At 49.6% G+C, this 142808-nt stretch overlaps 7 protein-coding genes across 11 annotated transcripts in view; 3 read left to right on the forward strand and 4 right to left on the reverse strand.

Annotated features, from left to right (window-relative positions):
- Positions 1–7168: 7168 nt before the first annotated feature.
- LOC122378412 lies at positions 7169–13325 on the reverse strand. The gene is made up of 5 exons (XM_043359434.1): positions 13320–13325; positions 11703–12310; positions 11281–11431; positions 10662–10841; positions 7169–7560 (listed from the first exon to the last, which is right to left on the reverse strand). The coding sequence occupies exons 1-5, from the start codon at positions 13323–13325 to the stop codon at positions 7318–7320; spliced, it is 1188 nt and encodes a 395-aa protein (XP_043215369.1). The 3' UTR covers positions 7169–7317.
- A 6292-nt stretch (positions 13326–19617) lies between these two features.
- LOC122378466 lies at positions 19618–33529 on the reverse strand. 2 transcript variants are annotated; one of them, XM_043359559.1, is made up of 5 exons: positions 33444–33529; positions 30034–30683; positions 29586–29736; positions 20279–20458; positions 19618–20042 (listed from the first exon to the last, which is right to left on the reverse strand). In XM_043359559.1, exons 1-5 carry the CDS (start codon positions 33489–33491, stop codon positions 19800–19802), a joined length of 1272 nt encoding a protein of 423 aa, XP_043215494.1. In that variant the 5' UTR covers positions 33492–33529; the 3' UTR covers positions 19618–19799. The 2 variants fall into 2 exon arrangements, with proteins under 2 accessions (XP_043215494.1, XP_043215495.1); XM_043359560.1 differs by lacking the exon at positions 33444–33529 and adding an exon at positions 33311–33415.
- A 21181-nt stretch (positions 33530–54710) lies between these two features.
- On the reverse strand, positions 54711–56685 carry LOC122378396. Its single transcript, XM_043359414.1, has one exon. It carries the CDS (start codon positions 56683–56685, stop codon positions 55102–55104), a length of 1584 nt encoding a protein of 527 aa, XP_043215349.1. The 3' UTR covers positions 54711–55101.
- A 2735-nt stretch (positions 56686–59420) lies between these two features.
- LOC122378413 lies at positions 59421–72781 on the forward strand. Its single transcript, XM_043359435.1, has 5 exons — positions 59421–59946; positions 66908–67452; positions 71366–71516; positions 71787–71966; positions 72230–72781. The coding sequence occupies exons 1-5, from the start codon at positions 59731–59733 to the stop codon at positions 72470–72472; spliced, it is 1335 nt and encodes a 444-aa protein (XP_043215370.1). The 5' UTR covers positions 59421–59730; the 3' UTR covers positions 72473–72781.
- Positions 72782–101652: 28871 nt separating this feature from the next.
- On the forward strand, positions 101653–115172 carry LOC122378415 (D-2-hydroxyglutarate dehydrogenase, mitochondrial-like). Its single transcript, XM_043359436.1, has 10 exons — positions 101653–101885; positions 102717–102816; positions 106396–106555; positions 106906–107103; positions 107414–107607; positions 107922–108090; positions 108448–108572; positions 108869–109030; positions 109977–110142; positions 113375–115172. The coding sequence occupies exons 2-10, from the start codon at positions 102739–102741 to the stop codon at positions 113629–113631; spliced, it is 1509 nt and encodes a 502-aa protein (XP_043215371.1). The 5' UTR covers positions 101653–101885; positions 102717–102738; the 3' UTR covers positions 113632–115172.
- Positions 115173–126396: 11224 nt separating this feature from the next.
- Positions 126397–140327, forward strand: LOC122378416 (adhesive plaque matrix protein-like). Of its 4 annotated transcripts, XM_043359440.1 has the most exons (3): positions 126397–126534; positions 136612–137760; positions 138214–140327. In XM_043359440.1, exons 1-3 carry the CDS (start codon positions 126523–126525, stop codon positions 139789–139791), a joined length of 2739 nt encoding a protein of 912 aa, XP_043215375.1. In that variant the 5' UTR covers positions 126397–126522; the 3' UTR covers positions 139792–140327. The 4 variants fall into 4 exon arrangements, with proteins under 4 accessions (XP_043215375.1, XP_043215372.1, XP_043215373.1 ...); XM_043359437.1 differs by having other exon boundaries at positions 136612–140327; XM_043359438.1 differs by lacking the exon at positions 126397–126534 and adding an exon at positions 131793–131852 and having other exon boundaries at positions 136612–140327.
- A 2176-nt stretch (positions 140328–142503) lies between these two features.
- The window catches only part of LOC122378417 (2-iminobutanoate/2-iminopropanoate deaminase-like), a 2240-nt gene continuing 1935 nt past the window's right edge, over positions 142504–142808 (reverse strand). The window contains exon 5 of the mRNA XM_043359442.1: positions 142504–142770. Coding sequence (XP_043215377.1) covers positions 142717–142770 — 54 coding nt within the window. The 3' untranslated portion in view covers positions 142504–142716. The remainder of the gene's footprint in view (positions 142771–142808) is intronic.

Raw genomic sequence — 142808 nt, forward strand, 5'->3', positions numbered from 1 at the left:
GGTTACCACTCCTTCCTTAGTCCTTACAAAGCTGGGTGTGGGTCTCTGTTCTGTTTGAGACCTGTGTCATAGTCGGCGGAACGGGGAGGGCACCGGGGCACCGTGCCCCCCTTTGATTTTGACATTTTAACATTAGCCCTATGGGCGTTGCATGGAAAGAATGGGACCAAAAATCGACAGTGCCCCCCCCGTTCCGGGTGTTCCGTTCCGTTCCGAAGGTGTTCCGCCGCTACTGGCCTGCGTCCTCATCGTGAGTAGAGCGGCTGAATCGAGTACCCGCAGCCACTCGTGCAGCGTGAGGCGCCGTCGCGGGCTCGCTACACCACGATGGTCTGACCCTCAGACTGCCTCGTGCCGTCGCCATCCCGGGCCGAAATTCCGTCTTCAGTCTAGTGCCACTGTTGTCCACCGCCAGTGTCACTCGAGCTCGCTGCAGCGCTGAGACCGGACGAGGCAGTCCGACGGCCCGGCCCTGGCCAGAGGGTATAGAGCCGGGGGTTTATCACGTCAGACTGCCGACTAACTCCTGAGCACCCACAGCAATGGTCGGCTTTGACCCCTTCCGGCGGCCCCGCCTGGCGCCTAACGCTTTTTGCCGTTACTAAATACCAATAAACTTTCGCCCACATGGGGCCTAAAAATCAGCGCGAGGAACTTTGCCCACTCCGCTGATAGGTTGCACACTTATCTATCGATTTGGGAATCCTCGCCCCGGCAGCAGGCACTCTGGAGGGCCTTTAGCCGCCACACCCGGGGCTGAATGGTGGAGGGCGAGGGAGCACTGGCGGTGGATGCTCATTCTTCCCATGCACTGCGATGCAGCTGAAATTGTACGGATGTGCGTCTCCTCGTGGCCTGGAAGGCTGAAGGCGTAACCCAGAAGAGCGTCCGTGCTGTTTTTAAGTCGTTTTCACACCTCATTTAACGGAGGTCGCAAAATTGACTTATATCTAACCGTAGGTCATCGATATCGAAAATCCGAGATATACGTTTCTCGGATTCACTCTAACACTCTAACACCCATGACTAAGCAACAAATGCGAAACGTTGGGTAATTTTTGCGTTTTATCTCTTTTAAAATGAGTTCAAAAGTTTATTTAGGCCATACATGCACTTATGTGTCACATATACGTTTGTATCTGCCTACATCCTGTTACTCTTAACAATCACCGAGAGATTCAAGGTAATAAACAAGAAAGTGCAATTGTGACGAGCATGAAAACTTTGAGTTTAGGCCTTTGACATGACCCGACGACCTGACCTTAGGGCTTAGGCGACCTCGGTCTGCAATTTTCACTTGTGTGCACAGTGCACTGCAGTAAAGATGCATTAAAAGGTGCTCTGTGAAAACGGTGACTTTGAGCTATCGGCGGAAGACCGTATTGGAGGTTTTCATATAACCCCGGCCCGGCGTGGGTTAATAAGTGCTTAGGTAATTGCCTTTGGGATCATGGTCCTATGTAAGGCAACAGACGGGGTCCTGCACTCTGCTCGTCCGTTCGTCACACATGTGCAAAAGCTTGATAGCTCTATCTGCAGTCAGCATTGCGGCGCTATGCCTTGCAACAAATCTATTTACATTCTCGTAGTCATGGGAACGGCTGCACTGATAGTGACTATCGAGACGGCGTGATATCGTCTGCTGCCGCACCCGCACCCCTCCACCAACGTCTAACAGCCACCTCCCGCTCAGCCCGTAGCCAGGCTGCAACGTGAGACTTTTTCAGCTGTTAACCCGCGCCCCGTTGGGCTCTGCCGAGCAACGCGCGCCCCGTTGTTGCCCCCCCCCCCCTAAGATCTCGAGAACCACGCAACCTAGCGACAAGCGGCAAACGATGTTGGATAGCCCTATCAGGGAACTACCTTGCGACCCAATTTTATTGACCTAGGTCAAACCGATGACGTCACAGGTCAGGTCAAAGGTCCAATTTTTACCGTTTACAGGCATTTCAAGGAATGCGTTGTAAAATCGAGTAAAATGCATTTCATTGAAAATCATCGATGGGGAAATGTTCTTCAAACACATATTTTGCTATTTGAGGTCACTGATACCAGGTCAGGCCACAGAGGTCAAGTCACGGGGGGGGGGGGTCACAATATGAAAGTGTCGCGTGATACATGTTTTATGGTCAATTTTACATGACAAATGCGATTATGTGGGTCAGGCAGCCTTTGGGGCCACCTTAGGTCACCTTTTGGTCAAGGTCAGGTCAAGGTCAGGTCAAGGTCAGGTCAAATTAGGTCAAATTTCAAAGTTAATATTTTTGCATAAAATGGGTATCGAATCGATGCAGCTCGTCACGGGGAGCTCAATGGTGGTCTTTGTTTTGCCGTACGTGGTCTAGAATCGCTAACAATGGAGTTCAAAAATTTGACGTCATCATTTTTGAACAGTTTTTTCGCTATAACTTGGCCAAAAAACGAGATATCGATCTGAAATTTGGTATGTATATAGAAGAGCGCAGGGACTATCACATATATTCCGTTTTTTCGAAATTCGGAAATTTTTTGATTTTTTTTAGTTTTTCTAAAAAAATCAATTTTTTGAATTTTTTGGGGTCAAAAACCCAAAATTTTGAAATCTGAGATAGCAGTTTCGTAGCGGCGTTTTTGTCTACTAGACCATATAAAGAACTTTGAAATTGCTTGGTAACTGTAGATTTGGTGAGCGTTTCAAGATTGCATGTTTTTTGCTCATTTTTGCACGAACATGACCTCAGTTTGACCTCAATAACTCCTGACCTAAGGTGACCTAAGACTTGAAATTTGGTGTGAAGGTGTCAAATTGATGCCTGGGAAGGTACTGAAAATTTGGCGGCGCTGCGCGCCGCCGTTTTCTTGCTATTCAGGAAAAACCACAGGGGGGGGCCAAAATGCCCCCCCCCCAACGGGGCGAGGGCTCGTCCTTCTTCGTTTTCCACCGTTAGGTAGGGCAGAGCGGGGCAACACTGAAACGCCTCACTAATGTTTCCTCAAAAAGTTGATATGGCAAATGATTGCACGCGCTCGACTTGTGCCGAAAATTTCACCCTCGCAGCCCGCACCGTTGCCGAGCAAGATCCCGCCAAAAGGAACTGACGCTATACGTATAGGAGAGAGTGGGGCAAAGCGGTCACCCATCGATTTAGCCCTGTACAGCTGGCGTCAGCTCCGATTTATGGTTGCCAATTATACCTACTTCTCTGCGCAGTCGTTCGAAAGAGTCACAGCGAGGTTTCCGGCCTATCGCCAGTGATCTGTGATGCGATACACGGAAAAGCATTTCTTGCTAGACTATACTTACTATATTTACGATTTTTAATTTTGTTTTATTTCATAACCGCTTAGAATTTTATTTAAGCGGTCTCGTTCATGCATTGTGGTTATCGTAGATGTCTTTTGACTTTTACCAATGTTAATGCTTTTCGCCCCACTAATAGCAGAGCTGGAATATTTTTGTCTGGCGGACTATATGCTCGGAGCAAAGTGGACGGGGCAAAGTGCATGGCCAGCTCCGAATTAGCCATAAGTTGTTTCCATCCGGACAACAAACCTCATTGATATTGAAATGCGTCGTCACGTTATTAGTGGTGTCAATCGGAACTTGAATCTTCGGAATTCCGATTTTGTCCAATGTCCAATTCGGAATTCGGTTGGATAATGACGGCAGGCGTTGGACAGCTTTGGACAATCACCTGCTACACCTCAGCATTTTTATAAAGCAATCGTGCTTAACACTGATTGGCGAATAGAAAGCTCAGCTTTTGAGATGATTAACACATTAAAGCTGGTAATGGACAATGGTACATTTAAAACAAATTAAATAGCAGTGTTGAGTGTAAACTATTGCGTAGTTTTCGGATATCTTTGGACAAATGACTGGCTTGGACATCTTTGGACGGACAATCGACGTAAGCATTGGAAATTGGACGGACATTGGACATACATTTTCTGAAACTGACACCACTACACGTTATGCATTCATCTCGGCCACTTTTCGGTTACATGAGCTACCAAATAATGCAACTAAATGTTTTCCCATGACAGCCCTTTCTATGTGTACCTACAGGCGGCGAGATGACAAATTCCGGCACATGACTATGTCCGTGAAGATAGCGTCAGCACTCAGCAACAGCAACGAATACAGCGTCGGATTCAGAATCGCTTCAATAACTGTCATCAGGTCAATTGGGGGACGGGGAACAAGAATATGACATTTATTTCTCAAAATGTGTGCAACGTATTCATTATCCACTGCGCCTCGTAACGCGCACACGCTCTTTTTTTTTCTTCGCTAGGGCAGGGCCTCCTATAAGGAATTTTCACTGGGGGGCCACAGAGGCTCAGAAGCCAAACCTAGGGTACCCCCAAATCCGGTGTTCTCATCGGATTTAGGCCACTTATTTTTTCGTCACAGCCCTGATGCCATGATTTTTATTTTTATTTTGAAAAAAAAGATAAAGAAATAGTGGGCCGCTTGACCCTATACCGGTGGATCCAGACCGGTACGGGCAGGGTGACATTTGGGGTAAATATCCCCCGCAGTGTCCGAAATCGAGGAATGCTTCCGGCTTTCCGAAAATGAAACAAAATGCCTTTATTAAAGAAGCAACCCTATTCCTGGCGGGGGGGGGCCTCAGGAGCCCCCCCCCTGAGGTTTTTTGGTTATATCTCCCAAACGCGTTGAGCTAGAAAGCTCAAATTTTCTGACTTTTCCTAAAAGGCTTCTACGCAACATGTCTGAAAATTTTGAGTTGATCTGACCTCAGGTCAGGTCACCAGAGGCGGTTTGGTGACGCTACCTCAGAAAAGTTTGCAATCACGCCAGAGCTAGAGTTTTTGACCGATCAATTTCTTCTCTTCAGGGTTTAGTTAGGGTACCAGTATGTGCAATTTGTATATCTCGGAATTTTGATATCGGTGACCTAAGGTCAGGTCAGTTTCGCGACCTCCCCATTATAAGTCAATGGGGGGAAAATCAACTCCCTGTTTTTACCACTAAAACGGGTCGGAATGGCCCCATATACCATACATGACTTCATATACGATCAACCTTCACTACCTTGAGGTCTGTTTTGCTGTTGGGCAGCTGTGAGGTCATGTGACGTCATCAAAGGTCACCAAAGGTTTTTGGCCAATAACTCCGTACAGGAACAAGATACAGACGCGTGGATGGTCTCATTGTGTTCAGCTCGTCAAGACGCATCGAATGATATACATGATGACCTCGAGGTCACGTGACCTGAGGTCAACCTTTGACCTTGACCTTTCGAGGTCAACATATATATCATTCGATGCGGATTGACGAGAGGATCACGATGATGCCCTTAGTTTGTTCCTATCTTGACTAATTCGAAAGTTATTCGAGAAAAACTCTCTCCATATCTAGTGCCGCCATTTTGACTTTTTCGACCCCTGTGACGTCATCTTTGACCTGACCTGAAAATGACCTTAGTAAAAATTGTAGATCTTGGCCGTGCGTATCCGATGCCGTTTACCGCTTGTCGCTATCTTGCTTCGTTCTCGAGATCTCAGGGGGGGGGGGGGCCGAATCGGCCCCCCCCCCCGCCAGTTTCTTGTCCCGGCGGAGCCCGCCAGGAATAGGGTTAAACGGCACAGCAGTGCGTAAGGAATCTAACCGACCGCAGAAAATGTGAGGGCTTAGGCATCGATATCCCAAACGCTGGAAACCAACAGCTACCTGCCTGAAAACAGCTCACCATCCTAAAAAGCTACTTGCCTGAAAATGACTCAAGAAACAGGCCACAGGTCAATGAGAATGAGGGTCAGGGAACAGGGTAATTACATTTTCAGGAAATGTGTGGAATTGAAGTAATCACGAGAATACCTACTAAAACTTTTGCCACGGTCGGCCAATTTTCATGCGAGTTATTCGCAAAAAAAGTAGGAGTGGGGTCTATCAACCCCTCAATAAGTGAGAAGGCTTATCGCTGCTGGTCCCAAACACTGGAAAAAAAAAAACTTTATATGGTGCTATAAAGCCCAGCCGCACTCTTATTTGACCGTAAAAAAATACTCTTCAAGAATAAACCCGTTTCCCGAAAAAAGAAAACATAATAGCCGTTTTCACGACGGCCATCTGGTACACATTTGGTGCACATCTGGTACAGATTAGGTGCAGATTTGGTCAAATCAGGTTCAGTGTGTCTCTTAGCAGCTATCAGCAGGGCTGCACTAACTGCTTATATGCCCGCTTTGTCATATTATCAGAGAGCATCATCGAATAAAACACTGAAATAAATTCATAAAATGAAGATATTTGCTGTAAAAGAAATTAGGTGCAGATTTGGTCAAATCGGGTGAATTCGCCGGATAGCCCGTCGTGAAAACGGCTAATAGGTACTTCTCCGTGTTGAACCGTAAGCGCTTGACTGATTGAGACTAAGTAGAGGGCGACCGTTAGGGCTGTTTCCTTCTCAAAGTGATGCCCCATTCGGGCTTCAGTCGGCGTTCGATTATAAAATATGCAATGTCTGACCTCATTCCGCGGCTCATCCTACGCGGATCTGTAAAAAAAACCTGTAAGAAACCAACGATATAAGGAAACTAAAATAAGTAACGTGGTGATCGTGGAGATAGTCTGAATTGTTTGTTTGGTAAGCTTACAGTGAAATTTTCTCGTTTTTCTACGTGATTTGCTTAAAGGGACCCTCCCACCTTAACATTAGTTTTGAGTTGAGATAGCCAAGTTTGCGGCCAGGCTCAGAAACCACCATTTATCCTGGTCGCAACCCCCGCAGCTTTATGGTGTTCAAGAAATTTCTTCCCTTTACTTGCAGGGTGGGACCAGCGTGGTCCCTATCTCTTAACCATTACGGGGATCTGATGACGTCATCAGGCTTTCGAACGTCCGTTAAATGTTTGATTAAAACGTTTTGTAGCACGCGGTGGTATATGCTGCTTTGCGCGCAACAAATGCCGCACTTTCAAATAAAGTCGCTAGGAACAGCGGAGATCCCAAAAAGTAAACAAGAGTAAAAGTCTAATATCTTGAAAACCGGTGAATATTTTTCGATGAAATTTGGTAGATATTCGTTTTTGCTCTTTCTGAACCGAGCGACATCACTTTCATGCCAATTCATTAACTTTTTTGAAGGTGGGAGGGTCCCTTTAACTGCGTGGCCCCTCAGTGACGGGATTTCAGCTCCACGGGGGGGGGGGGGTGGAGGGCCAGCGGCATCACTGGGGGGGGGGGGCGGCCCCCAGTTAACACTTAACATGTTAGAGGAGGCCCTGCGCTAGGGTCTAGCTTTATTGGGTGACCTATTTACATATACGATTACATACAAATACCTTCCTATACTAAATGCATCTGGCTCAGCAATATTTCCAGTCCAAATGTTTCGGCGGTCTGCAGGCTAGCGGACACTCTTTCATCACGGTCCGTACGATCCTGGTGTACTGAGAGCCGACGAACTCTGTCATGTTGGCGCGCTTTGTGGGAAACGGCCGGGTGAACGGGTACTTGTTGCACAGGTAGCTGTCGTGAGATATGACGTCACCGGTTCGCACCAGCACCGGCCACAGAATGGTCTTCAGCTGGCTCTGGTCCCATGATTTCTGCAACAACACCGGGTAAAGATGGTCAGATGTGCTTGGAAGATTTTTCTTAATAATGGGGTTGTATTTCAAAAAAAGCACCGAAGCCTTTGCCTAGCAACGAGTGTAATCCAGGAGTGACTGGGATTTCATGACGCGAGTGACTGGGGAAGGGGGGGCTGTCTCCATTTGGCCTTATTTTCAAACTTCAAACGGCTCCGAGGGTTAACCCTCGCCCTGGACATGCCCTGGCAGGGTATTTTTCATAACACGGCTTGGCAGGGGGGGGTCGATGCGACCCCCTCGCGATTGGCTCCTATGGCACCTAGAAACGCCAAATTTGGTAGGTAGGTGGGCCTCCTGGATTTCTCGCCCCTGTGCAAATTTGGTTGCTCTAGGTCAATATTTAGGGGGTTTTGCGGGGTATAAATGTAAAAATTTCGCTAAAAACAGGTCAAAAGTTTTTCGCTTATAACTTTCGATCTAAATAAGATAGAGCAAAAAAAAAAAGCACCAGTGAACTCAGCACGTCAAGGCGCGTCGAATGATATACTTTTAAGCTTGCTTAAGTGTACTTAAAGTTTTTCTTAATTATGAAGTAAACTTCAAATAATTAATTAAGTTCAAGTTAACCAAATTGCATCATATTGCATTTCATTCGATTCGGCTGATCACCAGGAACACAATGACACCTTTTTTTAACCCTCACCGGACCTATTGGTTTTCTACATACGCGCCGGCCGAGGGGGGGGGGGCGGGTACGACCCCCCCTCCCCGGTTCGCCCCTGGTGGAGCTAGCGCGTCGCGGAAAAAACGAGTGTGTGCGCCGTTACGAGACGCAGAGAATGGTACCCAATGTTAAGGTCCTAGGTCAACTAGTGACCTCTGAGGTCAGGTCAAGTGCCCAAGGTACGGGTCAGTTTTTGGTGAATAACTTCGCAAAAAAAAACGGCCGCAGAGCCGCGATTTTGGCAGCATTGTGTTCGCCTCGCTCAGGCGCGTGGAATAATATACTTTTTGTTCGGGTCAGGTCAACTTAGGGTGTTGACCTCAGGTCAAGGTCAGGTCAGCACCCCCAGGTCACGAAGTTGGTCGAAAGAGGTTATGTCGTATATCATTCGATTCGGCAGGTCTTCCTGAATCCATGGGTGGCTTTCCCGACTCGCTAGCTCAACTTGATCAAGAGTTATTGACGAAAAACTAATATGACCTTGATGACGTCATAAATGACGTCACGCAAGGTCAACATTGCAAAAGTGACGCATCTAAACTTGCAAGGAGTGCATCAAATCACGATTCTGTGTGCTTGAGATAGTTGGAGATCGTTCCCGGCGCCAGAATAGCAGTTTTCATTTTTCTCCATTGACTTCTACCTAATGGTGAGGTCACGAAAATGACCTGACCACATATGACCTTTAGGAAAAATCCGAGATATACAAGTTGTGAGACTCATAATGGATACTAGATCCTGCAAGTTTCATTTCCCTGTGACATCTCCTCTGGCAGTGAGGGCGTTGCGAAGTTGCGACATCTGAAGACCGTGCAGAGGTTCACTTATGACGTCATAGGTCATTGACCTGACCTGACCTAAAAATGCAGTTGGTGTCAAAAGATCCGGCTTGAATCAAAGGTCAAATATGCCAAGTTTCAGCTCTCTATCGCCAGCGTGTTCGGAGCTATCGCGAAAAAAAACCTATGTGGGGCGGCACCCCCCTCGGCCGGCGAGGGTTAAGCTCTAGCGTCATTATGTGCCAAGTTATTAGCAAAAACATCATTTGACCTCAGTTGACCTCATTTGACCTGACCCATGGATAAGTTCACCAAACAAAGAAGCACCAAGTGACCTGCTGTTAAGTACTGTGGTTTCAAAGCACAAAAGTGATAGAACGAAGCGGATATCTCCAGTATTTTCCGAATTTAGTATTTTCCCATAGGCTTAACATTACGACGTAATGACCTCTAACTGAACTCAGTTCAGTGACCTAAAAAAAAACGAACTATATGTTATACAACTCGGTGAACTTAGCATATCCTGAATGTTTGAAGGAAATCAGTCCAAAACTGTGAGTTGGACAGGTGCAAAAGAAAATTGAAATTTGACCATGACCTTGTACCTGTTTTTTGACCTGGTGACCTGACCCAAGGTCACCCGGACCTGAAATTTTCAGTTCATATGTAAAAAGGTTGCCCCATAGGCTGTGCCGTTTTTACGCTATCTTCGAAAAACCTTAGGGGGGGTCGCATCGACCCCCCCCCCCCTGCCAGGGCGAGGGTTAAGTTCCAAAACGAAGTCAAAAACCGAAACAACGAATCATGCAATAAAGAGACGAAAAGAGGAGAGGAATAATCCAAGTTTGCTAAGGCCCAAGTATGCCCTGCCTAATCTAAAAGTTCCGAACAGAACGGGCCTAACGGAGCCAGACGTGACGCGTCTGCTCGGGTCAAGAGCTCGGCCTAGAATGTGTGGGAATGCGCGGCTGACGCAGCGGCCGGGCCCCAGCGCAGGAGGTGAGCAGAAACGTCACAGCGCTGCAGCGCATCGGAGCGCGGATTGGTCAGCGGGGACCGCACTGCAGCACTGCAGGCTGCCGACACGCGGTCGCATCGTGCTAGGGGACAAAGTTCACTCCTGAGGCGCGCCCTGTGCCGCCCCCATCACCGGGGCGGGGTAGAGACGTCACAACAGGTTGTTGTTTTTGTTTTTCCTCCCGGTCACCGTCGAGGCGGTGACGGAGCCACGCGGCTCTTGTGGGCCGCGTAGCCGGCGGCCAAGGCCGCCACCACGTCGTCGCGCTGTATGTATACGTCTCGGGCCGTGCCTGTGATTACCCAGCGCACGGAGGCGCTGGGTAATCACGTGTGTCGAATTCCGTGCCGGCCGGCGACACACGTGGTTCTTGCATCATCAAGGGACGAGGCAACGAAAAACGCAGGGCACCACAAACTCACCCAGCTACCAGACCACAGTTCAGAATAGGACATAGCCTCGGCTCGACACATGGAATGGGGGCTAGTTACAGGGAATAAAGGAATAGTAAGACTATCCATCTATCGTATCGAAGAGGAACATTGTTATTGTTGTCGAGACAGGCAGGCAGACGCTATACGACGTCGTGACGTACCGCTTCATTTAATTTTCCTGTTTCGAGCATCTTCTGCCGGAGAGGGCGGTACTTGTCGTTGTAGCGGTTCCATCCGCCCCACATGCCGGCCAGAATCTCTGTTCCGTGCCACGGGTGATCCCGCATTACGTGGAACGTTTTGTTGGACTCGAGCCACTCAGTCACAGCGTCGCGTTCTCTCTGAAAAGAATACCGGAATCGGCAACATAAGTTACCGTTCGCCATAACACACCAAACAGGTATCAAATGTTTACACACGTCAGCTACGATATTTTTTTTTTTGACACTCGTATTAGCAAATCATCGCCTGTAAGATTTTTTTGTGAGCTTTTTTAGGCAAACCCATCGCTAGAGCTGTCCATCTACATCCATAGATTCGACCTTAATGCCAATGCATCTTTTGATCATTCGGTTTCATAACGTGATAAGTAGGTACGCTTTCATTGCTTCTCGATCATCAGCTTTTGGCTTAGGGCACAAAGGAGTGAAAGTTCATTCATATAAACGTCCCATCAGCAGTGCAGCCAGGACCCTGGCGACGGGGGTGGTGAGACTTGAGGAAGGGTAAGTTGAAAAAAAGAGTAGGTAGCCGTCAGCCGTAGACGACGCATTGTCTCACCTGCGTCAAAATGGAATCGAGGTCCCGCATCACGAACCGCTCGACGGACTCGTCCGCGATGACGGCAAATCGCCAAATGGACCCAACATGGCCACTGATGTCTCCGATTCCCGGCAGCTGGCGCACGTCACAGAAATCCACGTTCGGAAACCTAAAGGGGAAAAAATGGCAAGGAACAACAAAGAAGTAGGCTGCTATTTGGGTGACGAGCGAGCGAATGCATTTCCAAATAGTACTTGTGCACGTGCAAAATGAGGACTAAAACCCACTCGTGCGGGCCTTACCCATGGGCCCAAACGACTGGGCGCAATTGTTCCAACCGTTCTTTAGACCAAGAGATTACTAAAACATAGGACATAGTTTAATAATGTAAAAACGGCCTCTGCACGTGAGGACGTGCAGGCTAAAGGGGTAATTCTTACTCGCAAGTGACTTCGCAGGCTGTCTTATTCCATTCTGTGAAGTTAGCTTTGCCGTCGTGGAAGACGCGCATTGTCCAGCCGGGGTAGAACTCGAGGGAGCGCATCGCGTTCCGCTTGACTCCACTCAAGTAGGACTTGACGTCAGTCCCATAGAAGCTATAGGCAAGCACGTTCTGTCGCGCGCCGCGCCGGTCGGCGGTGGGCCCGCAGTTGGAGACGGTCGGCTCGGGAGGTTCGCCGTCCTCCGGCCTCCGCCACGGCCGGCAGGCGCACGGGCACGCCTGCGAGCAGTAGACGGCGCTGAGCGGCTCGCTGCCGGCACTGACCGTCTCTCTGCTGGAGCTGACCGTCTCCCTGCCGGCACTGAGCGGCTCGCTGCCGGCGCTGCCCAGTAGGCTGCGGAGCTGACTGTCGGCGGCACTGCGGATCTGACTGTAGTGCTGTCCCAGCGCGGCCGAACTCATGTGTCCGGATCCGGCCGAGTGCAGCAGCAGCATGGAGCCGGCCAGCAGCGCGACCAGCAGCACTGTGGTCCGGCCGCTGAGTCTCTGCGGCAGCCTCCCCACCGCCACCGGGATACAGAACCCACGACAGTCATGGCTCGAACTCTGCCGATGAAGAAATCTGCGTCAGGCTTCCGAGAGCATAATCACTTAGCAAAAATTCCATAATTCAAATGAATGAAAATAAATAGAGCTTAAATTTGTTCGAAAATGGCAGTTTATACTATTGTTTGAAAGGTGTAGTAGCTAGAAATAGCTCTTCGTTTGACAGAGACTGTGCCCTGAGAACGGCGTCGCACGCGTTAGCAAGGCTGAACCCAGGTTCGCTACGACAAAGGTTTTGCAGCGTATTCAGCCCTCGACTCTGCCTTTAGTTAAATGTTGTTTTTTTAACCAAAGGAAGAATATATATATATATATAACTGATCGGGCCGACGAAATTATTTGGAAACTCGGTTTGCAAAATTGACGGAGGCCCGAGTGTGGAGCACGAGGGCCGGAGTCGAGGGCCGAGGGGTGTAAAGTCAAACAACGTCCTGCCGGATCGGCGCGGCGACGCGCCGGCCGGCGCCGGCCGCCATTCGCCGCCTGACTGGGTAGACTGTGCCGTCGGTACTCGCCGACTGACCGACTGTGCCAGCGCCGGCCCGTTCAGTCTTTACACTGTGCTGCTTAGGCTTACAGCTGCTGCTACTGATCGATTCGCGTCAAAATATCTTTGAAGACTTAGAAATGTACAGGCAATCTTATGGTAAAAGAAATCGGAAATCGGCCGGAAACAGTTTGAGTCATGAGGATGTACGTACATACATAAACACTAATTGTGACGGAAACGTTTCCCGCGTCGGTCGATCCGCGCCTCAGCCGGCGACACCTTGACCCCGTTTCCATGGGCACCACTGATCCGGATCAGCAAATTTAAATCTTATTATATTTATTAAACTATTCGTTACATGATATAATTCCAAGTGGATTAGACTTATATAATCAGTCAATCCCTTATTTTTATTTTCATATATTGTCTAACTATACTGGATTAGCTAATCCATTTTTACTAATCCGGATCAGTGATGCCCATGGAAACGTGGTCCTTATCTCTTAGCAGGTCTCTGACGGCCATTGTTATGGCCAGATTAACTAGAGATTATCCATTTATGCTCCAAATGTATGCACTATGGTATAGTGAGATTTAAGAAAATCGTCCGCTAAGTTTTTTAGTTATGCGCGTGTAATCACAGAATAGTTCCTGACTAGAATGCCCATGGCAAATTTAACCACGCTGGACTTCCTTTAACCTTGAAAAAATTGACCTATGGTGGTGAAATTAGCACATACCTTATAAAGTTCCCCACCGCCCTCACTCACCCTCTAACTTTCGTCTTTTTAGCTCCCATAGCAGCTGAGAACTTAGGTGGGGGGGGGGGGGGAAGACATTCGCCCGGTGACATTATAGGTGGATACCTTCTTCCTCTGACCTCTTCCCGGGTATTAGTACTTGCAAGAGAGATTTCACGGTAGGTCGAATTTCGACAATTAAGTTCAGCTCTGGGCAGATATCCTTAGGCTTAGGTAGGCATAGATAAAAATATACGTCAATTCTCTCTTGACAACTCAGCTTTCTGAAGCGACTAGCGAGCTTAATGTATAAAAGTGCATGATATAATTACACAGATAGATTTGTTAACATACACAAATGAAGTTTTTCCTCCTATTTTCAGAATGAAAAGATCCCTGCCATTATGTTTGCTTTGCCATCCAAAGTCTCGGATCCCGACTCGCTGTGCCGGTCACCCACCTACTCGCTGTCTAGAAGGTAATTCTTATTTCAACAAAGCCGAAAATAGCTCGATGGCTTTGTTATCTACTCTCGGAATCCATGACACAATGACGGTCGAAGCTGCACATCAGAGATTAGGCACATAATTCACCTTTCATGGGTTGCAGCCAGGGCGGCCTCGGCAGCAGCCAGCTGTGCTGGTGCCATGGCTGTGCAGCCGTAAATGACCGGTGCGTTTGCAATATCGAAATGCAGGCTCATGTGCAGCAGACGGCGCCACCTTCTATCGACGTGTGACGTTAGTGGGTCGATATCGGAGCACTCCTAGTGTCTTGATACAGCCATTTGATTGGTGGAGGGCTGAGCCGCGCATGACTGGGTGGGGTGGGGGTGGGGGGGGGGGGGGGTCTCCAGAGCCACCTCCGTTTTTCTGCAATATCTTCAGAAGTGCTGAACGTTGTAACACGAAACTTCCGGTACCTTCGGGTTCATCGGTTTGACACCCGTGTCACCGATGTAAAAAAGTGATGAATGCCTCCGCCCGGGATTTTTTTTTTTATATATCTCGGTTGACTCTGCAATCGGTTGTTGAAATCTAACCTTTCAAGAATCCAGCAGGTGCAAAACACGATTCAACTTAAAAAAATTGTGGTGCTGGTTCCTGAGATTCAGTATCAACCTAAAGGTGATTGTTTCCCTTTAAACATGAGCCTTACAAAAATGAAACATTAGAAAACGAACTATAAAAAATGAAGCCTTTCCATAAGAACATTATCCCTTACGAACCTCCAGAATGTGAACCTTATACGATATGAGCTATCTCCGTCACAAGCTAAACCGTTCAGCACCTCAGCACCGTATCCCGACGGCATCCTTTGTAGTTTGTGGCGCAGTTGGTAAGTGCGCTCACATTTGGCGTGGAAGGTTCTCGGATCAAAGAGGACCTTTGGCAGCGTTCTCCTCGGCCGGCTCCCACCCAGGAGATGGCATGGGAGTGGTCGCTCGGCCGTGGGGATTAACGCTGTGCTAGCCAGCGCCCCCGATCGTAGGTAAGTAGGGGAGAGAACAAGTCATATTGCGCCACCTTAAGGATATCGGCCTATTGCGGCTAAAGTTGACCAGCTGTCATGCTAACGCTTTCCCCAGGCACCAACAAATTTACTAATCAATAAATAAAAAGAAATGCATTCAAATTTAAAAAGTGCAATATCGTACATTTAATATTCAGCTACACTTTAAGCGGTTTATGAGCATACATACGCATTTTTTGTGCATTCGATGTGGGAATTTCGGACGTAGGTGAATATTTATACCTACCAACTTGCGGCCCTGGTGGCGCAGTCGGTTAAGGGCGGCGTCGACCCGCGGTGCGGGCGCCCTCTCCTATAATTGGGACAAGAGCCCGTTGGAGAGAGGTCGGACTTAAAAAAAACTTTTCTACACTGAAAACAATTTTATCCGGAGCTGACGAATTTAGCCTTGCAGCGGGTGGAATATGCGTATTTAACTCGTCATGTCCAGATTCTAGCATAGAGGGTAAGCAGACTACCCCGCGTTTTTACTGAAAAATATGCACCGTACCTGCAGTCCGAAGATAACCCGCGCACCGACGGGGGTCTGCGCCAACTTAGAACCGACGGGGGGGGGGAGCGGATGACCGCCCCCCCCTTAGATCTCGAGAACGAAGCAAGATAGTGACAAGCGGTAAACGGCATGGGGTACGCACGGACAAGGTCTACAATTTTTACCAAGGTCATTTTCAGGTCAGGTCAAAGATGACGTCACATGGGTCAAAAAATTCAAAATGGGGGCGCTAGATATAGAGTTTTTTCTCGAATAACTTACGAATTGGTCAAGCTAGGAACAAACTAAGGGCACCATCGTGATCTTCTCGTCAATTCGCATCGAACCATTATATATGTTGACCTCGAAAGGTCAAGGTCAAAGGTTGAACTCAGGTCACGTGACCTCGCGCGAGGTCATCATGTATATTATTCGATGCGCCTTGACAAGCTGAACACAATGAGACCATCCGCGCGGCTGTATTTTGTTCCTGTAAGGAGTTATTGGCAAAAAAGCCTTTGGTCACCTTTGATGACGTCACATGACCTTACAGCTGCCCAACAGCAAAACAGGCCTCAAGGTAGTGAAGGTTGATCGTATATGAAGTCATGTGTGGTATATGGGGCCATTCTAACGCGTTTTAGCGAAAAAAAAAAACAGGGAGTTGATTTTTCCCTCATTGACTTATAATGGGAAGGTCGAGAAATTGACCTGACCTTAGGTCATCGATATCGAAATTCCGAGATAAACAAGTTGTAGCTACCAATGACCTTATAACATCCTCCGACTTTCAAAGGACTCCGTCAACTACTGTAGCTCTGACACGGTGACAAAGTTGCAACAAAGTGACTTGAGGTTGGGTTATTCAAAGTGACCTGGTGACCTGACCTTAAAAGTTAAGAGGTTCAAACTTGCACACCATGTGTAAAATTGATAAGAGAATAGTCATACCAAATTTCGCGGCGCTACGCGCCGTGGTTTGTTTTCCGCTATTCGCGAAAAACCTCAGGGGAGGGGGCGCATAACCGCCCCCCCCGTCGGTTCGCGTGATAAGGTAGGCTATTCATAGCCCCCTCCCGTTTTTCTGCATCAACTTCTTATCTAACTGCTATCTCGGTCCTCGGATTTTCAAAATTTTGAAAATTTTGCAAGTTATATTCAATTTTTCAAAAAGTTTTTGACTTTTCGAAAAAACGGAATATATATGATAGAACACATGCATATGACTTACCTACTGTAGCAAGTTTTAGCAAGATATCTTCAAAAATGGCCAAGTTATACGCATTATGGCAAAAATTTCACAATTTTAAATTTTCAAATCAATTTTTCAGTACGAATTTGACATCATACACCAATATAAATAGCACCATCGTTTTCCTGAGCTCAAACTGCATCCGATAGACATGTTTTTTGTTTAAAAAATTCGACTTTGCAATTTGACCTTTTTTGACCTGGAAGTGGCCTGACCTAAGCTAAATTCAACTCAAATGACCTTGAATGACATAAACGACATCGAATTCGAAATCTATGGCCTAAATGGACCATAAAACATGTGTCACGTGACCGACTTATTATATATAAGATTTCCGTGACCTGTGATGGCCTGACCCTGACCTGAAAATCAAAGTACAAGTTTGGTACCCTCAGGGTATCTAAAGCATCTGTTCACGAGTGTGTAAACCAAAAATCAGCCTGAGCTGACTTGCAAGACGGCAGCCAGAGCTCAAAATGTGAACTAAGCCAAACATCGATAATTATTGCTTTGACCTGACCTGTGACGTCATCAGTGACCTCGAGGTCAATGAACTTAGGTTTTGCTCGACAATTTTTTCCGGGGCTATCAGATGCGTATTTTTAGCACCCCCCCCCCCCTCAGTATAGTAGGGCGCGTTATACACAGACCCCAGTGGGGCGCGGGATATATTGGCATGCATTGGTTGGCGCGGTTTAAAGTGGGGCGAAAGTAATACTGTTAGAGTGCATCTTTAAAACCTGCAATATTCATCACGGGACGTTTGGCAACGCTTTTTCTTCCAAAACTAACAAGTGAAACCACTTTGATTCCCATATAGCTCACGAAAGTAGTGGCGACACATCTTCATGCTTTCGGGCGCGCGGTCTGCGTGACTGCTGGTGATATAGGGTCATGTCGAATCTTCTATGGGAGCGATTTGACCTTTCCCACCGATGTGAAACTTTCTCACCGATGTTTTCGGGGTGTGTGATTGCTATATTATAGATATCTTCTCGCAAATATGGACAAGCGTGGGAGTTTTTTGGGGGGGCTCTCGTGACTTGGTCGGAGAAGGGTATAGGCGTGGAGGGTAGCCCCTCTCTTAGGGGTTTGTGGGGCGCGTCTGCCACGTAGGCGTCAATGGTTACCTTTCGATGGAGGGGTCGCGAGCCACTGGTGCGCGAGTAGCCGTGAAGGGTTACTACTTTCCAGAGTGAATTGCGAAGTGTAATGCTCTAACTTGACTCCTGGGAGGGTGGTTAAAAATGGTTGCGGATAGGGGTACCCGCGAGGCACCGGTTTACTCGCCGGTTTTGGGTGATTTTTTCAGTGTAGCTTATCACGACACATAGATGTCCAAAATTAAAAAAAATGTGATGTGGTAAGATAAATGGAGAGTTTTGTTATGTATTTTACGTAAATATTAACACGCGAACTGCAGGGGGGGTGTTTTCAACCCCCCTCCCCTTCTGGTTTTTTTCGCTGTAACTCAAAAACCAGCAAAGCTACGACTTTGAAACTTTGTATAGCTGTTCATCAAACAATTTTACATCACCTCTGAAAAAATTAGTGTTAGGTCATGCAAGGTCAGGTCACCAGGTCACGATAAGTGACCTCACCTCATAAAAAGTTTGACGCTGTGCTACATCCACACCATTTGACTGAATGCTATGAAACTTTCAGAAACATATTAGGAGACCATAAGGAACATTTTGTATATTTCGAAATTTTTATTTCTGTGACCTTAGGTCAGGTCACTTTTTGGGGCCCGGCATGCAATTCAACGGTCACCAACGGTTTTTCTTCAATAACTTTTAATTGAATAGAGACAGAGACTCCGTTCGACGTTTATCGTGTTTGTCTCGTCAATGCGGATCGAATGATATGCAAAATGACCTATTTCGGTCAGGTCATGACCTTGACCTGAGGTCAACTTTTGAATTTGACCTTTCGAGGTCATATTATATACCATTCGATGCGCCTTGACGAGCTAAGAACGATGGTGCGTGAATTATTTCTCTATCTCTTTGGGAAGAAAAGTTATTGCAGAAAAAGCATTTCCGGAAAATTTGCAATATTGATTTGACATTACATGACCTCTATAGGCTGAACCGTTGACTTTAGGTTAAATCTGAGGACAGCTTAGCGAAAGAGCGTTTCAACAGCTATCGAATGCTTTTTTCGCAACTTTCTAGCTCATCTAGTTCCCGAGATAAAGCGGGAAATATGGAGGGATGTCGAGATCGCTAAAAAGTCGCAACATTTTGAGTTTGGTGACCTCTGCTGACCTCGTTTTTGACCTGACCCAAAAATGATCTTAATATTTCTTGTAGATCTCATCTCAACCTATCCAACGCCGTTTACCGCTTGTCGCTACGTTGCGCCGTTTTTGAGATCTCAGGGGGGGGGGGGTTGTTTTCAACCCACCCCCCCTGCAGTTCGTGTTCGGCTCAGACCCGCTGCAGTGCGCGTGTTAATAAATGAAACAATGATTGGGCCGTAAACGCTAATCAGCAGAGCTGTCTGTCTTTTTTAACTCTTGACATTCATCACGGACTGCGCTGTCCGGGCTCTTATAATGGGCCTTGGCCCATAACGGTCCTCTAGTGAAACCTGTTCCAAGCCCGCCGTAAAGCCTGTCCCGGTTCCGTGTCCTCGCAGTTAGACCTGGCCAAGGCCGTGTTCCCGCCGTGGGACGTGGCCCAGGCCCGCCGTGAGACCTGTCAACTCTCAGTCCCGTGTCCTCGCAGTGATTCTTGTCCCAGGCACATGTCCCCGCCGTGAGACCTGTTCCGGGCCTGTTCCTTGCCGTAAGACCTGTCCCAGACGTAAAAACGCTCTTGGAAACCTGGTCATATTTATCATTACACAATGCACAATTATAAATAAATAGGTACACTTCAAGGCAATACACATCAAGGGAATTTATTAGGTACACCATGGACTACCAATAGTTCTGTATAGCTTTTGGAACACGCTGCATGCCATTAACTATTGAGACCATCGTCGAGTAGTCTGCCTCAGCAGTATTTCCAGTCCATGTGTTTCGGCGGCCTGCAGGCCAGCGGGCACTCTTTTTTCACCGTTAGCGTGTATCTGGTGAACGTTGAGCCGACGAACTCTGTCATGTTGGCGCGCTTTGTGGGAAACGGCTGAGTGAACGGGTACTTGTTGCACAGGTAGCTGTCGTGGGACATGACGTCACGAGTTCGCACCATTTCCGGCCACAGAATGGTCTTCAGTAGGTGTTGGTCCCATGATTTCTGCAACAACACCGGATAACTATAGTCAGATGTATGTACTTTAAGACATGTCTTCTGAATGATGGACCTATATTTCAAAACGAACGGTAAACCCAGTCCTTCTCGACGTGCACAATTCGACGACGACTTTCCAGGAAGCGTACCAAGCATTATCGCCGGATAGGTGGGTAGTTAAGGCACTGTTTGTCGAAACAGGTCTACAAACGTAATGAAATGAGACGATGTGACTCACTTACCTTTCCATTGGGTTTAACTGTTTCGAGCATCTGCTGCCTGAGGATGCGGTACTTGTCGTTGTAGCGGTTCCACCCGCCCCACATGCCGGCCAGAATCTCTGTTCCGTGCCACGGGTGATCCCGCATTACGTGGAACGTTTTGTTGGACTCGAGCCACTCAGTCACAGCGTCGCGTTCTCTCTGAAAAGCAGTGCAGGAACCATGAATAGAATAGAATAGGAAATGTGACTATAAGTAAAAAAGTGACTTATAAATGAGTAGCTCGCAATAGCCCTTCCCTTCACCCACCAAAGCCTCTCTCATAATTAATACCGTAGAAGGCCAATGGTTGATAAGAGCCACCTGTCGGTGGGTGCTAACGACGCCTAAAACCCTAATTCGCAGGTTAGATGGGGGTTGGGTAAATTTTTATCTAGTGTACACTTTGTGGCTAATTTATAGAGCTCAACTTCCCCAGGTGGTCTAAATTTCACGAATCCGTTAGATTCCTTCTTTGACAGACAGACAGACAGACAGAGAAAACTTTATTCCAGATCATACTGGTCCATAAAAAACCCTTCACATCATAAAAACACACACACAAACACACATGCTAAGATTTCCTTTGATTGCATTTTGGCTGATAGTTTCCGTTCTAATGAAGATACAGCAAAATCAAATAACCATTAAAAGCATCAGCCTCTACAGCACATAAATGCGCATCATTTATCTGCTGTTATGTTACGCTTAATCTTTGTGTTCTGCTTGATTTTCTGTAACTTCTGTTCCGTACGTAACAAGCCCACGCGATTGTCCCCAGTCCGCTCGCCGGCGCTGCCTGTTGCTCGTCCGACCCTGTCGGCTGCTGCCGCCGTCGTTCTGCTGGGGGGGGGGCGCGTCCGGCCGGGCCCGCGACTTCTTTCGGCCGCCGGTGTGCTGCGGGCCGCCGACCGGCCGCTGCCGCCGTCTTGGACTGCTGCTGCTGCATTACCTACCGACTTGTACCCAACCAGACCAAGACCAGTCCTATCCTTACCAAATGTGCACACAACCAGACATGACCTACCTTGCCCTATTTTGACTAACTCACAGTGGTCACTACTCGGCTCCTACATGAACATACTAATGTTGCTCACCATGCACGGCATTGAACTCAATCCAGGCCCTACAGAGACGAAGCAGATCACGATTGCGCATATCAACATCAATAGCATTACCTCAGAAAACAAAATCGCTGAACTTGAACAATTCATTCAAACAAACGACATACAGATTCTAGCACTAACAGAGACAAAACTTGACAATTCGGTGGCTGACAGCCAGTATACACTAGATGACTTTCACCCGCCCATTACCAAACACAGAACGCGACATGGAGGAGGCGTAGCACTATATGTACACAAATCTTTTCCGGTTCAAAAATTGTCAAATATCGAGTCTGGGAATGAGGAATGGGTCTGGGCCAAAATAAAAACACACAAATTCACACTCATAGTCAGTAGTATCTATCTCCCACCTAACCTTCCCAGCGACCGACTACAAACCTTCTTAGACAATTTTTCTGAAACTATATGTAAGGCACAAACACATACACCGACGGCAATAATTTCATTGGGAGACTTTAACGCGGGAAACATTTATCTTGACCACCCTATCGCACAGCACAGTGGAACGACTCTATTTGACCAAAAACTCAAAGACACTGCGCAGACGTTAAACCTTTATCAAATTATTCAACAGGCTACCCGAATCACGACAAACGTAAACAACCTTAGAGACCTTATATTTACTAACAACAGTGAAATAATTCAACAAAGCGGAATACTATCATCATTTGCAAACCTAGATCATTTTCCAACATTTGTAACACTTGACTTTGCACGACCGACATTAGACAACGACGATTCTGTTGTAACTATTTGGGACTACCAAAACATGGACATACCACTTTTAACTAGGACACTGACTGACACTGACTGGGAAAGCATCATGAACAAGGACATAAATACCGCAACATCAGAATTTATTACTTCTTTACACAACGCGGCGGCAGCAGCAATTCCAAAAATTAAACTGAAACGCAAGAAAAATGACAAATACTGGATAACATCAGAGCTGAAAAGAACCATACGTAAAAGGGATAGACTGTTTAAACTAGCAAAGGAAACGCAAACTGAAAGTAACTGGACGAGATGGAGGTGTCAACGTAACTTAGTCACAGCAATAAACAGACGGTTAAAAAACGAGTACATGCAAAGAGAGGTGCAAAAGTTATTGAACGATAAACAAAACCTACACAAATATCATAAAACACTTGCCTCAATAACAGGGAGAAAACAAAATAACACAATTCCACCACTCCTCGGACGTGACGGCACAATACTAAACGACGAACAAGACAAGGCGACATTACTAAACGAACATTTTGCTCTACAATCCACACTTGACATATCAGACACACGACTTCCACCGACAACTACCGCAAACATGACTCCGATACCAGCCCTCGACAACATTACGACTGACGAACATGAAGTACTTCAAATACTTAACTCTCTAGACACCAACAAATCTACCGGACCAGACGGCCTTCCCGTAAAGTTCTTAAAACTAACAGCACTCCTAATTGCAAAACCACTGTCTCAACTATTTAACAAATCATTAGCAATAGGCATTTATCCAGACGAGCTAAAAAAGGCGAACATCAAACCAATTTTCAAAAATAAAGGTTCCCCTTCTGATCCAACTTGCTACCGGCCCATAAGCATATTATGGGCCATTTCTAAAATTTTCGAAAAAATTGTATACAGGCAAATTTACGGACACATTACAGAACATGACCTTTTGACAGATAAACAAAGTGGCTACCGCAAAAAACATGGCACCGAACTTCAACTTCATTACTTAACACACAACCTATATAAAGCTTTAGATACCGGACAAGACTTCACGGCAATATACCTAGACATCTCGAAATATTTTGACAAGATCTGGCATAAAGGATTACTATATAAATGCGAAAATGAATTCGGAATTTCAGGAACACTTCTCCACTGGCTAAAATCTTACCTTAGTAACAGATTACAACGGGTACAAATTCGAAATTCCTTTTCTCAACAACGCAAAATCAACGCAGGATGCCCCCAGGGATCGGTACTTGGACCTCTTCTAGCACTAATTTATCTAAACGATCTATCAAAACGCACATACAACGACATTTTATTATTCGCAGACGACACCTCTTTATATGCCTCCCACTCACCAGACACACTACAAAACACCCAAACGACCTTACAAAGAGACTTAGACGAAATTTACAAATACGGACAAGACTGGGCCATTTCATTCAATTCAGCAAAAACTAGTCAACAAACATTCTCACTTAAAAAGTCACACCAACAGCCGACACTTCATTTTGCTGACACTCCTATACCGAAAGATGAGACTCATAAACACCTTGGACTGACATTTTCCCACGATCTCCGATTCCACGAACATGTAAACAAAATTATAAGCAAAATAAACAAAAATACCAGCCCATTATATTCAATTGCAAAATATCTTCCTCGACATATCCTAGAACAAATTTACAAAACGTACATTTTACCTATTTTTGACTATTGTGACACTGTGTACGACGGACATATCACTTTAAGAGACATTTCTAGACTGGAGACGTTACAAAACAGAATAGCGAGACTGACGACTGGGACCCTGTTTAGAACACCATCTGACAAACTACGCACCGAATTAGGATGGGACAAATTGACAACCAGAAGACAAACACATCGATTGACACTCTATCACAAATTAAGCAGACCTGATAACCACAATATTCCAAATTATATCTCAACTATCATCCCACGTACACGACAATATGACATAAACATGACACTTCGAAACGCTAGACACCATACTTTAGCTCGAACCCGGACAACAACACATCAATGCTCCTTCTTTACTCTCACAGGAAAACAATGGAATACACTGCCAGAGACCACAAAGCAATTGCCCCTCTCAGACTTCAACAAGTGGATCAAAAAACATTATTCGGCATCCAAACCACCCACATATTATTCACACGGAAGCAAAAATCTAAACATTCTTCACACCAGACTAAGGACTAACATGACACAGTTAAATTCTCATTTATACAAAATTCAGAAAACTGACTCTCCAGCTTGTCTGTGCGGTTTCCCTCAAGAAAGCACAGCACACTTTATCTTATCATGCCCATTATACACACGACAAAGAGACGAAATGAACCAAAATATATCCCGAAGCCTACAATCCAACTTTATACTTCAACCTAAACCATCCAACTGGAAATCCTCCTGCACGGCTCAGGCCTCGACGGTGTCGGCGGTCGGGCGGTGGCACGCCACTTCCAAAAATTTATACAAGATACTCACAGATTCTCATGCGTTTTCTAACTTCATCCAGGGACCTGGCCGGGCGCGGCCTCCTGGCGGGGCGTGCGGGGGCGGTGGCTGCGGGCGGTGGCCGGCGACGGGGCGGCGGTCGGGCGAACTTCTGACTGAGCGTATGTTCGAAGTATGAGAGATGATGAATGTGTTCAGGCGTGTACGTATGTTGTATGTAAGTATGTTTGTATGTATGTGTATGTATGTATGTGTATGTATGTAAGTATGCATGTATGTGTGTCTGCGCTAGTATTATACATATTTCCGGTGCACTGCATCACGAGAGTTGGCACCGAGATTTAAGCCCTTTGGCTTTTGTGCCTCCTCTTATTTTACTATATATTATGCGTTTAATTTGTATTACCAATAAACAGTTGGAATGGAATGGAATCAGGCGCTTACACATGATTTTTTTTTTTAACGCGGGGGGGGGGGGGGCTGGCACGACCCTCAAACTGGGTTCCCCATGCCAAAGGGCCCCAGGCCCCAGCCGGAAAGGTTGCCCTATGAGGTTATATTTCGGCTGGCTTGAAGCTCGAGCTCTTGTCAATGCGCGGTTAGCCCTCACCGGGCCAAGAGGAGGTGATGCACCCCCCCCCCCAAGGTTTTTCGCAAATATAACGTAAAAACGCGGCGCGTAATTGAACATACCGTTTGCGACAACTTCTCGGCACCTTCCCTGAAAATTTCAGGTTTCTGTCATTTCAGGTCAGGTCGCCAGGTCACCAAAACCAATACAAGGTCAGGGTAAAATGGGACTATATTAGCGGCAACGGAATCGCTGACTTTAGGTATCGTTAAGACTTAAGAGCGTAAGAATCGTAAGACTTAGGGCCATACAAATTCAGACCAACTTGGGGCAGCCATTTGACACGTGTCTTAGGAGTTTTGTGTTCCATTGACCTCAGGTCAGGTCACAAGGTCAAAAAACCGGTACATGGTCAAAATAGCACTGACAATGCGCTATTTTGTCAATGAAATCTGGAGTTGTTCATCGATTTGATTCAAACTGGCAGGATATGCTACGTTCACCGAGTTGTAAAACCTACATCCAAGTTTTTCAAGTTCGGGTGACCCGAGGTCATCTCGAGGTCACGACAAATTTAAGAAAATTTGTCTGAATAGCTCCAATTGTAAAAATATGCTCCATTTTAACGTTTTTGTGTTGTTTTAGCTCCATTAACCCGCTCCCCGCTGGGGGTCCTGGATTTCCACGCCCTGCTGGGAGGGGGGGAGGTTTGAACATCCCCCTTCTAACTCGGCTCCTGGGCCACGTAGCGATACGGGAAAGGCGAGCTTCGAGAGAGCGTCAAAAATAAGGAAGAAATCACCTCAGTCACTTTTTTTTTGGTCAGGTCAAAGATCAGATCACCAGAGGTCATTGAAGGCCAAAATTCGCCGATTTGTAGGTCAGATTTCGACACTTTTCAACAAATCGACGCACAGCTCGGAAACTGATTAATAAAAGCGCATTTGATAGCCCTATTAACGCGCTTTCTGAATAGTTCTCTCAGATTTGACCTACCGTCAACGGTTTTGCCTACAGGGGGCAAAACTGCCAAAATAGCCGATTTTTTCTGAAACAGTTTTTCTGCTATAGCTTTTGACTAAAACCTTGCACCAACTTTCTGAGCTTTCTTTTGCCAGCATCGTATTCCACTCGTCAAGACGCGTCGAATGAACTATCATTTGACTTTGAAAGGTCATCTTGAAAATCTGACCTCAGGTCAAGGTCATGACCTGACCGGTAAGAGTCAAATTGCATATCAGTCGATCTGCATCGCCGAGTCAAACACCACTATGGTTTTTTCCATCGCTCTAGCATGCCTCTATCAAAAGTTACGCGAAAAACTGTCAGATGCCTTTGTTGACCTCAGGGGCATAAAAAGGGGTCACGGGTGCCATTTTCATGTTCAGTGTGTCACTGTCAAAAATACTAATACTAGTAATTCAGTGTCTATTGACTTCCGTCTAAAAGAGGCGACTTTCAATTTCTCCCATTGACTTATTACGGAGCGAGCGAAGCGAGCGTAGTCTTTCCCACATAACGGAAAAATATGAGTATGAGCGGCCCGGCCCGGCCCGGCCTGTAACGCTTTTGCGAGGCTTATATCTCAGCAACGAATTGACCGATTTACATGCGGTAATTTTTGTAGGGTAGCTTCATTCCTTCTACCAAGTATGGGACTACTCCCGATGCATGTGGGTGCCGCCTTATGCACATGCCTTCAGCCTTGTGCAAAACGAAGAGGTGTCAGTTTTGTAACAATTGCAATATCTCGGTAACTACTGGGCCGATTGCGCTAAGAGTTGGCATCTATGTAGGTAGGCACCCACTAGGCAGTGCATATCCATATGCCACAGTTGGGGTGCTGCTGCACTTGCGCACGTGCAGGGGTCGATTCCAGATCTCGAGAACGGCTGAACCGATTGCGCTGAAAGTTGATACAAGTTAGGGACCGGTTAGTAGTGTGCCGCGCAAAAGTCAGTTATGACCCATTTTGCACGTGCACACGTGCAGGGTGCCGCTTCCAGATCTCGAGAACGGCTAGGCCGATTACGCTCAAATTTGGCACATCGCTAGTGACCGGTTCGAAGGTTGCCGTGTACAAGTCAGTTGGAGGTACCCCCTCACAATTTCGCACGTGCAAGGTTCACCCTCTCGCTCGCTCCGTTTGTCGCCCTCCCCCCAGCAAATGTTCAAACACCCCCTCCCCCAGCAGGGCGCGGGTTAAATGAATTCGGTGTTTGTTTGCCGAAAAAACGCTTAGGTCAGGTCATCTGAGGTAAAATGAAAAAAATTGCTTTTGCTAATGCACACAATGAGGCTAGACCTTCAAAAATGGTGTCCTTGTGTTCCTTGCGATCAGCCGAGTCGAATGATATGCGATATGATGCAATTTGGTTAACTTGAACTTAATTAATTAATTGAAGTTCACTTAATAATGAGGAAAATTTAAAGTTCACTTAAACTTGTAACAAAGTATATCATTTGATGTGCACGGATGTGCTGAGTTCACTGGTGCTTTTGTTTTTGCTTTATCTTAATTACGTCAAATGTTATAAGCGAAAAACTTTTGACTTGTTTTAGAGAATTTTTTTTACAATTTTTTACCCCCTAAACCCCCATAAATATTGACCTAGATCTACCAAATTTACACAGTCGTGAAATCCTCTATGGACCCAACTACCCTGTAAATTTGGCGTTCCTAAGTGCCATAGAAGCCAATCACCAGGGGTAGGGGCGTACCACCCCCCTGGCCGTCCGCGTTATGAAAAAGGCCCTGGCCTGGCGAGGGTTAAAAGGACCCTTCCACCTTTAACAAAGTTAATGATTTGGCATACAGGTGATGTCCCGTAGTTCAGAAATATCGAAAATAAATATCTACCAAATTTCACCGAAAAATATTCACTGATTTTCAAGATATTAGAGTTTATCTTTTGCATACTTTTTGGGACCTCTGCTATTCCTTCGATCGACGTCGTTTGGAAGTAATAATTTGGCATCCTAAGACTGCGGCAAATGTTGCATGCAAATCAATATATCCCACCACCTTTTACCGATGGTTTTAGTACCAGTATAACGCCTTTTGGGGCGAGTAACGGAGCGAGCGAGAGGGTGAGCCTTGCACGTGCGAAATTTCGAGGGAGTACCTCCAACTGACTTGTGCGCGGCACCCTACTAACTGGTCTCTAGCGATGTGCCAAATTTGAGCACAATCGGCCCAGCCGTTCTCGAGATCTGGAAGCGGCACTCTGCACGTGCGCACGTGCAAAATGGGTCCCAACTGACTTGTGCACGGCACCCTACTAACTGGTCCCTAACCGTGTACCAAATTTGAGCGCCATCGGTCCAGCCGTTCTCGAGATCTGGAAACGACCCCTGCACGTGCGCACGTGCAGCAGCACCCCAACTCTGGCACATGGATATGCAGTGCCTAGTGGGTGCCTACCTACATGCCAACTTTCAGCGCAATCGGCCAAGTAGCTACCGAGATATTGCAACAATTACAAAAGTGACACCTCTTCGTTTTGCACGTGGCACGTGCATAAGGGGTCACCCACATGCATCGGGAATAGTCCAATACTTGGTAGAAGGAATGAAGCTACCCTACAAAAATTACCGCATGTAAATCGGTCAAGTGGTTGCTGAGATATAAGCCTCGCAAAAGCGTCCGCACGGCCGGCCGGCCGGCCGGCCGCTCATACTCAGAAATTTCCGTTATTCTACGTAAGACTCCGCTCGCTTCGCTCGCTCCGTAATAAGATTTAAAGATCGTTAGATCTCCGCTGACGTCACAAACTCTAAGGGAGCATTCAAATACATTATCCTCTTAGAATCTGAAAACTGCAGGTTTGAAATTTAATATCTCCGAATTAAAGCAGTTCTTGATGTTTTTAGTGCCCAAGCCGGTAATTGAAAGCCAGGGACCCCAATTTGGCTATCTCAACTCAAAACCATTGTTAAGGTGGGATGGTCACTTTAAACAGCTGGTTTCATTTTCAAACCATTTAGGTATCAGGGCATCGCATGGAGTTATATGGGCCTGCTTGGGCCGGAGATGGTCCTGCCAGTCTTTTCAATTATTATTTCAGCTTATTTTTAGACGGTTTTCGGCGATCTTAGGATTAGGGACCCATTTGAGGACCATTTGAGACGGGGTCCCCAATTCGAATGGGGGTGGGGGCACAGGCCCATGTGCCCAACCTTTGTGTGCGCCCTTGATGCACATCGATTGATACATGGCATTTCTCATGCGTTCTCTACATATCTTTGAAACACAAACTTTCAACTTTGTGTGAACGATTAAGTTGAAAACGAAGGACGTTTCATCGCGAAGACCAGCCGGCGGCTGCCTTTTCTGTGTTCTGGAGTAGGTGACTAAAGGAGTACTTTGTCTCACCTGCGTCAAAATGGAATCGAGGTCCCGTATCAGGAACCGCTCGACGGACTCGTCGGCGATGACGGCGAACCGCCAAACCGATCCCACCTGGCTGCTGATGTCTCCGATACCGGGCAGCTGGCGCACGTCACAGAGATCCACACTCGGAAACCTATAGGTAGGGGAAAATGAACGTAATGCACATGCCATTCTTGTTAACAGCTCCAGTTTGTGGTCTTTTAGGGGTGACGATAGAAACTATATTAATATAATAAATACATGATATATAATAAACAATAGATAATCAAACCGATCTTAAAAGCGACTTATCTGAAGCAATTCCAGCCGTTATCTAGCGTTAGACGGCGTACCAGCTTTGAGGCTTGAGCGCAATTGGCTGCATGCCGAGTTGTGACATGGAGGCGGCCTCTGCACGTGCTCAAGTGGAGGCAGCAGAAGCATCTCTTACTGGCAAGTGACTTCGCAGGCTGTCTTATTCCATTCTGTGAAGTTAGCTTTGCCATCGTGGAAGACGCGCATTGTCCAGCCGGGATAGAACTCGAGGGAGCGCATCGCGTTCCGCTTGACTCCACTCAGGTAGGACTTGACGTCAGTCCCATAGAAGCTGTAGGCGAGCACGTTCTGTCGCGCGCCGCGCCGGTCGGCGGTGGGCCCGCAGTTGGAGACGGTCGGCTCGGGAGGTTCGCCGTCCTCCGGCCTCCGCCACGGCCGGCAGGCGCACGGGCACGCCTGCGAGCAGTAGACGGAGCTGAGGGGCTCGCTGCCGGCACTGAGCGGCTCGCTGCCGGCGCTGAGCGGCTCGCTGCCGGCACTGACCGTCTCTCTGCTGGAGCTGACCGTCTCCCTGCCGGCACTGAGCGGCTCGCTGCCGGCACTGCCCAGCAGGCTGCGGAGCTGACTGTGGGCGGCACTGCGGATCTGACTGTAGTGCTGCCCCAGCGCGGCTGGACTCATGTGTCCGGATCCGGCCGAGTGCAGCAGCAGCATGGAGCCGGCCAGCAGCGCGACCAGCAGCACTGTGGTCCGGCCGCTGAGTCTCTGCGGCAGCCTCCCCACCGCCACCGGGATACGGAACCCACGACGGTCATGGCTCGAACTCTGCCGATGAAGAAATCTGTGTCAGGCTTCCGATGCATATAAAAATTTCTTTGATGAACAGTGATAGCCCCTTTTTGACGCCTCTTTGTGACTTCACAGTACCACAAATCAGTAGTTGCAGACCTACGGCCATGGAAACTTTCGCGTCGTCGTCCATTCGCATCCATCTATTAGACGACAGGATGCATGGACATCCTGTCGTCTAATAGATGGATCGCTGAAAAGTAGATATGTATAATGCGCACATATGCAGTTATTTAACCCTCGCCGGGCCGGGGGGTTGAGACACCCCCCCCCCCTCCATAAGGGTTTTCGCGAATAACGTAAAAACGGCGGCGCGTGCGCCGCTGAATTTTGCTAACCTCTGCATTACCTTGCACCATTTCAGTTCTCTGTCATTTCAGGCCAGGTCACCAGGTCACTAAAACCGGTACAATGTCAAGGTTAAATTCGACTATTTTAGCGGCAACGGAATCGATGAGTTAATCGTTCATATACTTGCCTAAGCTTAACCCGCGCCGGGCCGTGGGGGGTGTTTGAACACCCCCCCCCCCTGCGGTTTTTCGCAGATATCTCAAAAACGGCGGCGCACCTGTTTGTGCATCTTTTCCGCACATGTTGTGAAAATTTCAGACCCAGGTCACCTTAGGTCAGGTCACCAGGTCACGCCAAGTGACCTCACCTCAGAAAAAATAAGAATGCTCGTCATAGCTATACCGATTGATCGATTGCCTTGAAACTTTCAGCGATTGATTAGAGCAACATTATCTATAAAATGTATATCTCGGAATTTTGATATCGGTGACCTAAGGTCAGGTCAATTTTGCGACCTCTCCATTATAAGTCAATGGGAGAAAATTGAAAAGCGTCTGTTTTGCACGAACGTTATTCTAGACACTCTCAAACATCGAGATGTAGGTAAAATGGACTCACTGAACCGGAAAATGGCAACTGTGACCCCTCGTTATGTCCCCGAGGTCATCTCAGGTCACGAACAGAATCTAACAGTTTTTCGCTAATAACTTCTGATAGAGACGTGCTAGAGCGCGGAAAACGCCTTAGATGTGTTCGGCTCGACGTTGCGGATCGACTGATATGCAACATGACCTTTTCCGGTCAGGTCATGACCTTGACCTGAGGTCAAATTTTCAAGTTGACCTTTCAAGGTCAAATGATAGTTCATTCGACGCGTCTCGACGAGAGGAACACGATGGTGGCAAAAGTAATGTCATGACTCTTTTGAGTCAAAAGTTATTGCCGAAAAAACGTTTTTCGTAAAAACGGCTATTTTTGGAGTTTTTGCCCCCTGGAGGCTAAACCGTTGACCTGAGGTCAAATCTGAGAACATTACTCAGAAAGGTCTGTAAAAGGGCTATCGAATGCGCTTTTCCGCGGCGCTGTAGCTCTATCGGTTCCCGAGATAGCCGTTGGCAGTTTCCAAAATGTTGAAATAGTGGACATTTGACCTTTGGTGACCTCTGGTGACCTGACCTTTGACCTGACCCAAAAAATGACCGGAAAGTTTTCGTCCTTATTTTGGACGTTCTTTCGATTGCCGCTTACCGTGTGTCGCTACGTGGCCCAGGAGCCGAGTTAGAAGGGGGTGTTCAGACACCCCCCCCGGCCCGGCGCGGAATCTCAGAGCACCGGCCCGGCGCGGGTTAACTATATATCATAACTATATTTCCCTAAACTTGACCTGCATTTTGTCAAGATTTATCCCAAATCACTAAAGGTGTATCCTCATAACAATTTGAGTTGAACATCTTGCATTAAAGCAATTCCGAATAGCTTCGTAGCTTTGTTTCGGTGAGAGGTAAAAAAGGAAGTGATCTAACTGTGGGCTATCCTTACCATTTTCAACTCACTGCCGAGGGAGCCCACCACGTAATGTGGTCCTGGAGGTAGGTATGTACAGCCCACTGCTAAAATAATGTGCGGTTTTGCCAATCTCAGCAGATGGCTTTGACTGCCGATGTTCAAATACGGAGTGATCCAGGAGTAGATAGCAAAAGATAAACTTGCAGCTGCAAGGATGACGAGCATGTAAGCTACATTCCAAGTTTCATTATACATTGTGTTGCCATTGTAGTCTGGCAAATCGTTCCTAAGCAGAAGCAAAGTATAACCACGACTGAAACCACACATTGCTTCTGCGAGGGACTGTATGTACCTACATACCATTTGCTCCGTCAACCAAGGCCACCTTTCGTTATCGATTGCACCAAGTCGCGGCACCTGCACCGTCCACTCGCCACCCACCGCTCCACTACCCACACTCACCGCTCCACTGACACTCACCGCTCCACTGACACTCACCGCTCCACTGACACTCACCGCTCCACTGACACTCACCGTTCCACTGACACTCACCGCTCCACTGACACTCACCGTTCCACTGACACTCACCGCTCCACTGACACTCACCGTTCCACCACCCACACTCACCGTTCCACCGCCCATAGTGGCCGTTCCACCGCTCACACTCACCGTTTCACTGACACTCACCGTTTCACCACCCACAGCAGTCGTTCCAGCACTGACACCGTTCCACCGCCCACACTCACCGTTCCACTGACACCCACCGTTCCACCGCCCATAGTGGCCGTTCCACTGCTCACGCTCACCGTTCCACCACCCACAGCAGTCGTTCCAGCACTGACACCGTTCCACCGCCCACAATGGCCGTTCCCCCACACATGCCGACCTCTCCGTGACACATGCCAGCTGTGTATACCACACAAGGCAGCGTTCTCCTACCTTCTCTGAGTCAGCAGTCTCCGCGGCGGTCAGCTGCACGCGCTCCATGGCGCACCCGAGGTAAAACTGACGCCAGTGACGCGTCGCGAGCCGAACGGTCACGTGCACCCGGCTGTGACCGTTTATCAGCCCAGTTATCATCCAAAAGCTGACAGCGGCGTATTGAGAGGTCCGATTTTGGAGCGCTCATATAACTGTGCCATGTGGCAAGCTGAAGAGTTGTGGAAAAGGCTTAGCAAGGGGATGAAAAGAGGTTTACTGTTGATTCTCGCCGCGGCTATATTAGACGATCGCTCAGAACGATTCGAGATACCTACTGAGATCGAGACACCTGCTCTGTCATATGCCTTGAAAATATATACCCCATAGGCTATGTTTATTACGAGCGAGCGAGCGCAGCGAGCGAAGTGAGTCTTTTCAATATAACGGAAAAATCTCAGTATGAGCGGCCCGGCCCGGCCCGGCCCGGCCCGGCCTGTAACGCTTTTGAGAGGCTTATATCTCAGCAACCGCTGGACCGATTGGCCTGCGGTCTTTTTTGTTGGGTAGCCCCATCCCTTCTACCCCGTAATTGACTACATTTGATACATCTCAGTGACCGTCGTGGCGCGTGCCACGTGAAAAGTCAAGGGTGTTCAAGCTGTTTTGCAAAATTAGTGATTTTGGGAGGCTCATATCTCAGCAGCCGCTTGGGCGATTGGCTTGCGGTAATTTTTGTAGGGTAGCAGCATCCCTTCTACCAAAAATAGGATACTCTCGATGCATGTGGGTCACCCCCAGTGCACGTGCAAAATACAACAATAAGAGGTGTCAAATTTGTTCCCATTTTAATAACTCGGTAATTACTGGGGCGATTTCGCTGAAACTTGGCATACAGGTAGGCACCCACCAGACAATGCATTCCCATGTGTTGCGGTTAAGGTGCTACTGCACGTGCGCACGTGCAGGGGCCAGATCTCGAGAACGGCTGGGCCGATTGCGCTCAAATTTGGTACACGGTTGGGGACCAGTTAGTAGGGTGCCGTCCAAAAGTCAGTTTGGACCCCGTTTGCACGTGCGCACGTGCAGAATGCCGCTTCCAGATCTCAGGAACGGCTGGGCCGATTGCGTTCAAATTTGGTACACCGCTAGCGACCGGTTAGAAGGGTGCTTTGCGCAAGCCCGTTGGAAGTACCCTCTCGCCCTTCCGCACGTGCAGGGCTCACTATCTCGCTCGCTCGTTCTTCGCCCAAAAGGCGTTTTACTGGTTTAGAAATGTCTTTTTTTCAAAGAATTTTTGCGGGACAAACTGTTTGTTTATAGGTACAGGTCTCGTGGGTTTTAGCGGTAGGTTTTGCACCTAGAAAATTTAGGGCACTTCAGGCTATATCTTCGTCGTCTTAAGCCTTTAGTGTTGAGATGCGATCGACTTGTTGGCTCATAAGCCGGCCATGATCGTGTAAAATGGCTTCATCGTAGATCGATTAGTTTCTGAGACATAATCGGAAATGCAAAATGCAGAACCTACCGCTTAACCCGCGCCCTGATGGGGGCATTTTGCCCCCCCCCCCTGTGGTTTTTCTTAAATAGCGTAAAAACGGCAGCGCGCAGCGCCGCCAAATTTTGGTTACCTTACCGGGCATCAATTTGACACCTTCACACAAAATTTCAAGTCACAGGTCACCTCAGATCAGGAGTTATTGAGGTCAAACTGAGGTCATGTTCGAGTAAAAATGAGCAAAAAACATGACATCTTGAAACGCTCACCAATTCTACAGTTAGCAAGCAATTTTAAAGTTTTTTATGTGGTTGTGTAGAAAAAAACGGCACTACAAAACTGCTATCTTGGATTTTCGAAATTTTGGGATTTTCACCCCAAAAAATAAAAAAATGTTTTTTTTTTAGAAAAAACTCAAAAAAATTCCAAACAATTTTCGAATTTCGAAAAAATCGGAATAGGTACATGTCATAGTCCCTGCGCTCTTCGATATACATACCAAATTTTAGATCGATACCTCTTTTTTTGGCCAAGTTATAGCGAAAAAACTGCTAAAAATTGATGACGTAATTTTTTTGAACTCAATTTTTAGCAATTCTAGACCTCGTAGCGCAAAACAAAGACCACCATTGAACTCCCCGTGACGAGCTGCATCGAATCGGTACCCATTTTATGCAAAAATATCAACTTTGAAATTTGACCTAATTTAACCTGACCTTGACCTGACCTTGACCTGACCTTGACCAAAACGTGACCTAAGCTGGCCCAAAAGCCTGCTTGACCCACATTATCGCATTTGTCATGTAAAATGGACCATAAAACATGTATCACACGACACTTTCATATTATGACCCCCCAGTGACCTGACCTCTGTGACCTGACCTGGTATCAGTGACCTCAAATAGCAAAATATTTGTTTGAAGAACATTTTCCCATCGATGATTTTCAATAAAATGCATTTTACTCGATTTTACAACGCATTTCTTGAAATGCCTGTAAACGGTGAAAATTCGACCTTTGACCTGACCTGTGACGTCATCGGTTTGACCGAGGTCAATGAAATTGGGTCACAAGGTAGTTCCCCGTTGGGGCTATCCAACGCCGTTTACCGCTTGTCGCTATGTTGCGTGGTTCTCGAGATCTTAGGGGGGGGGGCAAAATGCCCCCCCCCATCAGACCGCGTTGCTCGGCAGACCCCATCAGGGCGCGGGTTAATCTCGCGAGAGCCGTACCTGTGCCATGGCAGCCCGTCTCTCCCTTCGTACCGGATATGAAGCCGCCGATAAATGATCCTTGGGTAGTTACTTATGAAATTAAAATGCAAAATAATTGAGCACAAGTAATGTGCATAGGAACTGGTCTAAAACATTTATGTGGACCATGTTGGGGGCTGCATTTATTGTTAGGGATCGGCGGCGAACCAGGTGCATGTGTCTGTCGAGCTGCAAAAATCGTCGAGGCGGCGGCGGCGGACCAGGTGTATTATGACGAGTTGCAAAGATAACAAGGCATCGGCGGCGGGGCCCACTCTTTTGGCCGACTTTTGGGCCATTGACCTGATCTGGAAGGTCAACAAATGACCTAGGACCTTAAAATTGGGTATTATCAGCTTCCTCTTGTCACGGGCAACACGCTTGTTTTTCCGCAAAACTGTAGCTTAATCAGGGGTCAAACGGCAAGGGGAGTCTGACGGACCCCCCCCCCCCCCCGCTATTATACGTTCGCGGCTGGCAAAGCACCATTATGGGCGAGGGTTAAAACTTGAAAATATTGGATATGCCTAACACCACATTGGACTCTCCTCGCAGACGCAGTAGTCATGGTCATGGCCATGGGTCATCAGTTATACGTGACGGACAGTTACCCCATGTTGAGCCTATGGCGATTTCGAAAAATTATTTTCAAATCAATTTTGCCAAAAATTTCCACGTTAGATTTTGAAAAAGTTCCAATATGTTGTGCACCGGGGTGTCGGCTACCACGTGGTATGGGTCAGATATGGGGCGATTGAAAAGCACGTGCCACGTGCAAACGTTTTGGGGTAACCTCCGGGAAAATCCGACATTGGCCAACTGGGGGTCCTATGGCGTGGAAACCACTCCACCTAGCGACACCAAATCAACGCAGCCGGTGAGCAGAGGAGTCCAGCTTGTCGCACTAGTGGTCACGTGGCGCACGTGCTATTGCACGTGCCGTGGCACGGGGTCAATTTTGGTGCTTAAATATACTAGCATTGTGAAATGCAAGGAATGGGGAAAATAGCCGTCAGGCCGTCAGATTTTATGATAGGGTCGATCTGAAAAAGGGTGTAGGCACAGAATGAAGGGGCCTAAAAAACTGCTATCTCGGATTTTTTGTAAAATGAAAAATTCAAAATTCTGCGGAAATTATATATTCGAAAGGTGAAATTTCCCTAAATTTTCCCGTTTTTCGAGTTTACCCGTCCACTGTTCAGGGACGGTGACACCGGCCGGGGTCATCTTTTATATGCTGATGGCCACGTCGATGGGTCATCACGTGGCGTGAACGGTGAAGCTATCAAAGGTCCGGCACGTGCCACGTGGCCACGTGTTTGAGTCGCGTACCTCCCAGATTATCGTGTGTTTGCCGATTTGTGGCCTTATAGCACGAAAACAGCACAAGCCAGGAACACTGAAATGGTGCAATCAGTGAGGGGACAAGTCCTGCTTGCACCACCGGTGGTCACGTGGCACACGTGCAAATCTGGGCACCTCCGTTGCGGACATATTTTATAGTGAAATATTGAAATGTACATAACTTTTTCAGTTTAAGTCCGATTGGGCTAGAATTTGGTGGGTGGATGAATTGTTAAGCGACATGAACGAATGCGCCATGTTTGTTGCAGTGCGCCACGTTTGTCTCAAAGCGCCATTTTTGCCGCAAAGCGCAGAATGTGCGTAACTTTGTCGAACATTGGACGATTAGGATGCGCTGATGGAGGGTTGGTTGCTTAAACAGCAGATATGAATGCACCACACTTGCCGCAAGGCGCCATATTTGTCTTAATGCGTCAGTGTTTGCGTTTTGCGGACGGCGTGCGTTTTTTTTGCGGCGGTGTTTGCGTTTTTTGTGTTTGCGTTTGGCGGCGGGCGGCCGTTTTTGCGTTTTTTTGTGGTGTTTGCGTTTCGCGGCGGGCGGCCGTTTTTTGCGGCGGTTTGCGGTTGGCGGCGGGCGGGCGTGCGGTGCGGGCGTTTTTTCGGCGGTATTTGCGTTTTTTTTGCGGTTTTTGTGTTTGGCGGCGGGCGGGCGGGCGATGCGGGTGTTTTGCGGTGTTTGCGTTTGGCGGCGGGCGGCCGTTTTAGCGGCGGTTTGCGGTGGGCGGCCGTTTTTTGCGGCGTTTTGCGGTTTGCGGCGAGCGGTCATTTTTTGCGGCGTTTTGCGGTTTGCGGCGGGCGGCCGTTTTTTGCAGCGTTTTTTTTGTGGTTTGCGGCGGGCGGCCGTTTTTTACGGCGCTTTGCGGTTGCCGGCGGCCGGGCGTTATTTGCGTTGTTGCGGTTTGCGGCGGGCGGCCGTTTTTTGCGGCGTTTCGCCGTTGGCGGCGGGCGATGCGGGCGTTTTTTGTGGCGGCGGTGTTTGCGTTTTTTGCGGTGTTTGCGTTTTGCGGCGGACGGGCGTTTTTTTGCGGCGTTTTTTGCGTTTTTTTTCTGCGGTTTTCGGCGGGCGGTTGATTGTTTTTTTGCGAAGTTTGCGTTTGCGTTTTGGGCGTGCGTTTGGTGGTGTTTGCGTTTGGCGGCGGGCGGGCGGTTTTTCACAATTAAAGTCCCAACCTTCGGATCCGCAGAGCTGTTCGACAAGCGCTGCCCGGGCCTTATAGGTCAGCAGTCTAAGCATGTAATTAAAGACGGCTTTGTTTACTTACCATCTTTATTACATATTCTTGAAAACTTGTGGTTTTGAAACTTTTGCAATGAGGCTGACATTACTATTACTGTGTCCTTTGAGCTCAGTCAAACCGTTGAATTTTATCATTATTATTTTTTTGTCAGCCGAAATTTCTGTGGCAACGGGTGGATCAACTTTGATACATATTTCCGGCTGACCCTGGTGGTTCAAGGACGCGAGCGTCAAAGTTGTTTTCGTCGGCGACAACGCTGCCAAACAACGCTGAACAATGTAGATCAGTACGTACATACCGGAAAACCAGGGCGACACTTTCTATTTGTGGAAAACCGCGACTGTAAACACAAGATACATATCACACACATTGGCGCTAACCAACAGGCTCCCTTGCAATATCGTACCATGCGTTATAACAATCGCTTGCAATACGCCTGACAATGCGAAGCGTTTAGCGCGGAAGTGACGAAGGTGTTTCTACCTGCACACTCAGCACCATTGCTAGTTAACATGTCCTATATATGAGCACGACCTCACTCACCTCTACTGGTGACAGCGTGCTTGCGGTAGCGAAGGCGGTCATGCAGGTGGAACCTTGGCCGAGCCGCTTTTCGCTCCCCGGATGCTGCCGTCACGTAACGTACTGTGCGTTCCAGCGCGGTGTTGGTGACCGAATATCGATCGACTAGCAGCGGTGTTGGAACGGCTTCCAGAGGGGGACGTCTTGCAGGTCAGCAGCCGGTATAGAGGACAGGGGTTCAATGACAAACTGCGCCTGACAATCAGCTCTGTGATGTCACAGCATTCATAGTTCATACAGGTTCTTTCCTTTTTCTGGAACTGCAGTCAGCACTGCTGCATTTGCTGAGCGACACGTGTACATAAGTGTAGACTGCTGCATTAATAGGTACAGTCCAAAGCAGAAGTAATGTGGGGTTTCAGTCATGGGTATGTTCTGCTTCTGAAGCTAAGGAACGATTAGCCAGACTACAATGAAACTTTGAATGTAGCTTATATGTATCGTCACCCTTGCAGCTGCAACTTTAGCTATTGACATCTTCTTTTCGATCACTCCGCATTAAACAATCGCCAGTCAAAGCCAACCGTTGAGATGGGTAAAACCCTACATTACTTAAGCGGTGGGCTGTACATGTAAGATCAGCACCACCAAAAAGCCATAACGACTGAAATAGCCCGGAAAGGCAAATAGCCTCTGACCAAGCTATGTGGACCATGAACTGTGGTTGGAAAGTTTCACCGCGCCGCCAATGCCATGCCATAGCTGCGGCGGAAAATACATGCTTGTCAACGGCACCCGTTCCATTTACTTTGCAGTCAGTCACACTTTGCAGCTCGTTTAACGCCAGATGTGAGTAAATAACCGACCATTTCAGAAAGCACCAGTCCTTGTCTTCCCCACATGAATCTCACGTGTCCATGTCGTCGTGGTCGAGTCATGTCGAGTCATAACTCGGCGTAAAGAGCATGCCTACGCATTCACCTATAAGCCTGCGTGAATACGTAAGTACAACAGCCGCGGCCGGTTGTCGCCGGCACGCAGCTCGGTCCTGATCGGATGTCGCTCGAGTGGCAGGGCCTATGATAATGTTCGGTCGACCGGCTGTGCTCATAAGTGAGCCAACTGTGATGCGCGGAATTCACACCAGGTGTGAGGCGACACAACTCATAGACGAACACGCAACCAAATCGGCCATCATCCCAAGTCAAAGCAAATCACTCCTGGCGTAATTTATTGATTTAGTTTGTTGGAGGGGGCATTGGACACTCTGGGCATTGGCATTGATTTCATGTTCCACCGCGGCCAGCGCGCCTTCCGGTCGTAATCCGGAAACCCAGCTGGGTGTAACGTGGCCGGCCTACCTCCGCTCCGGAGACCCAGCTCCGGCACAGTGTGGCCGGCCTATCCTCCGCTCCGGAGACCCAGCTGGTGTAACGTGGCCGGCCTATCCTCCGCTCCGGAGACCCAGCTGAGTGTAACGTGGCCGGCCTATCCTCCGCTCCGGAGACCCAGCTGAGTGTAACGTGGCCGGCCTATCCTCCGCTCCGGAGACCCAGCTCCGGCACAGTGTGGCCGGCCTACCTCCGCTCCGGAGACCCAGCTCCGGCACACGGCCAACCTCCGCTCCGGAGACCCAGCTCCGGCACAGTGTGGCCGGCCTACCTCCGCTCCGGAGACCCAGCTCCGGCACAGTGTGGCCGGTCCTCTATTCTGGAGAAGCTGGGCCGCGAGCTGAGCGGCCGGACATCTGTCCGTATGCATGGGCCCCGTGTACCCCGGCTGTGTGGCGCTCTGAGGTCACCTATAGAGTGCGCCACTAGTTGGTGACCCAAGTGTCGTGCAACATTCTAGCATGTCGAGGGTATACCGCAAAACGAAAATGGCGAGCCTCTGAATGTGACGGTAGACTGATACACAACTGCCCACTGTCGGCTTTATGTGGCCTTTGAAATGACCTGCAGGCGACCGTGTCAAGGGCTGCCAAATCGTATAGGCTTCTTTTCTCAACAGAGGGAGCCCATAACAGGTGATGGGGGTAACAGGCGAACAGGCATAACAGGCGAAGCTCACAGATGCCTATACAGGAAAAGAACGGGACCGATGCTGTTTATTGTCAGGCCGGCACCATTATTGCGGGTACGATTCGCATCCGAATCCTCAGCTATATAATATCTGTTTTGGCCGAGGTGTTTTGGCTCGACTCGGGCTCGGTCAAGTGCTGTGTGGTGTAATGGGTCGCCGGCGGGTCACATACGCCTCCTTGACACGCTAGCGGTGTGCGGTGTTCGAGATCCATGGGTAATCAGCCTAGGGTTGCCCAGCACCCGGCCGCTATAGTGGTTACTGGTTACCGACACCGCCAATGCCGTGCGCGGTTTTATCGTCACCGCGCTATAGCCGGTAACAGCGCCCGGCACGCACCAATATATAAACTGTGGAGGATTGTGAGGTGCAACCGTGTATTTTTGGCCGCCTCAGGCTGTTCCAAAGCCAGCTTACGCTACTTACGGGTATGATATGCTTAGCTACCCGCCCTGTACAGTGTACTTACGAGTACATGGCATGGCACCATCAACTCGTAAGTATGCATAAGCCACCAGACCGCTGATGTGTGCGAGACATGGCGTGTTGAACTACGTGGGTAACATAGGTATTTGTTACTCTGTGTGGAAAAAAATGCTTCTAAGTCTGTGTGACAAGTATGTGCCATTTCCTTTCAAGAAGTCGTTATATTTGCTGTCGGTGTGGACACACGCTTTTCATGGCTTCCCTGTCGATGCAGCGGAAACGCCAGCAAATATTTGCATCAAGTGAGCGAAGCATTGGCGAAGTGGCGAATACCACTGTCATGCTCGGTGTGCCACTCTGACAGTAGATCCGATGTAGTGTCATTGCTAGCTGTCAGTGGCAGATGACAGCGTCGCGTCCAGGGCAGGCTCCGTCAGAATGGAGGCAGGAACAGCTCGGAGAGCCCCTGCCCAACAACCTTCACCACACATGGCAGGGCGTGCGCTGTGCAGCTCGAAGCAGCGGCTATCGAGGTGTTATCCAGTGTGTAATGTTCAAACATTTGTGTGTGTCGACGTAAACGATAGTCGATAATGAGTTATCGCGCAAGATACGGCGCTGCCAGGGGCGCAGCCAGGACTCTGGCGACGGGGGTGAGAGACGCTCGCTATTGGCCCCCCACAAAGTGGACCCCCTCAAACAAAGTGTCAGTCAGGTCATGACCTTGACCTGAGATGAAATATTGCAGTTGACCTTTTCAGGTCAAATTATAGTTCATTCGATGCGTCTCGACGAGAGAAACAGGACGGTGGCAAACACATGACATCCGACTATTGATACCAAGGTTATTGCAGAAACTGCTTGCAAAATTGTTTCGGTACTACGAGTATTTACCTATTTTGGTGGTTTTGCCGTATGTGGGCCAAACTGTCGAACTGAGTTCAACTCTGAGAACATATTAGCGCACATCACGACATGCTAGAGCAAGCTTTTCTTGGTTCAGAAGTTATACGCCGATTCCGGTGAAGAGTTGTCACGTTGCACAAAATGGCGGTGGGTGAGCCACGACAATGTGTTCACAACGCAACTGAATTATTTCACCTGCGGTGCGAGGCGAGCACCACCAAAGCGAGCATTACGACAGTCATTCGGCAAAGTTACCCTGAATGTATCAGCAATCGATTGAGCCTTGAAATACTAGCACGAGACACCAAACGAACGACATAGCGCCAAAAAGTGATACCAATAGATCTGCAGCTGTGAAAACAATGAACACCAATGCAGCTAGGCAATGTAGCATCGTGGGAAGAAAACCAGCGATAAAGAGAACAGCACCAGGTGACGTGGAAAACGAGCTCAGAAACGAAACCCGAACCAAATGGGATGGCGATCGCCAGAAATAACAGAAAAACGCATACCATTCACATCGGTCGCGACAGAGCTGAACACATGGAACACTGCGAGCGCCATCATGTGATTGCAATATAGGTATCGTCTGAATTGCAATGAAAACGGGCTACTGTGACCATTCTCCCTGCATCCAAATTAAGACTTTAGCTTGTGTGCCCAGTGCGTGTGATCAAATATGGAATATCGTGTGATCAAAAATAGAAACAGCCGAAGCACTGCCGATGCCGCTGATAAATAATGCGCATTAGCACTGCACTGTTATTTGCAACACACTTGTGTATATGCAAAAATGATATAGGTATACACGTATACAGTGATGTAATTATTTATTTCGCCGTTCACAGTGAGTACTTCCTTGGTAACCTCATAGTCAGTGCTCCAGAAAACATCCAGAAAAAAAACAACAGAAAACATCTATTAAAAAGGGTTACTTTCATACTGTACTCGGCGACGTGTTTTCCGTTCGTTTTTAAGCTTGGTTGTTCGGTGGACATGTATCAGGCCCAGCGACCGATACTGTGTCTCCCCACATGGCGACATGGCACGGGACAGGTGCAAGTCGCGGGTCGAATGTCAGTGCAGCGTCGGTTCCGGTTGACCGTCGGACCCGAACGCCGGCAGCGCACATTGCGCAGAGATAAAATTGTGTTTGAATCGGCCATGATCACGATATTTCTGGTGAATGGTGTTTCACATCCAATTGCCTTCGTCTATAGTGGTGTGCTAATATGACAGATATTGGTGTATTTAGGTCAGATACGATGCAGTATGGATCTGCATTTCTGTGGGATTCACATTGATGATGCAAAATAAAGCAACAATGCCAAAACCATCGGCATTCCAGGAAGCAAAATATTTGATATTATCGCAAATCGTGCAGATCAGAAACGAAGAACAACAACTCCGCAATCGAAAACGTGAAAATGAAGAAGAAATGGATCAAATTGGCGTCAAGACAGTCAAACAAGCATGAAGGCAATCATGGCATAAACATGAGAAAATCATAGTGTGGGCCACCAACAAATCTGGCCATGCAACATCCAGTGAATCGCCGAACAGGCGTAGGTTATATGTATTTTACAATATGGGTACAATGTGTAGAGATACATTGTGCGTACATTGCACCGCAAGCAAAAGTGACAATCGCCTGAAATATTGTTTGTAACACAGAAGATGCAGCGGACAGCAGCAACAAATGATAACAACCATTGCTGCATTGCAATAATGTTGAAATAAACGGAAAACTTGTCACACGCATAATGAAAACGGGCTCTGAGGCGAAAAAAAAACATGTAAGAACTGTTAAGCACTCAGATGACTTCACGAAACGCAACATTTACGCTTATGCACCTTCTCTTTTCTCGAGCGACTCAGCTGCACATTGTCGAAGCGAAGATTACTAGAGTGCGTGCTTACTTAAGGCATGCTGAGTGTGTGGGCTCGATTATATATAAAAATACTTTCAATTGTGACAGCTTTGCTGAGCTGGCATTAGGTTGGCTGACCAATAGCCCTGACAGCTGGCTGCTGAGGGACAGAGCTCCAGCTGGCTCCAGTCCTGTCCTTGGTCCCATCATTATAAAAGCTATTGATTGCGACAGCTTGTTGGCTGAGCTATAGCCTATATGTTGGCTAACCAACAGCCGTAGTAGTTGGCTCCTGAGAGACAGAGGTTACCAGTGTTGTCCCTGGACAAACGGCCGGTACCGTCCCACCGAGCGGACCAGCTGGTACGCGCGGTACAGCTGTGGTACAGTGTACAGACGACGGTCACCACCGGGTACCGTACCGACGCGACGTGAGCCGCGTGAGACAGCAGGACCAGCTCCTGCAAACGCATGTTCAAAATGGGAGGCCACGCAGCCACCGCATCCAGCGCAGAGTTAACTGCATAATGTTAACAGTGTTGCAGAATTAACTGCGTAATGCTAACGGTGTTGCAGAGCTAACTGCATAATGTCATTAGTGCAGAGGTTCAAATGGACATCACCCTTGAATAAGGAGCCATGAACGACGACGGGCGCCGTAATCGATAAACGACTGAGGCTGCCTCACGGGCATATTATTGTGTGGATCAGTAATCGCACATAATTCTTCGACAAGAACAGTAACGACAAGTTAATATGCACCTTGGTTGAGCAAAGCAGTGAGAACGTCTAGCCCAACTATCCCATGAGTGCCTGGCTTCAAAAAGAAAGAAGATACCAGCTGTTTCTCTGGACAAATGTGACATGTTGATGGCTGGACTAGACCCGGTTCAACTGACCCAGCTGGCGTGCTATGGCAGGGCCGTCTCCTGAAGAATGGAGAGGCTCTAAAAACGATCTGTGGTCACAGGCACACCTGTGAACGACATGTGCGGAATACAAATTCGTTTGGTACTCATGGAAGGCAAAGCCCTTCACTAATGCCAGATGCATCGTAACGTATTTATGGTTGGGTAAAGCGCTTCAACATTCAAACACTTTACACTGAATAATCTTAGGATTTGAATTGCTATGGTCAAACAGCCAAGCGCTTGTTTAAGCCACTGCCCTTTCATTATTAATGAAAGGTGAAGTTATGCTGTTACAGAGTGAACAGCAAGTTAACTGCAGAGTGCAAGCTGCAGCATATTTGCAACCTTACGTGTGCGTGCGGTGTCACGATGCACTGTCCCAGTAAGCTGTCCGCCCTCCGCGGCGCCGTAAGTCGCATTGCCCGCAGAGACCTCGCTGCGTTCCGGCCGTGGCTCGCACTCCCTCCCCTCCCCTCCCCTCCCCTCCCCTCCCCTCCCCTCCCGCGCGTCCCCCATTCCCAGCGCGCCGCCGACCGCTGCATTCAACTACGCAGTTCCGCGGGTCCACAGTCCACACTCTGCACACCTGAGCCGATAGCAAACGCTTGGCCTCCACCTGCATGCAGGGAAATGATGCAATATCAAACATGTATGTAAAGGTCGGTGTTTTAGGTAAATCACATCATGTCTCCAGTCTCCATGACTTTCATCTAAAATGGTCAGATTACGTAAAAAAACTTACGCAGGTAGGTAAACCGAAATTACTTTTAGTACTCGATATAACAATTACAATCGGAATAACTTCTATGAAAATAAAACCTAATAGATACAGATTCAAAGTAAGTTGAAGTTAACTGTTATCATAATGATACATCATAAGGGTCGGGATCATAAAAGTAGGGTAGACCGGGGCAAGTCGCCCCGCCGAGGTAAAACGCCTCACCGATGTTTCTCGGAACTGGCAGGGTTCTGGGGAAACATCATCTCTTCTATAAAACGTGCACTATATGATCATTATATGAGCAGACTGGAAAGAAATTGTGATGACTCTTTCGGGAGATATAGCCAAAAATGTGTTTTTTGAGTGATTTTTATGTTTTGTTGTCAGATTATGAATCATGGCGTTCTTTTATGGTCCACATTTGGTTAACGACTTTTATGTATTTTGAACAACTATTGTCTAACGCTTATCATGCCGGGTTGGTTCGTGTTAAATTATGTCTTACTGGAGTGCAAGGCGTTGTTCTCTGACCGAACTACGTGATGGGGTAAAACGCCCCAGTAGGTCGCGGGGCAAAAAGCCCCTGGGGCGTTTTACCTCTTGTGTTGTTGGGGCTACCCACTTTCTAATGTTCGGTAGCTGGCGAACAGTAAGTTTCTGTGCCTTTATGTGTATTTTTCTCAGCAACTGGATGGCAAAGGAAGTATTTTGTTAACATTTGCATTGCAATAATTTATTATTTGGTCTTATGAGGTAGGTGAAAAACCTGCTCATACAACAGTGTCATATGCTGAGCACCTGACAGGATGGAATGTGCTAACTTCAGTGCCGTGCCTCCAGAGGTCTAACGGACCTCTCACATAAGATTTAGCCAACTACCATGTTAAATCTTTAATCTAAGGTATGGGGCTACTTGCCCCAGGCCGTGGGGCGTTTTGCCCTGGGGTTGGGGCAAAATGCCCCATTTGCAGTTGCTTCACAAATCACTTCCTAGCTTGGAGTCCGATCATAAGTGAATCAATTTGAGGGGTGCAATTTAAAGTAAAATGTCCAAAGAACGCATTGAGCACAAATTTGGCCTTTCAGGTGATGTGGGACAAAAGTTATGTAGCAAAATAAATTATCTGGGGCGTCTTGCCCCAGGCTACCCTACAGTTAAAAAGCTACAGCTACGGCAAGTTATAAAAACAGATCTGAGAAGCTTTCTTTTGATATGCATCAGTGTATGTTTTAGGTCTGTCGGATCAGGGGTCAGCTGGAGCATCAACATTCAGCATGGACAATCTTTTGCTATCTTCTAAAATAAACATTATCCGCTTACAAGTACATTTATTAATGCAGTCAAAATACATTTAGCACATATATTTTATTGCGTTGTGCAGCAACGGAAATGGAAAGGTCAGGAAATCCGAATAGCTTTTTGAAGATTGGTATACTTTTTAGGAGCATGCCCCGCAGCCTCCATGATAGATAGGCACCTCCTTTCTGAATCCGTTAACTTATATATATTTTCTCTTGTGTTTACCTTCCAGTCCACCTTCACTACAGGCTTAACTTGCAATTGAACCTTATTGTAATTAAATAAGCGAATAGACGTATATTCTGATCGCTTCTGTTATCTCTTTTCGATCAAAACCAATGGGCAAAAACCAGATGAGGCCGCAGCAAGCTGATCAAAGAGATCATTCCGGTGCAAATGTTCGTGATACGCTTCGATGCGTGCCGCTAAATCACTAGCGGTATCGATTTGAAATCTACACGAAGGATATGCTCCATGTAACAACACATCTCCCTCATTAACATTTTCCCTTATCTTATCAGCGGATTGAGCAAGGATTCAGCAACTATAGGGGGAGTCGTTTGTCATGCGTGAAGTATAGCGTTTAACGCGCTCCATTTTTAGCTACATGCCTATCAAGATTAAACCAGTCGTTGAATCATTTTGCCATTACCGGACATGTAAGTACCGCGGACGCAGGATGGATTCTGCAGTCCGCCATGCACCCTCCCAACCTGTTACCGGCCGGTCACTCGGCGGTGACTTCAACGCAGCGGCCGGCGACCGGTGGGTAACACCAGCCGGCCGGGTATGCTGCGCCGCAATGCACAGTCACCGCGCCGGCATGGCGGTAATTTAACGCCGTTATGATTTACGGAGCGATATGTAAGGGTCCTGAAAAAACGTCTCAGAGCTTAATGGCCAGAGTTGGCCACGGCGCAAGGGTCGTTATTTATGCCAAGAGGGTGGCACTGCACCGGTTCATTGTGAGTTATGTGCTCGCAGTTTACGGTACAGCCATGACGCTGGTGGTTATCTCAGCGGGCGGTGCACCTGTCTCATCCTACGTGCCGCATACGCAATGCTCTGTACAGTGTACATACAAACTCTCCAACCTTAACACTAGACCCTGAACACCTAAGCCAAACCAGTTATCACTATAGGATGTGTGTAAAATGAACATATATGGGTAGGGAAGACCCAGCCCCCGTTCACGAGCTCCAGAATCCCTTTACCGTGACGTCACCACGGCGGTAGAATCTCCCTTCACCCATAGGCATGCATGCCAATTTCATCATCTTTCGAGCGAGCTGGAGAAAAAAAGGATTATGTGTCATCAAAAGTTGTACCAATGTAACAAAGGAGTTCGCTTCATTACGATAATTGGGGCTGAAACTAAAAAAATAGGACTATATCGAACCCAAATCAGCAATTCAAATGACCCCTTCATTTTAACGTGAAGGATTTCCTCTGATGACGTCACCAGTCACCACAGCGCCTTTATTTCCCTAGTGAACCAACCTGAGTAGTAAAGGAATCTTGGGGAGACCGGGGCAAAACGGCCACCCGGGGCAAAGTGGCCATCCCGTATTTTAGCCCTCCACAACTGCTGTCAACTCCAGTTATTGGTTCCCAATTATATAGTCCTCCTCGTGGTGGTTCGAATGAGCCAAACCGGGGTTTCCGGCGCCATTGTTCTGTGATAGATGGAAATTTCTTCATATGAGGCTATTTTTATTGATTATTATTCCAATATCCTTACGCTTTTTAAATGCTATTTTATTCCATAACCGTTTCGAGAATATTTGGGCGTTCTCATTCTTGCATTGAATCGTTATTACGAGCGAGCGAGCGCAGCGAGCGAAGCGAAGTCTTTTCAATATAACGGAAAAATCTCAGTATGAGCGGCCCGGCCCGGCCCGGCCCGGCCTGTAACGCTTTTGAGAGGCTTATATCTCAGCAACCGCTGGACCGAATGGCCTGCGGTCTTTTTTGCTGGGTAGCCCCATCCCTTCTACCCCGTAATTGACTACTTTTGATACATCTCAGTGACCGCCGTGGCACGTGCCACGTGAAAAGTCAAGGGTGTTCAAGCAGTTTTGCAAAAGTACTGATTTTGAGAGGCCCATATCTCAGCAGCGGCTTGAGCGATTGTCTTGCGGTCATTTTTATAGGGTAGCTGCATCCCTTCTACCAAAGGTCGGATACTCTTCATCTATGTGAGTGACCCCCACTGCACGTGCAAAATACAACAATAAGAGGTGCCAAATTTGTTCCCATTTCAGTAACTCGGTAATTACTGGGGCGATTTCGCTGAAACTTGGCATACAGGTAGGCACCCACCAGGCAATGCATTCCCATGTGTTGCGGTTAGGGTGCTACTGCACGTGCGCACGTGCAGGGGGCGTTTCCAGATCTCGAGAACGGCTCGGCCGATTGCGCTCAAATTTGGTACACGGTTGGGGACCGGTTAGTAGGGTGCCGTGCAAAAGTCATTTTCATTTTGGACCCCGTTTGCACGTGCGCACGTGCAGAATGCCGCTTCCAGATCTCAGGAACGGCTGTGCCGATTGCGTTCAAATTTGGTACACCGCTAGCAACCGGTTAGAAGGGTGCTTTGCACAAGCCCGTTGGAAGTACCCTCTCGCCCTTCTGCACGTGCAGGGCTCACTATCTCGCTCGCTCGTTCTTCGCCCAAAAGGCGTTTTACTGGTCGTACATGTCTAAATGTTCTCTGCCAATTTAGAAGGGACCCTCCCACCTTCAAAAAAGCTAATTAATTGGCATGAAAGTGATGTTGCTCGGTTCAGAAAGAGCGAAAACGAATATCTACCAAATCTCATCGAAAAATATTCACCGGTTTTCAAGATATTAGGCTTTTACTTTTGCTTACTTTTTGGGATCTCCGCTGTTCCTAGCGAGTTTATTTGAAAGTGCGGCACTTGTTGCGCGCAAAGCAGCATATACCACTGCGTGCTTCCAAACGTTTTAGTAAAAGATTTAAAATCGTTAGGTCTGCGCTGACGTCACACATTCAGAGGGGGCATTCTCATGCATTAGTCCCTCTGAATCCAAGTGCTGCAACTTTGAAATTTGATGTTTTCGATTTGAGGCATTGTTCGATCTTGTGAGTGTTCAAGCCGGTAAGTGCAAGCCAGGGACCCCATTTTGGCTATTTCAACCCAAAACTAATGTTAAGGTGAGATGGTCACTTTAAACGAACTGTTCATGGTAAAATCAGTCGTATAGGTAAAGGCTGACTGTTTTGTGTGCTCGACCGTTTTGTTCCGCTTTTAGACTGCAATTTAAGGTTATTTTCACAGAACCACATGGGATAGCATGAGGGGGTAGTTTGCAGTTAAACACTTTTCGGTGGAATTGGTTCAGTTTTATTTCGGTTCTTAGATCCTGTAATAATCCAAAATTAGCCTTTGTCGTCCATTTGAAAAGCGATTTTGCATCTGTTTGTCCAAAATGGTTGGTCATTCTCGAGGATAGCTTGTGAAATTGTCTCATTATGCAATATGCAGGACAGTGCAGAACATTTATTTGACTATCATGGCGCTACTTTTACCATGTTGAAGCGCAGACATGGCTTACATGCTTTTATCCTTATTTATTTTCAGGAGTGCATTCAGTATGCACTGACCGGACCAAGTGGTCACAGGCCGAGTGCACTGATTCCAGCAGGCCCGCGGGCGGTGCCGGGCAGGGTGGTACTGCGAGTACCTATGCACTGCTTCAGGGTTCACCGGAAGAGGGCAGCGGCTGATGCCGGGCAGTGTGGTACTGCGAGTACCTACACTGGTTCAGGGTACACCGGAGTACACTGGAGCTGCATACACCGTTTCAGAGTGCGCCGGAGTTCGGAGTATAGCAAAGTACACCGAGGGGAGGGGAGGAAAGTCTGGCAAAGCACCCACGCACCAAACATTTGTGCCGCTCGCTGCGCTGGTATGTGAAGTCAACACCGCAAAACCATGCAATGACTGAAACTGAGCCGAAGCATATGGTTATGGTCATGTTGAGACTGCGGAGCAGCGTTCACTGGCATGCAAACATGTACAAATAAGTATTTAAAAATGGGTGCAACCGCTGCATTAGTGCGGCTGTGTAGGAAACATATGCCATCGTTCTGTCCATAAAACCCCAACTTCGTTCCGACAGCTGAATGTTTACCGTCCAAACGGTCACCCATGAGAGCCCAAGCTGAGAGCTCAATCTAGAAGCTCGACACTCGTCCGTTCCGTAATCGCCTCCGTATACAGTTGTGCTACAAATGGGGGTAGTTTTTTTCCCATAAAACTTCTTTATGCCGACAGTCTGCGATGGGCACTGCGCATGTGTATTGTGTAACTAGCTAAGACCATGAGTGAAAAGATTATACCTACCCTGCGGCGGTGGCGTCCATGGCCATCGCGCATTGGCGAGTTATGAGACAGGACGACAGACCCGCACACAGCTGCTGCAGGCTGGTATACTATGCCCATTAGTGGACCGCTACCCGGTGTCATGGCAGGTGTCCCGTGACACGGGACGGTAGGTCAGTCACCGTCCTGCACGGTGCGAGGAGCCAATTCAGTTGGGGAAACTACGAGGCAAAAATCAAAAAATTGATTGAGTCAACAAATGGACTTTTGATGACCATATATGGGCATAAATGCAGTCCCCGCTACAAAGGGTGAAAAACGGTATAACAAGCCGGTACTTGCGGTATCGCGTCCACTTATCGGAGAGAAAAGGGCAAAGGCTTCCATTTTCCACTAGGAATTAGCGTGATTTGATTAGATTCGGCGAATTGACTCGAAAATGGCGATAGGAAAACGGCTTTTCTGCAGGTTCTGAGCGTTACAATCAGCTGGCCCTTCAATAAATGGATTGGTGTTTTGAAAGAATTTTTTTTAAAAGATTTAATTTAATAACAATAAACAAAGATATTTAATTTTAAAATAATAACTTAACCACAATTAGAAAAACCAAAAACAAAATAATAAAAATAATGACATTTTTAAACCACGGTACTGCTTACATTTTTTGGCGCATCTGTTTCAATCCGCCATATTTGCCAATCACTGATTGACCTTGTGTTGTAACTCTGCGATTTAGAGCCGCCAGTTAATTGTGCACCGAGTGAGTGTGGGCCTTGTGTGGTTAAAAAACATTATTATGCCTTATTTTTCGTTTGAATGCTAGGATGCATTGAAAAGATGAAGTTGTCCGATTTTATGACCATATATGGTCATCGCCCCGCCCACTCCAGCCGTTGATTGGCTAATCCAATTTTTGTTTGGCTCCTCGTATACACTGAAAACAATTTAACCCAAGGCCAGCGAGTAAACCGGTGTTTCGCGGGTACTCCTATCCGCAACTATCTTTAACCACCCTCCCAAGAGCACAGTAAGGTCCGATTGCAGTGTAGTCGTCCTTGCTCTCAGCGGACATGTTCGCTGACAGCGGTTATATCCGCTCAGAGCAAGTACACACACCGCAATGGGACCTAGCCCTACTCCTGGGAGGGTGGTTAAAAATGGTTGCGGATAGGGGTACCCGTAAAACACCGGTTTACTCGCGGGCCTTGGGTTAAATTGTTTTCAGTGTAGTTTCCCAACTGATTCGACCCCTGATCAAGCTAGAAATTCGCGAAAAAAACGAGCGTGCTGCCCGTAACGAGAGGAAGCCGATGATACCCAATGTTGAGGTCCTAGGTTATCGATCGACTTTCCACTTTCCAGGGCAGGTTAATGACCCAAAAGTCGGGAAAATCGGGACCTGCTAGAACTTGGTAAAATAAAGTTAATTAGGTTTCTCGGGGTGACAATCATGAATTTTACGTTAGTTTTGATCACAAATGCTGTCTTCATGCATTTAGGCCAGGTCGGATCAAGTCAGGTCAGATCAGGTCAAATAGTAGGTGTCTTGCCGGCTATCAACCACCACTGACAGCGTCGTAAGTAACATGCTATCGAAAGGACCAAAACTGCTTTGTTTAAATGGATACTAAATTCGAAATCAGCTCCAAAAACTAGCTTATAGAAACATGTAAAACTCGAAAAAGTGAATCAATCATCAAAGGTCAAGGTACTTGAAGTGACCTTTACATGACCTTGAAACCCACCATAATACATGGGACCAGCATCACTTCTCATGTTTGAACGTAAACAATCACAAGGACTGGAAAAGCGCGGATGATGTGAGCTAACATTCGGCGTATTATACGCTGAATCGCGATTCCGGCCAAATATGGTCTCGAGCAATAGTTAGGTCACAGGTCAAGTCAAGGATAATTTAGTTCAAGCACTTCAAGGTCATGAAATTTTGAAAGTAGGTGTAATTTTTTTTACTCGAAGGTACTGTAACCCGGGCATAATTTTTGGCCAGTCATGCTAATCTTTTTAATCTATGTAGGCAGTAGCACAGGCTGAATATCTTTATCTAATTAAATCCACGACAATTATGTGATTTTATGTGAGTATGCGTGGCGTGTGAGTACCTAATGCCATGCCCGGGTACATGATTAAATCGCTCACCATTTATCAAACCAAGCAACACCGCAAAGAGTGAATGCGAACAATATAATGGTCGTGTACGCATTGCTGAGTCATCTTCCTCATCCAGTACAGTCCATTCATTTCCTGTCTTTCTTAATGCTGTTTTCAGAGGCCTGGTATCCAGCGATGTTCCCGGCATTGCAGCCTGTAATTGTCATGGCAGAGGTAACGGCAGCGGAAAATGTCCTATGTTCATCTTAGCACACGGAGGCGTGTATAATAATTATACCAATAAGTCAAGTGATAAAACTTTGTAAGCCGGCAACGCAAAACACGCATGCGTATCATTCATTTTCATGACATTGGAGAAATAAATCGCTTGATGGTGAGACTAAAAGGTGCTGTAACATACGTCTTTCCGACGTGGTCAAATGTAACAGTGTTCTTACTAGACGGTTTTTGGCAAAGGGTTTTCGAGGAAGGTTTTTGACTACGGTTTTTTCATTGCTTTGAAAGAAAACAATGCAAACAAGTTGTGCAGCTTGCAAGCTCAATAAAAGCGCAATAAGTCAATAACTGGATTCATGACGATTGATCCCTTCTTTGAGCATATATAGGTGCATGACAACTAACAAAAGGTCATATTCGTAGCACACTGGCGCCTCGGTAGACGGTAAGTAACACGACGTTTTCTATGATTGTGTATGTACTATGCACTGTGGTATGGATTAATTAAAGCTATAATATTTGGGCCTTACCCGAAATGCTTTGACACATCATCTTATAACGTTAGCTGCTGAGGCTATATCATTTGGCCGCACACGTGCTCGAGACTTAACAAATATGATCAGCACAAAAACGTCGTCCATAGCTCAGGATGCCGAGCGGTACAGCGAACGTTGAAGCACAGGACACCGTGGTCAATTACATATGACATATATTCCGCCTTCCATATTCAAGCCTGACCCCAAACCGAGAAATGAACGGTTTTAACTCTTGCATAGTTAGTGCTACCAAAGACCAAGGACAATAATGCCCAACACGGATTGCATTTCCGTTTGTTGTGTTTAAAAGGACAGGTTTCTTTTACCAGACCTCTATCTCGTATATATCATGCTTTTATTTCTTTGTGTTGTCTTGAATCGTAGACCGCCCCTCGCCGGTGCGCGTCAGTACAGTGGATGTCCGAAAACCATCAGCTCGGAGAGAATCACCGGCTTTCCGTGGTTTCTGACCACGTGAACGAATCGTCCCTGGACGGGGAACTCGCAGGCGTACATAGTAGCGCCCCATCGGTACGGGCAGCGGCGGCTCGGAGAGCTGACGGCACAGCGCGGACACCGCGGGGCCCGTGCGGAGCGCGTCAGAGCCCACCCTCACCATGGTGCCCCCCAGGGAGTCGGCGCCACCCGGCGGCGGCACGTACAGGAAGCCGACCACCTGGTGCTCCCTGCCGAGGTCGACCGTCCACGACTGGCGGCGCTGCAGCGCCCTGGAGCGGACAGGCTCGAGCAGCAGGCCGTCCGTGCCCAGCGCCGGGTCGTTGCCGTTCCTGGAGGTCAGCCATGCCGGCCGGCCGAGCGACACGTTCCTACCCAGACTCTGACAGACGAACCGCCGCTGCGCGCCGCACTCCACGTCGTTCCATGCGCTGCCGATCTCCCAGCTCTCCACGCAGTTCTCGTTGTCTTGGAAGTTGTCGGGTTGGTTCGAGCTCCATCGTATGTCGGTGGCTGGCCGGCCGTCGCTGCGCATAAACTGGCCCTCAGAGGTGATGTCGTCCAGTCCGAGCCAGAAGTTGTCGGGGGGCGGTGGCAGCAGACCGGCCCGCTCCAGCGCCCGCTCCGCGTCCGCCGAGCCTCCCGGCCAGACGATTCCGCCGCGCTCGGCGCAGAACCCAGAGGCCGTCAGGTAGTCCAGCGGCGGTGTCACGGTGTTGATGAACCAGGTGCCGTTGAAGTGGAACAGCTCCTCAGGACGGATACCGGGCGGTCCCTCCAGCAGCTTCGCCCAGCTCTGAGAGCTGTTGTTGTCCGCCGATTTGGTGATTCCCTGGGAGAAGAGACTGCAGCTGTCGGCGGTCAGCTCGGCGGCCAGGCAGTGCAGCTCCACGGTACACATTAATTGGCAGGTCTCGGCGTCTGTGGCTGGCCAGGAGTTCATCAGGGCGCTGTCGGCAGCCCGACCGCCGGACGCCGGTACCATCTCACCCCGCGGCACGCATTCGTCCTCGATCGTCCGGTAGACGGCGTGGCGGCAGACGCAGACGCCTGCTCGGCACTCAGACCACGGCACGACCAGGCGACAGTCCTCGTCTCGCTCGCACGACTCGTCAAGGAAGACGATGCCGCGGCGTGCCGCCAGTACCCATGACTCCTCGTTCGGCTCCAGTCTATCTGGCGCCGGTCGCCGCGCAGACAGCAGGCACAGCCGGTCGCTGGGCCGGTACGCGGTGCCCAGACAGTCGGGCCGGTGCAGACACCGGTGGCGACAGGAGGGCTCCAGCAGACCGGTCTCGGTGGCCAGCACCAGGTCGGCCGGCAGGGTGCCGTTGTGCTCGCCGAGGTCGGTCATGCGGTACGCCTGGGGTGGCAGTCGGAGCTCGCCACTGGCCAGGCGCGCCGTGAAGCGCTCCGCCGGGCTCTGGGCGCCGGCGGCCGTCATCATCGCCGCCAGCGTCACCGCCAGCATCGGCGGCGTCATTGCGCCGGCCGTCACGGGGGCAGAGTGAGCTGTCGGCGGCGCGCCGGGGAGCACAGCCGTCACCGGGCATCGATCCCGTCTCCGTCACCCCGCGTACACACCAGCCAGTTGCTAGGGAGGTATTTTAGCTGGAGGGCGCACTGAGACCACCCCACCCCCGCGCCCCTTCACCCTCGGTCCGGCGAGGATCCAGTTTACCACCCTCAACTGGAATGACCACATCATTTTAATCACTGGGAACGCTGAGTTGAATTTCTTCCTTTCTGTCTTTCCTGACACACCGTCAGATTGGCACCGTATCGTGCGCGCTGAGAGGAGCGGACGTTTGAAGTTCTCTCCTCATAAAGTTATTCGCGTGAATAGCACCACAGCATCTCTGGCGCATCCCATCATACATATGTTCCACCCATGTAAACATTTCATGGTCAGGTCATTAAGTTCAGATCACCAGGTCACCCCAAGTGAACTTAACTCGGGAAAAATAGTCAAAACTCGCCCTAGCTTCACCGGTTTAACGATTGCCTTGAAGCTTCCGGCAAATGATTAAAGGGATGACACGATAAAAGAAATGAATATGCCCCATTTCTTGTTCGTGACCCATCAGTTATTTACCTTTACTCCCTGGCGCCGAAGTGCAGAACGACAAGCTCTTTAATATCCAGTTTACATGTTCATGGACGGTAGATCTCCAAGCCTCTTAACCCTCGCCGGCACAGGCCATTTCGCGTCCTTCGACGGCACAAGGGGGGGGGGGGGTTGGTACGACCCCCCTCGCGTTTGGCCCCTGATCGAGCTAGAGCTTCGCGGAAAAAAACGAGCGTGTTGCCCGTCACGAGAGGAAGCCGATGATACCCAATTTTAAGGTCCTAGGTCATCGGGTGACCTTCCAGGTCAGGTCAATGACCCGAAAACCGGGAAAATCGGGACCTGTTAGAAAGTCGTAAAGTGTGGCTGCTATGTGGTTTTCCGGGGTGCTGATCACGAATATCGTGTTAGTTTTGATCATAGATGATGTTTTTAAGCATTTAGTCCAGGTCGGGTCAGGTCAGGTCAGGTCAACCGGTAGGGGTTGTGACGGGTATTCGTAATGCGTGTCAACCGCCTCTGACAGCTTCGTAACATGTTACGAAGGCACCAAAACTACTTCGTAAATGTTCAAATGGTTGTTAAATTCGAATTCAGCTCCAAAAACTAGCCTAGAAACATGTAAAACTCGAAAAAGTGAACCGAGGTCACCCGAGGTCACCAAAGGTCAATGACCTGACCTGACCTTCAGGTGACCTTGACACCCACCCTATGTATGGGAGCAACATCAAATCACATGTTTGAACGTTTGAAACCACGAAAAGCTAGCAAACGCGCGGCTAATGCGAGCCGACATACGCCGAACCGCGATTTCGGCCAAACATGGTCACGGAAAAGGGGTCACAGGTCAAAGGTCATTGGGGTCAGGGTCATGAAATTTTCAGGGAACGTATAAAATTGAACAATGCGAGGGTACTGAAAGTTTCGTCGCGATCGGCCACTTTTTACGCGAGTTATTCGCGAAAAACCTTAGGGGGGTTGCATCAACCCCCCCCCCCTGTGCCAGCGAGGGTTAAACACTTGCCTGACGTTATCCACAATTAGGTTCGTGACAAACGGCTCAGAAAGGCAGCCCGAGCAGGCTCATGGACGGAATTGAAATGAACCTGTCATGCTTCGTACTTATTCTGTCCACAATATACACAGGCTGCTTTAGTAGTTTGGAAGGGTGGCCATAGTAACAGCAGCATTAACCGTGCAATTTGGCGCAGGAAGTCGTTCGGCTGGTGGTTAAAACTTTATTATCTCGGAGTGGCATGCAACTGGCTGTATGAAGAGCACGCATAAGCATGAAAATAAGCCATAACTATTCCAAATTACTATCGACCATAATTTACCCAGCACATTACATTGCACGGAAAACACTGACACCGATAGAATTTTGTTCTGTAAATAGCGATGAAAGCTGAACCATCGTAAAGGCCTGTTCGATGGACTGTATAGGTACTAACTAATCATGAGGTTTTGTTTATTCTATTGTGTTTAATTTCCGCTCACCGACTAGAACCACTTGTCCGATGGTACAAGCGGCACTCAAGTGCACGTTTCCAAGGAAACGGTACCTGGCATGTGCATGAAAAATGCGTAGGTACCCAGGGTATATTGAATTAGGTAGGTACCTACTTTTGGCCTTGAATAAAGTCGTTTGGAGGGACTCATATTTTGCAAACATACATGTATACGATACGCGCATGTATGCTGAACCACAGCCACAGTCTGTGGCTGAACGATTCCCTAATGTTTTGTGTTGCGTTTATTCTGTCGCAGCGTAACTCAGCATGCCGCAACTTTTCAATTCATCTGGCTGAAGTGGTTTGATTGGACTCCTTTGTTTCATTTCATCTTAAGTGTTTTATACAGGGTGTCCCAGAAAAGTGAGCCCCTACTAATATTGCTTATATCTCCAAAACCGTATGTCCACGATAATGAAAGACCCCTTGTTAGGAAGGAACGGTCAATTTCGGCTCTAATAGGCTACCTATAGTGTGGCTCTGAACGAATACGTATTACACTGAGAACGACCAGAACAAAATGTGTTACTAGATCGGGTGAAACACGGCACGAAGAATGAGTAAACGCACGTAAACTGAAATATGTAGTCACATGCGAAGAAATTTCGACCATATCTGATACCGCTAAATGTTTCACCTAGAATTTGATATTGAATTGTGCTTTTCACAATGCTGGCCGTGTTGTGCGAGATATGTAACGGAATTACGGCTTATCTGGATGGAGTTTGATTGCTCTTTGTAATGAACGGCTTCCCAAAGCATCCCAAATGATGCACGGTTGCAGAAATACTGTCGATCTTTATAATTGGAGGCACTTTTTTGGGACACCCTGTATAGGGCGTATTCACTTGGCCAGATTCCACGAAAGCACGAAAATCCACGGGAACTTCACCTGAATTCACCTGCGGGCTGCGACTAATGATGCTGAGCACTGAACACATATCTGAACATGATCGGCGCTGCTCACATCCGGCCAAAAATGCGATCACTGCCATTCATCCGTGAGCAATGGCTCGCGGAAATCTTTGGCCGGTACGCGGCAGCGACGAACGCACGGGCCGCCGCGCCGGGCCGGCCCGTGTGTTCGGGGTCGGCCCGGCGCGCCAGTCGCCGTGGAGACGCCATGGAGGGAGCGCAGCTGATCACCTCGGAGGCGGACTCGCAGGTAAAGACACCGGTCGGAGCGGGTGCAGGAACGGAGGTAGCAGCGGAGGAACGGTAAGCACGAATGTTGGAACGGTCGGTATGGGCGTTGGAACGGGGGTAAGGGTGGTAGAACGGTCGGAACGGATGCAGGAACGGTTAATGAGAGTGGTGGAACGGATATAGTGATTGAGGAACGGTCGGTATGAGAGGTGAAATGGTTCTATCATATCAGTGGTGGAACGGTTAGTAAGTGTGCTGGAACGGTCGGTGCGTGTATTGGAACGGTCGGTACGGGTGGTAGAACGGTTGGTACGGGTGTTGAAACGATAAATACGTGTGCTGGAATGGTCGATACGTGTGCTGGATTGGTCGGTACGGGTGTTGAAATGGTCGGGGTATCGGTGAAATGCTAAGTATCGGTGAAATGTAATGCTGCGTAACAAAACGCTACAAGGGTTTTCCAATGGATCTGTGACACAAAGATAAATGTTAATGTCATCAAGCAGAGAGGCCGTGGCCCGTGACCTGTATATAAATAGCCGCTCGAGTCCGCCCCTCGACCGCTACATGCAATCCGTGCTCAATCTGGTAAATATTCAAATCTCCTATCTCGTTGCATCTGTCGCGTATTGCCCGTCTCGCGTACCGCCCGTCCCATAATCCTCTGCATAATCTGCAGCAGCCTCTGGCCAACGGTAAGAGAGAGCTCACATTCAGTGCAGAAGGTCGCAGTGTAAAGTATAGCCATGGGGCCCTGGTGGGAGCAAGATGGATGGGACAGGTGGCGAGCCGCACCCAGTGCGTGACTGGCTATTTTTTTTTCCTGCATTTCACTGCGTCTCGAAATAATTTAACTTTACAGATAAGTAAGTTTGTAAATGCCTTCCTATTATTAAGCAGTGCCACTGCTCAGTCAGCGTCATTAAAGTGGCCATCCGTGATCCGACCTTAACATTAGCTTTGAGCTGAGAGCCAAATTGGGATCCCTGGCTTGCAATTACCGATTTGGGCACTCACAACATCGAGAAATACATTAATTCCGAAATATTTAATTTCAAAGTTACAGTTTTAAAATTCTAAGGGGCTAATGTAGGGACCTATTTGATGCCCCCTTAGACTTTGTGACGTCAGCGCAGATCTAGCGATTTTTTATTCATATACTAAAACCTTTGGTAGAACATGGTGGTATATACTGCTTTGTGCGCAACATCTGCCACACTTTATGGATGTCAAATTGTTGCTTCGCAGTGACGTCACAGGAACAGCGGAGGTCCCAAAAAGCAAACAAACGTAAAGTGTAATAACATGAAAACTGGTGTGAATATCTGTCGATGAAATTTGGCAGATATCCATTATCCATTTTTTTATCTTTCTGAACGACGGCACATCACTTTTATGCTAATTGATAAACGTTTTTGAAGGTGGAACCTGAAAGGGCTTCTTTAAATATCCATTCACCTTGTTATTTTGGCATATGCTAAAGCATAATCACAAATGGTAATGTTTTGCCTGCATGCATATTAACCATCATATAATATGCAAGCGAAGCATGCTCGAGTTTCATCTTACAATGATATTAGCCATATGCCTTTGTGAGGCGACCTACATTTATTGTGAAGTAGGCACTAGCCGTTTTCACGATGGCCATCTGGTACACATTTGGTGCACATATGGTGCAGATTAGGTACAGATTTGGTCAAATTAGGTTCAGTGTGTCCCTTAGTAGCTATCAGCTAGGGTTGTACTATGTAATTGCTTATATGTCTGCTTTGTCATATTAACAGAGAGTATCATCGATTAAAACACTGAAATAAATTCATGAAATAAAGATATTTGCTGTAAAAGAGATTGGGTGCAGATTTGGTCAAATTAGGTGTACTTTCCAGACAGCTCGTCGTGAAAACGGCTACTGCGTACTTTATATCATCAGTAAAACACCTTTTGGGGCGACAATTTAATTGAAATGGGAACAAATATGATACCTCTTTTTTGCATTTTGCACGTGTAGTGGGGGCCAGTCACATAGATCAAGAGTATCCGATGTCTGGTAGGGGGGATGTACAGCCCTCTGTAAACTGCGTGGTAGGTATTCTTTTTTTCGATAAAACCGAGAATAACGCGAATAGTATGCTATCGGTCACTCGGAAATCGTAGCAGCAAGATGCGCGAGACTCCGCACCCTAGATTGGCATTATCATCGTATTCCTTTTCCTCCCAGTTTGGCAACAAAACCCAAAAGTTTATCTTTGCCCCCAAAACAAACTTTTGCATTTTGTTGCCACACAAGGCGTATACTTCGATTAGTGACAGACCTAATCGAAGGAGTCGAGCATGGCACATCTATTTGCAGTGAGTTCCGACCGACTGATAACATAGCCTTTGAGTTATTATCGGTTTTATCGGAAAAAGAACACCTACCACGCAGTCTGCTGAGGACTGTACATAGTCTACCTTACAAAAAAAGAATACCGCTTGTCAATTGCCCAAGCGGCTGTCGAGATAGAGGACTCTCAAAATTGCCAATTCTGCAAAATAGCTTAACCCTCGCCCTGGCAGGGCATTTTTCATAACACGGCCTGGTTGATGCAACCCCCCTCGCGATTGGCTCCTATGGCTCCTTGAGAAACACCAAATTTGGTAGGTAGGTGGGCCCCCTAAATTTCTCGCCCCTGTGCAAGTTTGGTTGCTCTAGGTCAATATTTAGGGGGGTTTGGGGGTATAAATGTAAAATTTTTGTTAAAAACAGGTCAAACGTTTTTCGCTTATAACTTTTGATCTAATTAAGATAGAGCAAAAAGAAAAGCACCAGTGAACTCAGCACGTCAAGGCGCGTCGAATGATATACTAGTTTGCTTGCTTAAGTGTACTTTAGATTTTCCTAGTTATTAAGTAAACTTTAATTAATTAACTAAGTTCAAATTAACCACATTGCATCACATCGATTACGATGATGAGCTTCCTCCAGACGCCGCATTCTTTTCACCCAGGGGGCTCTGTTACCGCTAGCGCGCTGTCGCTGCGGCCGCCCGGCGCCGCCTCTGCCTCCACCTCTGCCTCCGCCTCCGCCACGGCGGCTCCGCCGCCGGCGCCGCCGCTGCGGGCCGCGGGCCTGGATCGTTGTATGGATATTGCGCAAAGATCTTTAAAATTAAAAAAGAAAATGTTGGCCGGTTGTGTGTACTGACGGCATTTTGATCCTCGGGAGAACGCCGCCGCGGCCCGCCCCTAACCCATCCGGGATAACCCGTCGACCGGCTCTAGCCAGTGTTGGTTGGCCGGCAGGGCCTGCGGCGCGCCGCTCAAACGAGCTGGCGCGTCGCAGGCCCGGCCGGTGACAGGGGCGCCGCCCCGTGGCACGTGTGACGCGGGGCGGCGCGGGCGGGGGCGGCGGCCCGTCCGGAGCTCCGGGGAGGTACCTATCCCACAGAGCTCCCCGGACGGCGAGCTAACCAGATCTCCCCGGGACCGGGACGGTCATAGCCAATGGCGCCGTCCCGGCCTGGCCGGACGGGTCGCACATAACAACGCCGACATTGCAACATCGTGATTGATGTGTCCTGCTTGCTTTATGTTGCCGTCTTTTTGTGTCATCCGTTTATGATGTAATAATATAATTTATTATGAAAAGTGAAACCACGTTTTTGCTAATAACTTGACACACAATGAGGCTAGGGCTTCAAAAATGGTGCCTTTGTGTTCCTTGCGATCAGGAGATTCGAATGATAAGCGATATGATGCACTTTGATGAACTTGAACTTAACACGCGCACCGACGGGGGGCGGATATCCGCCCCCCCCCTGCGGTTTTTCGCGAATAGCGGGAGAACCGCGGCGCGTAGCGCCGCGAAATTTGGTACGACTATTTTCTCATCAATTTTACACATGGTGTTGAAGTTTGAACCTCCTAACTTTGAAGGTCAGGTCACCAGGTCACTTTGAATGACCCAACCTCAAGTCACCTTTTTGCAACTTTGTCACCGTGCCAGAGCTACAGTATAGATGTCGGAGGCCTTTGAAAGTCGCAGGATGTTATTAGGTCATTAGTAGCTATATTTGTATATCTCGGAATTTAGATGTCGGTGACCTAAGGTCAGGTCAATTTCGCGACCTCCCCATTATAAGTCAATGGGGGAAAAATCAACTCCCTGTTTTTACCACTAAAACGGGTCGGAATGGCCCCATATACCATACATGACTTCATATACGATCAACCTTCACTACCTTGAGGTCTGTTTTGCTGTTGGGCAGCTGTAAGGTCATGTGACGTCATCAAAGGTCACCAAAGGTTTTTTGCCAATAACTCTGTACAGGAACAAGATACAGCCGCGCGGATGGTCTCATTGTGTTCAGCTCGTCAAGACGCATCGAATGATATACATGATGACCTCGAGGTCACGTGACCTGAGGTCAACCTTTGACCTTGACCTTTCGAGGTCAAAATATATATCATTCGATGCGGATTGACCAGAGGATCGCGATGATGCCCTTAGTTTGTTCCTATATTGACTAGTTTGAAAGTTATTCGAGAAAAACTCTCCCTATACCTAGCGCCGCCGTTTTGACTTTTTTGACCCTTGTGACGTCATCTTTGACCTGACCTGAAAATGACCTTAGTAAAAATTGTAGACCTTGTCCGTGCGTATCCCTTGCCATTTACCGCTTGTCGCTACCTTGCTTCGTTCTCGAGATCTCAGGGGGGGGGCGGTCATCCGCCCCCCCCCCCCGTCGGTACGAAGTTGGCGCAGACCCCCGTCGGTGCGCGGGTTAATTGCTTTTTACTTAATTTTTTATGAAAATGTTAAGCTCACTGAAATTGGTAACAATTTATACCATCCGATGCGCACGAACGTGCGGAGTTCGCTGGTGCTCTTATTTTTACTCTATCTTTACTGGCTAAAAAGTTATAGGCAAAAACCTTTTGACATGTTTTAGCGAATTTTTTGCATTAATGCCCCCCAAAAGAAAACCGCCCTAAATATTGACCTAAAACAACCAGATTTGCACAGGGGTGAGATCTCCTATGGGCCCACCTACTCTGTAAATTTGGCGTTTCTAGGTGCCAAGGAGCCAATCGCCAGGCGGGGTCGTAAGTACCAACCCCCCGCCTCGCCGTCCGCGTTATGAAAAAGAGAACCGCTTACTGCGAAATACGACTATTAAGTCTCATTTCTCAGCTGCTCATTTATGGGCCATTTAACTCCGCATTATTCAGACAATGCGGTTTTCTCAGATATCCCACCAGACCACAAAATACTGAGTTTTACGGCATTCACGACAGTTCTTTATAATAGCTCATTTCACTGACTCATGTGCGTGAAATGACACAGCGGCATATGTGCAATGCATTGCTGGCTTCGTACTTTATAGACCTAAAAGACCGAGATCTCCGGCACTTAACCAAGGTGATATTATATACGTGCGATGTAACTACTGGCTCAGTGCAGCTGGCTGGCACACGACGCTGAAACATGAAGAGGACAAACCCATGGGAATCTTGACGTGGACATGTAGAAGAAGAATACTTTAGTACTTATCATATGATAACGAGCGAGCCAGCGAAGCGAAGTCTTTGCAACATAACGGAAAAAATATCAGTATGACCGGCCCGACCCGGCCCGGCACGACCCGGCCTGTAACGCTTTTGAGAGGCTTATAACTCAGCAACCGCTGGGCCGATTGGCATGCGGTCTTTTTTTTTGTTGGGTAGTTCCATTCCTTCTACCCCGTGGTTGGCTATTCTTGATGCATTTGGGAGACCGTCGTGGCGCCTCGTGAAAAGCCAAGGGTGTTCAAGCAGTTCTACAGAATTAGCGCTATTGGGAGGTCTATATCTCGGTAACTACTTAGGTGATTGAATTGTAGTAATTTTTATAGGATAGTTGGATCCCTTTTACCGAACATCGGATACTCTCGATGCATGTGGGTCACCCCCAGTGCACGTGCAAAATGCAGCAATAAGAGGTGCCAAATTTGTTTTCATTACAATTACTCTGAAATTACTGGGGCGATTTCGCTATAAGTAAAGTAATCTTGGCTGAAACTTGGCATGCAGGTAGGAACCCACTAGGCATTCCATTCCCATGCATTAGGGTTAGGGTGCTACTGCACGTGCGTACGTGCAGGGGGCGTTTCCAGATCTCGAGAACGGCTGGGCCGATTGCGCTCAAATTTGGTGAGCAGTCAGGGACCGGTTGGTAGGGTGCCGTGCAAAAGTCACTTTGGACCCAGTTTGCACGTCGCACGCAGGGTGCCGCTTCTAGATCTCGGGAACAGCTGGGTCGATTGCCTTCAAATTTGGCACACTGCTAGTGACCAGGGTGCAGTACAAAAGCCAGTTGCAAGTACCCTCTCGCCCTTCCGCACGTGCAGGGCTCACTCTCTCGTAGCTCACTCGTTCTTCGCCCAAAAGGCGTTTTACTGGTAATAGTTGCATGGGGTAGTTCCATGGTGCCAAGCGGTATGCTGTTGTATTATTATTTAGAAGGCAGTAGCGCTCAGATGCGATGCATTGAACCATAATTGAAGAGTTGCTCGTTTATTACGGCTGGGTGGTTAAGAGCGTCTGTTTTTTTTTTGTTTTTTTTTTGGCGGCACATTCCTTTTTTGTTATAATGGATATAATGCATATAGGAAAAGGCTTGAACGGCAGTGCAACTTCTTGCTGTCCTGTCAGTGAAGAAATGTACAAGCAAGCCCTTAAACTGAACCCCAGCATATTCCCTAAATTCCCATCAAACAGCATTAGTGTAGGTAACGATATCAACGTCCGTAAGGGTCAGCAAGTTCACAAAAGTTAGCGGGTCTACTGCCAAACAAGCCCTCGGCCTCTGGCACATGACCGGCGATTTAAAAAACGTGTGACTTTGGGTACACGTTTCCTCGTAAACTTAATTGACAAGCAGCGTCACAAACACTGTGGCGCCGCTGAATCACCAACTGATGAAGTTATAAGAAGCCTCACGTTCATATCCTCATCGGCAGAGTTCGAGCCATGACCGTCGTGGGTTCCGTATCCCGCTGGCGGTGGGGAGGCTGCCGCAGAGACTCAGCGGCCGGACCACAGTGCTGCTGGTCGCGCTGCTGGCCGGCTCCATGCTGCTGCTGCACTCGGCCGGATCCGGACACATGAGTCCGGCCGCGCTGGGGCAGCACTACAGTCGGATCCGCAGTGCCGCCCACAGTCAGCTCCGCAGCCTGCTGGGCAGCTCCAGCAGCGAGCCGCTCAGCTCCGTCTACTGCTCGCAGGCGTGCCCGTGCGCCTGCCGGCCGTGGCGGAGGCCGGAGGACGGCGAACCTCCCGAGCCGATCGTCTCCAACTGCGGGCCCACCGCCGACCGGCGCGGCGCGCGACAGAACGTGCTTGCCTACACCTTCTTTGGCACCAACGTCTCCGCTTACCTGAGCGGCATCGAGCGGAACGCGATGCGTTCACTTGAGTTTTACCCAGGATGGACAATGCGCGTCTTCCACGACGGCAAAGATAGCTCCGCAGAATGGAACAAGACAGCCTGCGAAGTCACTTGCCAGTAAGTTTACTTTATCTCTGTTGTTTTGAATACATCAGCTTACATTGGGCATCAGCTTACATTACATTACATTACATTACATTACATTACATTACATCAGCTTACATATTTACAGCATGTAAATTTTGGTTGTATACTGGTCTGATTCTTTTTACAGCACATTAAAGGTAGTGTGCCACCTTTGAAAGATTTCCCATTTTATTTTTCCTAGGATAAGAAGCTTCTGTTTTTACCTAATATCGCAAAAAAAAATCAAAAATGGGCCTGGAATAGTGCCTTTTTCGCCTAAAAGTTTTTCGGTTTTTAGATATGTATAACAACTGTAGTGGGCTCACCTGCAAACAGGCGTCGGGCAACAATCGCGAATGCGGCGCACTTGTGACAATAAGCAAAGGTCATTCTAGTGTTACGACCATACGACGTACGGGAATGAGTTATCAGCTGTCTAATCGTAGACAACACAATGTCGAGCCTTAAACTGTAAGCCCGTATTGGTATTGTTTCTTTTATTTGGCTGTCGAACATTATTTATGGTTTGAAATATGATTTTCTGTAAAATAATTGATATGAAAAAGCCGTCTTATAAGTTATGACCCCATTTCACCACACGCAAGTGGCAGAAATGACAATGATCAGCTGACGCATTTTTCTTGGCCGAAGCATGGATGAGATAATAATGGATTGGTGTCTTCGCAGTTTTTGGCGACATTGAGCTCAGGCCTGCCATCTAGCGGGAGAATTGTCGTAAGTTAGGAGCAAGCCGAGTGAACGCCGCTGATTAGCATTGTGACACACGGGAGTGTGGTGAAGTAGCAGGCTTGATGTGCAATTTTTCAAAAGGTTATGTCTTTATATGTCAGTAAAAGCGAAGAAATTAATAGATTTATGTGCAGGGTCAGTAATAAGATAAGCAGTTCCATGTTATTTCCTCATTAAATCGTGAAACAGGGAGTTATTGGAGACTTCGCCAGCACGTGTCGTTTTCGCTATTTTTCACATGAGTCTTTACTTGGCCTAAATCAACAAATTGTCCGATCAAAGAACAAAACGAACGTAAGTACTATCTATAAGTCTAATGAAAAACTTAAACGGAATTGCTAACGTCATTGCCGCTCAATATGTCATTCAAGACGCTCTATGAAAAGGACCCAACCGGTGGTGCGTAGTCGATGAAATTTCAGTAACTTTGGCTCCAACTCCGATTCCGGTATCCAAATATCGACTCCGACTCCTCCGGGCAGAACTGTCAATTCACACAGACTCCGACTCTGACTCCGCCTGCAGCCCTGGTAAGTCTGTGGAGTGATGACTTTTCGGTGACGTTCGACTCATACTCGGGCTACAGCTTTTAAAAATCAACCGACTCCGAGTCGGAACAGAACCGCTGGCTCTGACTACAACTTCGCAGCCCTGGCCCAAGATAGCTGCCTAAAACAACTTTTTTGTGTGATCTTCTTCGTACATTGTTAATGCTATTTTAAACAAGGGGTGGAAAAGGGAGACGAAGCCTTTGCAAACAAGGATCTCCTGTTGCGAATCAATCAGCTGCTGGAAAAGAAAGGCATAAACACCACGCATCTCATTTCATCGTTTTCCTAACAGCTCTGCACCAATGTAAGCACTGATCAATGCAGTGCGAGCATCGATGTGACATTTATGTACCAAGTTTGAGTGTTATCCGCCCAGCCGTTCTTGAGATATGGAAGCGGCACCAGCACCCCCATAGTGACACATGAAAATGCATTGGCCACTGGGCGCCTAACTATTGACGAAGTTTTACTGTAATTGGCCCAGCCATTGCGGAGTTACTTTATGTGGAACAATTTCGACACCCCTAAGTTGGCACGTGACACGTGCCGTAACATTAACTAAGATGAAGAAAATCTGGCGTAATTCGGAGAAGAAGGAATGAACCTACCAAATATGTAAGTGACATATTGTCAAACTGCTGTACCATTGTGAGTAAATAACCATATAAAAGGTCGTACAAGCCGATGTGACTGGTCGTTTCAATACACACCGTCTTACACATTTTATTTTCGTTATTACCTAAAGACTGCTTGACGTTTTTGGCTTTCAAGCATTTAAGACGTTTTTTGTCGTCTCAGGTCCAATAAGATTACCTCCAACTCGTGGGAATATGCACTTCAAGCCAACTAACACACCACACCCACGTGTGTCATAATGCTGAGAGATGGCGTTCACTCGGCTTGCTCCTAACTTACGATAATTCTCTCGCTAGATGGCAGGCCTGATCCCAATGTCGCGGATCCCAATGTTAATTTCCACGAGACACCAATCCAGTGTTATATCATCCATGGCCGAAGTCAGAGCGCGCGGCCCGACGCACCACGCGTATTTGGAAATTCCGACCTCGACGAGCATCAGAAGCCACCTAACAGGCGTGTTCGAAACCGCAGGAGATGATGATGAACGGGTTTATCGAAACTTGATTGGATGAACATATCGGTAATAGCGATTTCAGTGTGTGCATTTATTGTTCATAGTGGTGTGAAATGTGGTTGGGGTACGACCGACAACCCGTCGGGGCGAATTTCGCACTGGGGTACTCAAAATTTGAAGAATTTAAGACGTTTCCATGAGTTTTGAAGGTATGGATAAGTTCTAAAAATCCGGTTCTCCTTATCTGGGCCATTAACTCCATACGGTCCAAGAAAGCTGGCACACTACCTTTAAAGAGCCGCTATGCTTAGAGCCGGTAATTTTAATGTGTTGTGGAGGGCGCGGTGAATAGCTCTGCGCTTTGAGCCAGCTTCTAGTGATACAGCCTCGCTCCTGGTTGAGCCACAGCTTCGCAAAAAAATGATCATTGTGTTCACTGTCGGTGGTAGAAAATGCAGTGTCGCATCCCATGCCAGTGTTGGTGGCTTGTGTTGTTTGTGGAGAAATCGCAACAGCTTGTATATTTTTATTAAGCATGCTTTTAAAGGGACCCTCCCACCTTAACATTAGATTTGAGTTGAGATAGCCAAAATGGGGTCCCTGGCTCACAATTACCGGTTTCGGCACTCACAACATCGAGAAATGCCTTAAATCGGAAATATTGAATTTCAAAATTGCAGCATTTTGATTCAGAGGGGCTAATGCTTAGGAATACCCCTCTGAATGTGTGACGTCAGCGCAAATATCTAACGAGTTTTAAATGTTTGACTAAAACGTTTTGTAGCACGCGGTGGTATATGCTATTTGCGCGCAACATCTGCCGCAAACGCCGCACTTCTAAAATAAAGTCGCTAGAAATAGCGGAGATCCCCAAAAAGTAAACAAAAGTAAAAGTCTAATATCTTGAAAACCGGTGAATATTTTTCGGTGAAATTTGGTAGATATTCGTTTTCGCTCTTTCTGAACCGAGCGACATCACTTTCATGCCAATTCATAAACTTTTTTGAAGGTGGGAGGGTCCCTTTAAAGGGCTGTTACGGTACGTTTTGCTCGATACAACAGGTCTGTCGGCTGTCGCTTCGCGCAGTCATTACGCAGGGATGTGTATGGATGGGGATGGTTGAACATGTGCCTTTGGGCTGAGATGCATGCTGCTTAGTGCGCCTACATTCAGTGTCACGTGGAGGCTCACCCCTGCATTCAGATTTTAGTCAAGTGCTTAGAAGTGCGCAGGGAAATGTGTGTGTCTTAAAGTAGAAGTCAGAATGACTTACGAGTTATGAGTTACGAGTATATCAGGTATTTCCTGTCCATATCTACACAAATGTTACTATAATGTTACACTTGTTACCCACGCTTCACTGAGCCTTCCATCCGAGCGCCCTTGAGGGGGGATGACCGTCCCCCCAAAACCAGTAACCTACTTCGAGCACCTGATCATAATGGTAATGCGTAAGACAATCAACACACCGCGAACCCATCGACTGTAAATCTTGTCGTTCACCTGTAGGTTTCCGAACGTGGATTTCTGTGACGTGCGTCGGCTGCCGGGTCTGGGAGACATCAGTAGCCAGACTGCCACCGTGTGGCGGTTTGCCGTCATCGCGGACGAATCGGTCGAACGGTTCGTGATGCGGGACCTCGACTCCATCCTGACTAAGGTGAGACAAATGATTTTGAAATGTGACAGTTTTTCTGTCGCCAAGGACTGAAGCAAATTTTGCTGAAATATACACAAAGAAAGGTTTATATTTGCTTCCAATTGAAAGCCAAACACAATTACAACACGTCGCGAAGCGATGCTTCCATTGTGCTCCGCGGTTGTTCTTCAATTATAGAAAAACACCATTCTAACGAAAACTGTTTGTCAATTTCAAACGACCTACGGTTATTCATATTTTACTTCAGAAACATTTCTGGACCGTTTTCAGAGAGAACGCGACGCTGTGAATGAGTGGCTCGAGTCCAACAAAACGTTCCACGTAATGCGGGATCATCCGTGGCACGGAGCAGAGATTCTGGCCGGCATGTGGGGCGGGTGGAACCGCTACAACGGCAAGTACCGCATCCTCAGGCAGCAGATGCTCAAGGCAGTTAACCCTTCCGGAAAGGTAAGCGGAGGGAATCGTCCCATTTTATCGTATGTTTAAATATTAATCTATCTTGAAAAAAAAATGATTTAGATTACCAAGGTCCTAAAACATAATGATTACTCGCATCAGTAGCCTGTGATGATACTTATTGTTAAGTATTGGTCCTCTCAGTGGTGCTGTAAATTTTGGACAACTCTGCCGCACTGATACTGATCCCCGATATTGAAAAATGATACGTGATAGTCTCTAACAGCACCTATAATCGTGTCTTTTTGTTTCAGCTCTGGTGGGACCAGCGTCTGCTGAGGACAGTTCTGTGGCCGGAGCTGGTCCGAACCGGGGACGTCATGTCCCACGACAGCTATCAGTGTCAAAACTTTCCGCTCACTCAGCCGTACCCGACCAAGCGCGCCAACCTGACAGAGTTTGTCGGCTCGCAGTACACCCGGGTGACGCTGACCGTCCAGAAGGAGTGCCCGATGGCCTGCAGGCCCCGGAGACATATGGACTGGAAGTACTGCTGACACTGCAGTCCCCGTCAGTCACTGCAGCCACTCGACTTCTGCAGTCACTGCTGTCGAGTGCGCACCTTCTCACTTGCCATTGTATGGAGACTTTCAAGCCAACTATTGGGTATTTTTACTGATAGCTAACGGTGGCCTATAAAATGCCAATCGTCAGCTGTTTTTTGTTAATATTTCTTTGTTATTATTGTTGTTGCTGCTGCTGCCTGTTACTGCTGTTGTTGCTGCTGTTACCGTTGTTGTCATCATAAGCCGTTTATTTATGCATTTATTTATTTTGTATTGTGTTAAGTGTCGCTCGGCCGTACATTGAATGCCACTTATAGCCCTCGGCGGGCAGGGGGGGGGGGGTGAAACCAGCCCCTCTAAGTTTTTTTTTTCAGATGTAGCGTAAAAAACGTAAAAGCGTAAATAAAATGCCGTCCTATTCTATTCACGGTATTTGGTAACATTTACAGCGATACCAGTGCTGACAAACGGTGTGATGATGATGAATTGGGGTTTTTGGGCGCCCGGGCTGACAAACGGTTATCCGAGTCAAAGAAATGATTCTTTGGATCGTCAACATACGATGGACTGAAATGCGTGAAAACCATGTTGCATTTGATAGCCGTTTTCTGCTGCTGAGCTTCAGTCAGTGCTGCCATATCCATTCCACGGCGTTTATAAGATTTTGCCCAGGTCACGAAACCGGTACATCTACAGAATAAAGGTCAAGCTACACGTGACCATTCAGGAAATTACGTGCGTGTTTTGCAGATCCGTGATTCCGGAAATTCCTTGATATCAGTTTCTGCGTTTTTCCAGAATTTCCGTGAATTGTCATAGGTACGCTGACGTAGGCAGGCATACAAATAATGAGTGCAATCACGGCAGGTACTTAAAATATATTTATTTCATATCTAAAACCAGGGGCGCTGGAACTACTTTCAGACCGGATGGGGGGAGGGGCACACCATAATAGAGATCAACCTAGGCCCTAGGGTACCCCCAAATCTAGTTTTCTTCGCGGTTTTAGGTCACTTATTTTCCACCCCTTGGCTTTTTCAATAAAAAAGAAAACATTTGCAAAAAGTTGCGGTATTCCGTCTCAAAGATTATGGGGCACCTGTGGGCAGTCTGCCAACAGCCCCAGAGTTGGGGGAAGGGGCAGACTGCCCCCACAGCCACTGCCCTCCTCCCCCCCCCCGGTGTCCGCGCCTATGTCTAAAACATATATTTTGTCAATAAAATGTCAATAAAACATGTAAAATGAAATCACAATTATCAATTACGTCATTTATACTGAGACGGTGCGCCACTAAGTGCGCCAACAACTCTCTCATGTTACGCAAGCACGCAAATTCTGCAAAAAAAGTTCGGAGCTGTGGACTTCATAGCGGTACGGACAATCCTGACAATCCGGCATTTCCTGTATACTGAACATCCGGGATTTGATTGAATCTGCGTGACCCCAGTATATGTATGTATGTATGTATGTATGTATGTATGTATGTATGTATGTATGTATGTATGTATGTATGTATGTATGTATGTATGTATGTATGTATGTATATGTATGTATGTATGTATGTATGTATGTATGTTTGTATGTTTGTATGTATGTATGTATGTTTGTATGTATGTATGTATGTATGTATGTATTTACGATCGTCGACCCTGTGTATTTCCTATCAGCTGAACTTGACCTGCGTACCGATTTCTCACAAAATACGACAAACCGCATCGCGGATAGTGTAGCTAGACCTTAATACTTAAATCAGCTTTATTTTGTTATAAAATGTAGTTTTGCATAGATTTTATTAAAACCTGCACTCAGTGCAGGGTATCTATGTAGGCTCACCGAGTGTCATAGCATGTAAAGGTACCGATTCCGTTTTTTTTTTTTCGTTGACCTGAGATCATTAAGCTTCATCACCACTCACCAGGTTATTCACTGCATGCAATTTCGTCAGCCGTTTCGAATACGGTGACCTAACGTGACCTTGGTGACTTTGAGGGGCCAACTTGACGTTTCCATCTAAGGCAGTCGCCCCCATAGCTTAGCAGCTACCTACTGAGCCGATCGAGAAAAAAAAACACCACCAGTCAATTCACCGTATGCGATTTCATCAACCGTTCAGAATCGTTCCGTGCTTCTATCCTCAGGATACTGAAATCCTTCTCCTCCACGCCGCAACCCCCCTCCGGGCTGGACAGGCAACTTTATCTCATGCGGGCTGCTCCCTTGGAGCGGCACCGCTGCTCCCGAGGGAGCGCACCCCGTAGCCGGGTGCAGTGAGTGCCTTGGGGCTGGGTGGCCTGTCCTCTGGACGGGCTCAGCCCCGGCGACTCACTAGGGTGCCTGCCCAGACCAATATCTCCCCCTATATCCTATCATCCTCCCGGCTCTGAAATGGTCTCATTGGACCGAAAGGGCCTAACCCAACAAAAGAAAAAAAAAGAAAGACCGTTCAGAATATGGTGACATCAGACGACCCCGGCGACCTTCAAAATTGACCTTGACGTTTTCGTCTATGGCAGCCATCTTATAACGGAAACTACTGGTCACTCCTTGAATGATCAAACTATATGAGATAAAGTAACCTGACCGAAAACGTCGTACTGCATATCTATCCATATTGTTATTTGTTAAGCTGCGTCACATTTCAGGTATTTAATCGCTCTACCATTTCTCCTCAAAAGTTATTGTCGAAAAACTGTTGGTATGATGATCTGGCTTGACCTTTCGAGTGACCGCTGGCCATCACCGACACCCTGCCAACTGCAGATGGGCAGAGATAGCATGATTCGCCGTAAGTTTTTTAATTTATCAAAATCACTCAAGATTATAGTTCCACCTTTGTTTTGTTCTATTTGACAAGGGTAATAATTAATACATATGGCCTTCACCGTTATGTGATGTTCCGTCTGGACTCTCCGGGAACGCCTCCCACTGAGCCGTCCCTGACCTCTGCCTCCCCGTGCTCGCCGCCAACACCCCCGACCGGCCCCTCGTCGCCCGCCTCCGGTCTGCCGCCTTTATCGACGAGGGCTGTGTCGTCACCAGCCCCGTCGTCTTCCTTCCCTCTGCTCTCCAGCAGTCCGGCGCGGTCCAGCAGGCGCCGGGCGTGCCACAAGCAGCTGCCGTAGACGCCGAGCACCGAGGCGCCGAACAGGAAGGCCAGCAGGCCGGCCACCTCCAGCAGCAGCGCGGCCGTCTCGAACAGGCGCCGACGGTGCTGCACCGGCATGGTGTGCGGCAGCTCGATGCGCAGCAGCGAGCTGCTGTGCCACTCGGCCAGCGTCCCCCCGACCATCCGCAGACGGGTCACCAGGTCATCGCAGATGGGCCGACACTCGGTGCGGCAGTGCTGCACCGCGGCGTCCGGCGCCGAGGTCTCGTACAGCAGCAGAGAGTCCACCAGACGGAACAACGTGCGGAACTCGTCGGCCGACTCGCACGGCCGCATAGCGGCGAACTCGCGCATCCAGGGCAGCGCCGTCCTCGCGGAGAACACCGTGGGGTCGCGGCGCGTGGGAACGGCGCGCTGCAGCACGCGCACCGCGGTCATGTTGAACACCAGCGCGTCCATCCAGGGCATGGTGCAGCCGGCGCGGCGCAGCAGCGAGCGCATCAGGCACCAGAACAGACAGGAGGTGGGCTCACCGTGCGACGTGCACGGCCCGTCCTGCTGTAGAATGTGGCGGTGGAGCTGGGCATCGAGACGAAGTCGCAACGGCCGCTTCATGTCGGTACGATACGCCAACAGCGGCGAGACGGAGAAGAACTCGTTGAACCTTCCGCGCTGGTACATGTACACCTCTACGAAGCTGGCGGTGACGCCGTCCAGCAGCAGGTCGTGCTCCTCCATCGACATGGAGAGCTCGAGCCAGTGCTCGGTCTCGCTGTGCGACGGCGACCAGCGGAAGCCGGAGAAGTTGCGGCAGAGCGAGTAGTGCAGCATCAGCGGCAGGTCCGTGTAGCGCAGCTCATTCTGCAGCGGCTCGCTGGTGGTGACCTGCAGCCGGCCCAGCAGCCCGGCCACGGCCGCCGCCGGCCTGGCCAGCAGCTCGAACGGCGGCCGCCGCCAGTCGAAGCCGCCGTCGCCGCCGAACAGCTGTCGGTACGACCAGGCGTCGTCGACGCTGGCCGGCACGGCGCCGGTCACGTTGGCGCGCAGCGCGCCGGCCGGCAGGCGCGGCCCGAAGCAGACGGCCAGCTCGAGCCACTCGGGCGGCAGCGCCTGCGCGTGCCCGATGTGCACCAGCCCCTGCAGCCGGTACAGGCTCAGACGGTCCTGAAAGACGTACACAAAGGCGGCGACGGCCACCAGAAAGGCTAGAAATGCCGATGCGAGAAGCGCCGCTTTCGTGTGCCAAGGCGGTTTGTGTTCGTTGTGCTGATGAGGCTGCTGAGCTGCCATCGAGTCGCCTGCGCCAAGCTCGGGGGAGCCTGCGGTCGGTGAGGGCTGGTCGACCCGAGCAGACTCTTTGGTCGTCTGAGCAGCGGGGTGTTCCTCCGGCTGCGGCGGTGCTGGCGGGGGTGTTGAAGTTGTCTCCTGAGTAGAGGTTGTCTGACTGCTTGAACTCGGCTGCGAGCGAGATGAGACCGGTGGCAGTTTGACAGTCACCGCCCCCGAGCCCGATTTCCGGGGCTTCGGGATGGATGCTGAAGCCTCCGGATCTGGATCTGGAGATCCGCCGACGACGACAGGTGATGAAGCACCATCAGTCTGGTCCATTGTTTGGAAAATTAAACCTCAGCTGAGAGTTTGAAATGACAAATGATCGGTTGTATGATATGATGAGGTAGGATGCCGTGCGTCGCACGACAGACGTCATCCACTAAACGTGTCCTTCCTTCCCAAAAATGGAAACAAAGCGATAATACGCCGCATGGATACACCCGCGAACATCAATGACCTAGGATCAATGAGATCACGCTGGAAACAAAGCGATAAAGCGATATGCAGTCACGCCAAATCACTTCGTTGAAATCAAGGTTGAAGTTACTAACGATGACGAGAAAAAAAAAAACGTGTTGTGAGGTAGTTATGATCCTTCATGAGCCCGATCCGCTAAATGTATGGCGTTTAATCAATCTAACGCTGCATCCTCAAGCCTCTTTGTGGGTTACCTACCTAAAGGGTATATTGAATTAGGCTACCTATAGTCCGAGATAATGGAAAGAAACTGGACGGGCCATGATATTGTGTGTGTGTGGGGGGGGGGGGGGAAGACACGGAACGAACACTTTGATCTTCAAAAGGGCGGGGTGATAAGAAGTTAACCCGCGCCCCACTGGGGGGCAGAATCTGCCCCCCTCCCGTTTTTCGCCAGTAATTTCTAAACGCGTTACGCCAGCGACGTCAAACTTCCAGTACCTTATCATACATCAATTTAACACGTTCTCTGAAAATTTGAGCGTAATCCGTCGGAAAACTTTTGAGAAAATGACGTTTAAGTGACGTCATGTCACGTCATTTTCGCCAAAAAAACGGCAAAACTTCAAGCTAACATCTTCATTTTTCACCCTCGCCGGCCAAGGGGGGGGCGGGTGCCGCCCCCCCCCCCCCCATAGGGTTTTTCGCGATAGCTCCGAACACGCTGGCGATAGAGAGCTGAAACTTGGCATACCTGACTTTGATTCAAGCCGGATCTTTTGACACCAACCGCATTTTCGGGTCAGGTCAGGTCACTGACCTATGACCGATGACGTCATTAAGTGAACCTCTGCACGGTCTTCAGATGTCGCAACTTCGCTACGCCCTCACTGCCAGAGAAGCTTTCACAGGGAAATGAAACTTGCAGGATCTAGTATCCATTACGAGTCGCACAACCTGTATATCTCGGATTTTTCCTAGAGGTCATATGAGGTCAGGTCATTTTCGTGACCCCACCATTACCTATACCTAAGTCAATGGGGAAAAATGAAAACTGCTATTCTGGCGCCGGAAACGATCTCCAACTATCTCAAGCATACAGAATCGTGATTTGATGCACTCCTTGCAAGGTTAGATGCGTCACTTTTGCAATGTTGACCTTGCGTGACGTCATTTATGACGTCATCAAGGTCACATTAGTTTTTCATCAATAACTCCCGATCAAATTGAGCTAGCGAGTCGGAAAAGCCACCAATGGACTCAGGAAGACCTGCTAAATCGAATGATATGCGACATGACCTATTTTGACCAACTTCGTGACCTGGGGGCGCTGACCTGACCTTGACCTGAGGTCAACACCCCAAGTTGACCTTACCCAAGCAAAAAGTATATCATTCGACGCGCCTGAGCGAGGCGAACACGATGTTGCCAAAATCGCGGCTCTGCGGCCGTTTTTTTGCGAAGTTATTCGCCAACAACTGAACCGTACCTTGGGGCACTTGACCTGATCTCAGAGGTCACCGGTTGACCTAAGACCTTAAAATCGGGTACCAATCTCTGCGTCTCGTAACGGCGCATACGCTCGTTTTTTCCGCGACGCGCTAGCCCCACCAGAAGCGAAACGGCGAGGGGGTGGTCGTACCCCCCCCCCTCGGCCGGCGCGTATGTAAAAAACCAATAGGTCCGGCGAGGGTTAAGGGAATCAAGACGTAACAAAAAAGATTATACTTGATTCGACTTTGTCTATCAAAATCCTTGTGTTTTAAAAATTTTGCATTTTGGCCCAATTTTTTCTTATAAAAACTTACTTTTTTTGAAAATAATTATAAAATCCAAAATTTTGAGTGTATCGAAAAAGCGGAATATATGTCAGAGAAGCCGGTCCATTTGCACCTACACACCAATTTTTAGAAGAATCGGTTCAAAAATGTGGGAGTTATCCAAATTTTATGACGTCACGACACACAAATTTTTGAAAAATAATTTTTTGGGGAAGTTCTAGACCACGTACGGAAATAAAAACAGCACCATTCGACTTCCCGTGAAAAACTGCATCAGATAGACACCTTTTTAGGTCTTAACAACCTACCTCAAAATTTGACCTCACTTGACCTGACCTCGACCTGAAATTCATCTAGATGTGGTCTTTACCACTTGTTTAATGTGCGTATTGAATTCTATGAATAAAATGACCCATAAAACATGTGTCGCACGTGCCCTTTTTATTTCGTTTTTGGTGACCTGACCTGACCTTGAACTTGACCTTCACCTTGATCTTGCATGATATTGTATGCAACGAATATTGTCTTGGTTTAAGAACACGTTTTGGGCAACCAGTCTCAGTCCATTCTTCGGCAACTACGGTGCAAGGCCGATACTGTAGAAACTTGCACTGAACTTGACCTGACCTCTGACCTACTTAAGCAAAAAAGAAAATCGGCTTTTCAGATCCGCCTTGTTGAGAGCCTTCGATTGCCGTTTTGGTAATGTTTTTGAGAAGCTATAGCGCTTTTGAGAGGCCCATTACCTATATCTTTAGTAGCCGCGCTGGGGTGATTGACTTGCGGTAATTTTGTATAGGGTAGATGCATGCCTTTGTAAGGGCAAAATTCATACGTCGGAGAGAAATGGCGGGCCGGAGTACCAGAGTGCGTGTAAGGCCAGTCCGCCGCATGATAGCCTCCGGCGGGAAAGGCGTGCCCGCCGGGTGAAAGGCTGCGGCTGGCCGGCACCTGGGACTCGCGGGCCCGCCTCTCGTGGCATTTGCCAGTGCGGTGTCGTCGGGGCAACATCTTTCGGTAAGCGAACTTTTCCCTCCCCCCTAAATTAACGCCGCAGCGCCCAGGCGCTGCGGAAGTCCCCGACAAATGTCCTGGATTTCATTTGGCTTTCCGACCCGCCGCAAATAGCGGTGGGCACTCCCGTTTTATATCCAGGACAGTCCCATCTAAATTATAATTAATCGGCGCGGCGCGTGGCGTATATGAGTGAGCGATTGTAAGTGTGATGTGTATAGTGTGCGTGAGGAAAATGATCCGAGAGAATGACACTTCGTCCCGCGAGACCCAAAATACAATGTAATGGGAATGTGAGCCAAATCTTTGAATTGGGTAAAGGCAGATGCCGGGCTGATACACGGTGAACGTGAACGAACAATCATACGGGCCGCTTAGTTTAATACACCCGGGTGGCAGGCGGGCATTGTAGAGTAACTTTGATTAACGTAATGTCTGTACATGGGGGGAACCATTAAAAGGTTGCCGGTTCCGATGCTTGAAACCCCTACATAAAAATGGTGCACCGCGGCCGGGAAATCTTTCCCATCGGAGGTCAGGATGCCCGAAGTGTTCCTTCCGCCATAATCTGCGGCACGCGACAAGTGTAGTATTCCGCTCCCCGGCACCAGGGCACATTGGTACCCGGGCGTATTTGCCGCTTCCGGGCACGCGGCCCACTGGCCCGTGCTGGCGCAACGGAAGGCCAGCGCTACCCGGGATAAAACGCCGATCGGTCCTGATAATGCCGTGAGGGAGGCCCGGACGGAGCCCGGGTGTCGCAGAGGCGGGGTCAAAGGACATGACGTGGGCGCCGTTCGGCCATTTCCGCTCCCTTGGAGGTGGTTACCGGTCGAGCTGTTCTTACTTTTGGCTTCAATATCTTGTGTAAATCTTTGTTTCCATACCTTTCGTCACGTTCACACGCGTGAATCAGCCCAATTAAAGGGGGGCATGGGGGACAATTTGCTACCGCACAATATCTGAGGAGGATACGCACTCCGCAGGCGCAGGAGCGATAACGTCGGCGATTACGGCGATAACACAGCGATAAGGTCGGCGCGGCAGCGACAGAGCGGAAGGGCTCTCGAGATCGCTGGCGCGGTTGCTCGCGCACAGGGTGCGGGCACGCACCGTCTCGTGAGGTTCACGAGAGGCTCGGAGGACTCACTGGCGCGGGCTCATCGTCACGGTGATTTGACGAGAGTCAGCTGAGAGCTCCGCGGTGAGTACCGATCTGCTCCGAGCGGAGCGTGTGAGTGTCCGTGTGTTTGTTTTGTCTTTATTTTGTAGTGTGGGTTTTCAGGGTGTGTGGGGAGATTGCAATATTGGGTGCTAACAGGGGAGTGTTCGTATTATTTCAATTCACTAGCGTGACGTTATAGCTCGTGTGAGCTATGCCCACCACGGATGATGAGGGCCCTCGGGCCACATATGGGCCCGACCAGTCCACGTATTCGGTCCTGCCTCCGGCCAAAAACCTGGGGGCATTACGGGAGATTCCCATGTTTGAGCCGGACAAGGAGGGAAGCGTGGGCGTCGGGGATTTTCTTGAGGCAGTGGAGAACGCGGCCTCTTTGGGAAACCTCGACGCCAATGACATTATGAAGGTGATGCCGATGCGCCTGAGAGGCCCAGCAAAGGGTTTCCTCAAAACGTATCTGGCATCCAAACAGGTGGGCTCGGACGTGTTCGGGCTGGGTCACCTGTGGAAAGATTTTAAACGCGGGCTGTTTAACCGTTTCCGCAAGCCCACGGACCCGGTGGCGCACCTGCTGCAGCTCACGAGCTGTCAGCAGGGCGATACCGAGACCGCCCGGGGGTATGCGCAGCGGCTTAAATCGCTCGCGTATAAAACATGGCCGCAATTCACTCAGTCACAAGACGAGCCCATCCGCCAACTGGGCGAGAAACTCATCTACCAACACTTCCTGAAGGGCTTGAAGCCCACAAATCTCGAGCGGATCCATTTGAAGGGCATAGGGGACCTGGATGCCGCCGTGATCGAGCTGACCAGCAAAGAGACATTTGATGCCCTGCAGCGCTCGGGCGGTCGCTCCGTCCGAGTGAATCAGATCGGAGAGGAGACGCCTCGGGCGCTAGAGGAGATCCGCGGAGCCGTGCGCGAGCTCCGCGAGACGGTGGCGACCCACATAGCCAGCACCGCCGAGGCTCTGTCTCACGCGCTGGGGTCGCATACATTGTCTGCGCCCTACTCTGCAGCCGGACACGGCCGGGCGGACGCGCTCCCATTCCACGCGCCGGTCCCTCCGGCCTATGGGGCCGCTGTATATGGGTCGGGGGCGGTGCCGGACTCGGCCGGTCCGTCAGGATCCGCTGGCCCATGGTACGAGACGGCACTGTCTCACCCGACAATGGCTGACCCTGGGCTGGGGGAGACAACATATGGTGACAATTTCTATGGACCGGGAGGGCACCCGCCCCAGTCGGGGCCGGACATGTGCGACCAGGGGCTGGAATGGGCTCAGCCGTCGGCCTCTAACTGCCCGCCCGGCTACTCCCCGCATCTGAGTGGTCCGAGCGCGATGGAATACTGGGTGAACGCCGTGGGCTATCGGCCTCGGCTGCCCCAGTATCCCATACTACGGCCCGCTGCTCCGGGATACCAGGGGCAGGCTCCGCCGCGCCCCATGGGAGGCGCTCCGAGGGGACCGGTTGCTTGTTTCAACTGCGCCGGGCCCCATTACGTGCGGGACTGTCCCTGCCCGCGGCTGCCAGTAGCGCGCGGAGTGTACACTGGGGGAGCGATGAGGGCGCCGGCGCCGGGCGGGCCGCTCTGGCGTGGCGTGGGACCGAGACCTAATTACCCGCCCGGGGGCCGGATGACGGCTCCCAGGTTCCCAGCGGTCCGGGACCGCGTGCCGCCCCAGCAGCAGCCTTTAAACTGGTAGGGCCAGTCGGAAGCGCGCCCGACCGATTGGCTAATGGAGTTGACAGGGCGGGGGAGGATGACGTTCTCTCGGTAAATAGCCTCATTGAGAGAGAGTCGGAGCTGCCAAAGTTGAAAGTGAGGGTGGGAGATCAGAGCTTCTCAGCTTTGGTGGACTCTGGCTCCTCAGTGACGCTGTTATCCGCGGCGGCGTGGCAGAGGCTGCCCGTGCGGCCTAGCCTGAGCGCCGGAGGCGGCATTCGACTCCGCTCGGTCACCGGCGGAGAGCTGGCCAACATCGGCGAGGCGGTGCTGACGGTTGAAATAGGGGCTTTCAAACTCGAACACAAAATGTGCGTCATACAGGGCTTGCCCTATGACGTGCTACTCGGAATCGACTTTATTAAGGCGTCAAGAATGGTGTTAAATGCGGCAGAGGGGTGTGTACAGATAGGGAGTAGCCGCGTTCCATTCGCTTCCTCCTGCGGGCTGTATAACGGCCCGCGAGCGGTGTGTCTTTCCACGGACGTGACCGTGCCCTCGCGGCACGTGTGCGTGATCGCGGCTAAGCTGGACACGGCGGGCCGGGGCTCGTCCGAGAAATTGGTCGAGTTTGTTCCTCAGCCACCCGAGGAAACGCTCGAACCGTTTCTGGAAGTGCCCAGCTTGGTGGCCAAAACCAATTCGGCAGGCTATATCCAGATCCCACTCGTTAACCCGACCGAGGACGACATACAGCTGCCCGCCGGCTACGAGCTGGGGCAAACTCAGCTGTATGAAGGGCTGGTCGCCACGGTGCATGTGGATCCGGTGGGAGGTCAGGACCAGGACGGTGTTGGGCCGCCGCTCTGGGCCGGCCGCTGGCCAAGCCGCGAACACTTTCTAAGTCAGTTCCCCCTGGAACATCTGAGTGGGGATCGCAAACGGCGTGTGGAGGATTTGCTCTGCCGCCATCAATCAATGTTTTCATGCCACGATTATGACCTCGGCCGCATAGAAATCGCGGCACACACAATCCGGCTCAAACCGGGAGCCGAGCCCGTGCACTCGCGCCCGTATCCGTGCTCAGAGCACCAGCGCCAGGAGCTCTGGCGACAGCTGGAGGAAATGCTCAAAAATGACCTAATAGAGCCGGCGTACGATGGGTTTACGTCCCCATGCATCCTGGTAAAGAAGCCAAATCCCACCTCAGAGTCTGACTCCTGGCGACTCTGTCAGTCCTTCGTAAAGCTCAACTCGATCACCGAGACCCTGAGTTACCCGCTCCCTAATATGCAGCGCATATTAGAAGATCTGGGGCGTAACAAGGGTTTCGTGAGCTCGATGGACATGACAAAAAGCTTCTACCAGATCCGCGTGCTGCCTGAGTGTGCCAAGCTCGCTGGGTTTATAACACCCTTCGGGGGCTATAAACCCAAAGTGCTGCTCATGGGTTTGAAGAATAGCAGCGCGAGCCTCCAGCGAGTTGTAGACGCTGTGTACGCCCCGGTGCTGGCGACGGGAAAGATCCATTGCTACCTAGACGACCTGATCTGCTCAACCGCCACTGAAACCGAGCACCTCGAGATGCTGGAGAGCACCTTCCAGCTGGCTCGGAAGCACGGGGTGAAATACAAACCGAGCAAAACGAGGCTTCTCTGTCGGTCGGTCAAACTGCTGGGACATGTCATCTCTCCCGAGGGTATAAGTGTCGATGACAGCAAGACACAGGCTATCGCCCAAATAGCAGAACCGACCAACAAAACAGAGGTTAGAGCCTTCGTGGGCCTGGCCAACTTTTACAAGCGCTTCGTGCGGGGTTTTGCGGCCCTGGCTCGACCCTTACTGAACTTGCTGAAGAAGAACGTGCCCTTTGTGTTCACTGAGGAGTGCAGGGAGTCCTTTGAGGCGCTGAAACGGTGTTTGTGCGAGAGTCCGGTACTCCGGTACCCCGACTTCTCGGGTAAATACCCATTTCACGTCTACACCGACGCGAGCTCACGAGCACTGGGAGCGGCGCTGCATCAGGAGTTCGAGGACGGCTCTCACCCTATAGCCTATGCTAGCCGGGTGTTGACGCCGTCCGAGCTGCCGCAGCCCATACTGGTCAAGGAGAGCTTGGCTGTGGTCTTTGCTGTCTGTGAGAAGTTCTTTTACTATCTCGACGGACGGCATTTCATACTGACCACAGACAACAGCGCTCTGAGATACCTGCTCCAGGCCACCACGGAACCAAAGGGCTCCTCACGACTCGTTAGGGATGCATTGAGGCTGCTCGACTTCGAGTTCGAGGTGCGACACCGCCCTGGGCCCGAAATTCCGCACGTAGACGGCTTGAGCCGTTTGACTTGGCAGGCCATGAAAGAAGGGCAAGGCCAAAAGGTGACAGCTGACATTGACCTCGACTCGCGCACTCGGCCGGTTTGTACCGTCACGGAGATGGGAATCAAACGGCTGAGTGCCGAGGAGCTGCGATCCGAGCAGCTCAAGGATGAGCAGCTGAAACCGATCATTCAATATCTGGAGGGAGATGCCGCCGGCCAGGGACCGCTGCGGCACAAGAAATATTTCATGAACGAACAGGGAATACTTTACTGTCGCTCCAGATCGGGCGGAAATCATCAACTGGTGGTCCCTAAGTCGCTAAGGAAGGCCTTGATGATTGATCACCATCAGGGCAGCTTTGGTGGCCACGTCGGGTGGCGGAAGATGTGGAGTGGCCTCCGGCCAAAGTACACCTGGAAGGGCATGACTGCTGACCTTAAGAGGCATGTAGGTCAGTGTGCCGACTGTGAGGGGCGAAATGCGGGTTTCATCGGCAAAGCACCAATCCAGGACAATTACCAGGCGACCCGGCCTTTCCAAAAGGTCAGCATTGACTTGCTGACCGGCCTGCCTCTCACCGACCGTGGGAATACGGTGCTGCTAACCGTGGTGGATTGTTTCACTCGTTGGGTGGAGCTGATCCCCTTGCCATCTAGAACGGCCAAAAATGTTGCACTGGCCCTGCGCGACCGCGTTTTTCTGCGGCACGGAGTGTGTGATGTGGTGAGTGACAACGGCGCCGAGCTGGTCTCGGAAATTGTCACCGAGCTGTACACTCTGTTGGGGGTGAGAGCCGGCACGTGCACCGCATACCACCCGCAGGCCCAAGGCGTGGTGGAACGTACACACCGAGTCATAGCGGACATGTTGGCCAAGTATATTTCCTCTGGGGAGCCCCACTGGGATCTGTATGCGGCTTCATGCCAGTTCGCCATGAATAACTCTGTGCACGGCTCCACAAAACACACCCCGTTCTATCTGGTGCACGGGCGCTCGGCACAGCTGCCAACAGATGCGCTGTTGGATGCAAAGGCGGTCCAGTGGCGCGACTACCACGAGTATGTGGAGCAGTTGCTTAGAAACACTCAACAGGCGTTCGCCGAGGTTCGCCTGAATGTGAAAAAGGCTCAAAAGGCCAATCAGGTCCGCCGAAACGACAAAGCCCGATTGCGCACGCTGAATGTGGGAGACGCTGTAAGGCTTAACAATCCGCAGCTCAAACCGGGAGAGAAAGGAAAACTTGCAAGCCGGTGGAAATCCGGCTATATAGTCATTGACAAGTTTGGTGCTGTCAATTACTACATAGAAAATGTGAAAACTCAAAAGAGGCAGTTGGTGCACATTGACCGCCTCAAGCTGCGCCGCAGTGGGGAGGAGAGCCCGACGCGACGAGAGCGCGCCGCCGGCTCCGGCCCTGAGCGGATCTCGCCCTGCCCGGCCGAGGAGGGCTGGTACGACGCTGAGCCGCCGTCACCGCCGCCGGCGTCTCACGCACATTCCGCAGCCGACGGCGCCGCGCCGCCGATCGAGGCGGCCGAGGCCGCTCCGGTCGGGCCGCGCGCCCGTGGAGGCACGGGAGGCATAGCGGGTGCGTTCAATGACCCCGCCGGTCCGAGCGCCAGGGCTGGGGAAAGGACGCCCCGTGGAGACGGGAGGCGGCCGAGGGACGGCGAGCGCGCAGGTAATCAGGGGCGGACCGAATCCACCACGCCGGAGCCGACCAGCGGGTCGGATAGCGAATCGGAGGGCGACTCTCTACGCAGCGCGACGGAAAGCGGGTCATCGTCCGAAGAGGAGGATGACCCGGCCCACCGTTACGCCAGAGTGGAAGCCTCCGGGCGCTATCCGCACCGAGAAAGGCGGCCTCCGGACAGGTACTCGCCCTGATGCCGCAAATAGCGTCGGCCAGTCTGCTCCCGGCGGGACAGGTGTTAGAATCAGCGGCTTGCACTCCGACTCTGTGGCGCGAGATGGCCCGAATCGGTCTGGGGTCGGCAATGTTGCTGGCGGCGCTCCTGCTACTGGTGATGGCAGGCCCAGGTGAGGTGCTGCATCGTCCCGGGGCGATCTTCGTCCGCCGCGGGACGGTGAGTATGGTGGGAAGCACCTACCGCGTACTAATACATCTACATCCCTACGATTACAGGGTCGAGCTCGGGACAATGAAAGCCTTTCTTGCGAACTCTACCAAATTACTTAAAGAACTTAAGAATAGGGCTGAGGCTGAACCCTCGACATTTGACGTCTTAAACAATACAATTCAAGCCTTTGACACTCAGGTGAAGAGGGCCACGCAAGCGTATGCGGTGCTAGTTACGAAAAAGCAAATCCTCAACGAATTATTTCCCGAACCCGCGTCGAACCCTAGGTCCGACGGACAAATCTCTCAGCGAAGGCCCTTCAGGCAGGATTCAATTGTAAACCTATTCGGACTGGCTAGTGCTTCCCAAGTCGAGCACCTACAAGAGTGGGCGGTGGCCGCGACGGCCACCACAAATGGAATATTACACGCCGTGGACCAACAATACACTCTTATTAACAAAACCGCGTCAAAGCTAAATCAGCAGGAAAATCGTTTAAATAGACTGGATGGTTTGGCCGCCGAATACGCAACGCGTATGGCCGCTCTAACTTCTTCGACAACCTCCATGACGATCTTGCAAGTGGTACAGGATGCCGTGCTGTCTTTACTTAAAGGCTCTGTAACCCTTCTCGAATATACCGCAGAACTACGTTTACTCTTAGATGAAGAAATAAATCAGGCGCGAGATCTCGTGATGGGAAAAGTGCCCCTTACGCTTTTGACACCTTCGGAATTCCGCGCTATAATGGAAGAAGCACGAGCATCGTTACCGCCCTCCTACTCTTTCTCCGCCTCCCCTGCAGACATGGCGTCAACTCTGTCCACCGCTACAATCACTGTAATTATCAAGGAGGGAGTCTCTCCATATTACGGGGTGCTCGAATTTCCAATTCATCGGGAAACGTTCCAAATTTATCAATTCCGCTCGGTACGCGTGGCGAGTCCGAGTGGATATCCCATAACAGGCCGATTTGACGTCGGTAACCCCCTTTTGGCCGTGTCAGGGGACCGCTACTTTTCGACAAACACGGCGAATATTTATGAATGTCTAACGGGTGCGCATCCCCGGTTTAAATCTCTCTCTGACCATATGTGCACGGCCGTAGCCAGCGTGTTTAAATTCTCGTCGAATGTTACTCCGGCTAGCTGCATTGCCGCTATATATTTCCAAAGCAAATATGTATCGGATATTTGTCCGCAAACGGCGGAAATTTCTAATCTTACACTGTTTGAACACGTTCAAGAGAATCAGTGGCTTTATAGTTGTCCCGACCCGACCCATATGCTGCGAGTTTTCTGCCCGCCCGACGGAGAAGAGACGCACAGTAGTGTTCCTCTTGATCCGAACGGTGGGTTGCTCCAGCTACCGGAGGGGTGTAGTGGATTGCACGGAAAGGTAGAGCTCCCCGCCACCTTCGGCCTGCAATCCCGATACAGGGTGCCGGTTCCGGTACATCGGCCGTTTCCGCGGCTCGAGGCGGACCACTGGCAGTCAATTACAGCAGGGTCGGCGGTGCCGGCTGAAATAAATCAAAAATTGAAGGCGACCATCGCCAAATCATCCCAATTAAAGCTACCATTGAAAGAATACGAGGCGACCCTCCGCAAATTGAAATCTGAAGCCGCCCGCAGTACGTTTCACCGAACCTTTCACGCCCCCTCGTTCGCGCCCGCAGTCAGTGTGTCGGCGGTACTCCTGGTGGGGGTCGGAGTTATCGGATTATGGCTGGCGCGCTGGCGGCTGTTAAGGAAAAGGGGGTCCCGTGAGCCCGAGTCCCGTCCCGGCAGTAGGGCAGCCGACATGTCAACTGAAATGGTGCCGTTGCAGCCAGTGACCGGACCAGCGGGTTCCACTCCCTTCCCTCTGCCTCCGACGAGACGGCTACTACCGGCTCCACCAGTCACCATACGAGAAATCGACTATGTCGGCACGGATGACGACGGGCCCCGGGAGACAACCTCAAGGCGGCCGCGCCGCTCCTCCCGCCCCCGTGCTCGTTAGCTCGATCACCCCAAGCGACTCAGTGAGATACACAGCGATCCGGGGGGGGCAGGTGTATTGGCGAACAACGCGTAAATCACAAGCCAAGGGCCGGCACGCTAGCCCAGCGTCAGCGCCGCCTCGACCCGCTGAAGCGCGCGGGCGGTCGTGTTGATGTGATTCATCAGGGTTTCCAGCCGGGCCGATTCGGCGGCGATCCGCTGGATCTGCTGGTGTTGTTTTTCCAGCTCCGCCCGTAAGCCTCGGGTGGCATTGACCACGATCTCCATCTGTGAAGGTGAAATGAGGGGTCAATGACATCCGCCGTGCGAGCGGGCGAACAAAGGGCGAGGGGCAAACTGAAGTAAACACCGCGGCTCCGCCTGAAATTACCGAGGGCAAGGGACAGAGGATGGGCGTACGGGGGGGGGTTCAAGGCTGAACTCAGGGACAAGGCTACTGACCGATGAGATCGGGCAGTCGGGTTACAAGGCAGGGAAAACAGTCATAATAGTTTCACGTACAAAATTTAACCGTTGGTGTCGGTGACGACATGTATATGAACCGCTGTGATCATATGCATGCAAACATGAGGCTGAACATCAATGATGAGTAGGATCGTGCCATAATGCCACGCCATAAACGGGTGTCAATGCAATTATGCATTGGCAGGCGATTAAACCGGCGCGCGCATAATGCACGAAAAGTGCCTGCTATTATATCACGCCATGAACAGGTGTCTATTCACTCGCGCATTGGCAGGTGTTTACACAAGCGTGCATATAATGCACGTATAGAACCAGAGTGCATGCTATCATACCACGCCATAAATATGAGCCAATACGACCAGCATTGTTGCATATTTATGACTGCGTGCGCATGATGCATGAGGCGTCTCCTAATACGAGCGCCATTATATTCATTTCATTAGTCAAGTAGATACAGAACCAGAGTGCATGCTATCATACCACGCCATAAATATGAGCCAATACGACCAGCATTGTTGCATATTTATGACTGCGTGCGCATGATGCATGAGGCGTCTCCTAATACGAGCGCCATTATATTCATTTCATTAGTCAGGTAGATACAGAACCAGAGTGCATGCTATCATGCCACGCCATAAATATGAGCCAAAACGACCGGCATTGTTGCATATTTATGACTGCGTGCGCATGATGCATGAGGCGTCTCCTAATACGAGCGTCATTATATTCATTTCATTAGTCAAGTAGATACTAGTGTAGTACATGGAGCATAAGGCTCAAACCACGAACCTATAGACGGTCAAACACACATCGCCTACGTGTGCTGAGGCGGGCCAAATATCGATATAATGTGCCCACACTCGAGCGGGGACGTTATATCCGTATTCCGTACCCGTGTGAAAACTGATTGATCAGTGGCCCAAGGACAGGCCAGTTCAATGCTTACCTGAGGCTCCAGCCCGGAGAGCTTGAATAGGACTGGTACGACCAGTCCCAGAAGGCCGAGGCACAGAAGCGTTACCATCACGAACCCGAGGATCCGGCAGATGTTGCACATGATGTAAAAAATAGAGATGCGTACTGGCAGAGCGCAGAGCGGTGAATGACGCCCGGGTGCGGTCCCTGGTCGTTCGTACACCGATTCGAACACATGTCGGGAGCATGTTCTCTCAATAAAATATCGTCCCGACCTCCCGACGACACAGTCGTGGGACCAATATATCCGCTCGCGGCCGGTCGCCATGTGTGACGCGGAATCGCGTGAAGAGACGCATCGCGCGGGGCAGGCCGACCAACGCCGCCCAATCATCAATAACCATAACCATTACCATTTCGTAAATGGAGAAGGCAGCGCCTTGGTGCGCTAGCGCGCCCATCCGCGCCGCGTGATCGCCAGTCCCCACTCCTCGTGGGCTGACGCGAGGGGAGGGGGGAGTCAATCACCGCGCGGCTTGGGACCCGGGCGGGTCCTTGACCCTCCCGGCCAGAGCCACACAGTCTATCCCTCCGCCGGACGGTTCAGCACCCGTTGGAGGGGTGGCCTCTGAGGGCCTGAGAGAGAGAGAGAGTGACCGGCGCAGGTAGAGCGGGAGAACGGCCACTGGCCATCCTGCCCCGAGGGGAGGATGGCGAAGTGGCGCCGCCCGCCGGCTGATGGCATTTGATAATGATGTTGACGGGGCGCGTGGGGTGGAGATGGTAGGCGATGGGGTGGTGCGAGCGCGAGGGGGGGGGTTGAAGTAGGGGGTGGGGCGTGGCTTAATGAGTGTGGGTGTGAGGAGATTGGGGTCGTCTTTCATCGGCGGCGTGGGGAGCCGGCGCACCGGGGTCATGGTCGGCCGCCGTGCTTCACTGCCGGCGGTTTATGTAGGGGGAGTGTACACTGAAAAAAATTTTTACTCACTTTTCTGAGTAATGACTGAGTTGCCATTTTGTCCAATGGTAAAACTCACTCTAAATCCGCGTACTCAGGTAAAACTCAGGGCGGAACGCAGGTAAGACTCGGGCAAAACTCATTGCAAGTGAGTAGCATGTGAGTAACAAAGTGAGTTGCCATTTTGTCCGATGGTAAAACTCAGATAAAACTCAGTAAGTACTCATGCGTAACTCATGTCCTACTCAGACAACTCAGGCCAAACTCAGGTATTAGTAAGTCATTACTCATGAAAAACTAGGAAGTAACTCACATGTAACTCAGCTGGTACTAATGTATAACTCAGGTAGTAGTACGGCCATAACTCAGTTGGAACTCATCGGTTATTCAGTGAAAACTAGGGCTGTACTCAGGACGTACTCACGTCGATAACTCATACGATACTCGGGTGTTACTCAGGCGCCGCCTGAAACGGCTGATCTGATTCGTTTTATATTGGCTCAAGCCAATGTATAGGCTCGCCGCCCATGATAACAGCTGCCGCATCAGCATTATGCAATATGCATGCATGATGCTGATACAACAGCCACTACCAGGCAGCTAGTCTATATATTGGGATTGGCCAATATATAACGAATCATTGCCCAAAACCAGCATACATATCTGTATTATACCATGCCCGACCAACGTCTAGTCTTGCACTATTCGCCCCAGCCCTTACAAGAAATACATGTTTGTAGAAACGGTCGCATTGCGCTGTATTTAAATTCTGACACACGCCAAACTGCGTCGGGGGGGGGGGGGGGATCGACTCCACGTCAGCTCAGCTTCACTCTTTTGCCAGCTTCTCGACCTCAGTCTTCGCGGCTACAGGTGGCTGGCGCTCAGCATTGAATGGTGTGTGGAGCACATGGATACACACAAACCACAGCGTGTTTCGCACTTTGTGCGCCGTTTGTTGACTGAGCACAAAGTGCGCCGTCGCCCACAGCAAAAGACTCCCTTCCAAACCATGGATCCCCACAAGACTTCCGTTCGCTCCACGATGAGGCGGCACCGTTCGTTTTCTTCGGACTTGTTATGATAGGGGTGATCCAAATTTTCGTCACCCGTGTACGCCACCACTGACGCCTTCTCCGCCAAGATGCAGAGGAGGCTCAATGGGCCGTTCCCTGAAAACACAATAAAAAAGTCAGATTTTCTTTTGCCAGTAAGAGAAACGGAAGTTATAGGGCATGCAAGGTGATTGAAATATCAAAAGTTATCAAGTTACTTCAGCTCAAAATTAATGTTAAACCGCGCCGTGCTGGTGCTCTGAGTTTACCGTGATGTACTGGGGGGAGGGGGTCGTCTTCACGTCCCCTCTTCTAACTCGGCTGTTGGGGTTGGGCCACGTAGCGACACGCCGTAAGCGGCTTTCGAAAAAGCATTAAAGATATTTAAGGAAATACTTGGGTAATTTTAAGGTCAAGTCAAGTCAAGCCAAGTCTTGGGTAAGTCAAGTCAAGTCAAGCCAGGTCACCAGAGGTCAGGAAAGGCCAAATTTTGCTTATTTCAATATTTTCGAAAAACTGGTGCTTAACTCGGAACCAAAAGAGCTGCCCGCGGAAAAATGCAGTCAAAAGCCCTTTCGACTTTTTTTTTTTGCTGGCGTTTGATCTCAGATTTGACCTCAGGTCAACAATTAAGCCTCCAGAGAGCAAAAACTCTAAAAAAGCCGTTTTTACCAAAATGTTTTCTGTAATACTTTCCACTCAAGAGTCACGACATTTATTTTGCCGTTAGCATAGTGTTCCTCTCGTCGGGACGAATAAACTATAATTAGACCTTGAAAGGCCATATTTAAAACTTGACCTTAGGTTGACCTAACCAGGTCATGTTGCATATCAGTCGATCCAAACCGTCAAGCTGAACACATATGAGGTGTTTTATTGCACTAGCAAATATATTTTATACATGCCAGGGGCGGATCCAGAAAATCTCCAAGGGAGGGGCCATTAGAAACCAGGAGGCCCCCCCATAATCCCACCTGTTGGAGGCCCCATCTTCCCACTTGTTGGGCCCCCCCCAAAAAAAACTGCGTCTATTGAGCTTATCTAGCTGTTCAGGCAACATCTCAACATCTGTGCAGGCTTGGAGGCCCTCTGTGCAGGTTAGGAGGCCCTGTAAAAGTGGTCATCTCTGTGAGTATAAGAGACCTCCAAGTTATGAAAAGCTTTCCAATCTTCTAACAGAGAAGTCTTCTCAGCTAGTCTTCTAAGAAATAACTAAGTGGGTAGGTTAAAAAAAAACTCATCGGATTTCGGCTACTTTATTTTCAGGAGGCCCCCTTTTCAGCTTTTTAACTTTTTAACTTTTTATTTTATTTTTGAAAAAAAAAATCGACCAAGGGGGGGGCCATGGCCCCCATGGCCCCCCCTTGTATCCGCGCCTGATACATGCCGTAAGGTTGATACTTGACACATGGTAATGGGACAGTATCAAAAACGCTATACAATGAAATCCGTTCGATATTTTTTTGACATTTTACCTCAAACTGGTGTGAAATCGAGCGGTGAATTCCCTGAGCGAAAATGACAAAAATATCGAACGGTTTCCATGGCACGTTGCGAACGGTGCGATCGTCAGCGACCATTGAAATTTTTCCGATGTTAAGTCATTTGACGTGACCTGACCTTGAACGACTTGGGTCTAAAATTTCTTCATATGCAGAAACAAATGTATGAGCACAGAGCAGGTGTGCCGAAAATGGTGGCGCTGCGCGCCGCCGTTCTTAGATATTCGCGAAAAAACTGAGGGGGCGGGGTGGGGGGCGTAAAACGCCACCCAGCACAGCGCGGGTCAAGGTCGGATGGTCACCTTAACAGTCGGGTTTTAGTCTCGTAAAACACTTCCATGGGCGTCCAATATTAAAATCAGCTTGAAACAATCACATAAAATGTGTTATACTTAACAGTAATGGAAATAAGTATTTCACGTCCAAACGCGTCTCGCCGCGGTATCTAATAATCTAATATGTAAGGAAGGTTGAAAATGCTCGCTGAAATCGAATAGTGTACGAAAATATGTGTGTAGGCATTAAAAAAAAAAACAGTCGGAAAAAATAATAACAGTGGAAAAATAATAAGCACAAACGAGACAAAAGAATCTTAAACGGTTCAGCGAGCGGAATTAAGACCATGGGCTCCACCACCGGGGGGGGGGGGAGGGTACGGGGGACGTGTCCCCCAATATTTTACATTTTTAACATTGTGCCTATGGATGCTGCATGGAAAGAATCGACTTCAAACAACCTTCGCCCCCCCCCCCCCAAAAAAAAAAAAAACATCGGGTCGTGACGGAGTTCTTGTTTAAAGAAGTAAAAAGGGTCAAATGAACGTTCTTTTAGGATAAGGACAACATTATCCCACAAACATGTTTTTTTTAACCCTCGCATGTGTAGGGGGGGTCGGATGGACCCCCTTTCCCCATGGTTTTTCGCGAATAACTCGCGTAAAAAGCGGCTGATCGCGACGAAACTTTCAGTACCATCGCATTGATCAATTTTACACCTACCCTGAAACTTTCATGACCCTGACCCAAATGACCTTTGACCTGTGACCTCTTTTCCGAGACCATGTTTGGCCGGAATCGCGATTCGGCGTACGTCGGCTCGCATTAGCCGCGCGTTTGCAAGCTTTTCGTGGTTTCAAACGTTCAAACATGTGATTTGATGTTGCTCCCATGCATTAGGGTGGCTGTCAAGGTCACCTGAAGGTCAGGTCAGGTCATTGACCTTTGGTGACCTCGGGTGACCTCGGTTCACTTTTTCGAGTTTTACATGTTTCTAGGCTAGTTTTTGGAGCTGAATTCGAATTTAACAACCATTTGAACATTTACGAAGTAGTTTTGGTGCCTTCGTAACATGTTACGAAGCTGTCAGAGGCGGTTGACACGTACTACGAATACCCGTCACGACGCCTACTGATTGACCTGACCTGACCTGACCCGACCTGGTCTAAATGCTTAAAGACATCATTTGTGATCAAAACTAACACGATATTCGTGATCAGTACCCCGAAAAACCCCCTTAGCAGCCACATTTTACGACTTTCTAATAGGTCCCGATTTTCCCGACTTTGGGTCATTGACCTGACCTGGAAGGTCAACCAATGACCTAGGACCTTAAAATTGGGTATCATCGGCTTCCTCTCGTCACGGGCAACACGCTCGTTTTTTCCGCGAAGCTCTAGCTCGATCAGGGACCAAACGGCAAGGGGGGGTCCAACCGACCCCCCCCTACACATTAGAAGCTGGAAAACGCCGCACACATGCAAGGGTTAAATTTGAATATAACATAACTCACCTCTTCTTTCTCGAACTATGCCGGGTAGGTATCCCTCAGTTTCTCGATCGATCTGCTCCGCCGTTCACGGTTGGCACCGACCTCCTGACGCCGGCGGGGAATGTCTGCTGGTCCATCAGTTCACCTCCCTGTTCTCCGCGGCGCATGCGATTGATAAAAGCTTCATCGACAATCACCGAGCTCTTCACAGATAACTTACCCGTCCCATCCTTCGCTGCACGCCTTCCCCGCTCCTGCACTCTCCCGCACAATTTCACAATAGCCTCAACAATTCAACGTGAACTACGCGAGTCACCGCGCCACAACGGACTGAAGCGCGCGCCGCGGTTTTCGAACGCAACGGCTATAATACTCATCACGCGAACTCACGCATCACGCAGGAAACTCACCCTGCCGCGCATGCGCGCATCTTCAAGCCGGGGGTACCTCACGCACAACTGCACGTGAATTCGCGAGAACTCATGCATTGCGCAGGAAACTAGATTTGCCCGATTTGCCCAAGCAAAACTCATTTCCGACTCAGTTCGAATTCACGAAACTAAGCACTCAGAACTCACGCATAACGAAGTCACCCTGGTGATGTGAGTTAGATCAGCCAATAAGTGAGCACCACTATCGTATTCACTGAGTTTCTTCATGAGTTATTACTGAGTAATGCCTGGCCTGAGTAAAAAATTTTTTCAGTGTAGGATGGCATATTGTGTGTTAATGTATAAGAAATGGGTGGATTTAGAATGCGTCGCGCGCGCGAGAGAGAGAATCGCACGAGAGAGAGTCGTGCGAGAGAGTCGCGCGAGACAGAGTCGCGCGTGACAGAGGGTCGCGCGAGACAGAGTCGCGCGAGAAAGAGAGAGAGAGAGAGAGAGTCGCACGAGAGAGTCGTGCGACAGAGTCGCGCGAGAAAGAGAGAGAGAGAGAGAGAGAGAGTCGCACGAGAGAGTCGTGCGAGAGAGTCGCGCGAGAAAGAGAGAGAGAGAGAGTCGCACGAGAGAGTCGTGCGAGACAGAGTCGCGCGAGAAAGAGAGAGAGAGAGAGAGTCGTGCGATGAAGCGCCCGAGAGCGCCGGTCGGCACGCGAGGGGTGGACCGCCGCCGCGCCGTGGGTCGTGGGGAGGGACGGGGCTGGGGGAGGGCAAGGCAGGCGTTTGATTGTGTTTGTCCGGGCACTGGGGAGGGATGGGTCTCGGGCTGGGGAGGGAATGTGTTTGCGCGGGTGTGGGACGGGGACAATGACCGGGGTTTGGGAGTATGACCGGGGGAGGGGAGTTTAAATGACGAGGGAGAGAGACGACGGACGATGCGGCGGAGGAAAGGAGACGTGACGGAATAAGGGAGCGATCAGATGACAGCAAACGACTGAGCGAGCGAGCGCATGGAAATGTTGGCCCCGAACACATGACCGAGCAAGTGCCAGTCAGGCGCGGAATACCCTATCCGCTGAACATCAAGGTCCGAGGATCACGACGCATTTGCTCAAATCACGTGTTCGCGGCCAATTACTGAGGTATGTTTGGGGCGCACGCGGGAAAAGGGTTATGGACTTGGTGAGGAGGAGGGATGACGGATTGTGAGTGAAAGAGCAGGGTCTGAGACTGATATTGAGACTGAGACAGAGACAGAGACGGAGACAAAGACAGAGACAGAGACGAAGGCTGAACAGAGAGAGTGAGAGAGAGAGAGAGAGTAAGCGATAGAGAATAGAGAGACAGAGAGAGAGAGAGAGAGGGAGAGAGAGAGAGAGGGGAGAGAGAGAGAGAGAGAGAGAGAGAGAAACAGACGAATGAGAGCGGGGAGTGCATGGATGTGTGAGACCACCAGCTAACGTGAGTGGTGGATGTCGGCCCGGTTTTGGGTTAGGCATGCTGTATTACAACTGTGGTTAGACTAGTTTCTACATGGTGGTGGACTGGTTCGAGGTTTCGCTGTCATTAATAAAAATCCACATTCCCATTCAAAATTATCGAACGGTCACAAACCTTTCCCCATAGTGAATGCTGTAACAGATGAAGCGTAATAAGGTAACTACATTTAGTCAGATTTCATGTGAACCGAGGCTGCAAGTGTTAATGATTCAGAAAAATGTATGCCGCAGAGTGTCGCGATGTGTGTATGTGTGTTATGTACGGGCCGGAATGATTGAGGGGAGGGAAAGCCCCTGCTCTCCCACAGGCATGTCGCCCGGTCCGCCGGCCGCCGACCAGGAGCCAGCGGCGACCAAGACCTCGGCCGTACGGGCCGGGCGACGGCGGTGATCCGTTCTCCAACTCGCCGCACCGTACGCCAGCCGCCCCGCCGCTCCCGGCGGCGACTACTGCCGCAGCAAGTCGGGGGCGGTGGGCGCGCGGCCGCCGACCCCGCCGCTCCAGCCGTCTGCCCGGCTGCCCGGAAGCCGCGGCGCCCAAGAGCCGCGGTGGTACGGGCGGCTGCGCTCGGCTGCCGACCCCGCCGCTCCAGCCGTCTGCGCGGCTGCCCGGAAGCCGCGGCACTCAAGAGCCGCGGCGGTACGGGCGGCTGCGCGCGGCCGCCGACCTCGCCGTTCCGGCCGTTCACCTCGCCTCCCGGTCCGCCGCAGCATTCAAGAGCCGCGGCGGGAGGGACGAAGCTCTACCGCCCATCTCGCTGCCCAAAATGCCCGCTGCCCCGCGCCGATCCCGCGGCTACTACTGCCGCGCCAGCTCGGGGCGGCGGCACTCGCCCACGGACCTCCGCCCGCCCGCCTCCAGCGACGATAACGCCCGCGGCAGGACGGGAGCGGCGGCGCTCATACGGCCATCAGGCCGCGCGATCCGCCAGCCGTCCCGTTCAGCCCCCGGCAGTACGGCGGGCGGCGGAGCTCGGCCCGTCTCACCACCGCGCCGGTCAGCAGCCTGCGGCCGCCCCACTGGAAACCGCGGTGCCAATGGCCGCGGCGGTACAGTGTGTGACGGCGGCCGGGCCGGCCGACCTGACGGCCCCGCCGGCTCTGCACGGGCTGGGATACAGCCGAACCACCTGTCGACAGCCGCCCGATCCAGAACCAGCGGCCCGAGTATCCGCGGCAGCATATGGTCGGGCGGCAGCTTCAGGTGCCGGCCGTGCAGAGGCGCCACATGACAGCTCCCGGGGGTCGACGCCCTCCACCGGTGGCGTACCCAGCTGGCGGCAGCGTGACAGGCGGCGGGCACGGCGCACCACCCGCGCACATGAGCCGCCGTCGTCGCCGCCGCCACCGCCACCTGGTGGTTAATCGACGCCCTATACCGGTGGCGCACCAAGCTGGCGGCAGCGTAACAGGCGGCGGGCACGGCGCACCACCCGCGCCCATGAACCGCCGCCGTCGCCGCCGCCACCGCCACCTGGTGGCGCGACCCCGGGACGCCTAGCGGGAGCCGTCCAACTCTGAGGCGGGCATGGCAGAAGAAGACGGTCGCCCCGACACCTAGCGGCGCGCGAGCACTTACAAGCGGGGGCAGCAGCTGCAGCTCGGGAGGTCCCGGACTGTGGCGGTGGCACTGGGATAAAGGTACGGCCGCCCAAGAAGGCGGCCATCTATCAAGGTGTCCACCGCCCGCTACAACCGGCCATGGGCAGCAGCGTGCGCCCCCGGCAGTGCATCGCGCGCCGCCGTTCGAGGCGGCCTGTGCAGCGCGGATAGACTCAGGGCGGAAAGGAAGGAGCGGAAGGAACTCGAGGCGATGCGGGCGAGCGGATCAGTGCGGGTCACGGATTGGAGCGGCGAACAATACGGCAAGCGTGTGATGCGATTGGCAGGAGAACGGACACGGACGAACATTGAGAGGGAGCTTGGGGCTGGGCGATCGAGTGTAATGTACTGATGTAAGTTGGATGTATGTGGTATGAATGATTCAGGCAGGATAATTATTGGTACAGATCATAGCGCAAGCTTCACCTGGAGAGTAAGGGGACCCCTTTTTGACCGTTCGAGGGAGGGGGCATTATTATGTAAGGGCAAAATTCATACGTCGGAGAGAAATGGCGGGCCGGAGTACCAGAGTGCGTGTAAGGCCAGTCCGCCGCATGATAGCCTCCGGCGGGAAAGGCGTGCCCGCCGGGTGAAAGGCTGCGGCTGGCCGGCACCTGGGACTCGCGGGCCCGCCTCTCGTGGCATTTGCCAGTGCGGTGTCGTCGGGGCAACATCTTTCGGTAAGCGAACTTTTCCCTCCCCCCTAAATTAACGCCGCAGCGCCCAGGCGCTGCGGAAGTCCCCGACAAATGTCCTGGATTTCATTTGGCTTTCCGACCCGCCGCAAATAGCGGTGGGCACTCCCGTTTTATATCCAGGACAGTCCCATCTAAATTATAATTAATCGGCGCGGCGCGTGGCGTATATGAGTGAGCGATTGTAAGTGTGATGTGTATAGTGTGCGTGAGGAAAATGATCCGAGAGAATGACACTTCGTCCCGCGAGACCCAAAATACAATGTAATGGGAATGTGAGCCAAATCTTTGAATTGGGTAAAGGCAGATGCCGGGCTGATACACGGTGAACGTGAACGAACAATCATACGGGCCGCTTAGTTTAATACACCCGGGTGGCAGGCGGGCATTGTAGAGTAACTTTGATTAACGTAATGTCTGTACATGGGGGGAACCATTAAAAGGTTGCCGGTTCCGATGCTTGAAACCCCTACACCTTCTATCAAGCATCGGACCACTCGCGATGCATATGGGTGCTTCCACTGCACAACTCGCATGCAAAATGAGGCGTAGCGTCAATTTTTTGTACCCGTCACAATAACTCGGCAATTAGGTACTGTCTGTTGCACTGAAATTTGGTATGCGGCCGTGGGTAGGCGATATAGGCATCAGGCCAGGGCCAGGCAATGCTTATGCATTTCCATGTATTCAAAAACTCCTACACCATTGACTTTGCCAATATCGTATTTCATTCGTCACGTGCCGATGAGTGAAATGATTAAAATGTAACATTTAAAAGGTCAACTTGAAAAGGTCAATAAATATCATCACCGGAGAGAGAGAGAGAGAGAGAGAGAGAGAGAGAGAGAGAGAGAGAGAGAGAGAGAGAGAGAGAGAGAGAGAGAGAGAGAGAGAGAGAGAGGAGGGAGGAAAAGAGAGAGGGGAGAGAGGAAGAGAGAGAGAGAGAGAGAGAGAGAGAGAGAGAGAGAGAGAGAGAGAGAGAGAGAGAGAGAGAGAGAGAGAGAGAGAGAGATAAAATTTAGGGAGAGAGGACTGCCGGATGGGACGAATGTGGACCTCGATCTCTCCATCTCTCTCTCTCTCTCTCTCTCTCTCTCTCTCTCTCTCTCTCTCTCTCTCTCTCTCTCTCTCTCTCTCTCTCTCTCTCTCTCTCTCTCTCTCTCTCTCTCTCTCTCTCTCTCTCTCTCTCTCTCTCTCTCTCTCTCTCTCTCTCTCTCTCTCTCTCTCTCTCTCTCTTCCTTCCCTCTTCTCACTCTTCCCATTAGCGGCCTTGCGTCCAAGATTACATTACTTTATTACTCCTTGCGTCTGCCTTCATTCCTTTCTTTCTTTCCCTTCAAATATGGGCGCATATGGCTTCAAAACATGTTTGCATTTGCAGCGCAAATGTTTCAGTAAAAGTATTCAGAAGGAAAAGCTTATGGTGAACCGAATGCAATCTATCATTACAGTTAGCAAGGCTAAGAAACGTCCGCAAACCACTTGTTCACGTTTTGAACACATTTTAACACTTTCCCGTCGTTTTTGACATATCGTTTTTGATATAGGCTGGGGATTACCTACTGAGGATAACACTTTCCAGACTTGGGTTTCCAGACTGTTTCAAAGCAACTAAGTGTCTCGCGTTGAAAGTTTCCTTGCCTTGGAAATAAGGTAGGTACCTATCGTTATAAATATTATTGGCTTTTTATCTTAAGCATTCAAAATGTAAGCCATTCCACATGTACAATACAAAGAACAGTAACACTGCTGCTTAAAGTTCTTTGCAAGGCTATAGGTTCTTTGTGAGAATGAGTTATTTATGAACCAATTATCGGTTTGTCCCTGAAATTTCAATGGAATATTCTCATTCTTTGGAGGCTAATATCGTTAATAAATATCAATTTATATGCAGACTGTCACTGTGGTTTATGCTTCATATTTCTTTACGAACTGGTCACTGGTGGATCCAGATTCCAGGGTTCATTCGGGGCAAATGCTTCCCCTGTAGCATTGGAAATCGATAAAAATTTATGTCTTTTTAGGGTAAAACTATGTCAAACTTTTATGCAAAAAAGTATTTTAAACTGCACAGTTCGAGCTGTGCACATCATGGAATCAAAGTCTGATGAGTTTTTGGAAATTGGATGATTTGGTGGGGTAATACCCACCCCCCAGCCCCCACAGCACCCAAGACCACCTGTCACTTTTCTGGATCGGCCAGGGGAAGTGGTGAATGATGTTTTCATAGTTGAAACATTGAAGTTGAAATGGGAGCTTGAAATATATGCATGTTTTTCACAGCGCTTGCATATTGCAACCACTCTACTAGTTCAGGCTAGACTAGGTAGGTACTAGGTTGTAACTTCATTTTTCGTAACTAGGCACAGCCAATACCAACTATGTAAATTTGGTTTATTATTATTTTTTGCTTGACTGTTGATTTATGATAAACTAGCAAACAGTTTATTTCAGTTCTCTCCAGCCTTTTTGTTTTTGTTTCAGTGAAATATTTCTTCCAAAGAAAATGAGAGGTCCTGGTTGGCAGCTGTGTAAGCAACTGATTACCAGAAGAGTTCACTCTTCCAGCTTTGCATTAAAGGAAGTAAGTGCTTCTTTATTTCTAAGGATTTCTCTCTTCCACAAACTGGAGTTTAAGATGTGCCATAAAACCATCACAGCAATGAATTATACATTAGTTATTGTTAGATTCTGTTGTAAAACTAATGTATTTTCCTGGCCTGATATTGTTTGCGATAGGTAGGTAACTTAGATATTTGATTTTACAAAACCTGAGGCTAGTCGTTATTGAAGAGTTAGGGCGCGCAAAAAAAAGAGACTAGTCACTCTATCTCTTTTAGCATTTGCATCAAATGTTCATTATACATGTGTGCATCCTCCTCTTTTGCTTGTTTGTTTTGCTGCTGAGTTATGCCCTTTTGATCTATGTCAGAGCTACAAGATGAGTTTGAGAGGAAAGAAGTGATGCTTTGGGCCAGGTCGATCACCAACTTCCACTGGGCTTAGCCCATCTTGTTAAAGGAAATAGTTCACTTTCCTGAAATTAGTATTTTGCTATGGATTTATGTTTTTTTATGCTTAAAATGATCAGAAAATAAAACAAAACGTTTTTGTAAAAAGGATTATTTTGTATATTTTAGTATAAGAAGAACTATATTCTATATAAAACAATGTTTGACGCGGAAGCTTATTACGCGTTGACCAATCATATTGCGTAGGACAAACCCATCGGCTGTAAGCAGCATTCTGATTGGCTGACGATGACGTGACTGCATTCCTCAGCAAGGCACGCATTCCTCTGCAAGGCACTCTTTTCGGAACGAAAAATGGAATATCTTCGTCTAGGGTGATCGTTGGGCCGTTAAAGCTTCTGATTTGTGCTAGTCTCAGCGCAAGCAACAAAACTGCTATTCCAGTTCCAAACCCCATGTTAAAAGTGAACTATTTCCTTTAAGTGTCCCCTTGAGGCACGCCTCACAGCTATTCAAATAGCGTGAATGGGTCAATATCCATCTCACATTTATCCATCTCAGAAATATAAGTCGCATTTCTTAGTCCCCAGATCTTTGGCCTGCATTTATTGCTTATTATTGCTTATAGATTGCTTAGAGCATCTTGCCTGTGTTGTTCTGAGTATGAATAACTCGAAGGACTTTTCGTCAGGACTTTTAAACGATCCGGCTAACTTTAGACCGATCTCGATCGTCCCTTGCATAGCTAAGATCGCCGAACGTATTGTCCATGAGCAGCTGTATCATTTCTTCGAGACATGTCATCTCTTCGCTGAATCACAGCATGGGTTCCGCAGACATCATTCATGCCAGACAGCCCTCGTGTCGGTGAGCGATACCCTACTTAGGGCCATGGACAGTGGTGAAATTGCAATGGTGGTGCTGTTGGATCTATCCAAATGTTTTGATGTGGTTGACCACGGAAAGCTCCTCGAGAAGCTTCACCTTCACGGTGTAGGCACTCACTGGTTCGAAAACTACCTGCGCAACCATCGTCAAAAGGTGTCATTTACCTGTAGACATCGTGGTCATCTGACGTCACAGCCTCGTGAAAATCCCATCGGCGTGTATCAAGGGAGTGCCTCGGGCCATTGCTGTACACGATCTTCTCTAATGATGTCAGCCTCCATGTTGAGAGGGATGTGCATATCACACAGTACGCGGACGATACACAGATCATCGTATCCGGTAGGCGGGCAGACCTGGCTGAGGTTTCGGATAGGCTGGAGCGTGCGGTCTCCACAATGTACCAATGGTTTGGACAGCATGCCATGAAACTGAATGCCGGCAAAACTAAACTGATCGTGGTCGGAACGCAACAGATGTTGAAACGCCTGCCACCCGTCTCCATCACTGTTGGGACCACTCGCATAGAGGAGAGTGACACTGTTCGCAATCTTGGAGTGACATTTGATCGGTCTCTGACATTCTCTGCTCACATCGCTGACATTAAAACACGCTGTACGGGACTGCTTGTAGCCCTGTCACACGTCAGGCACAGTCTTCCTGGTGAGCTCGTCAGCACTGTGGTGGAGAGTCTGGTGATTTCGATTGTACGTTATTGCCTTTCTGTGTACGGTAGCGCAAACCAGACAAACATGAGGCAGGTCCAAGCAATCCTTAATTTCTGCGCCAGAGTCATGACAAACCGTCGTAAGTTCGACCATATATCTGACGTGATACAACAAAGCCCTGTACTGAACGCAAACCGTCTAGCCTATTATCACAACGTGACCACACTACACAGTATCATTACAACAGGACAGCCTGTCTGCCTTGCGAATAGTCTTAGTCAGAACATCGAAATCACCGGCAGAAACACGCGTCACTCGGGTGACATCCGCTTACCACCCGTACAGCACAACAGCGGCAAACGACAGTTCTTGTACCGTGCGGTAGCCGACTATAACGCCCTGCCGCCCCAAGTTAGAGCGCGGAACAGAACACGTTTTGCAGCCGCAGTGAAGAGAAACTGTCTCTCTGTCGTGAGTACGTGAACGCTGGATGCCTTGTCGGTGTTAAACTGTAGATATACGTGCGAGAGTGATGTGTTTGTTACAGTAAATATATTGGTCCCTATTTGTTTATACACTGTTCGACAAAGCACAGTAATAGCCAATTGTGTGTCATCCCATCAGATGTGCATGCTTACATTGGAATGTGCTGCTGAGTGAATACAATACAATATCCCTGGCACATTTTTTTTCGAAATGCTATGTGCAAATCTTCGGGGCATATCTTCACATCCCAATTTCTTCGTTCTCTCTGATCTCCGTTTCCGCAACTTTTCGCCTACGCATCGATGTCATCGCACGAGGATCCTGGATCTTTGCCCACGAAAAGTCGTCCTGCCCACTTTTCACCCCTCATCTCTCGTGTATCCCCTAATCGGCCGCCACCAAATATGGCTGGAATACCCTGGAGGACCGCTCCCATGGCTCTCACTGCGACATCATTTGCTCGTAGAACCGCACTCCCAACGAATAGGTAGGTAGGTACATGTCAATTATCGCACCAACGTCGAAACGCTCTCCTCCGGTCACGGCTCACCTAGCTCTGGCCTCTGACCCTTGGCTCTGGCTACTGAGCTGACATCTGTCGAACGTCCAACTAAACAGCCATGCTCATAAATATTAAACGACTGTTGACGTGCATCGGCCCGACAGGAGACTGATTCATCATTCCTAGGGTCGTCAATGCGTGGCGATTGGGTTGGGGTCGGGGATGGGAGGGGGAGATGACCCACACCTGACCTGCAGTTGAGTAAATACCTACCTGTCTAGGTTCTGTTTGAGAGACATTAGCTCGTTACCAGTACTCTGACAGGCAGCCGGTCAGTCTCCCTGACGGTCCTAAGGTAACAGGATGAAAGTACCGCCACTCCCCCAGCCCGCCATGACCTTACGGGCTCTCTCGTTATCCATACGGTGGTCATAAAGTACGCGACCTGTAACTGAATAGGCCGCCGCCCGCAGACCGGTGAACCCGGAAAACGGGACTCCGCCAACGGACCCAGGCCTGCACGAGAGAGTCACTACCATGACAGTCACGTCTCCCCATGAACCACTGACATATACAGAAGCAAACACCATAACTGCAAACACCCTTTGCACGGTCACCGTCCGTCGCGGTCGCGGCCGCCTTTCCCTCAGGTGGAGCTGACCTCGGTCCGCTACCCGGACCTGAAGCGGGGCCCGTTCGGCCGGCTCACCGACAGCGACGTGACGCACTTCCGGCGGCTGCTGGGCGCCGAGCGGGTTATTACTGAGGACCTGGACGGCTACAATACGGACTGGCTGCGCTCCGTGCGAGGTGAGGCGCGGCGCCGCTGCCGGCACCCGCGCGTGGACGGTGACGCGGACGCTGACCCCTGGCGGGCTATAATGTCCAGCTATGAGAGCAAAACAGTGCTGTTTGTGTCACGGTTGGTGGGTGGATTAAAGGGCTGCGGATATTTCTCTGTGGCGGCTTGTTTGTATTGGCAGTAATGTTTCTCTTCCGGACGCGGATTCGCCTGCCACCTACCGACCTTGTCCGGTATTGACAGTACTCAGTCCGGTCACTACGGCCGGCTGTGGTGGATGTGGCCGGCGCCGTGTTGGTGGCTCTTCTGCCATCTGCCGGCAGCGCAGCGCACTGACAGTGCGCTATCTGTCCGCCAGGTGCCAGTCAGCTGGTGCTCCGGCCTCGCTCCACTGAGGAGGTGTCGGCCGTGCTGCGGCACTGCCACGAGCGCCGGCTGGCCGTCTGTCCCCAGGGCGGCAACACGGGACTCGTCGGTGGCAGCGTGCCTGTCTTTGACGAGGTGGTGCTCTCCACCTCGCTGATGAACAAAATCATCGACCTCGACACCAACTCGGGTAAGACTGGGATCTCCCGCGCCACAGGCCTCGTCATACTAGACTGTGGCAGTTCTGCCGTATTTCGGTTCGATATGAACCACTTCAATACACATATACCCAATCATACACGCATTATTTCCTTTCATTTTTAGTTCAGCAATGAATCCAACCTAACCAATCATCTCGTTCAATGTAAATCCACTCATCTTACAAATAAACGTGAGTGAAACCTGAGTGCTCCTATCGTCTCGTCTCGCACTGTTTCTCAAACCCCTCCCCCTCCCCCCGGCTGCGCGTGTTTCTGACCGTCCGTCTCTCGGCCGGTCAGGGGCGCTGGTCTGTGAGGCGGGCTGTGTCCTGGAGACCGCGGACACCTATCTGGCCGAGCGGGGCTTCATGATGCCGCTGGATCTGGGCGCCAAGGGCAGCTGCCAGATCGGCGGCAACGTCTCCACCAACGCCGGGGGCCTGCGCCTGGTGCGCTACGGAGGGCTCCACGGAACGGTGCTCGGACTGGAGGCGGTCAGTGGGAGGGGACACCGGGGAGCCGGGACCGGGAGGGTGATATATGGTATAAAGAATGATGGGTTTGTTATAGAAATGTGTTTAGCAATGGTGTAAGGTGCTGATTCTCATTGGATGGTGCTTATGGCAAACGAGAAGTCTCTATCTTTTGGTTTGCTGGATGGGAAGACGTTTGGGCAAATTACATCTACATTTACGTACTTCTTAAGGCTAATTCATTATTGTTACAGCATGGTCCCACCCACTGTATTGCTGGATATCGCTCTTTTCGTCACTGTCCCTCTGCTGTAACATGTGCTCCACCGTCTCAGGTGCTGGCCAACGGTGACGTGCTGGACTGCATGTCCACGATGAAGAAGGACAACACGGGCTACGACCTGAAGCACCTGCTGATCGGCTCGGAGGGAACCCTGGGAGTGGTCACCAAGGTGGCCATTAGCTGCCCGCGCCGACCCGCCTGCGTCAACCTCGTGATGCTCGGTGGGTGCCGCGGGCAGACTCTCGGAACGTGGGTGAGATAGATCGCTGATACATGGTCTAAGCATAGTGCAGGGATGATGGGAGATGGAGTTGAATGGACAGAGCTCGGGCGAGAGGGTAGGACAGGGCCTGGGACGTACGATGCTATACATTGCAGATAAGTCAATGGTCAATAAATGACTCAATTCAGTTAGTAAATGCGTGGTTGTAACGAGTAATCGTGGTTGTAACGACCGCACGGATTGCTGATATTTTTGCCGATACTGTGAACTACCTCACCACCCGTGAAACTGGCATGATACTTGCTGCATCTCTGCAATGTGTCTGACCAGCTACCTTCCCCGCGCCACCCTGCAGCCGTGCGCAGCTTTGAGGACGTTCTCTCTACCTATCAGTTCGCTCAGTCGCAGCTGGGTGAGATTCTGTCCTCGATCGAATTCATGGACGGCGCCTCCCAGGAGTGTGTCGTCAACAATCTGAATGTGAGTGGCCTTCGTGCAAGTTAGAACTAGCAGTTAATGAAAATGAGGCAATGTGTGAGGATGCATGTGTGATACGCTTGTATTGTTTGCTCTCATTTCTACTTACGTTACTCATGACTTACCATACCTTTCCATGAATTAATTCATACAGTGACTGCCAAAGAATCGCGCATAAAGTTACTCGTTAACGTCACCTCTTGATGACGTCACATCGCTGCCTGATGACGTCACATCACCGCCCAATAACGCCATCCCACCACCTGATGTCATAACCGTCCCTGCCGTCTCTCCGGCAGATGTCTCACCCGCTGCCGGGCCACCCGTTCTACATGGTGGTGGAGACGTCCGGCAGCCGAGACACCCACGACGAGGAGAAACTCAGCCTCTTCATGGAGGAGGCCATGCAGCGCGAGCTGGTCACGGACGGCGTGCTGGCGACGGATGTCGGACAGATCAAGGTGCGTTAGTTTAGTGAAGGGGACAGGTCAGGTCAGTGGGTCAGTGGGACAGGTCAGGCCCATTCTGTTCGCTGAGCCTGGTGGGCCTGCGCCCGTCGCTGGGCACGCGTGGGGGCGGCTGGCTGCGCGAGACAATCCGAGACACGGCGGCGGCGGTATAGCAGTGTAGTGATATTGGAGACAGTGGACAGATTAGCTGAGATTTGGCGCCACGAGATAATCCCATGGCTTTTGCGCCAACTCTCCATAATGCAAACTTAATGTACCTCATGCACTTTGCCAATAAACTTCGTGTGTGTGGGGGGGGGGGGGGTCACTGACAGATCGGAGTGGGTCACTGCGACCTACGGGTCAGGCTGGGTCACTGACAGACCGGGGTGGGCTACAGCGGCTGAGAGGTCAGCGTGGGTCAGCGAAGCGGCGGCGCTGTTCAGAGAAAGACAGTCTGCTGACCTGAGTGTGTCCCGCCTCCCTACTCTGTGACCGTGACAGAGTGTGCCTTTCCCCAGTTTTTGTGGCTAGTCTGACCGTGTGCTCTCCTGCAGTCTCTGTGGCCCCGATATTGACCCCCCCCCCTCCAGTCTCTGTGACCCCGGCATTGACCCCCCCCCCCCTCCCAGTCTCTGTGGCCCCGACATTGACCCCCCCCCCCAGTCTCTGTGGCCCTGACATTGACCCCTCCCCCCTCCCAGTCTCTGTGGCCCCGACATTGACCCCCCTCCCAGTCTCTGTGACCCCGACATTGACCCCCCCCCCCTCCCAGTCTCTGGTGGCCCCGACATTAATCCCCCCTCCCAGTCTCTGTGGCCCCGACATTGACCCCCGCCCCTCCCAGTCTCGTGACCCCGACATTGACCCCCCTCCCCCAGTCTCTGTGGCCCCGACATTGACCCCCCTCCCCCCAGTCTCTGTGGCCCCGACACTGACCCTCCCCCTCCCCCTCCAGTCTTTGTGGCAGTTCAGAGAGCGGATCGCTGAGGCTCTGCTGGGGGACGGCTACTGCTTCAAGTACGACATCTCCCTGCCGTTGAACGCCTTCTACGAGGTGGTGCTGGAGATGCGCCGCAAACTGGGAGACAGCGTCGTCACCTGCTGTGGATACGGACACATCGGTGAGTACAGAGAAAGTACGGACTCATAATCAGGAGTGCGCAGACTTACGTCGGTGAGTGCTGGGTGTGTGTACACTGGACCCGTCGGTGGCTTCTGAGAGTGCATGGCTATCTGCCGAGCGCTTCCTCACGCTAACTGATTGGTCAGTGAGGATCTGCGCCACCCAGACGAGGAGTGGCCTCGACATAGGTAGCATGTGACATGTGCAGGCGCCAGGCAGAGATGAGATGTTACGGGTGGTGGTTATGGGTTGGAGGTGCACGTAGATAGTTACCATCATAAATTTAAACTCGAAGATCGGAGAACGTAACGTGACAGTTTAAAGCTCGGACGTCAGATGGCATTACTGTCGTGGACAATCATAGAGCTTCGCTCTGTGGTCGATTTGACCAGTTGTTGTTGTTGTTGTTGGTCTCCCCGGGTCGGCTCACGGCCGACCGTAGCCCAACGGCTCTTGGTGACTGAGGTAGCCGCGGCTCAAGGCCGCCACGGCCCCGCCGTCCCGAAGCTGCGTAGGGTCCGGTCTGATATTGCCGAGTAGGCGGAGCCTCGCGCCAGCCAAGCACGGGCACCTCAGCAGCACGTGCTCCGGCGTGTCTGGGCCCTCGCGACACACCAGGCAGCGCGCCGCCGGGCAGGCCAGATCACTGCACTGTGGGCAGTCGCGCTCGGGGCGGCGTCCGATTCTGTGAAGGTAGCTCTGCGAGCGGCTCCAGTGTCCCGCCCGCAGCTGGTGGACGTTGACCGCCTCGTCGCGAGACTCCAGAAGCACCGGCATCGGCATCCGGTCTCCCATGATGGTTTTGAAGAAGCTGTCTGGCCAGCTGCGACGCCATGCCTTGGTGGCGGAGCGGCCGACTGCCTTCACCATCGAGCGGACGTCCGTTGGGACGGCGTCTTGCGACAGGCTGGATGCCTCTTTAGCCAGCACGTCCGCTCTCTCGTTGCCGGGTATTCCGCAGTGCGCTGGGATCCACTGCATGAAGACTCGGCGTCCTCCGTCCGTGAGCGCCAGGAGCAGTCGCCATACGGCGGCGCCGAGTGCTGTCGCCTGGCTCCCAGCCCCACTCGCCAGTGTGGCGAGCGCCGCCTGCGAGTCGGCGCAGACGATGACCGGGCTCTCCGCCAGGCCGCCCTCCAGCCGCAGCAGCATCTCCAGTGCCCCGCGGATCGCCACCAATTCGGCGCGGGTGCTGCTGCATATCCTGCCCGCAGGGGCTCGGAGCTCGTGTTCCTCGCCTGAGGGGAGGATTATCAGCGCTCCACTCCCTCCGGCTGAGACACCTCCCTCCGCCGAGCCGTCGCTCCACACCCATACGGCGTCGTCTGGGAGGGTGGCCAGATGCTCCTCCACTCTCTCCCGCCGGACGTCGGGTGGTGCTGTGCGGCTGATGTGGTTGCCGATGTCAAGTCTGAACTGGACCCTGGTGTCATCGATCCACGGTGGGATGGTGACGTGCAGGCGCTCCTCCACAGGTACATCTCGCACGCCCGCGCTCACCAGGGCGCGCGCTCCCGTGTCGCGCCAGCCGGTGGTGGTGCGGAGCCGCCGTGGGGCCGTTGCTTCGGCCACCGCGCGCAGTGGGTCGCCGCTTCTTTGTGAGGCTGCCAGACAGCTCAGTCTGGCAGCGAGCAGGTCCCGGCGTGCTCTCACGGGAACCAGACCGGCTTCCGCGAGGAGCGGGTCCCTCGGCGTGCTCACGGGGCACCCGGTGATAACGCGGGCTGCGGCGCGCATCTCAATCTCCAGTAGCTCTACGTGGGACTCGGACGCTGCAGGGAGCCATGCAGCCGCCGCGTATTCCAGGGCACCGCGGATGTAGCCGTTGGCTACTACTCGCAGCTGTGGCTCCCGCAGACCCCAGGAACGCCCGGTCATCTTACGGAGCTGTGCGATCCTCGGCTTGGTCTTCTTCCGGACGCGCGCGCAGTGCTCGCCCATGTGAAGTTGCCGGTCCAGGGTTACACCGAGAAGGTGAAGGTGTCTCCCAGCGTCCACTCGTGCCCCGTCTACGTGGATGTACAGGTCCCGGGCGTCGACGTAGTGCTGCGACAGGGCTAAAACTTGCGTCTTGCTTCCTGCCAGCCGCATCTTCCAGTCGCGGGCCCATTTCGCTATGGCATCCGCCGCTTGTTGAGCCCGGTCCCTGGCTTCCGCTATCGTACCGCCGGAACACAGTGTTGCGGTGTCATCGGCGTACAGGAAGACAGAGGTGCCCGGAATCCGCTTCAGCGCCGCCACGAGGTCCGCCGACCACAGCGTGAACAGGGTCGGTGCGAGGACGGACCCCTGCGGCAGGCCAGCTCGGAATGGGCGGTTCCGGCTCCGTGACCCATTGACCTCCGCGCCAAATCCATCCATTTGTTTGACCAGTTCGAACAAATGATCGTTCTGTCCCACTCATGCCTACCTTTGGACGATGAATAGTGGAACAGGTGTCACGTAAGTGACGTAACAGTCTCCTAACATCCTTTAGGTGATTTGTGGTGTTCAGCTAGAGAATGTGCTTTATGGTAGTTTGTTGTAGCATTCAGCAATTTTTAATGTCATTTATTTTACAGCTTTATCCCTATAAGGCTCGCGTCCTTATCCTACGAGAAGCATGCAACCGGGATTACGCTATGGTCATGGTCTTTGGTTGTCTGCCTTATCATGACACGCTGCATGAACCAAACGCATCATGCTTGTCTGTGTTGGTTTTATATAATTTACAAAATTGCATAAATACAAAAAAGTTGGCATTTGAGCCGAGCGAGATCCCGAGCGTCTGCTGCAAAGAGAGCCGGTAAGTGGTCCTGTTCTTATCCTCTCAACCGTCAAGCGGGTCCATTTATTCTGGTTACCTTGCCCCTACATCTTGATTCATGTTTTGCTTTATAAGTTGTATGTTGTCCGACCTTCCCTCAATGCATAATTAATACAAGTGCAATCAAGCAATTAAGATCAGGGGCAGCTCATACACCAAAGTATTTCTGACATAAAATTGCGTGGATTGGTGTCATTTTGGTGCACTTCAATGATCAATCGCTCCTCACCGATAGCGTCGCACCTTCTCTCTGTTGTTGTGTTCCGTCAATATTACTCTGATTTCCAGACAGCTCATCTCCCTTTCCATCAGTGCCACTGCACTTCGTGACATTTACTGCAACACCGTGACCAAATATCATTCATAATTTCAACCATTGTCACCCTGCGCACCCCACTCTAATCACGAAACCCTCTGTCTGCAGGCGACGGTAACATACACCTGAACATGACGACGCGTGATTTTGACGCCGCCGTCCTGTCCAAGATCGAGCCGAGCCTGTACGAGTGGACGGCACAGCACGGCGGATCCATCTCGGCGGAGCACGGTCTCGGGCTCAAGAAGCGCAACTTCATCGGGTACTCCAAGTCGCCCAGCGCTGTGGCGCTCATGCAGCAGCTGAAGGCCATGCTGGACCCGCACGGCATTCTCAACCCGCACAAGGTGCTGCCCGACAACTGAGAAGAGAGCGGAAATCAAAAGAAGTGAGGGGATCCTGGGTTTTGCTCAGTAGATAGCAGGGGTGGACGAGGGACTGGTGTTATGTGTCATGCCTCTTTCCATAGGGGTAGAGTTTGAGTGGAGAGAGTGGTTGGTGGATGAGGCGAGTGGTAAATCAGGATGTCAGTACCTGGTTCGGTGGGATAACACGAGAAGCTAGGGTAGCTGGGGTAGTGAGGGGGCCGTGACGATGACTCAGTGAATCGTGCTCTGTACCAAAAGGGGTAAGAATGGTAAATTTTTGGCTGTTTTTTTTTTTCTTGGGTAGGTATAGTTTTGGCTTATTGGGGGTATTTACTAAGATTTAATAAAGATTGGAAGGTAGATGGTATGAGACGGGAAGTGAAAAAGTGCTGTTTGTATGGGATGATAAGGTTGCCTTTAGTGAGGAGTAAGTGCAATTCGTGATAAATGATAATGCTTGTCTGTTCTGAACAGACAGTCGCTTTCTAACCGAGCTCGGTGGCTTGTGAATGATTGCTGCATACTTACGCTTCCGCAGGCTGAGTTTAACTCCTGTGTCTGCGAATGAGTTGCATTCCTTACTTTGGTGTTTGAAACGCGCCCGCTGATGCCTGGGTGAACGGAAATATCTGGTCACCATTTTTGGAGCTAAAGCTACTGTGCTTCGTTACAATAATTGCTGGAATGTTAAATATTGTTTGGTAAGCATAATATTTCTGTTTGACTGATTTCATCTGCCTGTCTCTCCTGAATAGTTTGGTGCATCACGTTTATGTGAAATTTTCCTCGAATGGGTTAGCTGCAGTGAGTAATATTTCAGGGAAGTACCTACCTGAGTCGCTCCGTTACGGGTTAAATTGTGTGCTGCAATAATGGCTCAGCGGTGGATAGGTGGCTGTAGAGGAAGGACTGTTGCGCTGTGAAGCGGCGGTGACGGCCGCTCCGTCACGGTCCTGTGTTATAACAGACTGTCAGACCGTCACGTCTCATCGGTCTGGCGTTGGTGTGCTCGGCGATCGGCCCGGTTAAACCATCGGAGCGTCTCGCCCGGCCGGCCAGGTTTATAATGGCATCTGGCGCGCGCGCCCGCTGCTTCCGCTTTCTCCCCCGTCCCGGCCACTTTCGGTTTCGTTCGTCCGTCGGGAAGCGGTTTTGCCAACTGCGCATGGCCAGTGGACGCGGCAGGTGGTCTGCCTACCGGACGTTGGCAAGAAATGTGCAATGTTGACTTGTACGATACGGTTTCGAAACGCGCACCCGTTTTGTAAAATGTACGACTAACAGTTGTTTGTTTGGTGATGGTATGAGGATAAAAGGGCTTCGATTGACGTCTTCAAGTAGGAAGATGAATCGCTTTGTGCAATGCTCGTTCCCTGAGAAGAGAATATGTTGTACCGCTTCAAGCGCATTTTCATACATAAGTTGTGCAGAGCTCGTATAAATTGCCAGTATCCATGTATGTAAGTACGCAGCAGCGACTGCGATGAATTGTGATGTCCTGTGGCAGTTTGCGGTCTACCAATACAGGGTTAATAGTGGCTGTTTTTTACCGATGGTAACGCAGCGATAAATGAGCGGGCGCTGATGGTATCAGACCATCGTGGAGCACGGTCGGCGTTTCTCCAATTTCATTATTTAAGTGTGTCGGCCGTCTCGTCAGGTGAAGAGTAATTGAGACGCTTATTGATGTTTTGTGGGCTTTGTAAGCGAAGGAATTGGCAGCGTTGGCATGAATTTGTCATGTTGGGCCATCTTGGGTTATGCGGTTCCTTTTTGCATATTCTTATTTTACTATCTCCTTCTCCGCTTGCCTCTGACGTGTTAACTGTTTGTGGGGAACCTCAGACTCACGCTCTTATATGTTACTCAATTACCTCCCTTCATATCGGGCCTGGTCGGCCTTCGTGTCTTATATTCCAGATCCGCGAACCGACGACCAGTGGAAAGTGAAAGAGTTCAGTCCTCTGTTAACTGCCGTCTGTCTGTCTGTGTGGGGTTAGCGGCACGCAGTACGCACCGCCTCGGTCGGCTGGTGGAGAGCTGGCTGTGCCCGCGCCGGGCACTGAACACGGCCAGTCCGAGCTACTGAGCACTGGCTCGGGGGATTGATCCACATAGGTGATGAAATGTGTATCCCATCTACCACCTCCCTGCCAAGACAACCCTTTCCTCCTCTAAATTGAAAGGCCTACGAAAAATAACCTTTATGGGCACGATAGTTTATTTTCATCGGCATCTACTCATTCCTTATCTCCGTCTCAATATATCTTTTTACTTTTTCGCTCAGAGCTTTCAGACTTCACTTACCTACCTATATTGCGATCATTGTTGCAACTGTGTGATCAGAGGTGATCGGAGTGTTGCATTTACCTATCCAAGGTGATAGGTAAATGCAACTCTGTGCGGTTGTTAGCGGGAATCGGAACCGATGACACTTGAGCCAACGACTCGCCGGCGCGGGGTTGAGAATATCCACTGAGGAAGAAGGGAGCCGTTTGTCTTCGGTGCGCTCGGATTTAGAGAAAGCGGTAGGTGGAACGGAACAATAGCAATGGGTTCGGTGAGACCGGCATGAACAAATTATGGTGCATGAACTTCGATTTATCACTTGATTGCTACAACTTACACCAACTATGGAGCTATTAATGTCCCCAGCCTGCAATCCTCTTTGTAACTTGATATTGGTCTGCGATGCTGGAGCTGTCAAAGTCGTATCTATCGATTTATTGGTACCTACACTGAAGTTTTCTTCACTCTGAACCACTAGGCCGTGGCCTGTGACGAACTTTTCACATTTGCTGACAGTTTCTTTCGGTGACGCAATCTATGACATCTTGCAATGTTTTTAGGGGCTTAGACTCCAAAATAATCAATTGGAGAAAACTGCAAAGCCTATTCATAGGGTTCTGTAGTGAAGGATAAAAGGGAAATGAGGTAGAGCGGAGAGAGAGAGAGAGAGGGGGGGAGAGCTCGCGCCTGCTGATCGCCGCCGGGTCTGCCCGCCCGGGGGCAGTTTATGCCGGTACTACCGGGAACATCTAGCGGCACCAGGTGGTCGACGACCGTCTGTCCGCTTGCCGGTGACTGCCCACCGTGCAGCAGGCACCAGATGGTCGGCGATCGTGCCGTTCGCGCCGCGAATGACGCCGAAACTCGGCACTAACGGCGCCAATCGCTCCCGACGGCCCCGGCGAAACCGACCGTCGCGACGGGGAGGTTTGATGCGCGACGGGGTGCGTCGGAGTCGCCGGGGCGCGTTGGTGTCGCCGCCGCCCTGCTGATGGGCTGTGGTATGTGAGATAGGGAAGGGCCGCGGCGGGCGGCACTGGCGGCGCGAGTCGACAGTCGCTAATTCCTAGTGCCACTCGAGACCTGACCGACCGCGATCGCTGGGGCGGAACCGACCGAGTTTCCCTGTCACCGTGATTTATCCATCCAGTTTGGGCAGACGACGAAAAAAACACTACGGGAGGGACGTAACTGGGGCTCGGTGGTGGGACAGGTCATGACTCACGGTGTCTGTTCACGCTTCCCGCCCACTGCGCAGTCACGCCCGTGGCCCGTGACCCCCGCTGGCAGTCGGGAGCGCCGCGTCCGCCCCCGGCGCGCTCCGCCCGAGTGGCTCGAGTGGAGGGTGACTGGTCGTTAGCGGATAATGGGCCCGGGATATGCGTGTAGTTAGAGCACAATGAAACGGTCAGTCGCTCAGAGTAATGTGCGGTAAATGGTCGTTAAATGGCCGTGCTTCTATTGATTCCTCAATGAACGGTAAAATGATGGGATTATTGTTGCATTAGTGTATGTCGTCAATGTTCTGGGCTACTACATATTACATTTAGGCCCGCCTCCCTTGAGCTCTTGCTACGCAAGCGGAAGACGTTTGGTGCAGTGGATTAAATGGCCTTTTAACAGCTGATCAGTTTTAACCAAATTTTACCTTTTCTTCGCATAAGAAAGCTATGATTGAACATTATATTAACCCTCGCCCGTAAACGGCGATCTGCCACCTTCGCCCATGCAGGGGGGGGGGGGTGCGACCCCCCCTTGGCGTTTGAAAACGGAGCGTCGTAGAGCTTAGCGGAAAAGACCAACGGATTGCTCTCGCCGAGATCTCGCGATTGGTGGTATGTTTTTTGGTCCTAGGTCAACATTTGACCTACTTTTGACCGGTCAAAGGTCAAATTTTCGGAAAAATAGACTTTTTCAAATTTTCCGCGGCGATTGCGGCAAAACGGTGGGAGATATCGACTTGAAACCTTCACTATCGTGTTCCTTGATCAATTCTCTATCGTTTGGTATGTATTTCGTTTCCCTAGCTCTAAAAATGGCGCGTTGGGAGCGCCGGAAGTCGGCAAGGTCACAGTCGGCGGCAGAAATTCGAAAAATCAAAATTTAAATTTTTGAAATCTGATTGTATTTTTGGATTTGGGATGTCCATTTGCTCCCTATAGAAGCTAATATTGCTGCATATTCCCATTGAGGTGACAAGAATTAGCAAAATAGTGGTTCGGGCGCTTTTCAAAAATAGTACCGGACGCTGTTCCTCTTGTGACGTCATAGCTCCGTGACCTGACCTGACCCGGTCAAGTTTCTTATACCATATGATAGCCAATACTTGCCCCAACATGCATGGGAAGTTTCATCACGATCCATCAACCGATGTCCGTACCACCGGCAGGAAACCTCGGGCGTTGGCACTCAGTTTGTGAAAATCCGGCCGGAGGCTGTTCCATTTGTGACGTCATAACTCCGTGACCTGACATGACCCGGTCAATTTTTTTTATCAAAAGATGCGCAAGGTTTGCCCCATAAGGTACCCAAAATTTGGCGGCGCTGCGCGCCGCCGTTTTTGCACTATTTCCGAAAAACCTCAGGGGGGGTTGCACCAACCCCCCCCCCCCTACATGGGCGAGGGTTAACAAATTCATCCTTTTCGCTGTGAAATTTTGTTCCGAGTAGGTATATTTTAGAAATTCTTTTGACCACCTGAAGTAAAAATGTGTTTGTTTATCCCGACCAGTTTGTTTATGCCACGAACCCCTTTTATCCTAATTTCCTGTCCCACTTTGTTCACAAGTGTGCGGTACTCTAACCTGTTTACTCTCTGTTGGGCGTTTCACCCCATGGTTTCACCGAGCCCCGATAGTGATGACCGCGTCGTCAGAGCACACCGCACAGTGGGTCATTACCGCTACAAACTCGCCAACTCCGCCCGGCTACGGAAAATGGCCGGCAATAACGCGGCCACTGGGCCTCAACGGCCTCTTATCGGCTGCACCGGTTTACCGAATGGCCGTTTTTGTGCTCGAGTGACGCCTAGGGCGGTTGGATTATGCTTTTTGTGGTGTTTGAACTGTAAGTGGTCCGGTAACGGGCTGTGGGCAGTGAGCAGGGCGCTAAGGCTAGTGATTTGTTTTGCTCGGTTATCGAGGTGGATAACAGATACGGATGCTGCATGGGCCATGGAGTAGTTGGCTACTGACTTCTAGGATGAATTGGGCCTGCATTTTAATCAGGATTTAGGAAAGTATTATATGCAATGAGCCAGTAGCGGCGGAACACCTTCAATTAAGGGGGGGGGGGGCACTACCGTCTTTTGGTCCCATTCTTTCCATACAACGCCCATAGGGCTTATGTTAAAATGCCAAAATCAAAGGGGACACGGTGCCCCGGTGCCCTTCCCGTTCCGCCGCCTATGCAATGAGCTTATCGCTTACTCGCTTGGTTCTTTTTTGAGCCGAGACTCACGTCTCTCAGGCCATCGCCCGATCAGCCCGAACGACTAGTAAAAATGTCATCACAGTCGTCACTGCTTGCTGTGCGTGCAATGACGGCAGTACCTACCTTTACGTATCATAAGTTGACCACGGATGTGATCGGCCTGTGAGGTACTGGCTCCGTTAATTTTGTATTCTAGTATTCATCACTCTAAGATGTTTGGGAGGTTATTTTGTTATATATTTCTTGTCCATACCTACCTAGATGACTATGTATTTATTTCGTCGTGACGATACAAAACGACTCTTGATTGTCTCGATTCTACCTCGCGAACTTCGGATGACACCAGAAGTTTGTGAAAACTCAAATTCCTTGTTCTCCATCAGCCGTACGCTGGCCCGCTCAGCCTAGCGTGGCGGTTCCCCATGACCAGACAACACGAGTCGAATGACAGCGCATCACTGAGCTGAAAACACGGAGAAAACACGGCTGGTACGCGGCGACTGCAACCTGACATTCACGATATACAGAGGTGTGCAGAGGGAGAAACTGCGGAGTCTGGTGACTGACAGTTCCTCGGCCGCTCACGGGTGCTTTCCAAGACTTCCATCGGCCGTCTGCCGCTTCAGCGGTGATGTAACTACGAACTAATAGCGGCGTGATTATGACGGATAGCTTCCCTGAGTCATGCAATAGCAGCAGGTGAAGAGTCGTTTCACGATTTGTGCCAGAGTGATGTTATGCAATGGGAGAGTGGACGGCACGTTTTAGGTGGACATTGAGCGGTGTTATACTTGACGCGTGCGATGACTGGTAGATAATGATCACTTTTGGGTGAATGACGGGGAAGCGGGCGGAGAATGGGCTGGATAAAATTTGAAAGAGGCTAAGCGAGCCCAGAAATAGTCACTGATTTGCATAAACACTTAATTGCATATTGCAATACCTACTGATCAGTAGGTACAATTTAGAATGCTGTTCTCAGTGGCGTATATGATGGTCCGTCTTCCTTATTTATCAAGAAAATCGTTCTTATGTGGAAATCAGGCAGCTGCGAAGGCTTTCGTGACGGACTAGGGATAAAAAATCACCATTATATGACATGGGATGGTAAAGGAACTTTCACATCTGCAGTAGGTATGTGACCCAAACTGAACACAGGAGAAATCTAGTTTCAAACTAAATCGAAGGCTTACGATCAGTGGGCACTCGTGGTTTGTTGTTCAAACGACAGATCGGACCATCATCTGAGGGCACGCCCGTCCAATCGCAGGGCCCCCGCCCGGCTTACCAGCTGGGCCCGACGCCGACCTTCGCCTCAGGGCGAGGTCACGTGACCGGCCGGCGCCCCAGGCATGGGCGTTCAATGTGCTCTGCGGGTCGACCGGACACTCTCCTAAATGACTGGCAGTTGGAGAGCCTGCCTGTCCGTTGTTTTCTTCACATTGAGTAAACCAATCTCTGTTACCGAGCCAATATGTTATTTTGCCTTTTATTCACCTTTTACTGCACACCGACTGCAGGGGCTGAAAGTGATCTTTATGCTGCTCTTATTGCGGCGAGAAAGTGGCACTCATCCCCTTCCCCGGTGCTAACGAGGCATTAACCATCGTTAGCACGTCATTTACGACGCCGCTGATAGAACGTTAGCACCATCTGTCGTTTGCCGGGGGCTCTGGGGCCCCGGTTCGTGATTGCGCTGATAGGCCCGCTGTGAGATTGAGTCACGAAATGCTGCTCGAGCTGGGGCGGCGAGTAACGATACGTCTGCCGCTCCTTCATCTTCTACAGAGCCTTCTGTTAGATCCCGACAGGTGGTCCCGATCCAGCTGGTGGAACAATGCCACAAAGAATAAATGAAAATGAAAATAAATATGTTTCAATTATCTTCCTGCCTGTGCGGTTGGTTTAATTTGTTAATAATTGTTTTATTGGCGGTCTCAAAAGTCCGATGGGATAAGAGAGGGGACCATTCCCCATCCCTCCCTCTCTGTCACGCAAAAGAGCAGGGAGAAGAGTCAGAGTCAGAGAGACATGGGCTTTAGGGAACTTATTTAAGGTTGTGTCCCTCCCAAGACCAAAAGTATTTCGTTTGCTTCTTCTCGAAACCGCTATCACCTTTATTTGCTACCGATCAAACGATTGGCAACCCTAAATAAATTATTCTTACCAATCTATGGCTGGAACTGCCTTAAGCTTTATCGTAAGGCCGTACCGACTTGCCGAGTGTTAGTCCTTGGCCATTTTACGTTTCCTGTAAAGGATCAAACTATATTGCTTGAAATCTCGACCCGAATACCACACTGAAAACAATTTAACCCAAGGCCCGCGAGTAAACCGGTGTTTTGCGGGTACCCCTATCCGCAACCATTTTTAACCACCCTCCCAGGAGTACAGTAAGGTCCCATTGCAGTGTAGTCGTCCCTGCTCTCAGCGGACTTGTTCGCTGACAGCGGTTATATCCGCTCAGAGCAAGTACGACTACACCGCAATGGGACCTAGCACTACTCCTGGGAGGGTGGTTAAAAATGGTTGCGGATAGGGGTACCCGTAAAACACCGGTTTACTCGCCAGCCTTGGGTTAAATTGTTTTCAGTGCATTGTGCTTTTACCTTTCATTTTGGCTTTGTTTTCAAAATATTTAGGTTCACGCATTTACATGTAGTTTGGGATTGTATATCGTCGTATCCCTTCTCTGCGTAATAAGATTAATCGTCGATTCCAAGAAGCTTATGATTGCTCGTGACTCCATCGGAAAATACGCATCGTGAGCTACCCGAAATGAACAGATAACTGTTTTTCACACGAGCACAACCGAAGAATTAGTGCGCCTTCCCGCTCCGCTGCCTGTCTCGAATTAGAGTGAAACTGAGGCTCGCTGTTCATGCCGCTACACATCTGTCGATTAAAGTGACTACCGTTTTGTTTTCCAATTACCCTCACATTCTTCATGTCTCTGTGTCCCCGTTGACAGTTGCCGGTGCCCCCTTGCTCCATTGGGGCTGGCCGCCGGTGCGCATGTTTTGCCCCGTGTGAAAGTGCGCGGGGCGCGCGGCGATTCCTGGCGTCGCACACTGGTCGGAAACGCTCCAGCGCGAGGCCAGCGGCCTTTCCGCAAAAGTTTTTTGCTTGTTATTCCACAACTAGTGAAGCAAACTTCATAAAACTTTGCATACCTTCTCTGTCATATGTAAGCTATCATTTGGATGTCAAGCACTAAATATATGACGTGAATCTGTTAAGTTATGACGTCATAATTAAGTATAATACAGGATCTAGCACCACTTTAAGTCAACAAGGGAAATTGGGAGCTGCTATTCGGGCACCGGGAATGGTTTCATGCACTCCTTGCAAGGTCCAGTGCTTGACTTAAGCATTGTTGACTTTGCGTGACGTCATTTATGACGTCACTAAGGCCATGTAAGTTTTTCGTCAATAACTCCTGATCAGATGGAGCTAGAGAGTCGGGAAAGCCACCATTGGACTCAGGAAGACCTGCCGAATCGAATGATATGCGATATGACTTCCTTCAACCATTTTCGTGACCTGAGGGGCTCTGACCTGACCTTGACCCGAGGTTAACACCTTAACCCTCGCCGGCACAGGGGGGGGGGGGTTGATGCAACCCCCCCTAAGGTTTTTCGCGAATAACTCGCGTAAAAAGCGGTCGATCGCGACGAAACTTTCAGTACCCTCGCATTGATCAATTTTACACCTACCCTGAAAATTTCATGACCCTGACCCCAATGACCTTTGACCTGTGACCTCTTTTCCGTGACCATGTTTGGCCGAAATCGCGATTCGGCGTATGTCGGCTCGCATTAGCTGCGCGTTTGCAAGCTTTTCGTGGTTTCAGAAGCTCAAACATGTGATTTGATGTTGCTCCCATACATTAGGATGGGTGTCAAGGTCACCTGAAGGTCAGGTCAGGTCATTGACCTTTGGTGACCTCGGGTGACCTCGGTTCACTTTTTCGAGTTTTACATGTTTCTAGGCTAGTTTTTGGAGCTGAATTTTAATTTAGCAACCATTTGAACATTTACGAAGTAGTTTTGGCGCCTTCGTAACATGTTACGAAGCTGTCAGAGGCGGTTGACACGTATTACGAATACCCGTCACAACCCCTACCGGTTGACCTGACCTGACCTGACCCGACCTGGTCTAAATGCTTAAAGACATCATCTCTGATCAAAACTAATACAATATTCGTGATCAGCACCCCGGAAAACCACATAGCAGCCACAATTTACGACTTTCTAACAGGTTCCGATTTTCCCGGTTTTCGGGTCATTGACCTGACCTGGAAGGTCACCTGATGACCTAGGACCTTAAAATTGGGTATCATCGGCTTCCTCTCGTAACGGGCAACACGCTCGTTTTTTCCGCGAGGCTCTAGCTCAATCAGGGGCCAAACGCGAGAGGGGGGAGTCGTACCCCCCCCCCCCCTTGTGCCGTCGAAGGACGCAAAATGGCCTGTGCCGGCGAGGGTTAAGTTGACTTCACCCGACAGTGTGGCCAAATTGGTGATGTTGCGGGGAAAGTCGCCCCCAATGAAAAGTATAATGACATCCTCAGAAATTTTAAAATTACATCATCACAACGTTTTTGTTGTGAAAGCATACCTAGTGAAGGAATAAAGACTAAAAATGTTCCAATGTACGATTCACACCGTCATACTCGTACTGTCACGCTTGCAATGTTTTTTCATCTTTGATGACAATATTTGATTTTTTTTTTACTTTCCACCAGAGCTTGACGTCAGGTATAGTTTTTCCACATAACTTGTAAAAACTGCACCTAAAATGACACTGAAGACGAGTTTTTTTTGAAAATAGTGACATCCTCATACAACTTTTTTATACATCCTCCCCCTAACGCTAAACCAATTTGGCCACACTGTCACCCGAACACCAAGTATAGCATTCAACGCGCCTGAGCTAGACAAACACGATTATGCCAAAATCGCGGCAGTGCGACCATTTTTGGCAAAGTAATTAGGGGAAGTTGGGGGAACGCCGAAGACTTTTTTTCTGACGCCCGTAGCACGCAAGGTAGACAACATAAGCTATTCTTGTTGGCGTCATTCGAGAGGCCAGTCTTTTGCCTTTCAAACATACCAGGCGCATTTGATGAATTCGCATACCGTTAAGCGCACAAACTAAAAATATCAAAGAAGTGACTTTTTCGGCGTTGCCCCGGACTGCGGGGAAAGCCGAAAATGGGAGAAATGATCTACGGGGAATGCCGACATTGATGTTTTGCCATTTTATCTCAAACTTTATCCAGAATTGATCAAAGCTGACACGCGTTTTAAGAGCTTGAGGACGCGGTGCACACTGGAAGTTATAATTGTGTGATATAATAAAAACATGCCAGGTAAATCATTCCTTATAGGTAACAGGCCGTTGTGTCGGTTGAAAGTGTAATTTGTGTGACTAAAAATACGCGTTGCTATTCTACAGCAGTAAAGTCCACGTAGCGTGCTTTTAACACGTGCGTAATCGCACGTTTTCGGCATTACCCCAACCTGCCATACTTTCATTTGCAGGCCCATAACTTTTCAACGTGCTGTATAAATTTCAAATAGGCAGCACACTTATGCAAAGACATGCTAAAGATTACTTGACCGAATTGGCCAGACAAACGGTAGCATAATGAGTAAGAAATGCAGCTTCAAAGGCGCATGTAGTACAAGGGAAACGTACCTTGAAAACGCTCTTGGCGCCCTCACAGTCGAAGTATTCCGAATGACGACTCGTAACAAACATGCGATAATTGTAGTCACTTAAGCTTCAGAGCATCACTGACAGGTGGCATCCATGTCTTACGGTTTTCGAAATATCTCGAATTTCGGCTTTGCCCCAACTCCGGCATTGCCCCAACTTCCCCTAACCTAAAACCGAGCCCGTGCCTTGTGGCACTTACCTGACCTAAGAGGTCACTGGCTGACCTAAGACCTTAAAATCGGGTAGTACCTAATTTTTGCGTCTTATAACGGCACACAAGCTTGTTTTTTTCCGCGAGGCTCTAGCTCAACTAGAGGCGAAACGGCGAGGGAGTTGTACCAACCCTCTCCGGTCAATGTAGAAAACCAATCGGTCCGGCCAGGGTTAAATACCGGAATTGTGATCTAATGTAAAGAGACGGCCCAAGGTAACCCGACGTCAGTGACAGGTGTCCTATATTTGCAGCGTCTTATATTCACGAAGGCTTCAATTTCCACTTTCTTCAGCCGAGTGATGGTTGTCAATAGCAAGGCTCTCTAAATGCAAGCCGTAATCGCCACGCAATATGTGGAAGGCTTTTGATGTCAATACATACATAAATGCATACATAAAACGCGCTTTTCACAAAATTCATAAACTCAAGCGCATCTGTTTTTAATGACCAGTCAACTACGCATGGATGCGTGCAGGCCACACAGGTCAGCGTAAGCCGGGCGCGGCGGCCGAGCCGAAACTGGGGCGGGGCGGGCGGTAGTTGGGTAGGAAGAGCGGCTCCTGCAAATTTTGCGCAAATATGCGCAGTTAGCTTTTATGTTGCCCTGGTGTAAATTTAAATCCTACTTCATCTCACAAAAAATCAGAGTGGAACTAGATGGGACTACCTGTTGTTTCCTTACCTAAACTTTGCAGTTATATTCCAGAATCACTGTAGAAGAGCCTTCATAAAAAAGCTATAGTACATCTTAGTTAGGGAAAAAGTATACCAAAAATTTTGCACTGACCAGTCGGCAACTTCATAACGAACATTTTGATGCATAATATGTGGGATTTCAATTTAATGTCTGTCAGCAATAAGACTCTGAATATCCGGCTCAAGAAACCTCTTGCTCCGCGTCAGTTTCCGAGTTCTGGAATACCCCATCTTCGGGGGCTGATTACAGCTATTTTTAGTCACCCGGATTAGTTTTTTTGGCCTAAGTATAATAATTTGATCAATTTCAAATCGATCTATATAAAAAATCATCCAAAACTCCGGAATCGCCCATGGCCTCTCATGAGGGCGTTTCCGACCAGTGTCGGTTAAAAGTTTCGGCGCCGGCTCGGTGCGGTTCAGTGGAACGGTGTGGTGTGCTGTGTGCTGGTCAGACTGGGACGGAACACTGTCGGAGCACATAGTGGGAGCACGGAACAGTGAGCACGGAGGACGGGGCACTAGAGGAGCACCATGAACTGGAAGGTAGGTGTGCGACTGTCAGTGCCTAGGGTTGGTTTGTGGGGTAATGGGTTATGGTTTTACTTTGTGTACTCTGTTTGCTTTGTTTATGGTATTTTATTACTTTGCTTACAAGCATTTATGCATGCTGTCCCATTTGTTTGTGATGTGATGAGCATGACATTTAACCCGCGCCCTGGTGGGGTCTGTTTATAACGCGACCTGGTGGGGGGGGGGGGCTATTTTTTGCCCCCCTCGTATCTCCGAAACTACTGGACGGATCAGCGAAATTCAAACGGCGTTCAAAAGGCCTGTCAAATTTGTTGAGGGAAACCAAATTTCATTGACCTCGGGGTCACCGATGACGTCACAGGTCAGGTCAAAGATAAAATGTTTCACCGTTCACGGGTCATCTAGGGAATGCGCTATAACACCGAAGAAAACGCATTTTGTCGAGAATCAGCGATAGGGCGTCAGTTGCCTAGTACATATGTTGCTATGAGAGGTCACTGACAATACCAGGTCAGGTCACAGGTCAGGTCACCAAGGGTCACAGGTCAGGTCGCATGAACCTAACTTTAGGTACTAAGGTTGTGCGATGCATGTTTTATGGCCAATTTTTCATTTCCAACTCAATGGTGTTGGTTATAAGACTATCAGGTACGGCTTAGGTCACTTTCTGGTGAAGGTCAGGTCAAGGTCAGGTCAAAAAAGGTCAAATTTCAAAGTTGATAGTTTTGCATAAAATGGGTATTGATTCGATGCAGCTCGTCACGGGCAGTCTAATGAAGGTCTTTGTTTTGCGCTACGGGGTCTAGAATTGCTAAAAATTGAGTTTGAAAATTTGACGTCATCAATTTTGAACAGTTTTTTTCGCTATAACTTCGCCAAAAAAAAGAGGTATCAATCTGAAATTTGGTATGTGGATAGAAGGTGGTAAGTACTATAACATATGTTCCGGTTTTTGCGAAATTCAAAAAACTTTTTGGATTTTTCGGCTATTATACTCAAAAAATCTATTTTTGGATTTTTTTTGGGTCAAAATCCAAAAATTTCAAAAATCTGAGATAGCAGTTTTGTAGCCCTGTCAATTGTACAGCTTTTAAGTGTTTATCGTTTTTCTGCAAAGCTATAGGCCTGACAGCTCTTCCCGCGAAACCCTTTTTTGGGTCGAAAACGGCAGAACATGACGTCACTCTGACATCATTTCCGGCCTCACCTCGCGGAGTCCAACGCTCTTCCGACTGAGCTACGGGACCGGCTACGGAACTATGATTCTCATTTACTGAACGAAACCGGTGTAAGTACCTTGATGTTTTTGTTAGCAACCCGATGACCTCATGGATTAAGGTCATATTAAGGTCATATGTGCCAGTTCTTATGAAGTGCGCTAGCTATTGAGACCGGTTTGTATCAGGGGCTCAGGGGCGCTGCAAGCATTCCAAGTATTGCCAGTGTCCTTTGAAAATACCTGTCGTCGCTAATTGTCAGCTTTTTGGTGAGACCGTTTGCATTTCCTATACTCCACAGTTGAAAGTTGTTAGGATTGCTTCACAGCACTTGCCACCAATGTGTTTATGCATGGCGTCTTTTTACCAGCCTGTTAGGTACTTGATCGGGTACGTGCTGCGCTATTGACCCAACTTATGATGCCTAAATAATAAGTTACTTGCGCAATAGCCACCCAGTTACGTCTCAGCTGGCCTATGCTGGGCCCATTTCCGAGAAATCACGATCGTCCGTGTGACGTCCCGGTCCCGTGTGGACAAGGACGGTCTCACGTTCTTAGACTCGCTTTTCGTCGTCCTTCCTATAGCCGTAACACCGCGATAAAGCCTCATGCGCTCAACTGGGGGCTTATTTACCGTCGCAGTCGTGTGAATTACGAACTTCCCATTGCACTGTTATGATGGGAACAACGATGATTTGCGGAAATAATCGGCACGACGGCACGTGTCTCTTTTTGGGCATGACATACGTACCCAAATGGAAAATCATTCCTACACCTATTACGTGATGCAAGGTTGATGCATGATTCATAAGAGGGCGATACAAATGTCGCCATCCACAATCTCTATACATGTAGGTAAGTGGGTCTTATGAACCCACGTCAGAGCATGTGTATGTAAGTCGAGGGCAGCTGTCGTCAGCATCCTCCGTAACAACAGGGCTGGCCTCAAGGCATCAAGAGAAGTCAACGACTACACCACCCTCCGTGGCACCAGGTCTGGCCTCCGGACAGCCAAAGGGGCAGGCGACCATCCCACCCTCCGCGGCCCCAGGGCTGGATTCAAGACAGCTGGAGGAGCCGACAGCTACAGGACAGCCAGAGGGACCGCCGTCACACCGTCTGGGTGACAGGAGAAACCTCCACACTTCTCAGGTCACACACGACAGGGGTTGCGTTAGTCAAAACGGTGTGAGTACAAGTATGGAAACAATGGACAGAAATCTGCCATTACCAGGCCCTTCCTTTTTAGGTGTCACATTAATGGACTTGATGGAGGCGATTAGGTTGATGCAGTTCAGTATCGATCAGGTGCGGGAGGATGTAAGAGACATAAAATTGAGACAAGAGACACTGTCAAAGGAACTGTTTAAAAGCGGGCAAAATGTAAAGGGAGTAGATGCGCTGCTGTGTGACTCGTCGCCTGGAATAAGTCACAAAGGAACGAGACCCGTCGAGGCTAAACTATCGGGGGATGTAGAAAAGAGTTCGACTGATAATGGTTTAAATTCAACACATGGTCTGCAGGGGAATGGTCAGGCAGCTGTTGGTCGTCACACAGTCTGCAAAACGGTGTCTAATGTTTTTAGTGAAAATTCCGATGCTCGTAAGCCAGGGGAACGGGAGGTGCTAGTTTATGGAGACTCTCGGATCAGGTTCATGGATAGAGCGTTCTGTGAACGAAACCGGGACAAGCGATTGCGAGTGTGCTTGCCAGGGGCGAAACTTAGGGATTTATCTGATAGGTTTGATGACGTAATTCGAGGAAGTAGCCCTAACAGTGTTGTCATATTGCACGGTGGTGTCAATGATATTGGAAACACGCACTCGGAGGAACTCATTGATACCTACAGGACGGTGATCACAAAATTGGTTAAGTCTGGGAGGAAAGGCCTAGTTACTAGCATTCTGCCCAAAATTGGTGCTGGTACAGAATGGTCATCGAGGGCCATTGCGATTAACGAAAGGGTAAGGAAACTCTGTAAGAAAAACAATATAGAGTTCTTAGACTACTGGGATAACTTCTGGGATAGGAGGGACCTCTATTCGATGGATGGCTATCACTTAAGTAGGAATGGGGTGTTACTCCTGAGTGAACTTTATGAGAAAGAACTACAGCAGGGAAACTAGTGACATTTACAGGTCAGGAAGTCTCAAATAGAAATATCTCTAGGGACGTCCTCAAGTGTTTCTATACCAATGCTAGGAGTATAAGAAATAAATTCGGAGAGCTACAACTTTACATACTAACCGAGGATCTTGATGTGGTTGTTATAACGGAGGCATGGATCAATGAAAAGTTGTTAGGGGACCGTACACAAGATTATGATATTACTGGTTATGACATGTTTGTCTACCAAAGGAAAATCAAAGTAGGTGGAGGTATTTTGGTCTACGTAAAGAAAAATCTAAGACCTTTTGAAAGGAGCGATATTGGCACGTCCAACGACGTCGAATCTCTTTGGATCGATATCTTTCCTAACTTAGGCAAAAACGATAAAATAAGAATAGGTGCTTTCTACAGACCTCCCAATCAAACACAACAAACTAATCTTGCCATGCTTGACGAGATAGAAAAGGGCATTGTCAGTGAAACAATTCTTTTAGGGGATTTCAATTTGCCCAGACTTGTGGGGGGTCTAACATCTATTACTGGGGAAACGAGGCTATTCAGGGAAAACTTTGATGAACTATTTTTGACTCAACATGTTCTGGAGCCCACCAGAAAAGATGAAATACTTGACTTAATTTTAACCAACAACGAAAGTCTTATTGAAGATGTCACATTGGGTGAAACAATTGGTAACAGTGACCATGTGATTATAAGGTTCAACATTAAATGTAAATTAAAGAGAACAAGCATCAGACAAAACCTTACCCAAAATTTTGCAAAAGGAAATTATGAAGCTATTCGGGCATTTTTTAGAAGCATGAAATGGGTACGAATGCTTGAAGGGAAAAATGTTCACGAAATGTGGAGTATTTTCAAAACAACAATAGCAGAGGCCCAATATCTTTTTATTCCTATGAAAAGAAAGCTGTCAGGAAAACCATTAAAACCAATTTGGTTTAACAGTAATGTGCAAAAGAGTTTTAGTGAAAAGAAAACAGCATTTCGTCTGTTCAAAACAGCCCCATCGGCTGACAATAAATCGCATTATATCAAAGCCAGATCGAGACTCAAAAAGATAATTCGAGAGGCCAAACGAGCAGCTGAGATTAGATTGGCAAATGAATGTGGAGGTGATCTCAAGCGGTTTTTCGGTTTTTATAAATTTAACAGGCATGATCCAAGAATCGGGTTAATAGAAAAAGATGGGCAAGTTTATCATGAAGATAAGCTCAAAGCTAGGACATTTAATGAGCAGTTTTCAAGTGTTTTTACTGATGAGTGTCTAGCAAATATGCCAATAAGTAGAAATGATGCCAGACTGTTCAGCAAACTTACAACTATCGATTTAGTTCAAACCGACATCTTGAAACATCTCGAAAGCCTTAAAGCAAATAAGGCTTGTGGTCCCGATGCTATTTCAGCAAGAATACTAAAGAAAGCTGCAAAAGAGCTTTCCGTGCCTCTTTATATAATATTCAAACACTCATTTGAAACAGGTATTATACCTGAAGACTGGAAGCATGCGTACGTGGTACCAATCTTTAAGGGGGGTAGTAAAACTAAGGCTGAAAATTATAGGCCTGTTAGCTTAACTTCTATCGCTTGTAAAATACTCGAGAAAATAATAAAATGTAATATACTGAATCACTTAGAGCAAAATGAACTTTTATTGCCTTCTCAACATGGATTCAGAGCTGGACGATCGTGTCTGATAAATTTGCTAGACTTTCTCGAATATGTAACAGAGCTATTAGACAGGGGACAGAAGGTAGCAGTAGTGTATTTAGATTTTTGTAAAGCTTTCGACAAGGTTCCACATCAAAGATTATTAGTTTCATTACAGTGTCATGGCTTAGACGGTTTCCTCCTTAGATGGATAGAGACCTGGCTGGTAGGACGTAAGCAGCGAGTTGTTTTGAATGGACTACAGTCTGAGTGGGCGGAGGCAAGGCTAGGGGCGGAGGTTAAGAGTGGTGTACCACAAGCAAGGCTATCCACAAGGTACGGTTCTGGCCCCATTGCTCTTTATTATTTTTGTAAACTCTCTGGATAATAATTTAAGCAGTAGGCTTTGGAAATTTGCTGATGACATTAAGCTGGCAAAAGCAATTACATCAGACGAGGACATGAAAACATTACAATCAGATTTAAACATTCTTTTCAATTGGAGCAGAAAATGGCAGATGGAATTTAACGTAGAGAAATGCAAAGTTCTTAGCGTTGGGGTAAATGAAAATGATCGATATTATTTAAACGGCAGTCAACTGCAAAATGTTTTTGAAGAAAGAGATTTAGGTGTTTTAATCACAAATGATCTAAAATTCAGTCATCAATGTCAAGAAGCCCGTAAAAAGTCTCTGAAAATGTTGGGAGTAATATATAGAAACGTTAATTATAAAAGTAAAGACGTTATGAAAAAACTTTATTGTTCCCTTGTTCGTCCACATTTAGAGTATTGTGCACAGGCATGGTACTCGCCCTTTAAAGGGACCCTCCCACCTTAACATTAGTTTTGAGTTGAGATAGCCAAGTTTGCGGCCAGGCTCAGAAACCACCATTTATCCTGGTCGCAACCCCCGCAGCTTTATGGTGTTCAAGAAATTTCTTCCCTTTACTTGCAGGGTGGGACCAGCGTGGTCCCTATCTCTTAACCATTACGGGAATCTGATGACGTCATCAGGCTTTCGAACGTCCGTTAAATGTTTGACTAAAACGTTTTGTAGGACGCGATGGAATATGCTGCTTTGCGCGCAACAAATGCCGCACTTTCAAATAAAGTCGCTAGGAACAGCGGAGATCCCAAAAAGTAAACAAAAGTAAAAGTCTAATATCTTGAAAACCGGTGAATATTTTTCGATGAAATTTGGTAGATATTCGTTTTTGCTCTTTCTAAACCGAGCGACATCACTTTCATGCCAATTCATTAACTTCTTTGAAGGTGGGAGGGTCCCTTTAAAAAAGACGCCAAGTCTCTAGAGCGTGTGCAGAGGAAGGCCACTAGGATGGTGCATGGTTTTCGCGGGATGACTTACAGAGAAAGGCTTGTCTCGTTAAAGGGACCCTCCCACCTTCAAAAAAGTTAATGAATTGGCATGAAAGTGATGTCGCTCGGTTCAGAAAGAGCAAAAACGAATATCTACCAAATTTCATCGAAAAATATTCACCGGTTTTCAAGATATTAGACTTTTACTTTTGTTTACTTTTTGGGATTCCCGCTGTTCCTAGCGACTTTATTTGAGAGTGCGGCATTTGTTGCGCGCAAAGCAGCGTATACCACCACGTGCTACAAAACGTTTTAGTCAAACATTTAACGGACGTTCGAATGCTTGATGACGTCATCAGATTCCCGTAATGGTTAAGAGATAGGGACCACGCTGGTCCCACCCTGCAAGTAAAGGGAAGAAATTTCTTGAACATCATAAAGCTGCGGGGGTTGCGACCAGGATAAATGGTGGTTTCTGAGCCTGGCCGCAAACTTGGCTATCTCAACTCAAAACTAATGTTAAGGTGGGAGGGTCCCTTTAAATATGTTTTCACTCCATTACCGGAGAGTGAGGGGTGATTTGATTGAATTGTTCAAAATTTATAGAGGTATTGATAAGCTAGATTTTAAGAGCTTATTCACGATAAGTTCGAACTCTACAAGAGGACATGGATGTAAATTGGTAAAGAAATTTTCAAAAACGCGTTTAAGGCAATCCTTTTTTACTAACCGCGTCATTGATATGTGGAATAGCTTACCTCCTTGGGTTATTGATAGTTCCTCCCTTAACAAATTCAAACATAACGTGGATTTGTATTTTACGGAGCGTGGTGCGGTCTTTGACACCATTGAAGACGTAGACAACTCTGATAGGTTTCGTTGTTAGGATACACTCATTGCATTCATTGTCATGTAAATCTTGTTCAGTGTGCATGAATGTGTACATCACTGTGTATTTCATCCTTGTAACCTTGTTGGGCTCCTGTAGCCTGTTGTTACATTGTAATATATGTTATGTTATGTTATGTAAATTGCCTTGATTGGCCAATAACCATATTGAGCTACATCTGATATCTACCTATGCCACCCACTCAACACTGAAAATAAATGAATGCCATTAGCTTTATTACATCATCAACATAGCCACTACTATCTTTCATTGCCACCATCTAACCACTGTCATCACCGTCATTCCTGTATCGTCATGCGAGTACCCTCGAAACGCGCCGTCATGCCGTCATGACCAAAACGCACTGTCATTCCCGCCGTCATCTTCCACTCTGTCATTTGTCCCACCCTGCCATTCAGTACCTGTCATGTGATAAGCTATCGCTTGGTGGGTGAGAAACGATCGTGGTGTACCTGTGCTTGGAGTCTGATGAAGACAGGATAGCAGCTGTCGGGATAGCTGATAGTTCGTTTACGCTTGATACCGCCCGATGATGATGTCTCAGCTCAGATGAGTCTGAGATACCGCTTAGTTTTGTTTACTTTAGTTTAGTTAATTTTTAGCACATCATTGACGGGCTGACACCCAATTACTAATGTAGTCATGGATGTAACCATATGTTAAGCGATTGTGTCTCAGTGGATACTGAGACACCATTCGGTGTCTCATATGAAGCTGAGACACTGTTCGATGTCTCAAAGGACGACTGAGGCACCGTTCAGTGTTCCGCTCGACCTGCAGACGAGTGAACTGAATCGGTGCCGGTCGATTGGACTCACTGTCGCTGTCAGCAGCGTTTAGCTACCTGACGGAGTCCCGTCTCTTTAACAGTAAAAGTTAGTGGCTGTCTAGCGGGAGCAATCCACTAACCTGTCAGAACCTAAAGCCATCCATGATGCATGTATGTCAACATGCGAGTCGTCAGACAGTCCGACTCACCTTGCGTTTCAGTAAATGCTGTAATTCGCGTGAGGTGCATTAAAATACGAGAATCTGCAGTCCCACGGACGGATTGAAACCGGGAGAAATCGCTCTCGTCCGTCCTTCCCACATTTAGAGCTCTGTGGCTTCTGGTACTCGGTGGCTCAGCTTTTCCTTCTGTGTGGGAAGCATGACTCGACATTTTGTGGCTCGATCTTCGATGCCCGGAACGGCTTCTATTCTTCCGAGGAATTCGAATCAGTCTTGGTACAGAGGTATTCCGGGGTTATATCTGTTCACATGCTTTCTTCTGATCGTGAATGTGGTAAGGAACAGACAGATGTTGATTGTTTCCCGGTCTTTATCCAGTTTTATCTCCGTTACATTATAAAGTTATGTTTTTTTTTTCGCTTGCGACGTTTATCAATTGCTGGCTCTACTATTCACCTATGTTATGACTTTTTCAATGGGTACTTTATCTTTTCACCCACAGCCCGATCCGGCCAACACAACACTGCGGCGCTAGTAAATACGTTTTTGTCACGTTTGTGTAACAGAGCCGTAGCCCGGCGAGTTTTTCTCACGTATGGACTGCACCACTACATCTAAGAACGGTAATGGGCGACGTGAGTAGCTCACTACGCCCGCAGCTCCATCGTTATTCGCACCGCCCCAGCATATTGTGGTGGGCCTCAGACCGCACTATAGCCACCAGAGCAGTACAATTTTAAATTTCTGGTGTTATATACTAGGCCGCATAGGGCATGAACACCTGCAATCGTTGGCTATTGCCGAAAATGCTAGCTTCCAAACATGGGTTTTAGGACTATCGTCCTGCTTGCTGACGACTAACGGGTGTTTAGTCTAAGCTTTCGATGCTATGTCCGAAGCTTTGGTATTCATTTGCCCTCCCTTCGACCTGCTCCCGGTCGAGAGCGAATGAGGAAGAACCTCTCATGAGAAAGGGGCTCATTTTCAAGCCTTCATTTCCATGGTGGTGCCATTTAGACCGGTGTCTGGTTCAGCTCTCTCCGTCCTATAGCCTGTGTGACTCGTGACCGAGTGAGGCGCTCGCCACCGATTCCCGCACAGCCGCTATTTAATGGCCAAGGATGAGAGCGGGTGGCCCGGCGGAGCGCCGTTACCATCACGCACACTGCAGGGAAGCGTGATGTCGCTCCCATCATAACACGCCTCGGTGCGTGTTGAGCCAGGCCCGGGTCTTTGGATATCACTGCGGTTGTGACGTGTGGAAAGTTGACGAAGGACGCTCTTGCATTTGAGAATTGCCGTGGGAGGCTGAATTACAACGTCTTTTGTCAGTCAGTCATGTCGCAGTCTGAACATTTGTTTACTGGTCATTAACTCCTTAGAATAAATGAGCCATGAGACGATTTTCCGTACCGGTGACCTATAGAACATTGCCCCTGTTTCATCAGTCCTCTGTGTTCTGTGACTCGATCCCCTCCCTCCGGTCACACCAAACTACGCACTGACGCCACAGTGACACCGTAAGTGACGCGCATGACTCCGTGACGGAACAACAATCGTCACACACCGCGGCCTAAACACACGGCCTCACCACACGGTCTCACCACACCGTACCATTTGTGGACTGACGAATAACTACAGTAGGGCGTGAGGGAAAAGGTGAAAAACAAGGGTCTGTTTGAAATCTATTGGACATGAAAAACATAGATTATTATTGGTTCGGATTTACCACCTTTTAAAAACGACGTTAAGAATGGTCGTACACTGGCTTTTAGTTCTGCACCGTCTGACTCCTCCTCCCTCTCCAAGTGCTGCTCTTTCTGACCTCCGCCCTCTCTCCTCAAGTTATGCTCTATTTGACCTCCTTCCCCGCTCCCTCAGGATCTGCTCTGTCTAACCCCTCCCCTCTCCCTCAGGTGCTGCTCTGCCTGCTGCTGGCGGTCATGCTCCTGGTAGACGCTACGCTGGCGGAGCCGATGCGGGGCCGCGGTAAGCGCGGCCGCGGCCGGAAACGTCCCCAGAAGGTGCGCCGGCCGCACCGACACCGCCAGAGGCCTCACTCGCGGCCGCACGGCCGGCCTCTGGTCTACACTCAGCCCGGCAACGAGCCAGAGGTCAGCTACCTGCCGCCGTCACCCACCAAAGAGGCGCCCGAAACCAGCTACGGTCCGCCGGAAACGAGCTACGGTCCGCCGGAAACCAGCTACGGTCCTCCTGAGACGAGCTACAAAGAACCGGAAACGAGCTATAAAGAACCTGAGACGAGCTATAAAGAGCCAGAGAAAAAGCCTGAGACGAGTTATAAGGAGCCGGAGACGAGCTATAAAGAGCCCGAGTCCGAGTATGGACCTCCCAAGAGCTTCACAAGCTACGTTGAACCCACATCAAGCTACAAAGAGCCGGAGACTAGCTACAAAGAGCCAGAAACTAGCTACAAAGAGCCCGAAACTAGCTACAAAGAGCCAGAGACTAGCTACAAAGAGCCAGAGACTAGCTACAAAGAACCTAGTAATAGCTACGAGCCACCTAAAACCAGCTACAAAGAACCTAGTAATAGCTACGAGGCGCCTAAAACCAGCTACAAAGAACCTGAGACCAGCTATAAAGAACCAGAAACAAGCTACAAAAGGCCTTCGACGAGCTACAAGAAACCAGAGACAAGCTACAAGAGACCCGAACCCAGTAAGAAGCCTGAGACTAGCTACAAAGAACCTGAGTCGAATAAAAAATCGAGCAGCGATAGCTATGGACCGATCTCCAACAATCTCAAGGGAGGCTTCGGAGATATCAGCTTCGACGATTTCAGCTTCCCCAGCTTCCCGAATTTCGAGTCGTTCAAGATCAACTTTGACTCTGCGCCGGCGCGTCCATCCTCCAGTGGAGGGTCCTCCGGCGGCGCGTCCTCCGGCGGCAGCTACAGCGCCCCGACGCCGGAGCCGAGCTACCAGCCGCCGCTGAAGGAGGCCCAGCTGCCGCCCACCTTCTCACCGGGATACCAGGCCCCGGTGAGCAAACCGGCGACGGAGAGCCCGGCAAAGGGAGGGTACCAGCCGCCGGCGACTCAGGCGCCGAGCTACCAGCCGCCGGCGACTCAGGCACCGACCTACCAGGCTCCACAGAACTCCTACCAGCCGCCGGCGACTCAAGCACCGAGTTACCAACCGCCGACTACGCAGGCACCCACGTACCAGGCTCCGCAGAACTCTTACCAGCCACCCAGTAACCCAGCACCTCAGAATAGCTACCAGCCGCCAGCCACACAAGCGCCTACATACCAGGCTCCACAAAACAGCTACCAGCCGCCGACGACTCAAGCACCCACTTATCAGGCCCCACAGAATAGCTACCAGCCGCCCGCCAACCCCGCACCACAGAATAGCTACCAAGCACCCAGTAAGCCAACAGCCCAGAATAGCTACCAGCCGCCCACAACACAGGCGCCCACGTACCAGGCTCCTCAAAACAGCTACCAGTCGCCGGCGACTCAGGCACCGAGCTACCAGCCGCCGGCGACTCAGGCGCCGAGCTACCAGCCGCCGGCTACTCAGGCACCCAAATATCAGGCACCTCAGAATAGCTACCAAGCACCCAGTAAGCCAGCACCCCAAAACAGCTACCAAACACCCAGTAAACCAGCACCTCAAAACAGCTACCAGCCGCCCAAAACACAGGCACCCACTTATCAGGCCCCTCAGAACTCTTACCAACCGCCCACTAACCCGGCTCCACAGAATAGCTATCAAGCACCCAGTAAGCCAGCACCCCAGAATAGTTATCAGGCACCCAGCCAGCCAGCACCCCAGAATAGTTACCAGGCACCCAGTAAGCCAGCACCCCAGAATAGTTACCAAGCACCCAGTAAGCCAGCACCCCAGAATAGTTACCAGCCGCCGGCGACACAAGCACCTACATACCAGGCTCCTCAGAATAGCTACCAACCACCCGCCAACCCGGCTCCCCAGAATACCTACCAACCACCGGCGACACAGGCACCAACTTATCAGGCTCCCCAGAATAGCTACCAGCCGCCTAGTAGCCAGGCGCCTCAAAATACCTACCAACCGCCTACCAACCCTGCTCCCCAGAACAGTTACCAGCCACCGACTAATTCAGCACCCCAAAACACTTATCAACCACCGAGTAGCCAGGCACCCCAGAACAGTTATCAACCTCCTACCAACTCTGCCCCACAGAACAGTTACCAGGCACCGAGTAAGCCCGCACCTCAAAACACCTACCAGCCGCCAGCTTCCCAGGCCCCACAGAACAGTTACCAGCCACCGACTAACTCAGCGCCCCAGAACAGTTACCAGCCGCCGACTAACTCAGCGCCCCAGAACAGTTACCAGCCGCCGACTAACTCGGCGCCGCAAAATACCTACCAACCGCCGGCGACACAGGCACCAACTTATCAGGCTCCCCAGAACAGCTATCAACCACCCAGCAGCGCCGCGCCACAAAATAGCTACCAACCACCCCAGAACACCTACCAGCCACCGACCAACCAGGCACCCCAGAACAGTTACCAGGCACCCAGTAAACCTGCACCCCAGAATAGTTACCAAGCACCCGGTAAACCAGCACCCCAGAATAGTTACCAAGCACCCAGTAAACCAGCACCCCAGAATAGTTACCAAGCACCCAGCCACTCGCCGGCAGTGAGCAGTTACCAGCCGCCCACCGCGAGGGCGCCCACCTACCAGCCACCTCAAAACAGCTACTCGTCACCCAGCAGCTCAGCAGCTCCTCAAGACAGCTACCAGCCGCCCAGCAGTTCAGCAGCTCCCCAGAACAGTTACCAGGCCCCCAGCAGTTCTGCAGCTCCCCAGAACAGTTACCAGCCGCCCAGCAGTTCTGCAGCTCCTCAAAACAGCTACTCGTCACCCAGCAGCTCGGCAGCTCCTCAAAACAGCTACCAGCCACCGAGCAGCTCGGCACCTTCCGGTGACAGTTACTCGTCTCCGAGCAGTCCTGCAACTCCCGATGACAGCTACCTGTCGCCTCTGTCTGAGGAAATCCCGCCGTCCGCCCTGTCTCACACAGTGATCTCCGCTGCTAATGTGCTCACTGATGACGCGTGGCTGGCCAGGGCGTGATTCTGAGCTGCAACGGGCACTTATGATCGGGAAGTGTGAGTGTGTGAGCCTCACAAACGCCGGGACGGCGAGTGACGCACGGGGATGCCGACAGAGCTTCTCGAGCTTCTCAGTGGATCATTTCGGACCGGTGTTTATTGCATGGGTCGTTATCTGATGGGATGTTATTTGATAATATCAATGATTATCACATAGGTTTACCTGGTAACACGTTATGGGATAATATCAGTGATTATCTCGTTGGATGTTAATTGATCGGATGTTTTATGGGAAATATCGGTGGTATTCCCATGAGAGCTAACCTCTGGGCTGCTGAAACACGGTACGATAATTGCTCAGAATCACGAAGTGTGCGAGTTACATGTTACATGATATTGTGAGTGCTTGTTTTTATAAGAGTTTTTCTGGAGACAGAGCTGACGCATGCACGTTAATATCTGCTGTTAAATGTCGTGAATGATGTTGCGGTATTTTACATATCGTATCAATGCAAAAGACGTCGTGTGAATATGCAATAAACATTATAGCGTCATGTTTGTTCGCTTTTTCGCCAGCTGTGGAGGAGAAAGAAAAAGTGAAAAGATAAATGAAAGCTCGAATCGCATGAACGCCTCCACAGAGGGTGTATGTAAGCATTACATGGAACAGATCATATTATCGTATATTTGTAGTTCACATCGTTTTTGTGTGACGAATCACATTTAATCGTGCAAGCCTCCTTAACCCTCGCCGGACCTATTGGTTTTCTACATACGCGCCGGCCGAGGGGGGGGGGGCGGGTACGACCCCCCCCCCTCGCCGTTTCGCCCCTGGTGGAGCTAGCGCGTCGCGGAAAAAACGAGCGTGTGCGCCGTTACGAGACACAGAGATTGGTACCCGATTTTAAGGTCCTAGGTCAACCGGTGACCTCTGAGGTCAGGTCAAGTGCCCCAAGGTACGGTTCAGTTTTTGGTGAATAACTTCGCAAAAAACGGCCGCAGAGCGCCGATTTTGGCAGCATCGTGTTCGCCTCGCTCAGGCGCGTCGAATGATATACTTTTTGTCCGGGTCAGGTCAACTTGGGGTGTTGACCTCAGGTCAAGGTCAGGTCAGCACCCCCAGGTCACGAAGTTGGTCGAAAGAGGTCATGTCGCATATCATTCGATTCTGCAGGCCTTCCTGAGTCCATTGGTGCCTTTCCCGACTCGCTAGCTCAATTTGATCAAGAGTTATTGACGAAAAACTAATTTGACCTTGATGACGTCATAAATGACGTCACGCAAGGTCAACATTGCAAAAGTGACGCTCCTAACCTTGCAAGGAGTGCATCAAATCACGATTCTGTGTGCTTGAGATAGTTGGAGATCGTTCCCGGCGCCAGAATAGCACTTTTCATTTTTCCCCATTGACTTATAATGGTGAGGTCACGAAAATGACCTGACCTCATATGACCTTTAGGAAAAATCCGAGATATACAAGTTGTGGGACTCATAATGGATACTAGATCCTGCAAGTTTCATTTCCCTGTGACATTTCCTCTGGCAGTGAGGGCGTTGCGAAGTTGCGACATCTGAAGACCGTGCAGAGGTTCACTTATGACGTCATAGGTCAGTGACCTGACGTGACCCAAAAATGCGGTTGGTGTCAAAAGATGCGGCTTGGATCAAAGGTCAGGTATGCCAAGTTTCAGCTCTCTATCGCCAGCGTGTTCGGAGCTATCGCGAAAAAACCCTATGGGGGGGGCGGCACCCGCCCCCCCCCTCGGCCGGCGAGGGTTAACCCTCGCATGTGTAGGGGGGGGGGGTCGGATGGACCCCCCCCCCCATGGTTTTTCGCGAATAACTCGCGTAAAAAGCGGCCGATCGCGACGAAACTTTCAGTACCCTCGCATTGATCAATTTTACACCTACCCTGAAAATTTCATGACCCTGACCCAAATGACCTTTGACCTGTGACCTCTTTTCCGAGACCATGTTTGGCCGGAATCGCGATTTCGCGTATGTCGGCTCGCACTAGCCGCGTGTTTGCAAGCTTTTCGTGGTTTCAAACGTTCAAACATGTGATTTGATGTTACTCCCGTGTGTGTCAAGGTCACCTGAAGGTCAGGTCAGGTCATTGACCTTTGGTGACCTCGGGTGACCTCGGGTCACTTTTTCGAGTTTTACATGTTTCTAGGCTAGTTTTTGGAGCTGAATTCGAATTTAGCAACCATTTGAACATTTACGAAGTAGTTTTGGTGACTTCGTAACATGCTACGAAGCTGTCAGAGGCGGTTGACACGTACTACGAATACCCGTCACGACGCCTACTGGTTGACCTGACCTGACCTGACCCGACCTGGTCTAAATGCTTCAAGACATCATCTGTGATCAAAACTAACACGATATTTGTGATCAGCACCCCGAAAAACCCCTTAGCAGCCACACTTTACGACTTTCTAACAGGTCCCGATTTTCCCGACTTTGGGTCATTGACCTGACCTGGAAGGTCAACCAATGACCTAGGACCTTAAAATTGGGTATCATCGGCTTCCTCTCGTCACGGGCAACACGCTTGTTTTTTCCGCGAAGCTCTAGCTCGATCAGGGGCCAAACGGCAAGGGGGGGGGGTCCAACCGACCCCCCCCCCCTACACATTAGAAGCTGGCAAACGCCGCACACATGCGAGGGTTAAAGTCTCAAATCGGTCTTACATTGTCGTAGTCGATGCACTGCCAATGATAAACGAATAAGCGATCGCTTTGTTTCTGTAGATTCTATTATCTGAAGAACCGTTTAATTCAGCGCCAATACCTAGTGCTGGGGGCGTTATCAGAATGAAAACGCGTTAGTTCGCGATAAGCGTAGAACATCGCACAGTGGGTTGCTAAATGTAGAAGATTCCTTCGCAGAGATGCAAACGGAACCTGCATTTGTCGACTCTAATGCTGCTTTTACTTTCGATAATCTACAGGCTGGAGTTTGACTTGACGGCGATTCCTTCAATTTCCACACTTGCACCCTGTAAAAGTGAACATTTATCAGACAACCTGCACAGCT

The sequence above is a fragment of the Amphibalanus amphitrite genome, unplaced genomic scaffold (genome assembly GCF_019059575.1).
Source record: "Amphibalanus amphitrite isolate SeventyFive unplaced genomic scaffold, NRLGWU_Aamphi_draft 000059F_arrow, whole genome shotgun sequence".
NCBI lineage: Eukaryota > Metazoa > Arthropoda > Thecostraca > Balanomorpha > Balanidae > Amphibalanus > Amphibalanus amphitrite.

What these genes read in the sequence shown, in the direction of transcription:
- LOC122378413 (XM_043359435.1), top strand. Translation starts at nt 59,731, where the DNA reads ATGATCGGCGCTGCTCACATCCGGCCAAAAATGCGATCACTGCCATTC. An exon ending in CCTCGGAGGCGGACTCGCAG is followed by an intron (nt 59,947 to 66,907) that starts GTAAAGACACCG and finishes CCTCATCGGCAG; the next exon opens with AGTTCGAGCCATGACCGTCG. An exon ending in CAGTTAACCCTTCCGGAAAG is followed by an intron (nt 71,967 to 72,229) that starts GTAAGCGGAGGG and finishes TTTTTGTTTCAG; the next exon opens with CTCTGGTGGGACCAGCGTCT.
- LOC122378396 (XM_043359414.1), bottom strand. Translation starts at nt 56,685, where the DNA reads ATGACGCCGCCGATGCTGGCGGTGACGCTGGCGGCGATGATGACGGCC.
- LOC122378412 (XM_043359434.1), bottom strand. An exon ending in GCCTGCGAAGTCACTTGCGA is followed by an intron (nt 11,432 to 11,702) that starts GTAAGAATTACC and finishes TTTCCCCTTTAG; the next exon opens with GTTTCCGAACGTGGATTTCT. An exon ending in TCGATTCCATTTTGACGCAG is followed by an intron (nt 10,842 to 11,280) that starts GTGAGACAATGC and finishes TATTCTTTTCAG; the next exon opens with AGAGAACGCGACGCTGTGAC.
- LOC122378415 (XM_043359436.1), top strand. Translation starts at nt 102,739, where the DNA reads ATGAGAGGTCCTGGTTGGCAGCTGTGTAAGCAACTGATTACCAGAAGA. An exon ending in CGACCTCGACACCAACTCGG is followed by an intron (nt 107,104 to 107,413) that starts GTAAGACTGGGA and finishes TCGGCCGGTCAG; the next exon opens with GGGCGCTGGTCTGTGAGGCG. An exon ending in CGTCAACCTCGTGATGCTCG is followed by an intron (nt 108,091 to 108,447) that starts GTGGGTGCCGCG and finishes GCCACCCTGCAG; the next exon opens with CCGTGCGCAGCTTTGAGGAC.
- LOC122378466 (XM_043359559.1), bottom strand. Translation starts at nt 33,491, where the DNA reads ATGGAGCGCGTGCAGCTGACCGCCGCGGAGACTGCTGACTCAGAGAAG. An exon ending in AGACTGCTGACTCAGAGAAG is followed by an intron (nt 30,684 to 33,443) that starts GTAGGAGAACGC and finishes CTTCATCGGCAG; the next exon opens with AGTTCGAGCCATGACCGTCG. An exon ending in CAGTTAAACCCAATGGAAAG is followed by an intron (nt 20,043 to 20,278) that starts GTAAGTGAGTCA and finishes GTGTTGTTGCAG; the next exon opens with AAATCATGGGACCAACACCT.